This window comes from Canis lupus, chromosome 1 (assembly GCF_011100685.1).
Source record: "Canis lupus familiaris isolate Mischka breed German Shepherd chromosome 1, alternate assembly UU_Cfam_GSD_1.0, whole genome shotgun sequence".
Classification (NCBI taxonomy): domain Eukaryota; kingdom Metazoa; phylum Chordata; class Mammalia; order Carnivora; family Canidae; genus Canis; species Canis lupus.
Window position 1 is genome coordinate 104,188,963 of NC_049222.1, and position 143,780 is coordinate 104,332,742.

A 143,780-nucleotide genomic window follows, 5' to 3' on the forward strand; every position below is an offset into this window, starting at 1 on the left:
TACAGTTCCTTTTGGGGTGAGGACTTGTTTATGTATTTTAAGATTTCATTTATTTATTCATGAGAGACACACAGGCAGAGACACAGGTAGGGGGAGAAGCAGGCTCCTTGCAAGGAGCCAGATTGTGGGACTTGATCCCAGATCCTGGGATCATGCCCTGAGCCACCCAGGCATCCCAGGACTTCTGTTTAGTAACGACATTTGTGACTCTCCATGGAAGGTCCACCACTCAGGCCACCCTGGGCTGTGGCTGCCTTCCCCTCAGTCTGGGAGCATCTCAGGGCAAAGTGTGAGTCAGACACATCCCTGGTGTCATTCAGCTTTGGTGCTGGCCTGCAGAAAGCTGACTGGATGTGGACAGGTAGACGGATGGATGGACGGATGAGTCAAGAAGCCCTGATACAGCAGATCCCCGGCAGGACTTGGCTGGGTGGCTCCGTTAACGACGGCTCCATCTACTAGTAGGGAGTGTGTGTCAATCGGCACACCCAGCGCCTGAGGCACATTCTTTCCTGTTTCTGTCCCTGCAATGAGGAAGGCATGGCGGTCTTTGAGACTCGGGGAACTCAAGCCACTTGCTCAAGGTCATGGCAGGTGGAGACTGCCTACAGTTCTTGGCCAAGAGCAAGCCTGGTACCTCAGGGTATAGTCAGAGAAACGTAGGAAAACCTCCCTCCCTTCCCAGCTCAGAGCGAATGGCTGTGGAGAGTTTGCCTGGGGACTGTCCTCTGGCAGGAGAAGGCGGGCAGGGCAGAGAGTGGTTGGCAGAGTCTTCCTCCAAGGCCCGGGAGCCTGGAATTCAGAAAATAATAGATATTTATTTATTCTACATCATAATAAAAGCAATGGTGACAGTAATAATCTATGTTAATAGAAAAATAGCAACACTTATAAGGAATAATAGTCATTTAAATGCTATAATAAGTGATAATGGTAATATTTATTACTATAATAATAGTAACACTGGGGAACCCTGGGTGGCGCAGCGGTTTAGCGCCTGCCTTTGGCCCAGGGCGCGATCCTGGAGACCCGGGATCGAATCCCACGTCGGGCTCCCGGTGCATGGAGCCTGCTTCTCCCTCTGCCTATGTCTCTGCCTCTCTCTCTCTCTCTGTGTGACTATCATAAATAAAAAATTAAAAAAAAATAATAGTAACACTGTGACAATATAGTAATACTGTATCGTCTCGTGGTCAATGAGAACTAATTTATTACAAGACAAGATGCCAAGCAGGCTACAGAGATGCTTCCCCCCATGCATAGCCTCATTTTGTACATCTCCTGATGGTGATCGAAAGATTATGATTTCATGGTGTTAACAGTGAGAGCGAGCAGGAGTGAAATGAGATAAGGAGGTGTCAGGCTTTCAGATCAGTGTCCTATTAACAGAGATGATTGCACCCCAAAACAGATGGTCAAATATTTGGAACTCTGTGTCCCCATTGGGCACAAAGAATATGAACAAATCGTCTGTGGAAATAAACTCATTCTGTTGGGAAAAAAGTGGAGAAACAGTTGCTCAGACACCGAGGCTGGAGCGCAAAAAGGCAAGACCCTGTAGTAGCCAGCTGGGAATTAAAATGACAAAAGCATTTGCCCTTTTACCATTTCTTGCTAATTAGCCTGCAGGTATAACAGCACATGTTCAGAATTAAATGAGTACAAGGTTATTAACTGCAGCATTGTGTGTGGCGGCAAAATATGAGAAATGATCTGTCAGGGCACCTGGGGCGCTCCGGTCTGTCAAGCGTGCTACTCTTAATCTTGGGGTTGTGAGTTTGAGCCCCACCTTGGGTGTGGAGATTACTTAAAAAAATAAAATCTTGGAAACAATCTGTCAGTACGGGACTAAATAAAAATGATGATATACACACACACATTGGAAGATGCAACTGGTTTGCAAAAAAGCAAGGACGCTCTTTGATTTGGAACTTTCTGCAGGACACACTGCTGAATTAATTTTTTTTATTTAAAAAAAATTAAAGGTGTAGGCACCTGTTGGGCTTAGATTTGTATGGCGATGAGGGTGCTTGACTCTGAGCAGAGAAACAAGGATGGGTGGGAGAGACACCTGTGAATTTGTATCTTTTACAAACCATTTTAAAAACGTGGAACCACATAAATTTAATTCAAGATATCCTCTTATTTTTCTTAAAACGCAGAGAACAAGAAAACAGATGGCAGAGGTGCTGAATCCTATATTCTCCCTTTTGGAAAGTCACAGCTACCGGGGCTGAGAATGTAAGAGCCCCCACCACCCACCACCCACCCCCGCCCAAACCCCCCAAATCAAACCTGAGTGATTCGTTTTCCAAGTTATTTTCAGGGATACTCTGTGTTTTGTCTTCCTTGGGGGCCACTGTGCATTCTAGGGTCATCGGTTTGGGGACAGGAGGTCATGTGGTCACCTGGGGGCCAGGACAGGGGGCTAACATTTGCCCACCGCTTAACACGGACTCGTTTTTATAAGAGGAGGAAATGAAGCACAGAGGTAGATATTAGAGAAGTCAGTGGCTGGCCGGGGTGGGGGTGAGGGGTGGAGGGGGGGTAGGGGGTGACGGATGGAGTGGGGTGAGGTGGTGGGGGATGGGGTGGGAGTGTGTGCATGGGTCTTGAACCCAGGACCAGGCTCGGAAAGGACGCTTGCGCAGCAGGGCGGGCCCGGCCTGGCTCGTGCTCTCCCCCTATTGGCCGGAGAAGGAAGTGCCGCGGCCTCGGCTTTGCCGGGTGGCCTGTCTCCGCGCGCCCCCTGGTGGCCGGGCTGGGAAAGCACATCTCGGCTCCGGTGCTTGCCAAGTGCTCACGGCGACGTGCGTGCAGGGCACCTTCGGTTTACTGATCTGCATCCGTAATGCCTTGTGCACAGGCTCCCCCTGCTATGGAGCACTCCCATCTCCCCTAGCGTCTGGCAGGGGCTGGGGGGATGGTGGCGAGTTCAAATGCACAGTGCCTATGAGCACCTCTCCGTAAGCCCACCCTGCTAACCCCAACCCCCCAGCACCCCTGCGGCCTCCCAGTCAGCGCGCGGCGCTCGCCCTACATCCACGCAGGCCTCCCCGGGATAGCGTGCTCCAGCTGGACCAGAATGTTCTTCTCCAAACGCAAATAACTATCCTGACATGAAACCAGCCAAAGACCTTTACCAGTCCCCAGGTATCCTTGGAAGACCGCATTCTAACCATTGCTCGCAGGGACCTCAATAACCTCGTCCCTGATCCTTTCTTCAACATAATTACTCCCTCTCTCTCCCTCTCGCCCCTCATTACGTTTCAGCCAAGTTAGCTGTCCTTCCTCTCCTTTCTGACCCATGGCCGGCAGCCTAGCATTTTCTCTAGCCCGTCACCAGACCAACCTCTGTGCATCCTCTTAAACCCAAAAGCAATGTGATTTCCTTAGAAAAACTGCTCCTGACAGAACCAAAGGCTCCCAGTCTTTTTTTTTTTTTTTTTTAATTTATTTATTTATGATAGACATAGAGAGAGAGAGAGGCAGAGACACAGGCAGAGGGAGAAGCAGGCTCCATGCAGGGAGCCCGACATGGGACTCCATCCTGGGCCTCCAGGATCACGCCCTGGGCCAAAGGCAGGCTGGAAACCGCTGAGCCACCCAACCGCTGAGCCACCCAGGGATCCCCTCCCAGTCTTTTCTTTTGCAAAACAGATCAGTCTTTTTGATCTTTTTAAATTCTCAGCAGCTTCTATTATAGCTCTGCTTCATTATTTCTATCATTTTTATTTTAGACAAAATGGTGCAAAATGAATAGGGACATAGACATACTGGGTAATGAATAGGGACATAGACAGACTGGGTATACTGATCTTGCTGTTGCTTGGCAGGAAATTGAGAAGACAGGACGCATGGTGAACCACTCAGAGGTGTGGAGGCCGAGAAAATTAAGGCCATTCCATCTCAAGTTCAGCGTTAGCACAAGTACAGCCATCTCAGGCCCCTGTGAATAAGAGCTGAACTTTGGGATCCCTGGGTGGCGCAGCGGTTTGGCGCCTGCCTTTGGCCCAGGGCGCAATCCTGGAGACCCGGGATCGAATCCCACATCGGGCTCCCGGTGCATGGAGTCTGCTTCTCCCTCTGCCTATGTCTCTGCCTCTCTCTCTCTCTCTCTCTCTCTCTCTGTGACTATCATAAATAAATAAACATTAAAAAAAAATTTAAGAGCTGAACTTTATACCCTACTTCAGTTACAGGAAAAAAACACAGAATGCCCTTGAAAGCCCCATACTGGAATGAGAACAGAGCTTAAGAAATTCCTCCACCCCTTCTGGAAATCCCCTAGACCAGCCCATAAAAACCCAGCTGTAGCCCACCTCGGGGTCCAAGCCCCTGCTCCACTGTGTTGGGTATACTTGGATCCAAGCTCGAGCTTGCTAATAAACCATCGTGCACTTGCATCAGTGTTGGCTCCTGGTGGTTTCTCGGATTCGCAATCTTGGGCACAACATTTGGGGGCTCATCTGGGATCCGAGAGACCCCCAGGACCCCATCCGGAGGGTCTCATGCCTGGTGAGCGCACTCAACTTTTTCTACCTTTTGCGTGCATATTCTCTGAGAGCCCTATACTGTACTTTTACCTGTAGGAATTCCAATCTGTATTAGGTTGACGTTGGCTTAGGCGGACATGCTGGCTGGCCATCGCCCGGGGGTCTTGGGAGACGTCCCTTGCCCCCACCGGGAGGATGGGGTCCTCATCTGTAAGGAGGACCGGCTGCCAGCCCTTCGGGTTACTTTCTGTCTTGTCTCTGCGGCTGCACTGGCATGTTTGTGTTACTGTGTCCTTGTTAATTGTCATATTTGTCTGTGTCTTGGTGTGGGCTGGGGACATAATGGGGCAGACACAAACCACCCCCCTGTCTTTTATGCTCTCCCACTTCTTGGACATTAGGGAAAGAGCTCATAATCTGAACACAGATATATGGAGAGGGAAATTTCAAATTTACTGCATGTCAGAATGGCCAACCTTTGACTTGAGATGGCCCTGAGAAGGAACTTTCCACCTACCTATTATCTTACAGGTTAAGGCCGTGATCTTCAGGGACAAACCGGACGGCCACCCTGACCAGGTGCCCTACACCCTGACCTGGCAGGACATGATCGAGAATCCCCCTCCTTGGCTAAAACCATTTTTACCCCCCAAAGCAGGACCCACCGAGATTCTAGCCCTGTGAAAGGCCGAGAAGGAGACCAACTCTAAGACAAAGCACCTCTTTATCTGGTCTTGCAGGATTCCTCTCCAGAGGACCTGATTTTCCCACCGCCATACCGGGCACACCCTCCCCCTTCCGCTCCTCCATTGGAGGCACCAGGGGCTGCAGAAGGGGTGCCCCCTTCCCTGATGAGGGAGTCCCTGTGCACGGGCCAGCAGCAGGGACAGGTGGTCAGACCCACCGGGTGGCCCCACCTCCAAATGCAGGGCTGGCTGGCTCCACCACCCTTCCTCTCCGTACTATGGGCACTATGGGGCCTCCCGATGAGACCGGAGAGGTGAGAGACCAATGTTATATTGGCCATTCTCCACCAGTGATTTATATAATTGGAAAACCCAGAATGCAAAGTTCTCTGATAATCCAAAAGATCTAATCGGGCTTTTAGATACTGTTCTCTACCCACCAGCCTACTTGGGATGACTGCCAACAGCTCTTGCAGGTTCTCTTCACCACCGAAGAGAGAGAATGAATTCAGGTGGAGGCCTGGAAGTCTGTCCTGGGAGAGGACAGACAACCAACTCAAAACCCAGACCTCATAAACGCTGCCTTCCTCTTATCCTGCCCTACCTGGGACCACAACTCGGCTGAAGGTTAAGGAGAGACTCCGGGTCTACCGCCAGACTCTAGGGGCAGGTCTCCAGGCTGCCGCGTGCAAGCCTACCAATCTGGCCAAGGTATATGGTGTGAGACAGGGCAAGGACAAGAGTCTAGCAGCCTTCTTAGAGTCATGGAGGCTTTTAGGCAGTACACCCCTATGAACCCAAAAGCCCCGGAAACAAAGGCCACAATATCATGGCTTTTGTTAACCAGGCTGCTCTGGGCATTAAAAATAAATTGCAAAGAGTAGAGAGATTGGGAGAGAAGAGCTTGCAGGACTTAGTAATAGTAGCAGAAAGAGTCTATAAAGTCCGGAACAGCAACAAACCAAACTAAGTGACCGGCAGACCCAAAACCTGGCCAAGATCCTGCTGGCCACAACCATGAATGACCCACAGGAAAGACGGAGGCACCTCAAGAAGCTGGCTTCAGGGACAGGTAAGGAGGATGGCCCTGGTCCCCGTCAGGAGCGCCCTACGGATGCATGGAAGGAAACCGTCCTAAGGATCCCATAGCTGCAAACCGTCCACCAGATACGTGAATTTCTGGGGTCAGCAGGGTTCTGTCGATTATGGATTCTGGGTTTTGCCGAGATGGCCAGACCCCTCTTTGAGGCCACCAGGCACCAGCAAAATTTTGAATGGACAGAGGCCATGAACAAAGCCTTTAGTGACCTTAAACAGGCCTTGCTGTCTGTCCCGGCTCTCAGGTTGCCTGACCTAACCAAGCCCTTCTACCTGTATGTGGATGAGAAAGACGGGGTGGCAAAAGGGGTCCTTGTCCAGTACATAGGTCCCTGGAAGAGACCCATAGCCTTTCTCTCCAAAAAGCTGGACACGGTGGCCGCTGGATGGCCCCCATGTTTAAAAATAATTGCCACAGTGGCCACTATGGTCAAGGACGCAGACAAGCTGGCCATGGGGCAAGAACTGCATGTTACCACCCCACATGCTATTGAAGGGGTACTTCAACAGCCCCCAGACCGCTGGATCAGCAATGCCCGTCTGACCCATTATCAGAGCCTACTGCTAAAGCCCACTAGAATTTTATTTAAGCCACCAAAAACTCTGAATCCGGCAACGCTACTCCCTAGCCAGACTGGGACCCCCCCCTTTGCATGACTGTCAAGAAATTTTGGCACAGGTGCACGGAATCAGAGCTGATCTCCAGGACTAGCCACTGCCGAATGCAGATGCCACCTGGGACACAGATGGCAGCAGTTTTGTCCGAGAAGGAGTCAGCTACGCGGGGGCAGCCGTAACCACGGAAACGGAGACCAGCTGGGCAGAGCCTTTGGCAGCCAGAAGGTCGCTCAACAGGCAGAACTGATCGCACTGGCCAAGGCACTGACCGGGGGAGAAGGTAAACGAATAAACATCTACACCGACAGCAGGTACACCTTCGCCACCGCTCACATCCACGGAGCCCCTTACAGAGAGAGAAGGCTTCTGACAGCAGAGGGAAAAACTACTAAGAACAAAAGAGAGATCCTTGAACTCCTGAGGGCCCTCTGGCTGCCCAAGGTACTAACTATCGCCCATTGTCCGGGACACCAGAGAGCAGACACACCAGTAGCCAGGGGAAACCGGCTAGCCGACTCAAAAGCTAAGGAGGCGGCCCTTATGGTGACCCAGGTTTTAACAACCACATTACCCGATCCAGGGGCACCGACCCTGCCTGACACCCCCAACTATACTGACGCTGACTTACACTGGATCAAACGCTTGCCTATGACCCTGTGCTTGCGTGGCTGGTAGAGGGCCGCAGACTCCAGCATCATCCTGCCAGAGGAACTAGGATGGCGAGTCCTACCAAAATGCATCGGGGAACTCACACGGGAACAAGGAAGATGGAAGACCTCATACAACATGCAAAGATCACTATTAAAGACTCTTGAGCAAAGATGGAGCAGATTGTGGCAAGCTGCCACGCATACCGGTTAACTAATGCCACCGCCCATGGATCTAACTCGGGCACCTGGTTCCGGGGGACAGCCCAGGAGTCTACTGGGAAGTGGACTTCACTGAGGTAAAACCTGGAATACATGAGTACAAGTATTTACTAGTGTTTGTAGATACTTTTTCAGGATGGACAGAAGCATTTCCTACCAAACATGAAACAGCACAGACCGTGACCAGGAAACTGTTGGAAGACATTTTACAGAGGTATGGTTTTCCTGTTAGAATTGGATCAGACAACAGACCAGGATTCGTCTCGAAGGTAAAATGGGGAGTGGCACTAGTACTTGGGGCAGATTGGAAATTACATTGTGCATATAGGCCCCAGAGCTCAGGACAGGTAGAGAGGATGACTAGAACAGAAGGAGACCTTAATTAGCCCTGGAGACTGGCGGGGACTGGGTGACTCTCCTCTCCTTCACCCTATATAGGGTGAGGAACTCCCCATATAAGATGGGACTGACTCCCTACAAGATCATGTTCGGTCTTCTCCACCTATTATCCCAAATTTAAAACCTGAGGTGTTTGATGAGTTTGATGATCACCAACTCCTTTTCTCCCTCCAAATGTTACAACGAACTCATGAGCAGGTGTGGCCTAAGCTGAGGGCCCTCTATGAGACTGGGCCACCCCCGGGACCCCACTGATGTCAGCCAGGTGACTGGGCGTATGTGCGGAGATACCAACACCGGACACTTCAACCTCGCTGGAAGGGACCCTACATCGAGATCCTGACCACTCCCACTGCTCTCAAGGTCAACGGGATTACTCCCTGGGTCCACTACACCCATGTCCGGCCAGCTGACCCACATGCCGTTCTCAAGGACTTTGTTCCAGAATGGAAAAGCCAACCAGACAAGGACAATCCCCTAAAGCTAAGACTGCGCCGTTCTCACTTATTTCCCACCTCCAAGACTCCCTAGCCTGAGGTTGTCCTTCAAAACAGAAGGGGATTAGACTTAGTCTTACAACAAGGGGGGTTATGTGCTGCCTTAAACGAGGAATGTTGCTTCCTGAGGACCACTCAGGAACAGTCCAGGAATCTATGGCAAAAGTCAGAAAAGGTTTGGCTAAACGTAAACAGGAATGAGAACAGCAACAAGGTTGGTTCGAATCCTGGTTTAATTATTCCCACTGGCTCACTCTGAGACTAACCTGGACCCATTATTGGGTCCTTCCTTAGGTTCCTCTGAGAGGGGGAAATGTGGAGGCCGAGAAAATTAAGGCCATTTCACCTCAAGTTCAGCTTTAGCACAAGTACAGCCATCTCAGGCCCCTGCGACTAAGAGCTGAACTTTATATCCTACTTCAGTTACAGGAAAAAACCACAGAATGCCCTTGAAAGCCCCATAATGGAATGAGAACAGAGCTTAAGAAATTCCTCCACCCCTTCTGGAGGTCCCCTAGACCAGCCCATAAAAACCCAGCTGTAACCTCCCTCGGGGTCCAAGTCCCTGCTCCACTGTGTCGGGTATACTTGGACCCAAGCTCGAGCTTGCTAAAAAACCCTCGTGCGCTTGCATCGGTGTCGGCTCCTTGGTGGTTTCTCGGATTCGCAATCTTGGGCACAACAGAGGGTGTGCAGACCCTGGGACATCCTTAGAGTCAGAGGGCTCAGGCTCCCCTGGACACACAGTAACAAAGGGGATCTGGTCTCAGAATGGTCTGGCTGGTGGAAAAGCATCAAAAAAGAAGGCAATGTTACTTCTCAATGAAGGCTTTATTGTAGAGCTCACCATCTCTATTTTGATGTTGTATCCTGCTGGGACAGCAAGGTTCTTGAGGACAGCTGTTTTTTTTTTTTTTTTTTTTTTTTTTAATTTTTATTTATTTATGATAGTCACAGAGAGAGAGAGAGACGCAGAGACACAGGCAGAGGGAGAAGCAGGCTCCATGCACCGGGAGCCCGATGTGGGATTCGATCCCGGGTCTCCAGGATCGCGCCCTGGGCCAAAGGCAGGCGCTAAACCGCTGCGCCACCCAGGGATCCCGAGGACAGCTGTTAAAAGAGTTTTGAGTCTGCCATCCAAACAGTGGGGACAGTGTTTGGCTAGGCGTATTGTTCAAAAACACTTCCGTCAATCAGTTCATTAGAGACTGAATGACAAGTCTTCTGTGTGAGACTAAGCACCATCTGGCCACATCAACGAAGGCGGGGAGCGGTTCTGCCAGAAAAGGGCACCTGCGTACCACCAGGCAGTGAACAAGGCTCAGAAAATACGAGATGCCCAGTTACATTTGGATTTCAAGTGATTGAGGAATCATCTTGTAGTCAGAAACACATCTCAGATAATTTCCACACCTCAACGACAAATCCTTTTTCCGTGTATGTCCCATGCATGCCATATATATGGGACATATTTATACTAAAATGTTGTTTATCTGAATTTCAAATCTTACCAGGCACCCAGTAATTTACTTTCTCCAGCTGGCACTCTATCCTGGAAGCTCCCTTCAGGAAGGCAGTGAGGCATCTCTCCAGATGGTTTGTGCCTTGAGCAGAAACGAGGGATGCAAGATCCCAGCTATGGGATGGGGCCAGCAGGGTCTCCATCACTCTTTAGAACCCTACAAGGTTGTCCTGTGAGAGTGGGAATCTGAGTGAGAAAGATGGATGGGCTGGAGAAATTCTGGGCTAGGTCTTGGCCAGAAGTTTTTGTCACCAGGTTCTGCAGCCATGGATGGGGAGAGACGTCCAGGAGAACAGATGGGGAATCCAGGTGGCTTGCTCTTCCAGGATAAACACCCATTCAGTTCAGAGCAAACCACAAACCACAAATTGCCTCTTGACAGACATCCTGCAGCCCTCCTCCCCACCTCCTCACTACACACTGTGCAGGAGGGCAATGCCCGCATCATCCAAGCCTGGGTCATTTGCTACCTTCCACTTCCCATCCCCACACCCCATGGAGGGCGACACTTCACTGATCCCAGTGACCAGAATGGGGTTTCCACCCTCATGACCATCCCAGGTCTGGCTTTCCCATCATCAGGGTCTGCCTATACCCCTCAACCTCCTGGAGGCAGGGGAGTTTATTCCACTCCATGTGCCTGGGGTCACTCCCCAATTATGAGTCTCATTAACAGACAAACTAAAGCAAATGAAATCACATTATGCCAGATGAAACAAGCCAGACACAAAATGCCACATATTGTGGTATGGATTTCACTTCTATGAAATGTCCAGAAGAAGTGAATCTATACTGACCTAGAGCAGACCAGTGGTTGCCCAGGGCTGGGGGCAAGGGGGAATGGACAGTGGCCGCTGATGGGTATTTTTTTTTTTTAAAGATTTTATTTATTTATTCACGAGAGATACAGAGAGAAACAGAGACACAGGCAGAGGGAGAAGGAGAAGCAGGCTCCATGCAGGGAGCCCGATGTGGGACTCGATCCCGGGTCTCCAGGGTCACACCCTGGGCCGAAGGCAGGCGCTAAACCGTTGAGCCACCCAGGGATCCCCATGGGTATGGGTTTCTGTTTGGGGGGATGAAAGCATTCCAGAATTAGAGAGCAGTGTTATCACAGGACCTCCTGAGTATACTAAAATACCCACGGAATTGAATACTCTTAAAATGGTGTATGTTATGGTGAATCTGTTCTCCATGGAGACTATGAAAAATAACCAGAACCATAAAGAGCAGAAGGATAAACCAAACCTGTTGATTCTTTTTTTTTTTCCCTTCTTGGCTGGCTTCTCTCTTCCTGAGAATCATTCTGAACCCTGTGGAGTCTTTCCTGTCCACCACAGCTCAGGTGGGGACGTCAGAGTCCCAGTGAGCCCAGCTCTCCATGGACTCTTCATCTGACTCGGGCAATCAGGAACCATGTGGAAGCCACAGCGATGCGGAGAAGACACTGTGCAGAAAGCCTTGCCCCAAACAGCTCAAAAACACAGTGAGGGGCTGGCTGGTAAGGAGGCTGTGCAGGCTGGAGTGGGGAGACAAACCTGCCCAAGACACTGGGCCTGGCACTCCAGTTCTGGCTCTCGGTCCCGTCACGAAATCCCTTCCACCTCTTGAGAGCTCATGATTTCCCTTTAGGACAAAGGGCTCTGCCTCTCTAAGCCCCAGGTGTGCCACCAGTTTACTGCCTGGACCGTGCACCGTGGGATGTCCTTCTCAGGTCCCCAACTGAGTCGTTTTTTTTAAAGATTGTATTCATTTGAGAGAGAGAGAGAGAGAGAGAGAATGAGCAGGAGGGAGGAGCAGAGGGAGAAGGAGAAGCAGACTTCCCGCTGAGCCGCTGAGCAGGAGCCTGATGCAGGACTCAATCCCAGGACCCCAGGATCATGACCTGAGCCAAAGGCAGATGCTCAACCACGGAGCCGCCCAGGCCCCTCCCCCCAACTAAGTCATTTACACTCAGTTCATTTACATGTTTGCTTCTGATGCCTGACTCTCCAGCCAGGTTTTACTTTCCTGACTCCTCCCTCTGCAGATCTAGGTGTGTTTTTTTTTTTTAATATTTTATTTATTTATTTATGGGTGACACAGAGAGAGGCAGAGACACAGGCAGTGGGAGAAGCAGGCTCCATGCAGAAAGCCTGACATGGGACTCGATCCCGGAACTCCGGGATCTCACCCTGGGCCCAAGCCAGCCGCTCAACCACTGAGCCACCCAGGGATCCCAGGTCTGGGTGTTGATCTGTTGCAGACCGCCCTTCATTCCTGTTTGTAGGAGCTGAAAATCTTTCCCCCTTCATTCCTTCTAGGTCGAATAAGAAATTGACAGAAGACAGATTAACAGGAGAAAAATAAACATAATTTTGTAGGTACGTGGGCCCCATACAAATAGGAGACTCAGAGAAGTGGCTGATGCAGGCTGCTTTTCTAATGGGGATTTTGGGAAGAAGTGATGAGACAAAGGGGCTTGGCAAGGGAGTAACACAATGCAGAAGTAATAAGGTTCTTCCAGCTTTCCTGGCTCTGAATTCTCACTCCGGTGATAAGGATGCCTTCCCTCCTGCTACAGGGAGGGGACCCTTCATGTGGAGGGCCCACCTGATGCTTTCAGGGGGCAAAGGAAGGTCAGACTGTCCTTGTAGTTTCTTCAGTACCTTGAATTAGAAGTGATCAATATGCCAGAGTGGCACGATTTGGGGTGGCACATCCTGTTCCCTTCACTGTGACCTCTGCTTCCCCAGATTCCACAGGCTGGGTCAGCATCCCCAGGAGGGCTTGGTAAAAGTACTGTTCTCTGGTGGAGTCTGGAGATTTGTATTCCTAACAAGCCTGAGGCCAGTGTGGAGCAGGCTGGCCCCGGGACCACGCTCGAGGTCCATAAAGAGGCTCTTGGCTGCATCTACATCATTAGGATGCTGTGAAAGACACGGAGCGAACATAAGTACAGCCAGCACCCAAGGCTTTGAAATGAAACTCAGAATTTGCCGACTGTATTACCCAAGCAGTGTGTTTCATTGAGAAAATGTGTGCAGGGGCGCCTGGGTGGCTCAATCAGTTAAGTGGCTGCTTTCAGCTCAGGTCATGATCCGAGTCCTGGGATCAAGCTGCATGTGGCTCCCTGCTCAGCAGGAGTCTGCTTCTCCTCCCTCTGCTTCTCCCTCTCCCTCTGCCTGCCACTTCCCCTGCTTATGCTCTCTCTGTCAAATAAATATTAAAAAAAGAAAAAAGAGAGAACAGAAAATAAACAGAAAATGCTTCCCGCTTGAAGGTTGCAGCACGACCGGGCCTTTTTGCTGCTGGGGTCTGGGTGTTGTCCAGCTTGGAACAAAAGGGATTTGGGACATACCCCAGTCCTACATGAATGTGCCAGTTTGGCCTGTGGGTTATGCTGAGCTGAAGGCACTTGAGGCCCTGCAGCCTCAGGAAAAATATTTGTCCCTCCCTTAACCACACAGAAGAATCTAAATTGGAGGTCTTTCTCCAAATAAGGGTTTTTTTTTTTTTTTTCTAGAGATAAATTTTATCTGAGTGATCCATTTGTATGGCAGGCAAACCTCTAATTAGCAAACATGTGTTTTTCTTATTGCTCTGTGAGGTGCATTCCTTCCCTCTGAAATCCCCAACTTCTACCTCTTCTCCTTAGATCAGGGTGACATATACACCTCATCTTGCCTGTCTTTGGGATTTCCGTGTGTGTGTAGATTCCCTATAAGTACACTATTAAATTTCATTTTCTCCCGTTAATCTGTCTCTTGTCAATTGGATTCTTTTTTTTTTCCCCAAGATTTTGTATTTTATTTTTTAAAGACTTTATTTATTTATTTGGCAGAGAGAGAGTACAAGCAGGGGGAGGAGGGGAGGGAGAAGCAGACTCCCCGTTGAGCAGGAAGCCCAATGCAGTACTGGATCCCAGGACCCTGAGATCATGACCTGAGCCAAAGGGAGATGCTTCACTGACGGAGCCCGCAAAGGGAATATTTCAGCTTTCTCTGTCAACAGGTCCTCAAAGCTGCTGTGGGAAGCGGGACTCCAGAATTCCATGATCTTCCTGAAGGAAAAACCCTGCTTATTTTTAGTTCCAGAAACAGCAGTGTCACATGGTTTGTGTCTAAGAACTAGGCTGCATTTCACAGGAGCGGGTTGGAAACAGGGCTTAGTGATGACGTGGTATATAATTTGTAGTCTCCAGGTGGGAGCACTCAGAATGGAGTCTGGGATGGTTAAGAATATAGGTTCGAGGGGCACCTGGGTGGATCAGTGGTTGAGCATCTGCCTTCTGCTCAGGTCATGATCCCGGGGTTCCAGGATCAAGTCCTGCATCGGGCTCCCCATAGGGAGCCTGCTTCTTCCTCTGCCTGTGTCTGCCTGTGTCTCTCATGAATAAATAAAATCTTAGAAAAAAAGGTTATAATATTTTTTTAAAAAAGAATATAGGTTCGAGTACACACGGGAACATTCTCCGGCACGGAGCCCATGCTGGGCCATTGATCCAACACGCTGAAAACAAGAGAAATATAAAAGCATGTTCTCCAACCACAAAGAAATTACATTAGAGATCAGTAAATTTGGAAAAGCCAAATAGGTGGGAATTAACATAGCACTGAAGATGTTCCGTGTTGGGGATTCTTAGTCAGTTTGCTCACTGAGGATGGGTATGTAACAGAAGTCCAGGTGGAGGGATTAAGGTCATTGACCAAGATCAAGGGGTACACAGACCCAGGGATCCAGTCTCCAGGCAGCCCTCTAGGACTGCAACCCAGCTCCCTGGACTGCTCACCTCAGACTGCAAAGTTCAAGCCTTGGAGGTGCTTACCCTTTTTTTTTTTTTTTTTTTTAAGATTTTATTTATTTATTCATGAGAGACACACAGAGAGAGAGGCAGAGACAGAGGAGAAGCAGGCTCCATGCAGGGAATCCAATGTGGGACTCCAGGATCAAGTGGAGTAAGCTCCACTCACTCAAGTGGCTCAGCCCTGGGTGAGCCACCCAAGTGTCCCTGGGGGTGCTTAGCTTTTAGAAACACAGAAAGCACTGCACAGCTTGAAATCACAGCTGGAGTTGAATGCTTGAGGTGATCCTATCTAAGTAAGCAAACGTAAAACATTTACAATTTTAAAATTATATACTAGTATCTTATCTCCTCTCTATTTTGAAAAAAAAAATTTCAAATGTGAAAATGTTTTTCAGGGATTTCAGGGTTAAAATAGTTTTTTTTTTTTTTTTTTGTTAAAGATTTTATTTATTTATTCATGAGAGACACAGAAAGAGAGAGAGAGGCAGAGACACAAGCAGAGGGAGAAGAAGGGTCCATGCAAGGAGCCCGAAGCCGGACTCGATCTCGGGTCTCCAGGATCACACCCCGGGCTGAAAGCGGCGCTAAACCACTGAGCCACCAGAACTGCCCTTAAATTAGGTTTAATAAATTTCTTTCCTTTTTTTAAAAAAACACATTTTATTTATTTGAGAGAACACATTTTATTTATTTGGGAGAGAGAACACAAGTGGGGGGGGGCGCAGAGGGAGAAGGAGAAGCAGACTCCCTGCTGAGCAGGGAGCCTGACATGACCTGGAGCTCAATCCTGGGACTCCAGAATCATGACCGGAACCTAAAGCAGACACTTAAACAATTGATCCAGGTTTCCCAAGGATGCTCTTTCCAAAAGAGATCTCATGCCTGACCAACAGGGATCTTCCTGAGCTTGCTTTCAATTTACAAACTCATAGGTATTGGAGGATTATTTCTACGCCATCCTCTAGTCTGTTCTTTTGTCTGTAGAACCCCCTGGAAAATCTGGGTGCTAGCAGAGCCAGCCATCCGAATATGCAGTCTGGATGTTTATACTGATAGTGGGGTTCAGCAGCCATGAGGAAGACATTCGCATTTCAGGATCCAACCCAGACCTACTGTACCAGACAATTCTGTGGGTGGGACCAGCAGTTTGTTGTAGCAAACCTTTCAGATTTTTGCTGTCTTGAATTTGAGAACGTCCAGGGCAGGAAATCCTGGAGGATAAACATCTGGGAAAATGGAGGTATCCATGCATGCAGGAGTGTTGAGTTACCTGGAAGTCCTGGTGCCCTGAACACTGTGACCAAGGAGGCTTTCCTCTGTCACTAAGACTCAGTGGTGACAGCACTTTCCTGAATCTTACAGCAGGAAGTACCACCCCTCCATGTGAGGCCCCCCGATCTCTGGTACTTGCAATAACCACTTCTGAGCTCCAGCTCCTCTTATGTATCCCACTGTATGGATGGACCACATCCCATTCAGCCACACACCTGCCGATGAGCATCTGGGCCATTTCCACCTCTGGGCTGCTACGAACATGGGTGTACATGTTATGTTTCATATTTGCTCTGAGTACCTGTTTTCAAGTTTTTGTTGAGTCTATACTCGGGGGGTGGAATGATTTACCTTTTAGTTCTTATTTTTTCATCCTTTCATGCATGGTTTACCTTTTCAAAAGCACGGGTGATATTAAAATCTTAGGAAACTGAACAAAATCCAACAGCTGTGGGGTGCCTTGATGGCTCTGTTGGTTGAGTGTATGCCTTTGGCTTGCATCATGATCCTCCTGCATGGGGCTCCCTGCTCAGGGGAGAGTCTGCTTTTCCCTCTACCCCTCACCCTGCTTGTGCTCTCTCTCTCTCTCTCTCAAATAAATAAATAAAATCTTCAAAAAATTTTAAAAAATTTCAACAGTGGTTCAAAGGCTCCCAGGCTCTCAGGACAAAGGCATGATTATATTTAATGAAAGTCAGGTCCCAGTAAGTCCTCGGCTTCTCTAGGCCCTGCATGTGCTGGTCTCTGGGCTGAGAAGGCTCCCATCCATCCTCCCCAACCGCCATCCCTGCTTCTCTTTTAATTTGGCAAACTCCAACCTACCCTTCAGATCTCTGCCTAAAAGTCCCCTGTTTGGGGATTTGTCCCAGATTTCTTCATCTGACTTGGCTCCTTTCCTCACCAACTCCATCACTTTATTCTCTCCCAAGCGTGGTCCCCCTTTCAAGACTTAGTTCATTATACAAAATCCGGGAAACAGAAATGGCTAGGGACTCTAGGCAGGTGACAGCACTGACCACAAAGGGGCATGTGGAACTTCTTGGAAGGAAATATTTATACACACACACACACACACACGTGTATATATAGGTATGTTTCTCCAGTTTTGCTGAGATACAACTGACACTTAACACGGTATATGTCTAATGTGTAAGGTGATGATCTGATGTCCTATGTGCTAAGAATTCATGACCACAATAAGATTAGTTGACACATCTCTCACCTCGCAGAGTTACTTACTTATTTTTGGTGGTGAGGAGATTTAAGATCTACCCTCTTAGCAATGTGCAAGCATAGAATACAGTGTTGCTAATGATAATCACCATGCTGTATGGAGTGACTAGAGAATCCTTTCTGAAGAAGCGATATTCTAGCTGAGGTGAGGCTGAGGAAAAGGAATAAGCCATGGCAACATTTGAGGAAAGAGCTCTCCAGGTGGAGGGAATGGTTTAAGTGCCAAGGCCCTGAGGCAGGAATCACCATCCTAGTATAAAGTGCCCGCCTCTTGCGGATCCCGTCCAGAGATGGGTAACATTATCTATGACACATGTAAGAACAAGGCTATGTCTAGTGTCTTTGTAGATGTACAAACGGATAGTGGCCAGGCCATATTATAGAACACAACTCTGACCCGTGATCTACAGTGAGTAGCCCAGGAGACCAACCCGCTACTTTCAGCGACCAGCCCAGGAAGCCAGACAATAACCCCTCCAGCAGTCGGCCAGGAATGACCAGGAGTTAACAACTGAGAGTTTCCCTAACATTTGTCCTGGCTTCCAATTTAGGCTGACCCAGAGAGAGCCAAATTGGATCCCCAGCAGATTACACAGGATGTCTGCCTCCAGGCTAGCCTGCCTCCAGGCTCTGTGCCAACAGCCTGAGGCTTGTTTCCAACCCCCTGCCCCCAAAGCTTTGCCCCTCCTTGGCCTCTAAGACACAAGTGACAGCAGCTGGCTCCTTTGTCACAGTAAGCTCTGAAGACACCACCTTTGCCTCTCCTTATTTGGCTGGTGTTTGTTTATTCCTGTAGCTCAGAGGCTGGAGGTAATCCTCTCAAGTTCACATACCTTTTTGGGTGGGAAAGTTGGAATTGAGAGTCCAGAAATCCTCCACCCCATCTGAGAAGGCCCGGAGATGAAGTCCCCAGCACCTCTTGCCTCCTCTTTGGCTCTCTGACCTCTCTCTTTTTCTTGAGCTCTGGCAGGTTAGGGCTGAACCTCAGAGCGCCACTGTCTCCTTATGTCTTAAATGTGGTGTATGCTCCCTATGAAAGGAAACAGGGCGATCATTCAGCCTTAAAAAATAAGGATATCCCTCCACTCCCCACAGCATGGATGAAGGATGAACCCAGAGGACACTACTCAGTGAGATGAGCCAGATGCAGAAGGAAGAGGCCACATGAGCCCACTGTGTCAGGAATCTCCAGGAGGTAGTCGCCAGACCCCTGGAAGCAGAGGGGAATGGGGTTTTGAGGGGCAGCGGGAGATGCTGGTGCCAGGGGAGGGCTTCTAGAACAGGTTCTGAAAAACCCACTACAGCAGTACCTTTTCTGTCCAATGCTGTGATCATACACATGTATGATAAATGCAGGGAGGAGAAGACGTTGATGGCTTAAATTGTTCCTGAATTCATCAAGCTGTACATGCCAAATATGCACAGCCTGTTTTTTTTTTTTTTAAGATTTTATTTTTTTATTCATGAGAGAGAGAGAAAGAGAGAGAGAGAGGCAGAGGGAGAAGCAGGCTCCATGCAGGGAGCCCAACGTGAGACTCGATCCTGAGTCTCCAGGATCAGGCCCTGGGCTGAAGGTGGCGCTGTACCACGAAGCCACCCGGGCTGCCCCTGCACAGCCTTTTGTATGCCGATCACATCTCACAAGTCTGAAAATTGTTGAAATAAAATTGCTGAAATTGTTTCAGAAATAAAAACAAAAAGCATCAAACATGTATGAGAGTATGTGTGCTATGGGGGTACCTACGGTTCCTGCTTTACAGAGCAGGAAGCCGATTGGACAGATTAAGAACTTAGTGGTACCAAGGACTGACACAGTAGCATTTGAACCTGGAGCCCCCACATTTCCGAGCCAGGCACTCAAGGAAATCTTTCAGTAGGTTATGGGTATCCATTCCTTCCATCATTGCAACAGTGACTTACTAATATTCAAAACAAATTTTTTTTTAATTTAAAAGATTTGGGGGGCACCCGGGTGGCTCAGTTGGCTGGGCATCTGCCTTCAGCCCGGGTCATGATCCCACATCGTGGGATCCAGCCCCATTCGGTCTCCCTGCTCAGCGGCGAGCCTGCTTCTCCCTCTGCCTCTGCTGCTCCTCCTCCCACTTGTTCTCTCTCTCTCTCAAATAAACCTTTAAAAAATTAAATAAAAGATTTTTATTTGAGAGACAGAGTATGAGCTGGAGGGAGAGGCAGAGGGAGAAAGAGACTCCCCCACTGAGCAGGAAGCCAGACGCACACAGGACTCAATCTCAGACCCTGAGATCATGACCGGAGCAGAAAACAGATGCTTACCGACTGACCCACCCAGGCGTGCCTCAAAACAATTTTTTTTGGCCAAAATATTAGGTTAAAAAAAATCATACTTAAAAAGTTTAGCTTGTATTTCTTAGATACCCCTTTTCTACTTTTAGCAGCTGTATTAATGTATGCCTGGTGGACCCCAAAATTCACTCACCCCAAGTGCACAATTCAGATTTTTAGCAAATCCAGTTGTGCAACTATCAACATGAAGTACTTTTTTCATCACCTCTAGCTCGTTTATGCTCGTGACCCCTGCGGCCACTCTGTAACCCCAGACAACCACCCACCAACTCTGTCTCCTCAGATTTGCCTCTTTTGGACATCTCATGGAGATGGAATCATGCGACATGCAGTCTTTTGTGCCTGTTTTTTTTTTTTTTTAAGATTTTATTTATTTATTCATAGAGAGAGGCAGAGACACAGGCAGAGGGAGAAGCAGGCTCCCTGCGGGACTTGATCCCAGGACCCCAGGATCATGACCTGAGCCAAAGGCAGATGCTCAACCACTGAGCCACCCAGGTGTCCTGTGCCTGGCTTTTTGCACTTGCTGATGTATGTGTCCACCTCAACGTCCTTCGGCTTTGCCCCATGTGGCTCCGGAAGGGTCCAGCCCAGCTCCCAAGCCCTGGAGATACTCCCAGCCTATCCAGAAGCTCCAGGTCTTCTTCTATCTCGGCATTCAGTTGTGCTCTTCCAAAACTTCCTAATACAAACAAAAGTTTCTTGCAATTTCTATTCATTTCTCACCGTGAGAGGATTTGCACAGGGAAGGGTCAGAGATCTGGTTGGGAGAGAGAAGAATAAAGGGTGTGTCTCATTATTTAAGGGATGCTGAACCAGCATTTGGGACAGGCACTCGGAGCCAGAGGGGCGGAGTCCAGGGCCCTGGGAGGCTTTCTGGGTAAGGTGGGTCGAGGTGCTTGCGGCCCTGTGGCCCTGCCAGGGCATGAGGCTGGGGGATCGCTGGTGGTTGGGGCTTTGCTAGACCTGCTATGACTAGCCTGGCCGGCTGTCACTTAAGTGATCTGAAAAATAGATAAACCACAGTGTAGGAATTGAAGTCTGGACCTGTTTCCTAGGGGGCCTTCTGTCCCTAATTCTAGGAAGATGGGGGGCTATGCCAGGGGTTCTCACCCTTGCTTCCTTTCCTTCCCCTGACTCAGGGGACAATGAACAGGAAGGTTCCCCAAAACAAGCAATTTTTCAGCCCTGAGACCCCCCCCCCCCCCCCAGCTCGGGTATTTAGAACCCTTGGGTCACAGTGTTAGGATAAAATGCACGAACTGGGCTGAGACTAAGTGGGAGGTAGGGACGGTGTGGGGAGGGCAAGAAGGTTTAGGAGAAGGTTTTGCTTTCCAAGGGGTGGACTGAGTATCAGAGAAAGAATAGGCATCTATTTTCTGTGAATGATAAATAGGACCTGGAAGAAAATTTCTACGTTGGGAGATGAAGAGGCCAATCCCATTTTGTTCATGTAATAGCATATGGATACATTTCCATTGTTTGTTTTTTAAAGATTTTCTTTAGTCATGAGAGATAGAAAGACAGGCAGAGACAAGGCAGAGGGAGAAGCAGGCTCCCTGCAGGGACCCTGATGCGGGACTCAATCCCAGGACCCCAGGACCATGTCTTGAGTGGAAGGCAGATGCTTAACCACTAAGCCACCCAGGTGCCTCTGTGTATCTTGATATTGTCTGCGTATATCGTTTGTCCATTTTTGCAATTGGGTTATTTGCTTTCCTATTATTGAATTAGGGGAATTCTTTCCTATATCCCAGGTTTAAGTCTTTTATCAGAAATGTGATTTGTAAACATTGTTATCTGGTTTTATGGGTTTCCTTTTCATTATTTTGAGAGTGTATTTTGAAGGGGTGCATGGGTGGCACAGTTAAGTATCTGCTTTTGGCTCAGGTCATGATCTCAGGGTCCTGGGATCAATCCCGGCATCAGGCTCCCTGCTCAGTGGGAAGTCCGCTTCCCCTTCTCCCTCTGCCCCTCCCCCAGCTTGTGCACTCTCTCAAATAAAATTGTTTTAAAGTGTATTTCGAAGAGGAGTTGTTAATTCTGATGAAGTCCAGTTAAAAATCCTTTTCTTGGGGCACCTGGCTGGTTCAGTTAGTCAAGTATGTGACTCTTGATCTCAAGGTTGTGAGTTCAAGTCCCACATTGGGCATAGAAATTCCTTAAAAAAAAGAAAACTTATCTCATAATCCTTTAACATTACATTGAGATTGTGTGAGTGGCATGTTTGAGTGCAGAATGAAAGATTTTATCTTTAAGTAGATTTAGCTACCTTTCTACCCGGCTAGCCTTTCTCATGGCTCAGGGCAATAACAAACTCTCACCTTTGTATACAAGACATTGGGTATTTTTGTCTTTGCTTATCCCTTCATCTTTATCTATTTAAAATGTATAGATTCTTATCTTTTCTGCCAGTAATCACAACACCTGTTGCTTACAGAGCCCTCCAAATGCACAGGGCACTATTCTTATTCTTATTATGTCAATTTATTTAATCTTCACAAGAACCCTGTGAGGTTTAACAATTGTTTCCATTTTGCTGAGGAGTCACAGAGAAGCTAAAATAAGTTGACCTTCGCGTTCTGGTCCATTCCAGAAATGGAACTTCAACTGGTCAAGGTCCAGAGCCTTTTTTTTTTTAGTGTGGTGAAAAACACACAACTTTAAATTGCCATCTTAACCACTTTTAAGTGTACAGCTCACTGGTGTTCGGCTCATTCACATGGTTGTGCAGCAGATCTCCAGAACTTTTATCTCTTAAAACTGATTCTATACCCATTACACATGAACTCCTTCCTTCCCCCAACTCTTGGCAACCAATCTTCTAGTTTCTGTTTCTATGATTTTCATGATTTTCATTTTTGAGGAACCTGCATACTGTTTTCCATAATAGGTGCAGAGTTCCAAATGTCTACCAACAGTATGATAGGTGGGTCTTTTTTTGGCAGGGGGAGCAGGTCTTTATATTTTTAATTCCCAAGCAATTCTTAGCAATCTACTTTTGAGAAATACATGCTCATATTTACAAAGAGTCACATAAATTTAAGTTCACATGAGGATCCATGTAAGCAGATTTGTGGCAATAACCTAAATGTCCATGTGTAGAGTTTTGGTAACTTATATCATGGCATATTTCTTTTTTTTTCATGGCATATTTCTATTGTGGAGTAGATGTGGCTCTTAAAGTCTGGTGCTCCAGATTTATTTTTAAGAAGAATATTAGTTGCTAAACAAGATGTAGAGCATGATAAAATTTGTACTTAAGTTTGCTTTGTTAAAAATTTTTGTTTGAGGATTTTAGATTATTCAACAGTTGCAAAAATAGTATCAGACTTGTTGTAGACTCCTCTTTCAGCTCTTCCTGATATTATGATCTTTTAATTTTTAAATTTTTAAAAAGATTTTATTTTATTTTTTCGAGATTTTATTTATTTATTCATGAGAGACACAGAGAGGGAGGCAGAGACATAGGCAGAGGGAGAAGCAGGCTCCCTGCAAGGAGCCCAATGGGGGGCTCGCTCCCAGGCCCCTGGGATCATGCCCTGAGCCAAAAGCAGATGCTCAACCACTGAGCCACCCAGGTGTCCCTAAGATTTTATTTATTTTTATTTTAAAAGATTTTATTTATTTATTCATGAGAGACACAGAGAAAGAGGCAGAGACACGGGCAGAGGAAGAAGCAGGCTCCATGCAGGAAACCCCACATGGGACTCGATCCTGGGTCTCCAGGACCACACCCTGGGCCAAAGGTGGTGCTAAACCACTGAGCCACCTGCCCTAAGATTTTATTTTTACGTAATCTCTACACCCAGAGTGGGGCTCAGACTCATATCCTTGATATCAAGAGTCACATGATTAGCAACTGAGCTAGCCACGTGCCCCACTATCTTTTATAAATATAGTACAATTATCAAACTAGAAATTTCACACTGGATCAATACTATCTTTTTTTTTTTTGATCAATACTATTAACTAAGGTACAGACTTTCTTTTAATTTGACAGTTTTCCCAATAATGTCATTCTCCTTTCTTGGTAAGAAGGCACAGAAATGGTGTGCGTCCTTCTCAGGGCATAATGGCCAAGGGTATGTGATGTTGATAAATCTTACTACTGGTGATCTCTTGGCTAAGGTGGTGGCTACTGAGCTTTTCCACTGATCATTACTACTTTTCTTTCTTTCTTTTTTTTTTTTAGACTATAAAAAAGACTATATTTTTTTTAAGACTATATTTATTTATTCATGAGAGATACAGAGAGAGAGAGAGAGGCAGAGACACAGGCAGAGGGAGAAGCAGGCTCCATGCAGGAGGAAGCCCAATGTGGGACTCAATCCTGGAACTCCAGGATCACACCCTGGGCCAAAGGCAGGGCGCTAAACCGCTGAGCCACCCAGGGATCCCCCCTACTTTTCCTTTTCAATGAAAAACATTTGTTAGAGGATATGCTGTGAGACTGTGAACATCTTGCTTCTCCTCAAACATTTGCTCATTGAGTGTAATATTTATTGATGAATCTTGTTCACAAAAATCATTCCTATGGTGATTTGTATTTCCCTCATTCTCTTTATATTTATTCACTGGAATCTTCTGTAAGGAATAAGCATCCTTGAGATAGGGATTCTACTTTCACTTCTTTTTTTAAGTTTTTTAAGTTATCACCACACCCAACGTGGGGCTTAAACTCATGACCTTGAGATCAAGAGTTGTATGTTCTTCTGGCTGAGCCATCCAGGTGCCCCCTTCTATTCCCATTTTAAATTAAGATCTAAAGAATAAAAATAAAAAAAAAAGGCTTCCTTTCCATTCAAACTTATATATATATTTAATAGTTTAAAGGAAACATGAATATATAGTGGCATTCAAGAATGGAAACGTACTTAAATAAATTCAAAATTACTTCTTGAAACTCATATAGACACTTTTTAAAAGATATTTCTTTTAAGGTAACGTGGCACAGAAGAATTTGCCAGATCTTTCTCTGAACATTTACAATGTCTTGTTTTTCTATGTAAAAAGAATATTTGTGTTGTTGATTTGAATTTTTTTTCTTTTCTTTTTCACCAGAAAATCCAGTTGAGCTTTCTTCATTCTTCGGCAGCCTAGAGCACCTTAGAATGAATGTGCCATATTTTAGAAACACTTCTTAGAGGTAAGCACTTAGAGTAGTTTCTTTCTTTTCCTTTTTTTTTTTTTTTTTTTTTAAGTAAGCCCTACCCCCAACATGGCTTGAACCAACAATCCAGAGATTAACAGTTGCATGCTCCACTGAGTGAGCCAGCCAGGTGCTTCTGATGTTTTGTTACTACAAACAGATGTTTTATTACTGTGAACATGCTCTTCTACACATGTGCATCAATACAGGGGCGGGAGCTGGCAGGGAGTACAGAAGGTACATGCATATTTTTAAAGAGCAGGGGGAGGACTTGGCAGTGAACAGAACTCAGTGGGTGACATGTAGCCACAAAAGATTTTGGTCCTTACTTTGTGATAGGCAAATAAAACTAGCCCCTTTAGACATAGTCAATGTATAAAAAATTAAATAATATCATTATATAAACAAGTGAATCTCATGTCCACCAAATGTATATTTGTATTATGTATACATGCAAAGAGATATGAGCAGTGGATTTCTACGATTAAATTTCTCCTTTCTGGATGGCTGGGTGGCTCAGCGGTTGAGCATTTGCCTTTGGCTCAGGGCATGATCCCAGAGTCCTGGGATCGAGTTCCACATCCGGCTTCCTACATGGAGCCTGCTTCTCCCTCTGCCTATGTCTCTGCCTCTTTCTCTCTCTCTCGTGTCTCTCATGAATAAATAAATAAATAACATATTTTAAAAAATAAATGAATTTCTCCTTTCATCAAGTTAAATGCATTATAATATAGAACCAGCATCATTAAGTATAATTATCACTATTATGAAAACCACATTATTATGAAAGTGTGCAGTTTCCCACCAACATTTATCCCATTTTTTAAAAATTTTTATTTATTTATGATAGTCACAGAGAGAGAGAGAGAGAGAGGCAGAGACATAGGCAGAGGGAGAAGCAGGCTCCATGCACCGGGAGCCCGACATGGGATTCGATCCCGGGTCTCCAGGATCGCGCCCTGGGCCAAAGGCAGGCGCCAAACCGCTGCGCCACCCAGGGATCCCCTCATTTTTTATTATAAAGCAAATCCTTACAACTTTTTAGTTTCTCTGTAGTATGCTTCTATTTCTATTTCTTCATTTTCTATTGATTTCTCATGCCTTCTTCCCAAACCTTAATGAATCTCCCCCCACCTGCACTCACATTTCCTCTCTGTCCTCCTGGGAGTATAATTTGTCTGGATTAACATTTATTGTCTACCTATGCAAACTTTAATCACTGCTAAGGAACTTTGCACCCTATGATTACTTTCATTTTGAGAGCACAACATTATTGTTTTCTCTGAAGTTAACCATCCTTTTGTTTGCTTAATTTTCTTTTTTTTTTTTTAAGATTTTATTTATTTATTCATGAGAGACACATACACAGAGAGATAGAGAGAGAGAGGTAGAGACACAGGCAGAGGGATATGCAGGCTCCATGCACCGGGAGCCCGACGTGGGAGTCGATCCCGGGTCTCCAGGATCACGCCCTGAGCTGAAGGCAGGCGCTAAACCGCTGCGCCACCCAGGGATCCCTTGACCAAGGTTATGATTTTTATTTTATTTTATTTTATTATTTATTTATTTATTTATTTATTTATTTATTTATTTATTTATTTATTTAGTGATAGTCACACACATAGAGAGAGAGAGGCAGAGACATAGGCAGAGGGAGAAGCAGGCTCCATGCACCGGGAGCCCGACGTGGGACTCGATCCCGGGTCTCCAGGATCGAGCCCTGGGCCAAAGGCAGGCGCTAAACCGCTGCGCCACCCAGGGATCCCGATCTTTTTTTTTTTTTAAGAGAGGTTTCTTTTTAATTTAATTAAATTTATTTATTTTATTATTTATTTATTTATTCATGATAGACAGAGAGAGAGAGAGAGGCAGAGACACAGGCAGAGGGAGAAACAGGCTCCATGCAGGGAGCCCGACGTGGGATTCGATCCCGAGACTCCAGGATCACGCCCTGAGCCCAAAGCAGGCGCTGAACCTCTGAGCCACCCAGGGATCCCAAGATTATGATCTTTGCTATCTCATGTACTGCATACCCTTCAGTTCAGATGGTCATGGCCATGGGGAGTTTCATGAACAATTCAGCCTTCGCTTATGTTAAGACAAGAGTCAGCGTCACTCACAAAGAGATCACCTAAACCCAACTGAAGCTTGTGTTGAAAATATGCAGAAGATCCAGCGGTTGGCATTTGCAACCCTTTGGGTTCCAGCAGACACCAAAGGCACTCTAGGGATCTGTACGTACCACAGGAAATCAGCAGGCCTTTGGAAGTTACCTAGGTGTTTTCTATCTGAACTAGCCAGTGACCCCAAACTCTTCAGACTTCATAATACACTATGAATCTGGAGTACCTGAGTGGCTCTGTCTGTTACACAGTTGTCTTCAGCTCAGGTCATGCATGAGCCCTGCATTGGGTTCCCTGCCCGTGGGGAGGGAGTCTTGCTTCTCCTTCTCCCTCTGCTGCTCACCTCGATTGTGCTCTCTCTCTCTAAAATAGATAGGTGGAATCTTAAAAAAACAAAACAAAACTATGAACCTGCTTTGAAGATTTTGCTAAAAGGCATGAAGATGCCTTAAGAAAAAAACGGGCTGGTTCAGTTGGTAGGGCATGCAACTCTTGATCTTGGGGTTGAGTTCAAGCTCCATGTTGGGTGTAGAGCTTACATAAAAAAAGTAAAAAAAAAAAAAAAAAAAAGTAAAACAAACAATAGCTTGACTGAGCCAGATCATAAGTAGTAAAAAAGGGACATGAAGAGAAACTATCATTGCCTTAAAGGGGTTCTCACAGCCTCTGAAACAGATTCCTTAGTCATGCAAGGTCACCTGCCAGAGACTGCTTCAGTCCAATGAACCTGTGCAAAGGGGATCTCTAAAGCAGATGCACTTTTTGCCTCATTCATTTGAGAAGAGCAATGTGTTCAACACTAAGCATGAAAAGAAGTTAAGATCTATTGAAAAGACTCGGGAACTTAATTCTGGAAATCCTAGCATTTTACTGCCCACTGAAGAACGTAACGGCCAACACAGTATCAGGTGTGGATCACACAAGTCTGAGAATCATGGTTTCTAATGTGCTGGTAAGATACTGCCCTCCTGTTTGTTTGTTTGTTTGTTTGTTTATTTATTTATTTATTTATTTATTTATTTATTTATTTATTTTTGCCCTCCTGTTTAAAGGCATTTTAACAACTCACAGGTAATGATTCACTGTATTTAGCATTACTAATACCATAGCTAACATTAAATTTAAGTTTATATATTTTTAATTTATATTACCTTTATGGATTAATTTTGGAAACTTTTAAAACATAGTGATGCTTATTTTAAAAGTGTTTTAAATGTGAGAATGCTCACACTGAAAAGAAAAAGACAAAGATCTACAGTTACTGAATAAGAGCATAGAAAAAGGCACCAAAAAACATATTAGAAATAAAAAGAGATCTCCTTTGGCTGCATGCAAATAGAAAAATTAGACAACTTTCTATAAAAAATATTAATGACCACACACACAAAAGGAGGAAAAATACCAATGACCACATTGACTGACCTATAATGAATGACCAGGGTGTCAACAAACTTTCTCTATAAGGAGGCAGGTAGTATTTTCCATTTTATGGACCAGGACTATCTACAGAATGTAAATTTTTGGGGGATCCCTGGGTGGCTCAGCCGTTGAACGTCTGCCTTGGGCCCAGGGTGTCATCCTGGAGACCTGGGATCAAGTCCCACATTGGGCTCCCTGCATGGAACCTGCTTCTCCCTCTGCCTGCGTCTCTGCCTCTCTCTCTGTATCTCTCATGAATAAAAAAAAGAAGAAGAAGAATGTAAACTTTGGCCAATGGGCTGTAGGCTGTCAGTCCTTCCAAGTTCTTAACTGAACTCAAACCTTGCATTTTTAAGAATAATTGAGGCCACACAGTACAACAAAGCCTCCCCTCAACCTATCTACCCCTTTCCTAATCCTCATGATGGCTAGATAGTATCATTGACTCAATAAAGAGAAAAATCAGGCCAAACCTCATGAGCTTGAGGTTACCTGGATATCAAATTTTTAAACATATGAAAAAGATTATGGGCAGACACATTTTGAATACAAAGTAAATTCAATAAAATTTTGCTTCAGGCCAGTGATGATTAACAAAAGTTACAATATAACATTTAACCTAATAACTGTTTTTTTTTTTAACCTAATAACTGTTAAGGGGCACATTAGCAGCCTAAGACTGGTTTTGTATTAAATATATATATGTCCTCAATGACAGAACAAGGTAATTGCTAACAATAAGGCAGGACTTAACAATAGATTCAGAGATATTTTTGAAATACTTCAAAATCAAATATTAGCACAAATATCAGATTAGATGAGAGTTTCCCAGCTCAGGTATTAGTGCATTGGGGGTTGGATAATCTTCTGTTGTAGGGGATAGTCCTCTGCATGCTTAGTAGCATCTCTGGCTTCTGCCTTCTACATTTGTAGGATTTCTCTTTCTCCCCACTCAGTTATAACAACCAAAAACGTCTCTAGAGTTACTCCTGTAAAACCATCTCATCTTGTGCTAGCATCATGAGGAAATCCAGCCAAACTGGCCTTTCATTTATACATGTATTAGTAAATACTCTACTCTTAGTAAATACTGTTCTCTACTGTACTGGGGCACTACTAATGTGGCCATTGGCTGGGGCTACACTGTACTCTAGTATTCTTTATGGGGCCAGGGCTCTGGAAGCTTTTATTGAGTGGATGGAAGGTAGATGCTGGGGCGTGGCCTTTCAGAAAGGGCGGGGGGGGGGGGGGGGAGATCTGGGGAGATGCAGAACAAGGTGGGATTTATATCCTTTGTATTCCCACTCAGGGAACATAAGAGGACAACAGCAGGACTAAGGAAAGATTCCATACAACCCAAGCAGAAATGGCGGACCAACAAGCAGGTAAGGTGGGGGTGGACACAAAGGGCCCTAATTCCTATTGTTTGCCAATTACAGTGATGGAAACACTCCCAAAGTAGTGGATTGTAGGCTGCCCAATGCACTGAGATTTGCAAAGCACGTGAAAATTTAATAATTGCAAGCCAGTATAAGTTGACTTGAGGGATCCCTGGGTGGCGCAGCGGTTTAGCGCCTGCCTTTGGCCCAGGGCGCGATCCTGGAGACCCGAGATCGAATCCCACGTCAGGCTCCCGGTGCATGGAGCCTGCTTCTCCCTCTGCCTATGTCTCTGCCCCTCTCTCTCTCTCTGTGACTATCATAAAAAAATAAAAAATAATAGGGATCCCTGGGTGGCGCAGCGGTTTGGCGCCTGCCTTTGGCCCAGGGCGCGATCCTGGAGACCCGGGATCGAATCCCACATCGGGCTCCTGGTGCGTGGAGCCTGCTTCTCCCTCTGCCTGTGTCTCTGCCTCTCTCTCTTTCTCTCTGTGTGACTATCATAAATAAATAAAAATTAAAAAAAAAAATTAAAAAAAAATAAAAAAAATAAAAAAAATAAAAAATAATAAAAAAAAATTAAAAAAATAATAAGTTGACTTGAGCCTATCACTCAAAGGTAATGGGTTCTCAGCATTGGTTGGGAAGCTATCACTTTTTTTCCATCTGGAATAGTTTATTATATCATGGAATTATCATTCCTTAAACATTAGTAGACCTTACCCATTTTATCTCCCCATGTAATATTTTGGGTGGAACTGTATTAAGATTTTATTTATTGGGGGATCCCTGGGTGGTTCACTGGTTTAGTGCCTGCCTTCGGCCCAGGATGTGATCCTGGAGTCCCAGGATTGAGTCCCGTGTCGGGCTCCCTGCATGGAGCCTGCTTCTCCCTCTGTCTGTGTCTCTGCCTCTCTCTCTCTGTGTCTCTCATGACTAAAAAAATTAAATCTTAAAAAAACAAGATTTTATTTACTTATTTGACAGTGAGAAAGAGAGTGAGTATGTGCATGTGCACAAACAGGGGGAGAGGGAGAAGCAGGCTCTCTGCTGAGCAAGGAGCCCAACATGGGGCTCGATCCCAGAACCCTGAGATCATGACTTAAGCTGAAGGCAGATGCTTAACTGAGTCACCTGAGCACCTCTGTTTTTCTTTTGAGGTTAATAAAGCCTCAGAGTCATACTGTTTGGCTGAATTTGGTAAATGTACATTCTCTTAGAACAAAGAGCTCTTCTCCTGATTACCAAATCGCACTTCCTTCTGTGTGGACTCAATGATCTAGGAGACTGGTAACGATTCCAGTTCCTAGCTGGGACTGTTGGCATCCCAGATTAAGTGGGGGATAGAATGACACCCAGAGGCACATGGTTTCCTTGAGTCAAAAATGAAGAACAAACTGTGGAAGGGACATCAGTTTTCAGCAGTGGGAGAAGGTAGACACAGTGCTGAAGAAAATGGTCTCTGCTTGCTTAGAACAGATTTTCTAGGTAGTACGAGTCAGAGCTGAGCGGAAGACAAAGTGCCAGCGTGACAGAGAGAGGGCCCCTGGGACTCAGGTATGGAGAGATGGCGGGTTCAGGCTAACCATGTGTCCCCCTCTCCTCAGCCAAACCAAAGAAGAGAAGCCGGGAGCGTACTTCATTCACCTCCTATCAGAAGGCAGAGCTGGAAGCTCTATTTAATCTGACTCAGTTTCCGGATTATGTCACCCAGGAGTTGCTGGCATCAAAAATCCATTTACAATACACCGTAGTACAGGTCAGACTCCCTGGGGGTGTGCCAAGCTTGTCCTGTGCTCCCCAGATCCTTCTCCCTCACCCTTCCCTTTGCCTCATGACCAAATAATCATGACTAATCCGCCTTAATGGAGCATAAAGTGTCAATAACCTGATGCTTGTGCTAGACTCTCATTTTACACAGTAGATAAACCAAGGCACATAATGGCATGGTAACTTCCCCAGGGTTTCAAGCCCACTAAGTTGTCAAGATGGAATTCTTCTGCATGTGGAGCACTTGTCTTAAACCATGTCTTTTTTTTTTTTTTTTTAAGATTTTATTTTATTTACTCATGAGAGATACAGAGCGAGAGAGAGAGGCAGAGACACAGGCAGAGGAAGATGCAGGCCCCATGCAGGAAGCCCGACATGGGACTCGATCCAGGGTCTCCAGGATCACACCGTGGGCTGCAGGCGGTGCTAAACTGCTGCGCCATCGGGGCTGCCCTAAACCATGTCTTTTATACAAAACCCCAAAGACAAGAAGGACCATCCTTTAGAGTTGGACACGCCATTGGTTGCTGAAGCTCATTCCCGGGCAGTGAGGGCACTAGGCCAGCCAGAGGCCTCTGGCTAGAATCATACCGAGGCCATTTCAGATCCCATCTGGATCCATCAGAGAGGCTACCAAAGATAACTTCTCAAGGACCTCCTTGGCCAGACTCCATACTCTATTCTGTCCTATGGAGCCCTGACCCTTTTTCCTACAGAGAGCTCATGGCATTTGGCCAAGTCCTCCCCACTCCTGCTCTGGGGTCCAGGCCCTACCTCATCCCTTTCTTCTTTTTCTATCCTGGCCACCTTCAGTTTCCTGGAACCCCTGGCCATGGGTGAGAAACAGCTCCTTCCCTGCCTCGGGTACAATAGACAGAAGCCTCTTTGCCTCCCCAAGGAAGCCTGGTTCTCAAGGAAGATGAATGGCCGCCATCCCAGGTCCTTTTCACTTTATGGGCTCACATCCCCGCCCCCTAATCTCCCCTCTTCACTCCACAGGTCTGGTTTAAGAACCGTCGAGTTAAATGGAGAAAGAGCATCCAGAAAGAACAAGAAGCAGGGCTTCCATCCCTGGCCCCTGCGGCCAAGAGGAAGAGAGCCCTAGAACACAGACACCTTGTCAACAGCAGGCCCATTCTCCCCAGACTTTCCCACCCCCCAGAGGCAGGCCCTGGAAACCCAGATGGGGCTTCTCAACAATGTGACCCTGAGCTAGACAAGCTGGTGGCCACAGTGCCTGCTTTGTCCACTGCGCCTTATGACATAAGCCAGGTCATGGAAGCCTATGGGTGTCTGGAAGAGGAGGAGAGTTCTAACACGTTTACTTGTCTTTATCAATACCTCTCCCCATCTGACAGCTAGCTGGAGCCAGAGTACCCACTAACTGGTCCGGTCCTAGTTGCTCTGCCTCCCTAAGGCTAATGATCCTTATAGCACAGGACCAAGCTGAAATTCCAAAGAGCTACCAGATGGTTAAGCCCGTAGATTTCGAAAGTTACGGTTTTAGGGACACCTGGGTGGTTTAGTTGGTTAAGCATCTGCCTTTGGCTCAGATCATGATCCCTGGGTCCTGGGATTGAGCCTCATGTGGGGCTCCCTGCTCAGCTGCAGAGTCTGATTCTCCCTCTGTCTCTGTCCCTCACTCCTGCTCATGCTTTCCAACTCAAAAAATAAAATAAAATAAAATAAAATAAAATAAAATAAAATAAAATAAAATAAAATAAAATAAAATAAAATAAAAATATGGTTTTGGGTCATACCAGAATTTCCAGGGGGATCTCTCCACCTTTTCTTCTCTCACTCCTGTTTTGCTACAGGTATGCTTCCATGTCTAAAGTTATAGGTTAGAGACAGTCATTTTTCTATTTTTCATAGTAGGGAAAACACTGCTGAAATCAGAACCCTTTATTTTTTATTTTCTAAATATTTTATTTATTTATTCATGAGAGAGACAGAGAGAGAGAGGCAGAGACAAAGCAAGAGGAGAAGCAGGCCCCATGCAGGGAACCTGATATGGGACTTGATCTAGGCCTCTGGGGTCACTTGATGAGCCAAAGGCAAACACTCAACCGCTGAGCCACCCAGACGGGCCAATCAGAGCCCTTTAGATTCAATCTGTCATACTTATTTTCCTATAAGAAGAAACTGTCTGCATATCAGGGTAGCACATTTGCAAATAAAATTGGCTTTTGCCACTGATTCTCTGAGTTGGTTTTCTTCTCTGTAACGTGGGGATGTAATGAAGGTTGTTGGGAGAGGCCTGTCAGACTTCAGACTGTGTTCCTTCCTAAGAGGGCTCCTCCTCTATCAAGTATATTACACTTTGTCTATAGTGTGTATTGCCAGCATTTTCTACCAGATTGCGAGCTGGCACTTTGTTTACATTCCAAGGCATGCAAAAATTTTAAAAATTTACTTATTAATTGTGGTAAAATATATAAAACCATCTTAGCCATTTTTATTTTTATTTTTTATTTTTAGCCATTTTTAATTAGCAATAATCGCGCCTCAGATAAACCTCATTGGCTACGATATTGCCACTGCGCAAAGTTCTTAGCCATTTTTAAAATTAATTTTTATTTATTTTATTTTTTAAATTAATTTTTAAAACATCATCTTTACACCTGCTGTGGGGCTCCAACTTATGACCTTGAGATCAGGAATTGGATGCTCTACAGACTGAGCCAGACAGGCACCCCCCCATCTTAAACCACTTCTAAGTGTACAGTTCAGTATGTTAAGTACTTCACATCGTTAGGCAGCCTGCTTTCAAACCTCTTTTAATCTTGCAAAACTAAACCTATGCATTAAAAAGCAACCCCCATTTCTCCTTCCCCAGCCCAGCCCCTGGTGCCCACCATTCTACTTTGCCTCCATGGATGATGACTCTAGGTACCACGCAGAAGTAGAATCATAAAGTCCTTGTTCTTTTGTGAATGGCTTATACCACTGAGCCTTTCCACAGGATTCATCCCTGTTATAATATGTGTCACAATTTCCTTCCTTTTTAAGTTTTTGTGGCCTGTTGAGTCATACTTAGAAACTTCACCTACCTCCAGTAAATACAGGAATTTGCCTTTTGCCTATGTTTTCTTCTTGTGCATTTGTAGTTTTCTTTTTTTTTAAAATTTATTTTGTTCATGAGAGATACAGAGAGGCAGATACACAGGCAGAGAGAAGCAAGCTCCCTGCAGGGAGCCCGATATGGGACTGGATCCTGCGACCCCAGGGGGACAAAGGCAGGCACTAAAACGCTGAGCCACCCGGGATCTCCCATTTGTGGTTTTCTTATTTTACATTTAGATCCCTGATCTATTTGGAATTTATATCTTGTGTATAGTGTAAAGGACTAATGCTATTTTTTCAAATGGCTAACCAGCTGTCCAAGCATCATTTGTTTAAAAGCTCACATCTGGGTGTGGCTAAACTAGACAGATACATGCAAAATAATGAAATTGGATCACTACTTTACACCATATAAAAAAATGAACTCAAAATGGATTAATGGGAGCACTGGGTCGCTCAGTGGTTGAGCATCTGCCTTTGGCTCAGGTCGTGATCTCAGCATCCTGGGATCAAGACCCCTATCGTGTTCCTCTAGGGGAGCCTGTTTCTACCTCTGCCTCTCTCTGGGTGTCTCTCGAATAAATAAATAAAATATTTTAAAAAATGGATTAATGACCTGAAACCATAAAACTCCTATTAGAAAGCAGAGGGTCAGCTACTTGACATTGTTTTGTCAATAATTTTTTTGGATTTGATGCCAAGAGCAAAGGCAACAAAAGCAAAAACAAACAAGTAAAACTACATCAAATCAAAAGCTGCTCGAGCAAAGGGAACCATCAATAGAATAAGAAGGTGACCTATCAAATGGGAGCAAATAATTCCAAAGCCTCTCAAGAACTCTTACAACTCAATAGCAAAAAAAAAAAAAAAAAAAAGTTAAAGAGAAAAAGAAAAAAAAGAAAAAACAAAACCCAGTTTAATTAAAAAAATGGGAAGTGGGTCTGAAGAGATATTTTTCCAAAAGAAACACACAGTTGGCCAATAGGTATATGAAAAGGTGCTCAGCATCACTCATCATTGGGGAAGCGCAAGTCAAAGCCACAGCGAGATAGCACCTCACACCTGTCAGCGTGAATGGCTGTTATCACACAAGAAATAAGGAGTACTGGCAAGGATGTAGAGAAAAAGGAACCCTCGTGCATTGTTGGTGGGAATGCAAACTGGTGCAGCCATTGTGGAAAACAGTATGGAGGTTCTTGAAGAAATTAAAGATAGAGGGGCACCTGGAAGGCTCAGCAGTTGAGCGTCTGTCTGCCTTTGGCTCAGGTCATGATCCCAGGGTCCTGGGATCAAATCCCACATCAGGCTCCCCACAGGGAGCTTGCTTCTCCCTCTGCCTATGTCTCTGCCTCTCTCTGTGTCTCTCATGAATACATAAATCTCTTAAAAAAAAAAGAAATTAAAAATAGAGCTACCCTATGATCCAGCAATTCCACTTCTGGGAATAAATTTGAACGAAATGAAAACACGATGTCATAAACTTATCTGTGCCCCCGTGTCTACTGCAGTATTATCTACATTAGCCGAGACACAGAAACACCTGCATGTCCACTGATGGACAAATGGATAAAGAAAATGTGGTCCATATCCACGATGGTATGTTATCCTGCCATTTGCAGGATAATATCCCCCTTGAGGGACTGATGCCAAATAAAAGAAGTCATGAATGAATAGCATATGATTTTACTCATATGTAGCATCTAAGAAACCATGAACACATGGATACCAAGAACAGAATAGTGGTTAACAGAAGCAGTGGGGAGTGGGTGGAAAGGAATTGGATGAAGATGGTCAAAAGGTACAAACTTTCAGCTATAAAGTAAGTAAGTCCTGGGGCGCCTGGGTGGTTCAGTCAGGTGAGTGTCTGACTTGATTTCAGCTCAGGTCATGATCTCAAGGTTGTGAGATCAAGCCCACAATCAGCCTTTATACTCAGCGGGGAGTCTGCTTGTTCCTCCCCCTCTGTTCCTTCTTCCCATACTCTCTCTAAAATCTTTTAAAAAGAGTTTATTTATTTATCTGAGAGAAGGAGAGAGTGAGCAAAGGGAGAGGGAGAAGCAGGCTCCCTGTCAAGCAGCAGGGCTCAATCCCAGGACCCTGGGACCATGACCTGAGCCAAAGGCAGATACTTAACCAACTAAGCCACCGAGCCACCCCAATAGATAAAATCTTAAAAAATAAAAGTAAATCCTGGGATATAATGTATAGCATGGTGACTATAATTTACAATGCTGTATGGTATATTTGAAAGTTGCTAAGAGAATAAATCCTAAAAGTTCTCATCACAAGCAAAAATATTTTTTGTAATTTTATATAAATAAATAAATAAATAAATAAATAAATATATATATATATATATATATATTATCCTTGCATCTGTTTCTATTCTGCCTCTGCACACACCAGTATCATGCTGTGTTCTCTGGAAAGTTGGTCCTTTTCTTTCTTTCTTTTTAAAGATTTTATTTATTTATTTAAGACAGAGAGAGCATACACAGAGGGTAAGGGAGAAGCAGACTCCCTACTGAGCAGGGAGCCCAGCGATGGGCTCGATCCCAGGACCCTGGGATCATGGGCTGAGCCACAGGCAGATGCTTAACCAACTGAACTACTCAAGTGCCCCAAGTCTGGTTCCTCCTAATAGCTTTTTTTCCCTCTGTATTTTCCTTGCTATTTAAATGAACAAGTTACTGATATCGATAACACCTGGGCAATATTACATGTCTCCAATGCAAGTTTAATATACTGGAGATAGATCTAGGAAGGATAAGAGACAAATTATGCTCTTGGGTTACTTAGAAGGCATAGAATGGCCAAACTACAAATTATAGGTAAGAAGGAGGAAAAAAAAGAACACATCTGAATCCCCAAACATTCCTTCTGAGCCTTTGTAGCAAGTGAGTACGGTCCGGGAAAAAAAAATGCATGGAAGAGATAAAAGAAAAAGTCCAGCTTAATTGTGAAAAATGCAGAAAGTATCCCAGCAGTTGAGAACCTGGAGTAGTTTAAGGAAGAGACTTACACATCAACATGCATCCAGATGGCTTTCTCAGGACTCCGGGCATCTAGGGGAGAAGAAGGTGCAAAGTAAGGGAGACCAATTCTTTGAGATTAAGTCTGGGAGGGAAAAAGAAGTAGAGGGAAAGCGTTAGGGTCCTGTAGAACAAACAGAAGTAAAAAAAAAAAAAAGAACAAACAGAAGTATACAAAAATCATCAGAGGATACAGAAACCCATCCCCCAAAACAGAATCTAGTAAAGAAACTGTCCTTTGCTGAGTTAACAGAATGGAGGTAGGGTAGGAAGCCAGCATCTCAGAAACAACCTACATCCACAAAATGAGAGGAAGAAGGACTCTTTATAAAATGCATGCTTACGTAATGATGATAGAAATTTGACTTTAGCCCTCTCTTCCTCGGTGCCACCTGCGGAGCTGGCAGCCATCGATTGCTGGGCATCATGGCTGCCCTCAGACCTCTGGTGAAGCCCAAGATCATTAAAAAGAGGACCAAGAAGTTCATCTGGCACCAGTCAGACCGATATGTCAAAATTAAGTGCAACTGGTGGAAACCCAGAGGCATTGACAATAGGGTACGCAGAAGATTCAAGGGCCAGATCTTGATGCCCAACACTGGTTACGGGGGCAACAAGAAAACAAAGCACATGCTGCTCAGTGGCTTCCAGAAGTTCCTAGTCCACAACTCAAGGAGCGTGATGTGCTGCTGATGTGCAACAAATCTTATTGTGCAAAGATTCTCACAATATATCCTCCGAGAACCACAAAGCCATTGTGGAAAGAGCAGCCCAGCTGGCCATCAGAGTCACCAATCCCAATGCCAGGCTGCGTAGTGAAGAAAATGAATAGACAGCTTATGTGCGTGTTATATTTGTGTTAATAAAACCATAAAACTACCAAAAAGTCTTTGACTTTATAAAATATATACTATGTAACAATCAAATTTAAAAACATGCTTATGAGTGGGACAAAGTTAGAGTTATCGTTGTCTTAGATTAGCCCAAGAAAATAATGTCATCACACCCCAGTAGCGGCGCCTGGCTGGCTGAATCAATAGAGCATGGGAAGGACTCTTGATCTCAGGATTGTGAGTTCGAGTCTCATGTTGGGCATAGACTTTTTTTTTTTTTAATTTTTATTTATTTATGATAGTTACAGAGAGAGAGAGAGGCAGAGACACAGGCAGAGGGAGAAGCAGGCTCCATGCACCGGGAGCCCGACGTGGGATTCGATCCCAGGTCTCCAGGATCGCGCCCTGGGCCAAAGGCAGGCACCAAACCGCTGCGCCACCCAGGGATCCCTAGACTTTTGTTTTATAGATTTATTTATTTTAGAGAAAGAGAGAGGTGGGAGGAGCAGAGGGAGAGAGAAACTTAAGCATCCCAGATGGAATCAGCCCCCCAGAATGTCATCAGGTGGAGGGCATTTGTCTGGGGAGCAGACAATACTGGAGATCTCCACCCCAGCCCCTGCGTGTCTGCGTGTGGGAGCGATGCCTAGTCCTTTGTGCAGAACCACATTCTGGGGTTCTATGGAGGGTCTGGGGCAACAGGTGGCTTGTGTCTAACTGAATGCAATGCAATGTTAACCCCAGGCACGGGTCACTGTTACACATGACACAGGACAGATTCCACCATAGAGGATTTACCTCACACTCAGATGATCTTCTTAGGGAGAGAGGTCCTGGAGGCGACACCCTGTTGGGTTAGAACAAACAGAGCAAAGTGCCTTGAGACCTACTGACTCCCTGTTGGAAGACCGTGGAAGACGTGGGGTGGTGGCAGGCACAAGAGAGGAGCAAGCAGGAGGGGGAGCCTTGCGTGGGGCTAGTCCTGGGGGAGCTCTGATCCCACCAGTTCATGGGGCCTAGTGTGCCCTACGGGCGCCTGAATTCCTGCTTGGACGGAGGGCTGCAGGGTGCAGAGCTCTGAGTGGAAGATATCAAGGCAGCGGTGCACCGGGACCCACTCAACCAGCGGGGTTTGGAGGGGCCTGAGGGCAGTGCGGGGCAAAGATGCCCATCCAGGAGTGAGGGCCCGAAGACGCCACAGAAGACTCCCCATTCCGTGGTCCGAGCAAACCAGCAGCAGAATTCAAATTGAGCCAACTTTCAACTGCTCAAGTTCCGACCTCTCAACAAGGGCTAGCTTCAGGGGCCAGAGTGGCTGGCCTGGAGTTGGCGAGTCTGGGGTGGGGGTGGGGGGGTAGGACCTTGAGGACGTGGTGGGGGGACTGGGCCAGGTGCCTGTAGGCGGGGGCTGGCAGGTGGGGGCGGGCCTGGCGGTGGAAGAGATGCGTGAGGACGCGCGAGGGGCAGCGGGGTGCTGCTGAGCACGTTTGCACTGCAGCTGCCACCGGCCACTGGGGTTGCAGGTGAGGGGTCCCTGGGTGGGGCGGGGCGTCGCGGGCAGCGCTTGGATCCCGCCGGGCGTCCCCACATCCGGGGCGGGTAGACGCACGAGGAGTGGCGCTGGGGGGCGTGGGGACGGCGACAGGGACGCAAGCCGCGGGCGAAGGGGGCGTGTGTGGGGCGGGGATGGGCGGGAGCAGCGCGGGGACCTGACGCGCTAGGGCGCAGGTGAGCAGCCGGGCGAGGAGGCCGGCGCCGGGCAGGTGAGGGCAGGTGAGGGCAGGTGAGCGGGCGCTGAGGAGCCGGGCGGGGGCTGGCGTCGGAGCCTGTGGGGCGCGAGGGGCGGGGGGCGGGGGGGGGGCCCGGGACGCTGGCGCCGCGGCCGGCGAGGGCCCCGCTGCGTCAGGGGCCGCGGGCGCGCGAGGCTGGGGACGGAGGTGCAGGCGGACGTCAGCGGGGACGGGTTGGCGTGTCCGTCCGCCTCCGGCCCTCTGGCCCGCGGCCTTCTCGCTTCCATGCGCTTCCACGCGGCGGACTTTCCTGCTCTGGCTCTTTTGCTCTTAGACCGCATCTGGGGAGGAGACAGAGCCTGTGAATCAGGGTGAGTGACAGGGAAGGCGTCCTGGGCCCGGCGCGCGTCTGCCAGGACAGCTGCCTTCCAAAGGACTCCCGGAGCTCCCACCTCTTTCTCCGACCCAGAGCGGGGCCTCGTTCCTGCCTCCTGCGGTTGCCCGGGCTCCAGGAGGGAGGCGGGGAGGAGGCGCGAGCCTCGGGCTTGTGGCCGGAGGAAGGCAGGGCGCGGGGACCTATCCGAAGGCTAGAGGCCACCCTAAGGGGCTCTGTGGTTAGGGAAATGGGGTGAGTCTCAAAGATCCTGACTGGGGACTAACGGGACGTGATTGACATTGGAGCCCTTTATCTTCTTCTGGTGGGGTTTCTTTTCCTCTCCTTCCTTCCTTTCTTTTTCTTTTTTCTTTCTTTCTTTCTTTCTTTCTTTCTTTCTTTCTTTCTTTCTTTCTTTCTTCTTTCTTTCTTTTTCTTTCTTTCTCTTCCTTCCTTCCTTCTTTCTTTCTTTCTTTCTTTCTTTCTCTTCCTTCCTTCCTTCTCTTTCTTTCTTTCTTTTTTCTTTTTCTTTCTCTTCCTTCCTTCTCTTTCTTTCTCTTCCTTCCTTCTTTCTTTCTTTCTCTTCCTTCCTTCTCTTTATTTCTTTCTTTCTTTTTTTTTTCATTCAGAGAGAGAGAGAAGCAGAGACAGGCAGAGGGAGAAGCAGGCTCCATTCAGGGAGCCCGACGTGGGGCTCGAACCCACGTCTGCAGGATCACGCCCCGGGCTGCACGGGTCGCTAAACCGCTGAGCCACCGGGGCTGCCCTGGTGGGGTTTCTAGACACACGAATAGGAATAAAGATCTGGACTGGATGACCTAAACTCTGCGAACCTTAGTTCTAAGGGATGGACAGAAAGAGTTTTAAAAGATTCCCTCAAATATTATTCAAAGAAGGAAATCCCGCCGTTTCGTGTAGACATGGATGATGGAGGGTATTATTAACAGACAAACCTGAGAGACAAAGGCCTACTCCGTGATCTGACTTCTACACGGAGTCTAGAAATGTCCGGACTCTTGGAACTAGAGAGAATGGTGGTTGCCAGGGTAGGTGTGGGAAATGGGGGAGACATATATCAAAGGGTCCAGACTTCAGTTAGAAGATGAAGGAGTTCTGGGGATCTGAGGTACAGCATAGTGATGAAATCCACAAGATAGTAAATCCAAATGGAAACTATGTGGGGTGGTAGACGGGTTAGATAGCTTGAGATTGGTGGCCATTTCTTTTTCTTTCTTTTTCTTTCTTTCTTTCTTTCTTTCTTTCTTTCTTTCTTTCTTTCTTTCTTTCTTTCTTTCTTTCTTTTCTTTCTTTCTTTCTTTCTTTCTTTCTTTCTTTCTTTCTTTCTTTCTTTCTTTCTTTCTTTCTTTCTTTCTTTTTTTTTTTTTTAGAGAACCCCAAACGGGCTCCCTGCTCGGCACGGAGTCTGAGGTGGGGCTCCATCTCACGAGCCAGAGACCATAACCTGAGCAGAAACCAAGAGGCTTAGCCTTGTGAGCCAACCGGATACCCCCACTATGATCATTTCGGTGTGTATTTATACCAAACCACCATGCTGTACACCTTAGAGACTTATAATTTAAATGTGTTCCCTGGGGAAAAATACCAACAGTTCCTTAAGTTGAGAGTTGGTTAGGTATTGAGGCTTTCCTTAGCTGGTCTTAGGCAAACAAAGGCTGTTGGCTGGGCTGTGCCCTTGCTGTCCTAAGAAGGAGACACTGAGTAGGCATGCCAGATTCATGACCAGCCTTTCCTTCTTCCTGGGGCTGGACACCAGGAGACCCTAGAACGGATACCCTTGGTGGGTGCCCTGGGATTAGGGTGGAGCCTTGCCCAAAACATGCATCCTGTCTGCCTCTGATTCTAGTGGAAGAGGAGTACTAGCTAGCCATATCTAGGCACCATCCGACTGCCTTCCCATATCACTGCATTTAATCTCTTGCAACAGGTTTATAGGCCAGCCACCATTCCAATTCCCAGTTTCAGATTAGGACGTTGAGGCAGATAAGTTACATAATAAGATTATTTCTTCCCAATCTCATTTCTACTTCAGTAGCTGCCCTTTTGGAAGATAAGGGACCTCAACTCTTCTAGATAGGATAACCAGCTCATCCCGATTTCCCCGGGAGCGGAGGTGGAGGTGCTTCTTGCTGCATCTGGAAAATCTCTCAGCCACAAACAGGCTGAGACTGTGAGTCACCCAGATTCTAGACCAAAGGTTGGCAAATTCTCCTTTGCCTGTTTTTATGGCCGGTGGGTGAAGATTGGCTTTTGCAATTTGTAAAGGTTTAGAGAAGAAAGGAGGGTAAGGATGATGAGGGCGGGGTGGGGTGGGGCCTAGAGAGAAGGCTGGAGGGGAGGATAGATGAGGGTGGGGTAAGGGTGGAGATGAAGGTGGAGTCTGGGGGAGGGTAGGGGAATGGGTGGAGGTGGTGATGAGGGCACATTGTGGGGGGGACAGGTGAGGGTGAGATGAAGGAGAGAGATGAGGGAAGGGTGGGGGAAGACAGGTGAAGGCAAAGGTGGGGGAGCACAGAGATTGGGGGGTGAGGAGGATATGGAAGAGGACAAGAATATGGGACAGAGATTGCACATGGCAGAGAACTTAAAAAAATATATACTATGTAGAATTTTTGCCAGCTGGTGCTCTGGACGCCCTCAAGGTTAGAGCTGGAGCCCCACCTGGTGGGGGAAGAGGGGAGGTTACAGAAGCGAGGGCAGCTTAGACTCACTGGAAGGATGGGAGAGCTTTCACGTTGGGGTTTCCCGGGAGCCACAGAACAAATGGTGTCCGTGGAGCCACCACGGTGGACTTTGGGCAGGGCGGGTGCCCTTAAGGGCTGCATGGCACTTGAGTGGCCTGTGGGACAGACAGAGGGGCTGTTGACTTTGTGGCTCCTTTGAAGGGGCAGCGGGGAAAGAGCCCGAGGAACCCATCACCCTCCAGTTCCATGTCCTTGATAAATGTCACTTCCCTGAGCTTCAGTTCCCCTCTTGGTGTGGGGATGTTCCTAAGTGCTTCTCATGGGATTCCACATTGTCCTGTTGTCCTCTCAGTGGGGATCATTATTCCCATTTATCAGGTGAGAAAAGTCCAGCAAAGAGGGTTTAAACCCTATGCTAGGGGCACCGGTCGCAGACACAGGCATTGCTGGCTATGATGACAGCTGTCTGCTGGGAGCCACAGATACTCAGGACTGAGTCCACCAGTCACAGGGTCACGGCCCACACCTACCCAGACTCCTCTCCATCCCTAATCTCCCCAGTCCTACTCACCCTGATGATTTGCTCTGGAATTTCCTCTCCACGTGCTCCAAGAAGAGCCCCTCTGTGGAGCCCCTTGTGGTTTCCCCCAGGGGCCCTGCATTCACTCATGCCCCCTCTCCATGACTCAGTGCTCCCCCGGGGTCCCTGGTTCTCCTCTCAAGCACAGCTTTTTGGGTAGGTTTGGAGATGCCCCCAGAATTAACAGGCTCGCTCTCTGAGCCTGTGGACTCTGAATCTGATGTGACAAGTGGTCCAGTGAAATAATTACTGGTGGCAGGTGTGATCAGAAAAGTGAGGGTGGGTCTGGAAATGGGGAGATGATCCACGTAGAATGGTAAGGAAGCTCCCTCTGGAGCCACTGTTGCTCTGAAAGGACAGAAGGGAACGGTCGGTGAGGAGAGAATTTGGGGCAATAGGAAAAGACTGGACAGAGCTCGGTGTACTTGTGAAACTAAGTGAAAAAAGTGAGTAGCCGTATTTTGACAAGAGCTTCTGAGAGTTCCTGGGCACGTGTTAGTGTATGTCTACGTGTCTGTATACACACATGTACACCTGTAACACACTCAGAGCCTCCTCAGGGGAGTCGTCCTAGAGTCTGGTTGCAGAAGCTCTCCCGCAGCAGCTCTTATCATCAGACAGTTTGGGGAAAGACAGAATTAGAAAGTGGTAGAAAGGGATGCAGCAGGATTTGATGTAAAAAAAGGCTCTCATTCTGAAGATGCTAGGAAACCATTCTTTCCTTTCTAGAATATTCCTTGAAAGCTTACTTTGTGACAGCCATTATTATATTTCCTGTACAGATTCTATTGCCTTGTCAATTTTTGCTATTCTATTAGTGATCATTTGGCTAGGAAACATTCGTACAAGTGGAAGCTATCCAGCTAGTAATGGTGGAAGTTGTTTCCATGCATTTGTAAGCCCTGACACAATATTACTTGCATGTTGATTTAAGCAACTAGCTTTGGGGGCACCTGCCTTTGGCTCAGGTCATGATCCCGGGGTCCTGGGATCGAACCCCAAGTCGGGTTTTCTGCTTGGTGGGGAGTCTGCTTCTCCCTCTGCCCCTTGCCCTGCTCGTGCTGTCTCTCAGTAAGTAAATGAAATCTTAAAAGCCCAAACCAAAAAACCAATCGGCTTTGGCTGCTCTTCAGACCACGAGCCCTATCACTGTGCTTTTTTTTTTTCTTTAAGATTTTATTTATTTATTCATGAGACATACACAGAGAGGCAGAGACATAAGCAGAGGGAGAAGCAGGATTCCTGTGGGGAGCCTGATGCAGGACTTGATCCGGAACTCTGAGATCACGACCTGAGCCGAAGGCAGGTGCTCAACCACTGAGACACCAGGTGCCCCCTATCCCTGTTCTTTAATAAAACCACCTTTCTGCACCAAAAAAACATCCCCCCAAAAAACTTCACAAACCCCACATCAATTTTAAGAAGGTGCTTTGGGGACCATCAGGGAAATTTGAATATCACCTAGTATTAGGTTTACCAAGAGCTCTCTTTTATTTTTTTTTATTTTTTAAAGATTTAAAAATGTTTAAAGTAAACTCTGTACCCCAGGGGGCTCAAACTCATGACTCCAAGATCAAGAATCCCATGTTCTACTGACAGAGCCAGCCAGGAGCCCCTACCAAGGGTCTTTTAAATTTTTTTTAAATTTTATTATTTAAAAATTTTGTTAAATTGATTTCATTTTAAAAAAACATTTTAGGGGATCCCTGGGTGGCTCAGCGGTTTAGCCTTTGGCCCAGGGCGCGATCCTGGAGTCCTACGTTGGGCTCCCGGCATGAAGCCTGCTTCTCTCTCCTGCTGTGGCTCTGCCTCTCTCTCTCTGTGTGTGTCTATCATAAATACACAAATAAATCTTTAAAAAATAAAAAAAGATTTTATTTATTGATTTGAGAGAGACTGTGCACAAGCAAGGGGAAGGGGCAGAAGAGAGGGAGAAGCTGACCCCTTGCTGAGCTGGAATCCCAACTGGGGGCTTGATCTCAGGACCTTAGGATCATGACCTGAGCCAAAGTCAGACACTTAACCGACTGAGTCACCCCGGTGCCCCTCAAAAAATTTTAAATGCTGTACTCCCTTTAACATGAATTAGTCTCACCAGTGAGATGGTGAGTGAAAGAAGCCATGCACACACAGACACACATGAGTTCATATGCTGTGGTTTGGGTTTTTTGGAAGTTCAGCCACAGGCTAAGTAGTAAGTGGAGATGAACATTGGCCCCATTTGGGGTGATGGAGAGGCCATCTGAGCACACATTCTATGTGAACACCCACAACAGGAGAACCAAGTCCCCACTGTGGAGATGGGTCTCTTCCACTCATTGCCAGGGGTCAGAAGGCAGGATGCAAGCCCAGCTTCAGAGTCTCCAAGTGTTCCCACCCTTAGGGGTGCAGAAGGTGTTGGGCACCGAGCCCTCCCAGCCTGGGGGGTCCCACCGTCACACCTGCCTGGTGGGCGCCGGCCCTCAACCTCCACCACCCTGCGCCCTAGCCCTCCCCTTCGCCTCACCGTAGGGACTTCCTCCGTCTGGGGATGTCTTGGAGTCTTCTCAAGAGGTGCATCTCTGGAGCATTCAGGCTGTGGTGTGTCTCTGGAGCTTGGACTCTCGTTTACCTACAATCCTGGGTTAATTCACAGCTGCTTCTGGGACCACTTGTCTTCCATTCCTGCAACCTGGGCTTCGAAAGCTCCCCAGGTGTTCTCTATGGAATCTGCAGGTTTTGGCCTCGAGGGTCTGGTAGGAGGGGCTTAGATGCAGGGCAGGGCTCTTATCCTAAGGCACTAGAAAGCCTCTGGTTGACCTGACCAATCTCTCTCTCCTGTTTTCTTTCCTCCAAATACATTTTGAAAACCTACTTGGTGGCACCTGGGGTGGGGTGGGAAGCAGGAAGAAACTCATGTTCAGCTTGCCCTCTGGTCCCAGGAAATCAGTGGATACCTGCCCTCTAAGAAGGCATAAAAATCCATGGATTCCATGTGAAACTGAGAAAAAAATTAACCCCAAAAAGAATAATTGAACTCATTTTTCATTATTGGAATAAACAAGAATGTAGACTTCATCCTTTTTTTTAAAAAAAGATTTTATTAATTCATGAGAGAAAGGCAGAGACATAGGTAGAGGGAAAAGCAGGCTCCTTGTGGGGAGCCTGATGTGGGACTTGACCCCAGGACCATACCCTGAGCCAAAGGCAGATGCTCAACCACTGAGCCACCCAGGTGCTCTAGAGTTCTTCACTCTGACCAAGAATTAGTTTTTAACCTGTGGTTCTGTATGGATCCAACTCTCCATCAGCTGTCATTTTATTTGATGATTGCTGAGGTCCCCCAAGCAGAAGTAACTCTTTGCTGATGGTGGGAGTAGCAGACTTAGGCAATAACACCCTAATCACCTAATTAATTACGGGCACCCTATGTGATTGGCTGTGGGGACACATTTGGCTTTTTCTGGTTCATTCTAGGTGAAAGTGAGGATGGGGCAAACATTAGGGAAGTTCTCCATCGTTGACGTGGTCCTGGAGAGTTGGGGCTGTTTTGAACTGACTGCTACAGAGGTTATGGGTCAGAGTTCTCACCTATGTTCTGGCTCCTGTCCATTTGCATGTCCAGTCTGTCAGGCTATACTAGAGTTTCTCAACTTGGCACCATTGATGCTTTGGGCTGGATAACTCTTTGTAGTGGGGGGACTGACCTGAGAATTATGAGATGCTCAGCATCCATTTGGATACATGCCAACAGCACCCTCCTCTCCCCAGTGCCACAACCAAAAATGCCTCCTGGTGCTGCCAGATGTCACCAGATGTGCAAAACCCACCCCTGCTTGAGAACCACTGTTACACCAGTACTCCTTATGTTAACAGCGGACTGCTTACAATATGCATGAATTTCATTTAGAACATGTAAGTGATGGAAGCCACACAGAAGGGTTCCTGCAGAATGATTCAATCATGTGAAATTTCTGAATGGCCAAAGTCAAAGCAGCAGTGGTTCCTTCTAGGCTGCGGGGTGGGGGTGTCCTAGATGTCTTAGGAGAGCATACGGTGTAAAAACATGCCACAGGATGAGACACATGGCACATGCCGGAATGGTTGTCTCTGGCGGGGAAGAGGAGAGGGAGAGAAACTAATCCTCCTAAAGCTATACCCTGGGAGCATGCCAGTTGTTTCTTCAGGGGCGAGTTGGTGGGGAGCACACACTGAGAAAAAGGTTGGGAAGTGGGGAGTGGTTGAATTCTGGCTCACCATAGGGCACACAGGTTCTGAAGCTCAGGGTGGACTAGAGATGCCAGGAACTCAGCACTGCAGCCAGGCAGCTGGGGGATACACAGGATACCTGTGTGGGACGAGTATGCCACCTCCCGGGCATCTCCCTGCATGTAAGCACCAAGGCCAGCTCTGATGTATAACAAGTACATAGCCCGGCAGCCTCAGTCCCACGTTCCTGACAAAGCCCATGGTTAACTGATGACCTTTGACTCATTCAGATGCTACCAGCACAAGGAGACGGGGGTTTGGAAGGAAGCAGAAGGGCTTCTTTGGAAGGGCTTGGGGTATTTCCATTGTCATTAATAGAGAGGGAGCTGGAAAAAAAAGGAAAGAAAAATTGGAGGATTGGGGGAATGGAGATATTTGAGTGAGCAAGACATAAAATGATGGTTGGAGGTGACAAAAAGTTGAAAAATAAGCCAACTGCCACTTACTGACATTGACTATGTCTTTTTAGCTGAACAATGAAGAGAAAACATGAAGACAAAGAAGCAGGGGAAAAATATCCTTAGTAGTCCCTTTTTATAGATGTAACTGAATTAAAAAATATGATTAAAATCTTTCTCTGGCTTTTCTGAGATACATTTGTCAGACAACATTGTGCAAGTGTGAGGTATACAGTGTGTTGTTTTGATATATTATATATTGCCGAATTACCGTCATGGCATTGGCTGACGCCTCCATCCTGTCACATCATTGGTTTTTTGTGGTGTATTACGGTTCCATGTCTTTGGATAAATGTACACATCCAGGTGACTGCCATCGTAATTACGACAAAACATCCCCATCTCAACAAATTTGTTTAGCACCTCTTCCACTCAATTCCACTTTTGTGTTGTTTCTTTCACGGAGCATGTTTTTGAAATGCGTCCATGCTCTAGATCTTGTATTTGTCTCTTGTGTGGGAATTATTGCAAATCATTACAGTATAGGACTTTTTCATTAGTTTCTTTGTGGAGATGAAGAACCAAAAGAATCAGTAGTGAAGCCTGTGGAAAGAATAGGAGATTCCATAATGGGACAAAGGGAGTAGATGTTAGGATCTTGGCAGCAGCCAAAATGGACTATATTGTGGCCAACAGAATGGTCTGCGAGAGCCTTAAAATTGGAGCATATGCTGAGTTGGAAGGAAGGTATCGGATGATCCGTGTAAACCAGGGAAGCAGGGCAGACACCATGAGGGGATCCTGTAGGTGCATCTGTATTTCTCTTGGAATAGCTGGTCTTGACCTCCATCGCAGATAATTGCTGTTTTGCTTTCTTGAGTTTTGCTCTGTGGTTCTTGAACCAAACCTAGGGAGCAAAGAGAGGACCAATGGGTTGATGAATCCAAATGAAATTCTAGAGGTTTTCATTTTACCTGATACCATGGGTACTGTTAGGTGAGAACAGCTAGTTCCATATTAGATCCGGTTGCTGGAAACTCTCCCAGCCTGGGCCCAGGAGGGAACAGAAATGAGAAGTGGTGGGGATAGAAGTTAGGCAGGGATCAGAACACCCAGAACAGGAGACTCAGGTCAACACACTTAGGCTTATAGCCAAATCTGACCTGCAGCTGTGATTTTGTATGGCCCATGAACTAAGAACAGATTTTTTTTCCCCCTAAAGTTTTTATATATTAAAGTTATCTCTACACCCACCTGATATAAGGCTCAAACTCATGACCCTAGGATTAAGTCATGTGCTCTTTCCACTGAGCCAGCCAGGTACCCCAAACAACAGGCTTTACATTTTTAAATGGTTGAGAGATAAACAAAAACCCACAATAAGAGTATTTGTTGACATGTGAAAATTATAAGAACTTCAAATGTGTGTCCACAAAATTTTATAGGAATGTAGAAGGCACATCCATGTGTCTACATATTGTTGATGGCTGCTTTCATGCTGTTGAATAATTTTGGCAGAGACCATATGGGCCACAAAGCTGAAAATATTTACTGCCTGATCCTTTACAGAAAGTGTCCTGATCTTTGCTCCAGGGATTGGGAGAGAGGGTTTCAGGGGAGGAGTTGGGTGGAGTCTCGGGGACTGGAGTGATACTGTCCTAGGGCCTCTGAGTGAAGGGTCTTCCAGGGAGGAGGCTTGGCAAGGTGGGGCTTTATTTTCCAACCTGCAGGACTGTGGGATGGATCTCCAGTTTTGAGGCCATTTCTCTCTGAAGGCTGGGATTGGGATATGGGTTCTTACTGAACAAGCATTCCAAATCTGCCAATTGTTTTTCAGTGAACATTGTTCGTTTCCTTTGTGAATGCTTCTGGTGCTTTCCTGGGAAGGAGAAAAAGGCACAGATGAGGAGCTAAGACAATTTTATCCTCCACACCTGACCTCCCCTCCCTCTCCACCGAGGTCAAGCTTGGCCATTGAGTGACTAAGATTCCCAATACTTAGGCATGGCCTGGATAACTTCTGTCATGTGTCCTTAGCCTCATTTTGTCATAGTTGCTCTTCCATATATTCAGCATAGAAAAGAGTTAATGTATGCATGTATTTAATTTTAGAAAAGTTTTTATTTTTTAATTAATTTTTAAAGATTTTATTTGATGGAGTAAAGCAGGGGAGCAGCAGGCAGAGGGAGAAGCAGGCTCCCTGTTCAGCAAGGAGTCTGTTTCTCCCTCGCCCTTCCCTCCTGCTTGTGATCACTCTCACTCTTTCTCTCAAAAAATTTTTATTTATTTATTTATTCATGAGAGACAGAGAGAGAGAGAGAGAGAGAGAGAGAGGCAGAGGGAGAAGCAGGCTCCAGGCAGGGAGCCTGACATGAGACTGGATCCCCGGTCCCTAGGATCACGTCCTGAGCCGAAGGTGACGCTAAACCGCTGAGCCACTGGGGCTGTTCTCTTTCTCTCAAAATTTTAAGTTTTTATTTGACAGAGAGAGACACAAGTGCACAAGCAGGGGGAGCTATAGAGGGAGAAGCAGGCTATTCAGAAGTTTCAAGTGTAGGGCCACCTGGGTGGCTCAGTGGGTGATGTGTCTGCCTTTGGCTCAGTTCATGATCCCAGGGTCCTGGGATCAAGCCTGCATCAGGCTTCCTTCTCAGTGGGAAGCCTGCTTCTCCCTGTCTCTACTCTCCACTAATGCGTATGTTGTCTATCATAAATAGTCTTCAAGGAAGGCACTGAATCTCTCACACACAGTATATCATTCTCCCAGGCACACAGTACTTTCACCATGGCACCCCTCGATCCTCACCTCTCGGTGTTAACACCTTTGTAAACTTCCATCCAACAGGATACCCAACTCGGGTCTTTATGGCCAGTAAAGTACAGAAAATGCCATGGGATGCCACTTCTGAGTTTATAAAAGTCTCTGTGCTTTCTGTCTTGGACATGGTCTTTTGGATCACTTGTTCCAGGGGAACTCATACTGAGCATCCCCTATGGCAAGGCCCTCTTGGCAAGGACCTTTAAAGTGTGCAATCTCAATACATTTTATATGTATATTGACACCCCCATGAAGTCCTATCCACATTCAAGACAATGCATATATCCATCTATCCCCAGGTTCCTCTGATCCGTTTCAAAGTCACCCACCAGATTCCCAGGTTCAACGTGGCCTTAACTCCATACCAGTTAAGGACAATAAGGAAAGGTAAAAAAATAAAGAACAGAAAAAAAAGGGAACAGATGAATATAGGCCAATTTCACTTATGAAAATAGTTTCAAAAGTCATTAAAATATGTTAATTGACCCAAGATTGTTTTTAAAATACATATACAAGAGCAAGTAAGTTTTATCTCAGAAGGGAAAAGATATTTATATCAGAAAAAATAATTTACCACACTAATAAATTAAGGCATAAAAATGTCATGGTCAATGCAAAATTTTTTTCTATGAAAATCCACCACCTATTTATGATTTTAAAGAACAGAATTGGACAAAATGTAGGAAACTTTTCAGATGTGCGGGGCTGTGATCCTTGAGATAAGGGAAATTTTATGAAAATACTACGAGCAGGTTGATTTATATTAGAGTACACTATGCCCAGCAATGGCAGAAGTTACATTATTTCCATTGTATATGGAACATTCATCCAGATAGTGTATGCTGTGCCACAGACCAAGGCTCAAAAATTTTTAAATAACTTAAATCATACAAAATATTTATCTGAATATAAATAGTGGAGTTAAGATAGAAGTTGGTAACACCATGATTAACATTTCTCCCCCAGTGTCTGGAGATTAAACACATTTCTGAATCAAACATGAGACAAAGAAGAAATCCAACGGTGTTGGATCAACTGGATATCCATATGGGAAACAAAAATGAACCTCAACCTTCATCTTGAATCAGATGCAAAAATGAACTACAGGTAGACTTCAGGCATAAACAAAGTCTAATGCTTCTGGAAGAAAACAGAGAAAATCTTTGAGACCTTGGGTTGGCAAAGGTGTCAAGACCAGAAAGTATAAAAGTAAAAATTGATGAACTGGGTTTTTCAAAATTAAGATGTTCTTCAAAAGGCAAGCACAGGATGAAAGAAAATATCATAACACCTGTGTCAGACGAATTCGTGTCCAGAATATACAAATAATCCAATGTTCTTACAATTCTACTCTCAGATATCTGCCTAGGTAGGTGAGAGAAGTAAAAATGTCCATACAAAGGCTTATATGTGAATGTTCCTACCAGTTTTATTCATAGTAGCCAAAAGTTTGGGGAGAAAAAAATCCCAATATTCATCAGCAAGGAATGGATAGCCAAATTATGTTGTATTCATACAGTGGAGTAGCACTCACCTATTAAGAATGAGCCACTGTACATATAACACAAATGTATCCCCAAAACATGCTGAACAAAAGGCAGACACAAAGATTTACAAGCAATCCCAGGCAGGCAAAAGTAATCTGTAGGGTGAGAAAGCAGATCAGATGGTGCCTGAGGCTAGTGGTAGAGACCTTGTTTTGTGTGTTGGAATGGGGGTGGGGGATGATGACCACACTTGGGATGTGACCTTTTTTTAGGGTGATCGAGATGTTCTGTGTTTCCATTGGGGTGGCGATTCCTAGGCATATACATTTGTCAGAACATACTAAAGGGTACACTTAAAATGAATAGACTGTATTATAAGTTGCACATCAACAGGGTTGATTTTTTTATCTGACAAAATCTTAGCTAATCAAGGAGTAAACCATCTTACCACAACTTTGTGAAAGTTATATACCAAACATCATATTATAGCAAACATATTTAATGGAAAAAAAATTAAGTGCGTTTCTTTTAGAGTAAGGAGCATGAAAGGGATATTTACAAGCACACAGGCAGGGTAATTTAGTTCCACTAAGAAAAAAAAAATGTGTTAAGATCAAAAGGGAAGAGGATAAAATGGATTCTTTGTAGATAACATGATTAATTACTAGACAATCCACCAGAATCAATAGATGGGCTTTTAGAACTACTGTGAGTTAAGCAGTTTTGGTAGTTAGAAGACCTATAACATTTCTCTGTTCAAGCCATATTCAACTAGAAATAAAAGTAAAGCACAAGAAGACATCTAACTGCAAAAGCAACCCCAAACTCCAAGATACCTACAAACAAATGAGATTAACCAAGAGGACTTAAGACCTGGAAGGGGCTTCAGTGAGAAAGTCACAACTTAAAGCCATTTGAGGACTTTTTTTTTTTTTTAAGAGAATGTCTTTATGACCTCTGACACTAGGGAAATTTTGAAATTAGACACATGAGCAAACCATGAAAGGAAAAAGGATTCATTTGACGGCCTAATTAACTAATGCTGTTCAGTTTCCTTAAGGGAGTGAGACAAAATGGGAGAAGGTATTTGTAAGAAGCAGAACAAGCAAAGCTATCTTAGCTCTGGTCTTGTGAGTAAAACCACAAGAATCGGTGACAGAAAGGCAGGAGGAGGGCAGCCCGGGTGGCTCGGCGGTTTAGCGCTGCCTTCAGCCCAGGGTGTGATCCTTGAGACCTGGGATCGAGTCCCATGTCAGCCTCCCTGCATGGAGCCTGCTTCTCTGCCTCTCTATCTCTCATGAATAAATAAATAAAATCTTTTAAAAAGGCAGGAGGATCCTCAAAAAGCCAAAAAGCTGCCATATGACCCAGCTATTGCACTTCTGTGGATATATCTGAGGGAAACAAATACTGTCAAAGAGATGTCTGCACCCCTCTCTGAACACTGCAGCCATTATTCACAATGGCCAAGACATGAAACAACCCAAGCATCTGTTGGCAGATAAATGGATACAGAAGGTATATAAATATAAGTATTTATAGACATGTATCAATGGAATGGAGTTTTCATCCAAGAGAAAGAAGGAAATCCCACCATTTGCAACAACATGGATGAATGTTGAGAATTATGCTAAGTGGAACAAATCAGAGAAAGACAAATACTGTATGATCTTACTTATATGTAGAGTCTAAAAAAGCTAAGCTTGCAAAGACAGAATGGTGGCTGCCAGGCACAGGGGGTGGTGGGTGGGTTGGGGAGATTTTGTTATAGGATACAAACTTATAAACATTCAATTAGTAGATGGGTAAGACCTAGGGATTGGAACGCCCAGTACAGTGATTATAGTCAACAATACTGTAGTATAAACTTTAAAATTGCTAAGTGACTAGATCTTAAATGTTCTCATCCACAGCAAAGTAGGGTAATTATGTGTTGTGATAGAGGTGTTAACTAGCGGTAGGTGGTGGTATTCCTATCAAATATATAAAGGTATCAAGTCAATGCATTGCACACCTTAAACTTTCACAATGTTGTATGTCCATTATTCCTCAAGAACATATCTAAAGCCTCACTGCATGCCAGGCACTTTTCTAAGTGCTTTGTGAATATTAACTGATTCAATTCTCATTCCCCATGTGGTTGGTACAGGTGAGTAAACAGTCACCGGGAGATTAAATGATGGGTTTGAGGCTAGGCTATGCTCCACCTCTGGAGAACCAGCAGCCAACACATACTTGATAGTGTAGTTTATTGAACTGGGCTCCAGTGTTCATGACAGAGTCCTAGCATTCCTGTTTACCTGCCCTGTGGGTTTGGAGCAAGCATATCACCCTCACATTCCTTGTACAATTGAGACTTCCGGCTGTAACTGGGTTTGTTATTTTTAAAAATATGTTATTTGTAAGTCATCTCTACACCCAATGTGGGACTGGAACTCATGACCCTGAGATCAAGAGTTGCATGCTCCACGGACTGAGCCAACCTGGCGCCCCTTGTTGTAACCACTTTAAGAGATTTAATGGTTGATTGTGCCTGAAAGTGGTTTAGCACAAGCCGTGGAATCAAGTAAATACTTGGCGAAATGATGAGATTTGTAGATTTCCAGATTTCTTGGTTAAGCTTCCATTTCTAGGACTTAATCATCCCAATAGGGATCAGATGGCCCCGTTTCCAAAGGATCAGAGGAATTTTGACACAGCTAACAAAGGGGAGATTTAGAATTCAAAGAAAGAATTGGGTTTCCCTCTAGTTGGGTTTGCCAGGGGAGGACAGCCTTGTCTCCACTACCCTTGTCAGCTGCTCAGGATTCCTTCACATGATGTCCTTCAGTTCCCATACTTCTGGCTTACCTTTAGAAAGGTCTGTGCCTGATGTCCCGAGATCTAGACGTGTTCCCATGCTCTGTCTGGAGCTCTTGTATCAAGAGCTGGCTAAAGTGGCATCGCGACTTAAATACATCCCTTGGCAGCCACACCCCAGTCCCACCCCTCCTCCTTTTTTCCTCCCAGCCATTAATCTAATCCCTTGATCCTCCAGCCCCTGGTTATCTGCCATTTGATGTGAAGTCCACGCACCAGCACGATCAGCATCACCTGGGAGCTTGCTAAATGCAAAATCTTCACATATTGCTCAAACGGTGTGAACTTCAGTTTTAAGATTAACACATTCTAGTAATCTAACATACAGCATGGTGACTAGAGCTACTAATACATATTAGAGACTTGATAGTTGCTGACTTAGTAGATCTTAAATGTTCCCACCACAAAAAAACAAATGGTAAGTATGTGACGGGATGGAGGGCTTAGCTACTACTATGGCCACAGTCATGTTGCAACTTGTTCACTTGGAACCTACACATGTTAGATCACATCTCAGTGAAACTAGAAACAAATGGAGATTCTGCAGAACTGCTGAGTCTATTTCACAAGAGCCCCAGGTGATTCGAGTGCGTGGTAGAGAGAGCATCGGCATGCCTCAGATCAGTGCCTCTGAGCAGAAGGGAGTTCAGGATCACCTGGGGGGCTTGCTGGAACACAAGCGCTGGTACCAGCCCCAGTGTTTCTGAAATAGCAAGCCTGGGCTGGGGCCTGAGGATTAGCCTACGTAAGGAGCTCCCAGGTGGGGGGACCTGGGGAGCTCAGGGCATGATCCTGGGGCCCTGGGATTGAGTCCTGCATCAGGCTCTGTGCAGGGAGGCTGCTCCTGTCTCTGCCTCTTAGTCTCTCTCTCAAAATAAATAAATAAATAAATAAATAAATAAATAAATAAATAAATAAATAAAAATAAGGGGAGCTTCCAGGTGATGATTAGGTGATGGTTAGGTCACTGTCAATAACAGTCACTCTGGTAGCATGTGGAGTGCTTAGTATATGCCTGACATTGTTCTAAGCACCTACGTGTACTAATTTATTTAGTCCATGTAATCTCATTCTACAGATGAGGAAACTGATAAAAAATGAAGTTTAGTTGACTGGGCCAATGTCCCACAATGAGTAAGTGGCAGAGACAGTGTTTTTACCAGGCCATTTTGCTCTGGTTACCAGAGCTTGCTCTGCTTTAACCAGAGAAGTGCTATTGCCCCTAAATCGAGTTGGGGGAGCTGGGGGATCCACAGATAAGCAAAGAACTGATTTAACATGGATAATTGCATAGGAAGAAACAAACATGCTCAAATAAAGGGGCTAAAGAGTCTTTAGAAATAGCACATATAAGTCTACTTATAACTAGATGTCTGCCTACCCTTTGTCTTAGGTTTTGAGTTTTGGGCCAGAAAGCATCCAGCCAATTCAAGTATCATCTCAAGTCAGTAAAAAATAATTGCATAAGGAGACCTGATAATCAGTGAGAAATGACATCATCGTCATCAGATAATCAGCCTCATCTGCTAACCAGCTTAACAAATAATGTGTCTGGGAGGCAATAAATACATCTTTAGTAGTGAACCGGACACATCAAGCAAAGATTTATAAGCCATAATTACATCTTCTGGTGGTGTCAAACCAATTTTATTTTTATTATTTTTAAAGGTTTTATTTATTTATTAATGAGAGGCAGAGACATAGGCAGAGGGAGAAGCAGGCTCTCTGCATGGAGCCTGATGTGGGACTCCATCCCTGGACCCCAGGATCACGCCTCGAGCCGAGCTGAAGGCGGACACTCAACTACTGAGCTGACCAGGCTCTCCGAGCTATTTTTATTTTATTTTTTTAAGATTTTATTTATTCATGAGAAACACAGAGAGAGGCGGAGACATAAGTAGAGGGAGAAGCAGGCTCCCTGTGGGCAGCTCAATGCGGGACTTGATCCCAGGACCCCGGGATCATGACCTGAGCTGAAGGCAGATGCTCGACCACTAAGCCATCCAGATGCCCGAATCATGGGCTTTAAAATGATTAAGCTGCGGGTACCTGGGTGGCTTAGTCAAGTGTCTGCCTTCAAATTATGATCTCAGGTACTGGGATCGAGCCCCATGTCAGGCTCCCTGCTCAGCAGAGTCTGCTTCTTCCTCCCCCTCTGCCTGCTGCTCCCCTGCTTGATTTCCCTCTCTCAAGTAAATAAAATCTTTAAAAAATTATTTAAAAATAAAATGCTTGGTACGCCTGGGTGGCTCAACAGTTGAGCGTCTGTCTTTGGCTTGGGGCGTGATCCTGGGGTCCAGGGATGGAGTCCCACATCAGGCTCCTTGCATGGAGCCTGCTTCTCCCTCTGCCTGTGTCTGCCTCTCTGTGTGTGTCTCTTATGAATAAACAAATAAAATCTTTTAAAAAAATTAATAAAATGGTTAATTTTACATTAAATGCACTTCACCCCAATAAAAAAGACCACTAAAAATGTGTCACATAAAGTCCAGTTCTGGGAGGTACAAAGGCCTGATTTCCAAGCTGCTCCCATCCTAATGCAGTCAAAGGGGCTAATGCCATAGCCTGTTTCTATTGATACACTTTTCCCTCTTTCTCAGGAAAAGACCAGGTGTAGTAGGTTGACCTCAGGAAAACCTAAATGCTAAATGTAGAATACTTGCTTTAAAAAAAAAAAAAAAAAAGCAAAGGGGCACCTGACTGGCTCAGTCAGAAGACCGTGCAGCTCTTGATCTCAGGGTTGTGAATTTGAGCCTCATGTTGGCTGTAAAGATTATTTTAAAAAGTGAACTTAAAGATAAAAGATCATCTTCATAATTCAAGTCTTTCTTGAGGTAGCTCACTCTTTTTTAAAATTAAAAAAATTCATTGATTTTTACAAAGTGATTAAGACATTTATTTCAAGAAGAACTCCTTTTCCATTCCCAAATTTCAGTAGATTTAGGAACTGGAACATCCATTTTGAATAAAGATTCTTTGAATACTCACAAAGTTCCAGATAATTATCCCACTTTTTGTAGTCAGATTTTGCCAGAACACAGATTTCAGAATTTCATAACACACTGATTTTATTTTATTAAAAAAATTAGTTTAATTCAATTTTCACTCTTCAGAGGTTTCACTGCACTTTGTTTTATATTATTGTATTTTTTATATTATTGTATTTCACTGCACTTCATATTTTATATTATTCTATATTTTGTTTTTATTTAATTTATTTTATAAATATGGCTAGTCGTCTGGGGCTCTTATGCCTTGGGGGCCACCCGATAGTCAATTTCATTGTCATACCAGGAAATGAGTTTAATGGGAGCCAGACCAATAGCAGAGGTGGAAGAGTGGGTGTCCCTGTTAAAGACCCAAGAGACAAGCTGGCCCTCCATGTAAACCCAGAATGCCCCTGCGGGGGCTCTCTGATGCTGACTCCACCACCTTCTTGATATCTCCATATTGAACAACTTCCTTCAGATGGCAGGTCAGATCCAGGACCCATGTTGACTGTGGGGACACAGGAAGGCCATGAGCCAGCTTCCCATTCAGATCAGGGATGACCTTGCCAACATCTTGACGGTGCTGGTAGAAGCAGAGATGACATTCTGGGAAGCCCTTTACTCATACACCACAGCTTCCCAGAGGGGCCATCCATGGTCTTTTGGGTGGCAGTGATGGCATAGACTGTGGTCATGAGTCCCTACGTGATGCCAGAGTTGTCGTGGATGACCTTGCCCTGGAGGAGCAAGCAGTTGGTGGTTCAGGAGGCATTGCTGACAATCTTCAGGGAGCTGTCCTCCTTCTCATGGTTCACACCCATCACAAACTTGTAGCATCAGCAGATGGGGCAGAGATGATGATCCTCTTGGCTTCACCCTTCAGGTGAGCCTCAGCCTTCTCCAGGGCAGTGAGGACTCTGGCAGACTCCACAGTTTGGCACCAGATTCACCCCATATGATGCTCTTGATCCTGGAAGATGGCAGTGGGCTTTACATTGATGGCAAATCTTGACTGTGCCATTGAATTTGGCATGGGTGGAATCCTATTGCAACAGGTAGGTAGCTGAGGCTAATGAGGGGGTCATTGATGACAATATCCACCTTGCCATAGTTAAAAACAGTCCTGGTAACCAAACGCCCAATATAGTCAATCCATTTACTCTGACCTTCACCATTGTGAGAGTCAGACATATCAAGAGATGCCACTGGCACCACGCAAGAAGATTTGGCTGCCTGTTGAGTGGGAGGAGCAGAGGGCCTAAAATTTTAAAATTTAATGATTTCAGAAATTCTACTTGAGTCTAAAAAAGCACACCTTGAGAATAAACCTGCAGCTTCAGGGAGAGATAGGAAGACAGTGAAATTGAGTTAGTGGTGTTTTTCACCCGTGGCTGTAGATTGTCATTCTCTGCAGAGTTTTAGAAAAATGCCTGGGGCTCCACCCCAAGGTCAATCAACTCAAATCTCTGCAGGTGGGGCCTGAGTATAAAGATTTGCATGGAGTCCTCAAGTGATTCTAGAGCTCAGGTTGGGTTGGAAATTGCCAGTTCAGTCACATCTCTAGAAGGATTAAGCTGGTGTCCACAGGAGTTCACCTTGAAGCCTGGGGAATCAAGGTATGCCACAGAGTTCTTGAGACAACCTGTAACAGCATTGCCCTCCAGCTAACACTCACTGCTTACCTAGAGGACCAGTCCCAGGAAAGGAGGCTAGCCACTACTCCCCCAAATCAGGGGCCTTAATCTCTTACCTGTGCCTGGGTCAGTTTCTAATCTTATCACTGCTCTCAAATCTTTTATAATCTGAGGGAATCCCCTGCCCATTTTTCCCTGTAAACCATTTCCCATGCCTGCTGGAATCAATGGTTTGACTTCAACTACCACCATTGGCATTTTCAACCCTCTTCTCTGACTAATGTTTCACACTTTTGCTCTAAAATTCCAAAGATTTTGTTTTCCCTCCAAAGTGAGTGGAGGGTATTTATCCATCCACATCCCATTGGTGGATGGGATATATATTCACTGCTCTTCAGTGCTGAAATCTGCCTATTGTTCATCCTGTATCCTTAAACAGAGCCAGCGGGCAGCCCTGGTGGCCCAGCGGTTTAGCGCCGCCTTCAGCCAAGGGCGTGATCCTGGAGACCCGGGATCAAGTCCCAGGGATCCCTGCATGGAGCCTACTTCTCCCTCTGCCTGTGTCTCTGCCTCTCTCTCTCTCTGTGCCTCTCATGAATAAATAAATAAATAAATAAATAAATAAATAAATAAATAAATAAATAAATAAATAAAATATTTAAAAACAAAAAAACGAGCCAGCGAATTTGAAACACATGCCATTAGATCACACTGTCTGCTGCCTAGACCAGAAGCTCTTGACTAGGGTAAATTTTGTCCTTGGATAGGTAGACCTTTGGTGATGTCTGGAGACAGGTTTGGTTGTGACAACTAGGGAGCAGGGGATTCAACTGCCATCTAGTGGGTTAGAAGCCAAGGATGATGCTTAACATCTCCCAAAGCATAGTCCAATCCCACACAAGAAAGAATCCTCAGTCCCCAAGTATCAGTAGTAACAAGGTTCAGAAACTCTGCCTTAGATTGTACCATCCACTGCACTTCCTTAGTGAGGTTCTCTAGCCTCATCTTTTTTTTTTTAACTTTTTTTTTTTAATTTTTATTTATTTATGATAGTCACAGAGAGAGAGGCAGAGACACAGGCAGAGGGAGAAGCAGGCTCCATGCACCGGGAGCCCGACATAGGATTCGATCCCAGGTCTCCAGGATCGCGCCCTGTGCCAAAGGCAGGCGCCAAACCGCTGCGCCACCCAGGGATCCCTCTCTAGCCTCATCTTGATTACCTCTTTTCTATAGACTAAGATTGGAATGTTCTACCAGATAGTCACATGGCTTCTCTCAACTTCATCCAAATCTCTTGTCACCTCTTCAGAAATAAGCACAACAACCTCCCTCCTCCATCTCCAAACTAAAAAAAGTAAATGTTTCTAAGCATCCTGTCTTAAAAGCATCCATCAGGGACACCTGGGTGGCTCAGTGGTTGAGCATCTGCCTTCAGCTCAGGTCGTGATCCCGGGATCCTGGGATCGAGTCCTGCAACAGACTTCCGCATGGAGCCTGCTTCTTCCTCTGCCTGTGTGTCTGCCTCTCTCTGTATCTCTCATGAATAAATACATAAAATCTTAAAAAAAAAAATCCACCGATCTTTATTCCTTTGCACTGCCTTATTTTTCTTTGGCACATTTATCATTTCTTGGCATTACACTTTATTGTATTTTTAAAAATATATTTATTTATTTGGGAGAGAGTGGAAGAAAGAGAGTAAGTCAGAGAAGAGAGAGAAGCAGACTCCCCACTGAACAGGGAGCTCAATGTGAGGCTCGACCCCAGAACCCTGAGATCATGACCTAAGCCAAAGGCAGATGCTTAACGGACTGAGCCACCCAGGTGCCCCTTGGCATTACAGTTTATATCTATCTCTTCATTGTCTCGCTTACTGGAACATAATATCTATGAAATCAGGGTTTTTTTGTTTTTTTCCCACTGAATTCACCCAATTACTCAACAGGTATTAATTATACCAGTCACTGTTAAAGACATCAGAGATACAGAACACACACACACAAACCTGCATGAGTTTATGGTTAAAGGAGACTGCATCATATTTTAAGGGGGAATTCAACTAAAGGACTGGAATTGGAATGTTCTGAGCTGATTCAAGCAGTTAATTCATTCTTGTGCTCTTCAGTAATTAATGAGCTCCGTGTGCAAGTATCTGAGGAGACAGGAAGGATCAGAGTCATTGCCCTCAGGCAGCTTTTTATTTCCTGGTGGGGCACTCTACTGATAATAGATTCATACTGTTAGAAAATGAGTGCTGGAGAGAACAGAGCAGGATGAAGTGATGGAATATGCCCAGAAAAGTGTGTGAGGTCAGGGCAGGATTCTGTTTGTGCTTATCCGGGATGTCCCTTTCAAGAGAGAATCAAAAGTTGAGAAGGATATATCCTGATCATATACTAGGTCCTAATCTTCCCCAGATAATTGATACCAAGAGACCACTTCAGATGGTTCTATTTGGAAAGTCCCCCCCAATTTATTTCACCCTCCCCCCCAATTAATTTGTAGGGTGACACAAAGGCTGCTGGTTTGGGGTGGACCCTGCCCTGCGTCTAGGCTGGTGACACAAGCTTCTCGCTATTCTGTGTTCCAGCAGCTCCAGCCGTGTCCAGTGGTGTCTGTGGTCGTGAGGATGCTCCAGGCAGTCTCCAGCAAGCGTCGGTTACAGAGCACTGACTCTGGGATTCTGGATTCCGGAGCAAGGCCATGCCTTCTATGATGGAACTACTCACTGTTTGAGAAGCGGTTCCTGGAATGCTGAGCCCTAATCAGCCCTGTGACTCTGAACATGGGGCATCAAGGGTCCACATGGCCAGAAATGCCCATCATGATCTAGGTGTGGATAGACCCCTCCCCCACCCCGAATATCTGGTCCCCGTACTGGATGGGTGAGGCAGCTATGGCTTGCGCCACTGGAGAGGTGTGTTGAGGAATTGAGCTGAGAAGGTCCAGAGGGCACAGGTAAGTTACACAAAGAATTGGCGTCAGATTCCAGTGTTCCTAACGCAGTTACATTGGTGTCTCTTCTTCAGCTTACACTGTGGTGTCACAGGGTTTCCAAAGAGCAGCTGACAGAAGGGAAAGCTACACCCTGGCTCACAGAAAGGGTCACGTGCCCACATGGGCACTCCTCCGAGGTGACCCTGCAGTCATCACTATAGGGAATTATCCCAGTGGCCAGAACTATGAGCAGTACCCATGGCTTCCCACTTTGTGTGGAGGGAGATGTGGCCTGAAGTCAGGTTATATATGGACTTCTGGAAAGTGGAAAATTGCCTGGCTTATTGGTCAGGGAAAGGAAGATGGAAGTCAGAGCAGTCTGTGGACAAGGCAGGTCAGTGACCTATGGAAAAGCAAACAAAATGTGTAGAACTTTGTGTTTCCTGTTAATACCCTCCAGAGAGCATTTGCCACAGATGAGGCCCTCAACAACCAGGTAGAGAGGATGCTGTATCTAGTGGATGTGAGGTAGTCTTCCTCAGACCAGTGCTTGTGTCATGGGCCCTGATATGGGATCTTAGAAAGCAGCACCTCACACCAAGGGATTCATTTTGTGCTGCAGATGGCACATCAGTACATGTGTTGACTGTGAATCCACCTTTCGTATCAAATCTTGTATCATACAGAACCAGCTGCCACAGTGGAATGGCTCAGGTGCCAGTTCAGCATCCTGTGGGGGTGGGGTGCTAGGTGCATCGAACTGACAACAGTCAGGATGAGGTGCTGTGTCCCCCAGTAGCTAGAATACATAAGTCTAGCTCTCAAATAGAATTGGGCGAAAGTATAATTCGCTTTTATCACTATCATTTCTAAGGACCCACTTGAAAAATTTGTGCTTCCTGTCTGTTGGATGAGGACAGGATCTGTTGGATGAGGGGTATTCATTTTCAGAAGGGCAACACTTCTACCAGGAACCACGGTTCCTGCCTGGTTATTTTGGGCTTTCCATGCTGATTAACTGGTGGGCAGAGAAAGGAGTTATTTGACTGGCATGGATAATCAGCCATGACAACCGGGTACTAGGCTTACTGCTACATAGTGAGGTCCAAAACACGCCTGTGTCTGGGACCCAGAGGATGCCTTTGTGCCTTGTGCCTTGTCATGGGGACAAGGAAATTGCATATCTGCAACCTGATGAAAGCAAAGTTACTTAGACAACCCCACGGGATGGTAAAGTAAGATTCATGTGAATCAGAGATTTTTGATACCTGGCATTGAAGGTATCAAAGATGTCATTTTAATTCCTGGCCTTACTTACACAAAGGAGTTCCTTTGATCAATGACTTTCTCTCCTGCCCCTTCCACTCTCTGATAATTAAATAGGAGACACACTTTCCAATGGTCCCTGCCCCCAAAACCCATAAATCCTGGGTTTGTTTACTAGAAGCCATCTAGAAAGCCTAGGTATGCTGTGTGAAAACATTTCATAGATAAGGAGTCTATTTCGGTTTCCTCTGATAGCATGAGGAGGTCTGATTAGCATATTTACAAGCCAGGATAGGAAGAGTGGATATAGGCCAGCTGCTAACTCTCTCTTCCTAGCAGCCCACAATTCAGACCTTTCAGAAAGGAAGGACCATAGCCAAACTATGGAAAAAGTCCAGATGTCCATTGACAGATGAATAGATAAAGAAGATGTGGTATAGATACATGATGCATATTACTCAGCCATCAAAAAAAATTGAATCTTACCACTTGCAACCACATGGATGGAACTAGAGGATATTATGCTAAGTGAAATAAGTCAATCAGAAAAAGACAATTATCATATGATCTCACTCACTTGTGGAATTTAAGAAACAAAACAGGATTATAGGGGGAGGGAGAGAAAAATAAAACAAGATGAAATCAGAGAGGGAGACAAACCATGAGAGACTCTTAATCATAGGAAACAAACTGAGGGTTGCTTGGGGGGGGGGGAGTTGGTTGGGAATGGGGTAACTGGATAATGGGCATTAAGGAGGGCACTTGATGTGATGAGCACTGTTTTTTTTTTTTTGTTAAGATTTTTATTTATTTATTTATGAGAGACACACACAGAGAGAGAGGCAGAGATACAGGCAGAGGGAGAAGCAGGCTCCATGCAGGGAGCCCGATGTGGGACTCGATCCCGGGTCTCCAGGAATCGAAGAGCTGAAGGTGGCGCCAAACCGCTGCACCACCGGGGCTGCCCAGCACTGGGGGTTATATACAACTAAAGAATCACTGAACTCTACCTGTGTAATAACACATTATATGTATTTATATTTTTTATAATTTTATAAAAAATTATTATAAAAATAATTATATAAATAATTATTATATACATAAATTATTATTAATTATATAAAATAATTATTATTATAAAAATTATTATATAAAATAATTTTTATAAAAAATTATATAATTTAAAAAAATTATATAATTTTTTATAATTTTAAAAAATGTTAAAAAAATTTTTTAATTAAATTCAAATTCAATTAAGGAAGGCCCAAATCACTCAGACAAATGACTTAGACAAAAATACAGTGCTGACCCACCACAAGAATCTGGAAGGCATGGCAGAAAAGAGAGAGTTGAGTAATGCTAGTCGTCTTGGGTCCAAAGTGCAGTGGGGGCTGTTGCTTGTTCCACTAACCATACTGATGTAAGTAAGAATTCTGTGTAGACTGTGGCTGGATTCTTAAAGGCCTTAATGAATGAGGAAATGAATATATTTGAGAAGTACAAGGCTTGTGCAGTAGCAGATGTCACATTATATCCCCTTGGGGCACCTGGGACATCAGTCTGGGCTTCCACGTATAGCCTCCTGCAAACACAGATTCCCCTTATTCTGCCATAATCTTTTTTTTTTTTTTTTTTTTTTTTTATTCTGCCATAATCTTACCTCAAGTGTAGGGCCTTCCATTGGAATCTTTTCTGGTGCTGTTTACCCCATAAAAAATATTGGTCCAGGGCTGCAGGAAGTCAGTGCCTCTGAGGAAAACCCCCTAGCCAGTGGGGGAAAGTTGGTGCATGAATGCCCCAAACTCCCATCTTCCTGCACAGGGTTATATATATGAGGCATCATGTATACTCTTCAGGAGGGTTCAAAGGCATGAGCATCCCCATCATCACTCACAGCATGGATTTCAATCGCTTATACTTATGTTGGTTCCCCTTCCTTTCTCTGTCTTACTCTCCTTGCTACCTCCTTCTTATTTGGGGTCTCATTTTCCAAATAAACATTTTGAACTCAAGTCCATGCATCAGGCTCTGATTTGGGGAATCCAGATTAAGGCAGTATCATTCTGATAAACAGGATGAGGGAGAGATACAAGAAACAGAAGTGAAAGATCTCCATCTCCCTTCAAAAAAAAAAAATAACCTACAACAAAAATGAATCAGTTATGGATAAAATCACCAGAGTACAAAAGACTCAGAGACAGGAAAATATAAAGAATTGGGTAGGTGCAATTGCTTTTATAACTCTTTCTTCCCAGTTGTTCATACTGCCTCTGAATTTTTACACTACATTTAAAGTAATTCCTCTGGGGAAAGATTCGGTGCATCAGGAGCCCATTGACAGGTATCTGGTGAAGACAAGAACGGTTCATACAGGGGATCCCTGGGTGGCTCAGTGGTTTGGCGCCTGCCTTTGGCCCAGGGCGCGATCCTGGAGTCCCGGGATCGAGTCCCACGTCGGGCTCCCTGCATGGAGCCTGCTTCTCCCTCCTCCTGTGTCTCTGCCTCTTTCTCTCTCGCTATGTGTCTATCATAAATAAATAAATCTTAAAAAAAAAACGGTTCATACAGAAATAACGGAAGTCCCACCAGTGACCCCAAGTCTGTCCCCGAATCCTTCTGCAAGTCAGTTCAAGAAAACCTATCTATGGCAAATCCTGTTCTGATTGAAGATAATTCAGTTCATGAGCCAGATTGCAAATCAGTGGGTAGATAGGATTTCAAAATGCCAGGGCTAAAAGAAAATATTAATAACTAAAAAAAAAAAAAAAAAAAAAAAAAAAAAAAAAAAAAAAAGCAAGCCAGGGCTGGAGTGTTACATACCATGGAACTAGGAACCAAACGCGAGGTCTGGTAGTTCCCAGGCTGGCCTGCAGGGATCCTGTGGCCACAAAACAGCAGTGTCCACAGAAGTGGAGGTGGACATGACATGTGTGGCAGGTGGAACAGAATGTGCAGTGGGGAGGGGTGGATATTTCTGGGGCAGGAGGTGTAGACTGTGTGGGGGAAATATTTGCCTTGGTCTTGGTCATATTGGCCTTCACTTACCTCCAGGTACTTCCTGCTGTTCTTCCTGTGGCAGCTTTTATGCCCATCCTCCATTATCTGGATGGAGTCCTCCCCTCTTAGACCAGGACTGGAGAATGTGCAGAGGCTGAGCTGCACCTGGAGAGTCTTCCTCATCCTTCAGGAGGTAGCTACTGTGGGGCACCGACATTTGGTTCACAGCTCTTCATCCCAGATGAGAGGAAGAGGACCCCTCCACACTTGTCCTTAGCTCGGTATTTCCATAAGGAGCAAAAGAGACATGAAGTAGAAGTGAAGAGAGATTGCAAGAAAGAGGAAAGATCAGGAGCACTGCAGGAGAATGGAAAGAAAGAAAAATGAATCCAGAGGCTCTTCTGTGGTGTTCAGCAAGGGCCCTGTGGTTGGGTCAGCAGGAACCATCTTAGAGAACTCTGAATGTGATCTGGATTCTGGGGTCCTCAGGGATTGTCCTAAAGGTTTTTGGGCCTTGGAGACCCTAAGGAAATCCCTGGGATGGGGTCAAGAGTGGATTCGAAAGACCCATCATGGGGACAGGTTCTGTACTCAAGAAAGCATGTTGGTAGTTGGAAACACCTGGGTTGAACAGATTCCACAGGAGCACAGAACACAGCACAGGTCAGCCTGTATATCAGTGGCTGTCAGATTCTTTTACCTGGGTCTCATAAAACAAATGTATTTTCCAACATGACCCAGTACACAAACATATGCATGACCAAACACTTGTACAATTGCACTTTGATGTTTCTGATCTACTCTTTGATGTTTCTAATTTAAAAAAAAAAACTGAATATAACAAACACTAATTTCACAATGCACTAATTTGTCATGGTGTGCAGTTTGAAAAACACTGCTGGAATGGGGAAGGACACTCCAGTAAGTGGTGCTGGAACAATGGAATATCCATAAGCGGAAAAAAGATACTTGACCTCTACCTCACCCTATACACAAAATTAATTCTAGTTGCTTGTAGACTTAAATGTGAAAAGCAGGACACTAAAGCTTATGGAAGAACTTCCTGGAACACCTGGGTGGCTCAGTGGTTGAGTGTCTGCCTTTGGCTCAGGTCGTGAACCTAGGGTCCTGGGATCGAGTCCCACATTGGGCTCCTTGCAGGGAGCCTGCTTCTCCCTCTGGCTGTATCTCTGTCTCTCTCTGTGTGTCTCTCATGAATAAATAAAATCTTAACAAAAACCCAAAACTTCCTGACTTCAGGACTAGGAAAACATCTCTTTAAGCAGAAGGAAAAAATATTAACCACAACGGAAAAGATTGAAACATTATATTAAAATCAAGGATTTGTGTTAATTAAGACTATTTAAGACATTCCCTAGGCAACTAAATCTGAATCTCTATATATCCTTTAAAAATCAGATCAGCAGAACAAATGAAATCACCCATTGCCACATGTTATGGCATAATAAATGGATCTTGACCATATCTTTCTCCATACACAAAAATCCAATATGAATGATTTACGATCCTAAAGTCAGAAGGCTGAACATGTTGTATGTTTTTAGAAGACAACATACAAGAACATTTTGATGATTTGGGAGTAAGCTAGGATTTACCGAAAAGGACATAATCATTTTTTTTTGCAGTGAAGATACATAAATCAGACTATATTAAAATTAAGGACTTCTGCTCTTAAAACGCCACTGAGAAGGAGGAAAGGCGATCCACGGTGTGAGAAAAGACAACAGGCAACAGCATATCATGAACTTGCAAATTAATACGAAAAAAGACAATTCAGCACAAGAATGAGCAAAAGACTTGGACAGAAATAAAGGAGGTAAGAAGGGGCGACACTGGCATCCCGGCAATGCCTCCCTTTCATCCCCCTTTCACACCGAGTTAGACACCGCCCGGGGAACCAAGGCGCCTCTGGGTGCTGGGGATCCACGCCGCGCCGGGCCGAGGCCGGCAGGAGGCTCGCACACCTGCGCATCAGGAGACGCGCACCTGCGGGGCCAGCGAATCTTGGGGGGCCCGGGGCAGCGCAGCGCTGGGCCGAGTCTCGCCGCGAGGGAGGATCTTCATCGGCGCAGCCTTCCTGGAGGGAGGCGGCAGCAGCGCTGGGGCGCGCGGGGAAGGACGGCGGGGGGCCGAGGTGCCCGGTGCCGGGAGCGCAGGACGTCGCTGGGCGGGGACAGTTCTCCGGAGCAGCACGCGGCGCGCCGTGGACCTCCCCGACCGGACTGCAGGGGCGCTGGAGCGAGAGCTCCCAGGGAGCCCCGGAAGAGCGCCTTCCAGCCCGCCACCCCCCCGCTGAGGCGCAAGGACCCCAACAAAGCTTAGGAACTCTGCAAGAAGAGTGGGGCAGGTGCATCCCGAAAGAGACAGAAGACCCCAGACTGTAACAGTGCCTTGGAACAGAACGCCCCACCCGCAGGTAACGGGCACAATGTCTGCGAATTCAGATGCCAAAGCACCAGCGCAAAGCTACAAGGAACATGAAAAATCAAGGAAACGTGCCAACATAAAGAGAAAATGAGACTTCTCCAGGGTCTGAGCTCCGGGGCGCAGAATTCTGTGATCCCCCCTGATAAAGAATTCAATATTGTGGTGGTATATAAAAGTATCAGGTCAACACCTGAAATTGTACACCTTAAATTCACACCATGTTATGTATAAGTTATAGCTCAATAAAAAGAACAAAAATTGCCTGAAACCAACCACTAGGTATTTAAGAGGATTTGAGGAATTAAATGGGAATTGTAGACAACGGGTGCCAAGCTTTTCTGAATTAGGAAGGTGTGTATAATTTGTCCAAAACCATTCAAAACCACTGCCATGGAACACACCAGGGAAAGCCTACAGTAATCTAAAATATCTCTTTTCTGTACCACATACTTTCACAGGTGTCCTAAATATCATAAACCTTTCTTTTGTATATACATGAAAGGTTTGGCTCTGCTCTTGTGATAAAAAGCACACTCTTATAGCCACTGCCCTGATCTTTATCCAAGCTGATCCTCATTGCTCAGCAGTTTTAAGTAGTAGGAAGCGTCTTTGGATCTTGTACTAGGATAACAATTTTACCCAGTGGTACCATATGCAGAAAAGTTACCTTTTCCCAGCTAAAATCAATATTTTCCTGCTAGATGATTAATCAAGTATGAGGTCTTTTTTTTTCTCTCTCTCTCTCTCCCAAATTACTATATACTGCTTTGACACTCTTAATCCAGTGACTTTCTTTTTCTTATCCAATGAAAGAGGGTTTCATGATTGTGTTTCTATAGTTTGAGAACTATCCACATCCAGAACAGATATTCTAGATATTTCCATACCTAAAGATTTTATTTATTCATGAAAGATACTCAGAGAGAGGCAGAGACACAGGCAGAGGGAGAAGCAGGCTCCTTGCAGGGAGCCCGAGGAGGGTCTCGATCCCAAGACTCTGGGATCATGACCTGAGCTGAAGACAGATGCTCAAACACTGAGCCACCCAGGTGTCTACTTCCATACCAAATCTTGACGGATATCTGTTTATTTTTTAAAAAATATTTTTTGTTTATTCACTTGAGAGAGTGCAAGCAGGGAGAGAGGCAGAGGGAGACGGAGAAGCAGATTCCTGGCTGAGCAGGGAGCCCAACACAGGACTTGATCCCAGGACCTAGAGACTTGGGACCTAGAGACCATGACTTGAGCCAAAGGCAGATGCTTAACCATCTGAGCCACCCAGGCGCCTCTGAATGTATGTTTATTGATGAGCTATATTGTTGAAGCATTTTACGCCTTTCTATTGTCAGGTAGAAAAGCTTTTTGTCTATCCTCTTAGGTTCTGTAAGGAACGTCCTGCAAAATAGACTAAAAGATTAACAGGAGAAATAGAGAGTAGATGGGAGCTAACAAAAAGCAGTTACCTTGCTAAATGGTTAAGTTAGAGGCTTATAAGCCTAGCTTAGTAGAGGAAGGGAGTAGGGAGAAAAGGTTTTTATGGGAAGAACAACAGGAGATAAGAATCTTTGTGATAGGGATGCCTGGGTGGCTCAGTGATTAAGTATCTGCCTTTGGCCCGGGGCATGATCCCAAGATCCGGGATGGAGTTCCACATCAGGCTCCTTGTGGGGAGCCTGCTTCTCCCTCGGCCTGTGTCTCTGCCTCTGCCTCTCTCTCTCTTGCTGTGTCTCTCATGAATAAATAAATAAAATTAAAAAAAAAAAAAAAGAAACTTTGTGATAGTGTTTGCCTATGCAGGTTTGAGTAAAGGTCGTTTGATCTTCAGGGAATTCTGGTAATAAATTTATTACTTTCCTTCTTGGGAGCAACTCTTCCCTGAAGAGAGAGTTTATCATAGCCTTATACTGTAGAATATATTCTGCTTTGAGTCAGATAAGGGAAGTGTCAAGAAGGCTTCTTTCTACATGAGCTGAGTCTCACATGTCCTCCTTTTAAAATAATTTTCAACCCTGAGTTCTGAGTTGGTTTCCACACAACCAATTACAACTCTCCACAGCAGTTTAAGCCACTTTCCCTCCACTTGTGTGGTTAGTGAAAGTTGTGGAAGAGTTACGGAATTTAAATCCCATTTTGGTGGCTTGTACACAGTGTTTCAACATGTTGGGGATTTGATGCATGTAGTAATCTGGTCAGTCCTTCACCAGCGGCCTCAGCTGTGCCATGTCCCTTCCCGTGCCCGGGCCCCTCCTGTGAAGGAGTAGTGCTGCTTATATCTTGTCTCACATTGCCTCTCTCGGCCTGCGTGCTCTGCTGTGCCAGCAAACTGAGCTCCTTTGAAGAACAGGATCAAGTCACACTCATCTGTTTTTTCCTGTCCTGATGTGCTAGGCTGGGTGCATGCACATTGCTTGTTAAATGCTTTCACTCTGTGAATTAATGAACATCAGAGCTCCCCTTCTTCTGATTGGGGCCCAGCTCAGCTTGGGGGTCCCCTGCACTTGAGTGTCCTGGCATGGACAGACTGGACAGTCATGGAGCCTAAGAAGACTGGGAGGGAGGAGGGCTGGGAGTGGGGTCCTATGTTATACAGCCCCCACTTCTCTGCATTCTTGATGATCAAGTGGATTCAAGCATTTAAACATCTTAGAAATATATTGAAGGGGTACAGGATAACCCCATCCCCTGAAATGTGCCATATTGGCATATAGATTATTTTAAGCTGAAGGCAGTTGAGACCCTGAGGGCTCAAGAGAAACTTTCCCCCTCCCTTAACTACATAGAAGAATCTAAATTGGTCTTTCCAGAATAAGGGTTATTAGCAAAGATAAACTTTATCTGAATGACCCATCTGGATAGCAATGCACACATCGAGTTACCAAACATCCGCTTTTCAGCAGTTCTTTGTTTTGGGGGGAAGTGGGGAGAGAAGGAGCACACACGAACAGGGGTAGAGGCAGAGAGAGACAGAATCTTAAGCAGACTCCCTGCTCAGGGTGGGGCCCGATGCGGGGCTCCATCTCGTGACCCTGAGATCATGACCTAAGCCAATATGAAGAGTCAGGCACTTAACCAACTGAGCCACCCAGATGCCCCAAAACATCTTCCCTCCTTCTTTTTAAAAGATTTTATTTGTCAGAGAGTGATAGAGACAGCATGAGTGGGGCGGAGGGGCAGAGGGAGAAGGAGAAGCAGATTCCCCACTGAGCAGGGAGCCTGCTGGGATCATGACCTGAGCTGAAGGCATGCACCCAACCCACTGAGCCCCCCAGACTCCCCAACATCTGTTCTTATTGCCCTGTGAGCTATATATATCCCTTCCCTCTGAAGTCCCAGACTCAGGTTGACATGTACACTTTGTTTTGTCTGTCTGTGCAATTTCCAAGTGTGTGTGGATCCCCAGATCTACGCTATTAAATTTGATTTTGTCCTGTTAATGTGTCTCATGTCACGTGGATTCTTAGTCTAGCTAGAAGGACCCTTGAAGGTAACATGGATTCTTGCTCCCCAAGACTATGACCCAGGAATTCCACCTCTGGTTACATATCCTATAGAATCGAAAGCAGGGTCTGGAAAAGATACTTGTACACTTGTATTCATAGTAGCATTATTGACAATAGCTAAAACATGGATGCTCCTCAAGTGCCATTGACCAATGAATGGATAAGCAAGATATGGTGTACACATACAAGGGTATACGTGTTACGCAGCATCAAAAAGGAGGGGAATTCTAAACACATGGTAAAACATGCATGAGCTTTGAGGACATTATACTAAGGGAAATAAGCCAGACACAAAAGGACAATTATTGTATGATTCCACTTCTATGAAGTATCTAAAGATCAAATTTAGGGGCAGCCTGTGGGGCTCAGCCGTTTAGCGCCGCCGTCAGCCCCGGGGCCTGATCCTGGAGACCTGGGATGGATTCCCGCATGGGGCTCCCTGCATGGGGCCTGCTTCTCCCTCTGCCTGTGTCTCTGCCTCTCTCTCTCTCTGTGTCTCTCATGAATAAATAAATAAAATCCTTTTTTTTTTTTTTAAAGATCAAATTTACAGAGACAGAAACTTGAATAAGTTGAATGGTTACTGCCAGGGGCTGGAGGTGGGGAGTATGAATTGTTGCTTAATGGGACAGAGTTTCAGCTTTGTAAGATGAAGAGTTCTGGAGACGAGGGTGGTGATAAAATATGAATGTACTTAACACGACTGAACCGTACACTTAAAACTGGTTAATATGGGAACTTTTATGTTACACGTATTTGACCACAATTGAACAAAAACATCTTAAAACTCTGCTTTGAGCAGAACTGCGGGAGTGGCCCTGCCTGACAGCATTGCTGCAGAAACACCCTGCCCCGCCCATCCCCACCCACCTACAGGAATAAGAGTTGTCTTTGGTGCCTGTGGACTCCCAGCTTTGGTTTTAGAGCTAGATAAGCTCCAGCCCAACTCAGCTTAACTCAGCTTTGCTGACTGATTCAGTGCTCCAAGGGCTGCTCCCACCACCTGGTAAGCTTTGGGTAACCCCTCTTCCGTAGGAGACTGGGTGCACAGTTCAGAAACTCCTAAAGAGACCTGCAACCCAAGTGTGCAGTTGCTTGGCCAGGCTGCGGGTGGACGATGGAAGAACCCGTTTGCTGGGAGCTGTGTGTGCAAGGGGTGGGGGTGGAGGTAGCTGGTAAGTGTCCAGAGGCTCTAAGACTCCCTTTCTTTGACTTATGTTCAAATAGTATTAGAGATTAAACCTTACAGGGGGTTTGTGATTTTAGCCTCACATTTGGTCATTCGTTTGGTACAACCAGCAACGCAATGAGGCTGCCTGTATTCATATCATCAGCAGCATTTTAAAGAAACGGTGGTAAAATACACATAAAATTTATCGCCTTAAACCATTTTTTCAGTGTACATTGTGCAACCAATTTCCAGGACTCTTCATCTTGCGAAATGCAACTCTGTAACCATTAAACAACTCCTAGCCCCACTCCCTCTAGCCCGTGGCAACCACCATTCTACTTTCTGGCACCATGAGTTGAATGGATGACTCTCAGTGCGTCATAGAAGTGGTATTTTGCATCTGTCTTTTTGTGATTGGCTTATTTCAATTACATGATGTTCTCAAGATGCATCCATTTTGTAGCATGCACCAGAATTTCCTGTCTTTTAAAGGCTGGACAATATTTCTATGAGGGCGCTAGTCTGTAGAGTATATGCAACTCTTGAGCTCAGGGTTGTCAGTTCAAGCATGTTAGGCATAGATCTTGAATCAAAAGAAAGTTTAAAAAATTCTTTATGTGTATACACCACATTGTTTATCCCTTCCTCATGGGTTGCTTCTACCTTTTGGTTGATGTGAATGATGCTATGTATAGGGGTGTACCATTAGCTCTTTGAGACCCTACTTTCAATTCTTTTGGCTATATATACCCGGAAGTGGAATTGCTGGATCATGGGGTGGTCCCATTTTTAATTTTTTGAGGAACTACACCTTATCCACAGCAGCTGGACCATCTTATGTTCCTAGTAGTGGTGCATGAAGGCTCATCTACAGCATTAGGAAAAGAAGTAAGTGGCCACTCAGTGGCACCCAGGTAGACATGGTGCCAGGATTCTTCTGGCCTGGTTCATGGCTCTTGAATCCTTGCTCTTGACCAAAACGCTAAACTGGTACTTTGGATAATCAGTGGCAGAAGTCCCAGACAATACTGGGTATTGACTGGTTCAGCAGAGCAGTGGGGAGACCTTCTGTGTCCCCAGAGAGGCAGGCAGAAGCAGGCCTGTCTTTCTGCTTTGGAGAGGTCCTACCTCCCTCCAGGCAACTGGGAGGTCATTCTGGTTTCCTGCTCTGCCCAAGCCCAGCTAGTCTCCCTCCCTGCAAATTCCGCCTCATTCTGCCCCAGCTCAAAATTCCAATTCCATTTTGCTCTGCAGGCGAATGAGGCAAAGCTACAGGTTGCAGGATCCTTGGTGTAGAAATGTGTGGAGTGTGAGCTCTCTGATCACCAAGCCTGGCAAAGCAAGCGTCGCTTCACACCTAACACGGGAGAGAGGGAGTAATGACGATGATGATTTCCCCTGTTTTATGGATGGCAGGCCAAAGAGTGGCAGGTGGCTTGTGTGAAATCAGATGGCTGATGTGAGAACCTGGATGTTCTGGCTTCAGGAGTCAGGGCTCTTGTCCCCTCAGCGAATAGGGACAAGCTTTACCGAGTACCAGGCACTGTCCTCGAAGCTTTTGCTTGCTTCTTTTCAAGTAGCCCTCCTGGTAACTTTGAAATGTATTAAAAGTCTTACTCTCATTTGAGGAAATGGAAGCGCAGAGATGAGTGACTTGCCCAGGATGTCCTGTCACCAGTGCTCTGCAGGATTGGTCTTCTGTCTGATGACCCCCAAGGCCACGGGCGATGGGTGTTCTTGACAGCTTTCTCTTGTTCTCTCTGCAGATCTTGGCGTCCTCCACTCAGCTCCACTGAGGATGCTGTGTCAGCATGTTTGCCAGTTTGGTCAGAAGCTGTTGCGCAGGCGGCCCCTGGGGCCAAAGCAGGGGGCTGAGAGTCACTTGGCCCGGTGCCTGAACACCCTAGATCTGGTGGCCTTAGGTGTGGGCAGCACCCTGGGAGCAGGTGTGTACATCCTGGCTGGCGAAGTGGCCAAGGACAAAGCTGGGCCGGCGATCATCATCTGTTTCTTGGTGGCAGCCCTGTCTTCTGTGCTGTCCGGGCTCTGCTATGCGGAGTTTGGGGCCCGCGTGCCAGGCTCCGGTTCTGCGTATCTCTACAGCTATGTCACAGTGGGACAATTGTGTGCTTTCATCACTGGCTGGAACCTCATACTCTCTTATGTCATTGGTGAGATGGCGGGGACGGTGTGGGGAGCCAGAGACTCAAAGTTTGAGCCGGGGGCTCAGAGAGGAGAGGTGCTGGGGCTTCACCCTCCATCCTGAGTTTTGTCATCCACCTTGTCGGGGGTAGGTGGGTAATAGTGCAGGAAAACCCCCAAACTTCCTCTATTCAGTTCCATCCTGCTTTCCTAGAACAATGAAACTGGGCAAGAATGCGGACTCTAGGACATGGGGAGGCAGAGCTCAGGTGGGAGACAGGTTTGGCAAGGCTCATCCCCTGTTCCCCAGCCTCTCTTTTTTCTTGCCTGCAATAACCTCCATCTCTTTCTTACTATATTAATTAGTTGACCTATTTTATGAATCACCTGTATCTGCTTTCCCCACCTCATGAAAGGAAACTCTTAGACATTAAGTATTTCATCTGGTTTCTTTCCCTCCCAAAAAAGATATTCCATAGTTCATAGTAGGAGTTCAGTTTATGTTCGTCAGGGAATATTTGTCCTACTACTCCCACAGGTGCTGCCAGCGTGGCCAGGGCCTGGAGCTCTGCCTTCGATGATTTGACTGGGAACCAGGTCTCTCGGGTCCTGCAGGGAAGTTTCTCTCTGCAGGCCCCCCACGTGCTGGCCACACACCTGGACTTCTTCGCGTTGGGCCTGGTGCTGCTGCTCACTGGTGAGGCCAGGATCATCTAGGGTAGGAAGAGCGGGGTGTGGAGGGGGAACTATGCATGGAATGGTGAGCAGCACTGGGAGGGAGGGTCTGCAGTGAGAAATAGGAAGGCAAATCTTAGACTACTGGGTCTGTCCCTGGGCACTATTGACCTTTTGGTCTGGATCAGTCTTTGGTGTGAAGGGCTATCCTGTGCATGACTGGCGTGTGTGTTTTAATCATTGTTGGATGTTGAGCAGCTTCCCTGGCCTCTACTCACTAGCTGCCAGTGTGACCTACACCCCCAAACTGTGACAGAATGTCTCCAGACATTACCAAATGTCTCTTGGTGAACAAAGTCACCCCCCAGCTGAGAATCATTTACTTTGATGGGTTTCTTCTTCTGCACTGAGACCATTGTTGTTTTTTTTTTTAATTGAGGTGAAATTCACACAACATGAAATTAACCACTTCATTTTATTATTCCTGGCTTTACGAGATTTAATTGACGGACGACATTGTGCAAGTCCAAGGTGTATAACACGGCGCTTTGGCACGCGTGTATATCACAAACTGATTACCACAATAAGAAATTAGTCATCTTAGAGGGCACAGAGATATGCACCTTCATGTAGTTCCAAACCCCAAAAGGGGGATCCCTGGGTGGCTCAGCGGTTTAGCGCCTGCCTTTGGCCCAGGGCGCAATCCTGGAGTCCTTGGATCGAGTCCCGCGTAGGGCTCCTGGCTTGGAGCCTGCTTCTCCCTCCTCCTGTATCTCTGCCTCTCTCTCTATGTCTATCATAAATAAATAAATATTTTTTTAAAATTTTTATTCATTTATGATAGTCACACACACAGAGAGAGAGAGGCAGAGACACAGGCAGAGGGAGAAGCAGGCTCCATGCACCGGGAGCCCGATGTGGGATTCGATCCCGGGTCTCCAGGATCGCGCCCTGGGCCAAAGGCAGGCGCCAAACCCCTGCGCCACCCAGGGATCCCATAAATAAAAAAAAAAAAAAAAAAAAAAAACAACTCCAAAAGGACCAGTCACCACTGCTCTGCAGGATTGGTCTTCCTCCTCCAGTAGGGACCCTCATACCTACTAAGCAGGCACTGCCCATCCCCTCTCCCCTCAGCCCCTGGCGACCATCGGTCTTGCTTTCTGTCATATGGGTTTAGTTATTTTGGATATTTCATATTCCATCTTTCCCACAGGACTCCTGGTTCTGGGAGCTAGTGAGTCGGCTCTGGTTACCAAGATATTCACGGGTGTGAACGTTTTGGTTCTTAGCTTCATCATCCTCTCTGGCTTCATTAAGGGTGATCTACACCATTGGCAGCTCACTGAAGAGGACTACAAACTGGCCATGTCTGCCTCCAATGACACTTCTAGGTTAGGAGGGCACTCTTGGTTATGGTAATGTGTGTGGGGTGTACAACTGGGAACACCATGGGGAATAAAGAGGAATATGGTGGGCTGATGGATCCAGATGATGAGCGAGGGTCATGGAGCCCAGGATTTACGGTATTGACTAAGCCGTCAGGAGAGATGGCTGAACACACACACCCTTGTCCTTCCTTGTGCCTTCTCACTGCAGCTTGGGCCCTCTGGGCTCTGGAGGGTTTATGCCTTTTGGCTTTGAAGGGATTCTCCACGGAGCAGCTACATGTTTCTACGCATTCATTGGTTTTGATTGCATTGCCACTACAGGTAACATGGTCATTCTGTCCCATCAGGGCTTTGGGCACAGTTGGGCTGCCCTCGGGCAAAGGGTTGATAGGAGGGTAGGGTAGCCTATTGAAGGTGTAAGAGGGAAGAGGATTTTGCACCTTCACCCCCATGTTTTCCTGACCTGGTACTTCCACCCATCCTGCAGGAGAAGAAGCCCGTGATCCTCAGCGTTCCATCCCCTTGAGCATCATAATCTCGCTCTTCATCTGCTTTTTGGCATATTTTGGTGTCTCAGCGGCACTCACCCTCATGATGCCCTACTACCAGATTCATCCGGGCAGCCCGTTGCCACAGGCATTTCTCTATGTGGGATGGGCCCCTGCCAGATATACTGTGGCTGCTGGAACTCTCTGTGCTCTTTCATCCAGGTCCGTGTCTGCCTTCTCCCTGTCTGGGAGATTGTCAGCTATCCCAGCCCTTGGGATTGAGAGATGAGAGGGAGAGCCACCTGACCCCACGCCGGTTGGGGTCTGCCCTGCTCCTCACAAACTTTCTCGTTTTCTCCTCCAGCCTCCTGGGCACCATGTTCCCCATGCCTCGAGTGATCTACGCAATGGCAGATGATGGGCTCCTTTTCCGGGGACTTGCCCGGATTCATCCCTGCACACACACCCCCATGATGGCCACCATAGTGTCTGGAACTTTTGCAGGTGGGGAAACAAAACCCACTCCTTCGATCTATTTCCCTTACTTGGATATTTCCAGTGGTTCCTCATCCCCCACCCCCACATTGTTTGTGTCTCATTCTAGCGTTCATGGCATTCCTCTTTGAGCTCAGTGATCTTGTGGACCTCATGTCGATTGGGACCTTGCTTGCTTACTCCCTGGTGGTCTTTTCCGTTCTTGTTCTCAGGTGAGACTCCACTGCATCTTACTGGGGGTTCTTGGACTCATTGGGTTTGATGAGGAGCTAATCGTCTTTGCTTCATGCTGCCTCCTAAGTAAACTGTGGCACTCAGGGAGGGAAAAGGTGGATCAGGCTGCCTGATGTTGCGTGAACAGGGGCTGGTATTATCTTAATACCTTTCATTTCAGGTACCAGCCAGACCAGAATTTAAGCAAGAACGAGAAAACGGAGATGGAAATAATTGAGAGAAAGCCTGCACCTCAAGCAAGTTCTTTGAAATCTGTACCTGAAGCAGGAACTGTACAAGCTCTGTGGAGTCTCTGTAACCCAGTCAACACCACCCCAACTCTGAAATCTGGCCACATTGCCTATGGATGTGCCTTACTCCTTGGTGAGCAGTGGGATTTCTGTCTATGGTGGGATGGGTGGGACTGTGTGTCTTTGGCAGCCAAGGAGGAGGCTCAGAGAGATGGTGCCCCTTCTTAATAGGGGTAGTTTGAGGTGGGGTGTGACCCGGGGCCTTGACATATTTGTTAACATCTTCTGGAGTTGGACCTGTTCTCTTCCAACTTGACCCTTGCAGCTCTCCTGCTGACAATCCTGTGCCTGATACTGGCCCAGTGGCCCAGCCATCTGTTCTCTGGAGACCCGGTGTATATCACAGGGTGTGTGCTGCTGCTGCTGCTGATTATTGGGCTCACTTTCATCATCTGGAGACAGCCCCAGAACCCCACTCCTTTTCACTTCAAGGTAGGTGACTTTATGCCCCCAGACGACCCACCCTGAGTGAATGAACTCTGTATGCTTTGAAGTCTTACCACTCTAGGCTGGGTCAGGGAAGAAAATAGTCCGTTGCTAAAACAATGAACTGTTCCTTGATCCACACTCAGCTAGACCAGTGGGTACTTTACCAGTACCCACTCCTTTGGGAACACCCAGTGGGATATGAGCAGGCACTGAAGGTACAGTGTAGGACTGGAGTCTTCCTTCCCACCCACATGGGGATCTCCCTTTCAGACATCTGTGCTGTGTTCAGGGATTAACTGATTTTGCCCACAGGTCCCTGCTCTGCCTGTGCTCCCACTGGTGAGCATCTTCACGAATGTTTACTTGATGATGCAGATGACCTCTGGGACCTGGGCCCGATTTGGCGTCTGGATGGTGATTGGTAAGTGGCTTTCTGAAGAAAAGAGGCTTCTTAAGGGCCACAACTCAACCCTCTTCCTACTACCTTTTCTAAAAGCTGTCTCAGAGGCCATAGTAGGCGGCCTGTTGGGCACTTCTAAGTTGGAGGAGTGCCTACTTTTCCACCACTTTGTCTCATTTCCCTACTAGGATTTGCCATATACTTTGGATATGGGATCCGACACAGCTTGGAAATCAGTGATGAACAGCCACCAGCCTCAAGCTCCCAAACTCTTGACAAAAACATCCCTGGTGCTGAGTTAGCTTAACCACAAGAAACAGATGCTGTGTGGAATCCCTCCATACACTGGAGGTATCTTCTGGTTCAAGGGAGACTTTGAGCCTATATGGAGTGTGAAGGTGGGATGTGTTTAGAGCTCTGTATTTATTGCCGGTGGACACAAATGCCTTTAATCTTGTTTAATTTTTAAGTAAACTTTTAAAAGTTTAAAATTGCATACTTCATAAATGTGCAGCAAGATGAATTTTCACAAGGTACCAGCAATGTAATCAGCAACCAGAGGAAGGAATAAATATTGCCTGCATAAGAAGTGCCTTCTTGTGCCTATTAATCCAGCAAAAACACAGATTGCCACATGGGAAGAAAATGCAGGTTTCACCTCTATATTGCGTCAAGAATTATACTTTAGTTTTTATTTTCTTAATTTAAAAAAATCGCTATTCCGAACATGAGGCTCGAACTCACAACCCCAAGATCAAGACTTGTGTGCTCTACTGATTGAGCCAGCCAAGCATCCCTGAAGAATTGTACTTTAAATATTAGGGCACAAATAGACTAAAATGAAAGGAAGAGGCACATCTTGCAAGTGGTAATGGGAAGCTGCCACAGCTATGCTAATATCAGACAAAGGAGACTCTAAGAAAGAGCGTAATACTAGATGAAGTGGATCATTTCATAACACCCAAGAGAACTGATTTTTATTTTTCTGCCAGCTCTATTGAGATATGATTGATTTGTAACCTTGTGTAAGTGATCGCTTTTCTTTACGTTTCTGTTGTACTCTTAAGAGTTACACAGGAGGGTTCATGAGGAAAAGTTGTGAATTGAAGAAAATTGCATTGCCAGAAGTGGGGGGTAGGTGGAAGTAATGGTGGTTGATCAGTGGGTGTAGCTGGGTGGAACGAAAAGACAAAACTAAACACAATGCTTGAAACTGAGAGTCTTTTTTTTGTTTTTGTTTTTTTTTGAAGATTTCATTCACTTATTCATAAGACAGAGAGAGAGAGAGGCAGAGACATAGGCAGAGGGAGGAACAGGCTCCATGCAGGAAGCCTGATGTGGGACTCGATCCCGGGTCTCCAGGATTGCGCCCTAAGCTGAAGGCAGTGCTAAACCACTGAGCCATCCGGGCTGCCCAAAACTGAGTCTAGATGCTGAAGATGTCAGTAATAGCCAAGCACAGGATCGTCTGTGGGATGAACTCAAGAAGAGTGAAGAATATGATCACTGAAGGATGGAGGTCAAGAAACTGAGTAGTGATCTGGTGAATTTAAAAACATAGATGGGAGAGGATTAACAAAATTAGAAATATTGCCATTTTGCAAGTCCTAGTGAGACGACAGGCCTAGGCAGCATTAGTTAATGGAGACAAATTAAGGTGAAAGGCTGATGGAAAAAGGTTATCATTGTCACTACTGATGTGGGACAACCAGATACACGCGCATCCCAGCGTGCTACAATAGTCCACAGAGCGCTACCCATAAAGGGTTGATGACAAAATGAATCAGAATGTAATCAATCCTCTAGCACCCATCAACTCAGAAGACATATGGGACAGTGTCACAGGTCAACTGAAAACACAATCAGACAAAACTGGGATGTGACAATTCTCCAGGAAAAACAAAACAAAAAACATGAAATGAGAGGACACAAACTGGAGAATTGTTTCAGATTGAATAATTCTTATGAGACACGAGAGCCAGATGCTGACATTTGGAGGATCAATCTACCTTATCTTTTGCCAGACAGAAGTCATATTCTAATCACCTAGTTTTGTAGAGTATGATAAAGGTACTGTGGCTGTTTATTTTTTAATCTTAATTTTTTATTTTTAAAGATTTATTCATGAGAGGCACAGAGAGAGGCAGAGACACAGGCAGAGGCAGAAGCAGGCTCCATGCAGGGAGCCCAATGTGGCACTCGATCCCCAGACTCTAGGATCATTTCCTGGGCTGAAGGCAGGGGCTCAACTGCTGAGCCACCCAGGTGTCCCTATTTTTTAATTTAAAAAAATTTTTTTAAAAATTTCAAGGGAGGTTGGGGGGGGGAGAGAGAGAGAGAGAATGAGAATGAGCAAGACCACAGGCAGGGGGAGGGAGAAGCAGACTCCTCGCTGAGCAAGGAGCCTGAAGTGGGGCTCAATCCCAGGGCCCTGGGATCATGATCTGAGCTAAAGGCAGATACTTAATTGAGCCACCTAGGTGCCCCATTGTGGCTGTTTTTAAAATGTGTGTTAAGATTTTGGATGTGCTTTTAAAGACCTCAGCCATGGGGGCAGTGATGGAGAGGATGGTGGTAAAAGAGGATGGTGGTCTGGATCTGATTTAGAACAAGTTCACTGTTTTATAGACTCTAAAAGATGGTTGTGAAAATATGACTCAGAGAATATTAAAGAGTTGATTACTGTAAACTTAGAAGATGTATAAAAGTGGTTGCTGGAGGTCAACAGTGTCTTGTGTTGAGAGTAATGGTGACAAGCTCCTTAGACATGAACACTACACTTACAGGATCTTGTGGGCAACACAGGCTCATTCCATGCAGTTCTGCAGGTGACAGCCAGTGTGCAGTGGGTGGAGGACTTCACAGGTGTCATCAAAAGGAATGTGGAGGGTAGCTGACAAATGCAGCCCTAAGGAGCAGACAGTGCTGGTAGCAATTTTCTTTCTTCAAGTGTTAACTGCTCACGATGGTGCTGGGAATGCAGTGGTAAACATGAGAGACACAGTCACCTGCTTCAAGAGACATTTATGTCAGGTAGATGAAATCACCATTTTACTTTAGTTCTGGACAGTCTGCAAATCCCAGTGTGTATTTTACACTTTACCACCTGGCAATATTTTAAGAGCCCAATAGCTAGTGGCTACCATGCTGGATAATGCTGCTCTAGAATTTCCTTCCATGCTTACCCATCGGTGTAGTGCAGCAGTCAGGCGAACTATAGTCCATGGCCCAAATATTGCTTGTCACCCAATTTCTGTATGGTCTAGAGCTAAGACTCAGTTTTATTTTTAAAAGACTAAAAAAAAAAAAAAAAAAAAAAAAAAAAAGAACTATGTGACTTGGAGCATATGCGGCCAATAAAACCTAAAATATTTACTATTTGGTTCTTGGTAGACAAAGCTTGGCAACCTTAGGTTTGGTGGAACAGAAGTGCTTGGGTTTATTCTGTGCATCTGCTGTGTTTATGAGTTCAGATTCTCCTTGTGTTTCGAGGAGCTTCACTTTTGCCACCTATGTCTACAAGAGATTGTAAGCATCCCTAGTGATCTCTGACTTCTCTTTGTATAATTACGTCTTTTTTGAATCAACCTAGCCAAAGCCTTGTGGTGGTGATTTTTTTCAAAGAACCAACTCGGTTCCGTTGATGTGTACTTTGTTTTGAAGTACGCTCTATATCCAGCATAGAAGCCTGCACAGGGCCTGCACTCACAGCTCAGATCAAGACCTGAGCTGAGATCAAGAGAAGGATGCTCAATCGAGCCACCCAGGTGCCCCTTTGTGCCATTTTTTTACTGTTTCATTTTTCCTCCACTCCAGTCCCTATTTTCTTCCTTCTGCTCACTTTGGGTTTAGTTTCCTCTTCTTTTTTTTTTTTTTAGGTTTTTTTTTAATTTTTATTTATGATAGAGAGAGAGAGAGAGAGAGAGGCGCAGAGACACAGGCAGAGGGAGAAGCAGGCTCCATGCACCAGGAGCCCGACGTGGGATTCGATCCCGGGTCTCCAGGATCGCGCCCTGGGCCAAAGGCAGGCGCCAAACCGCTGCGCCACCCAGGGATCCCTAGTTTCCTCTTCTTTTCTTGGTTTCCTGTCTTTTCAAATGTGTTTATTGCTCTTAGTATCCTTCTGAGCACTCCTTTCACGGCATCCCACACATCTTGATTTTCACTCCCATTTTCTAGAAACTAGTGGTTCCTAGTATATGATTTAATTTCTACATACTATTTTCCTCTCCTGTTAATTTCTAGTTGGATTCCATTGTGGTTAGAGAAGATCCAAGGGCTCCAGTGTTTTAGTTTTTTGATACTTGCTTTGTAGTCTACTGTATGGTCTACCCTGGAGAATGTTCTGTGTCCTGTTGCTGGTAGCGTTGTGTCTGTTAGGTTTACTTGCGTCTGCAGTGTTGTTGTTTTTTTTTGTTGTTAGTTTTTTAAATAGATTTTTTTAAAAATTTTATTTATTTATGATAGCACACACACACACACAGAGAGGCAGAGACACAGGCAGAGGGAGAAGCAGGCTCCATGCACCGGGAACCCGATGTGGGACTCGATCCCGGGTCTCCAGGATCACGCCCTGGGTCAAAGGCAGGCGCCAAACCGCTGTGCCACCTAGGGATCCCTTTAAATAGACTTTTATTTTTTAAGACAGAGTGCATGAGCAGAGGGAGGGACAAAGGAAGAATCTTTTTTAAAGATTTATTTTAGAGAGAGAAGGGGTGGGAGGAGAGACAGTGCACGAGCAGGGGGAAGGAAAGAAAAAAATCCTTAAGCTGACTTCTTGCTCAATGTGGAACCTGATTCAGGGCTCAACCCCACGACCTCAAGATCATGACCTGAGCGGAGCTCCAGAATCCGACACTTAACCAACTTAAGCGTCCCAGGTGCCTATTTTCTATTTTTCCACATCAATCTCCTGTCCAGATGTTCTATCCATTATTGAAAGTGGGGTAGCGAAACCTTTACTTGTGCCTGCAGAACTCACTCTATAGTTGTCAATATTCATGTATTTTGAGGTTTAGTGTGTATATAATTGGTATATGAATTTTATTAATAGATTTGTTTCCTGTAAGTTTTATACTTGAAGTCTGTTTTGTCTGATTAATGTAGCCATCCAGCTAATGGATGAGGAAGGAGTTCATATTTATAAAGATAGTTTCTTAATGGTTTTACCATGCGGATTATAACTGACGTCCTAAATTTGTAACAATCTAGTCCAAAATGATGCCAACCTAGAATCAGTAACAGAGACACTGCTCCTCCCTAGCTTTTAACTAATTCCTGCTTATCACTGTCACAGTTACAGCTTTATACGTGCCCATTAACACAGACTGATAATTTCTTATGCATTTATCTTTTAAGTCATGTAGGAAATAGGAGGGATTACAAACAAAAAGTGTATCACTGGCTTTTACATTTACCTCTGTGTAGTTACTGTTTCTTTATATGCCTTCAAATTATGATTGAGTGTCCTTTCATTTCAGCGTGAAGGACTCCCTTTGGCATTTCTTGTAAGGCAGGTCTGTTAACAAGCAACTCCTTTACCTTTTATTCAATAATGTCTTAAATTTCTTTCGTTTTTGAAGGACAGTTTTGACAGATGAATTCTTGATTGGCAGCCTTTTCTTTCAGCACTTTGTATCATTCCTCCCAGCTATGAGATCTCATAAACCCTTGTACCAACTTTTAGATATATCCTTAATGATAAAGTATGTCTGAGGCTCATCTATTTGAGAAGGGAATGCATTATTGAGGCTCAGTAAAATTCATTTGTTCAACAGACATTTCTTGACTGCCTACAATGTACATGGTGCTTATTGTTCAAAGGGATCAGGAGTCAGAGGTGAGCAAGCCAAAAAAGGTCATAGGATTCAAGAACTCAAACTCTAATGAAGAACGTAGACAATAAACCAGTGAACCAGTAGAAACTTGTTTTGGAAATGCTCCAGAAGCAAATGAGTAGTGATGTAACAGGGAGAGCTGCATCAAGATGCTTTAAACTTTATTCTCCTAAATACTCAAACTGAATCAAGGATTATGTACTGACACTTTGATGGGCAGCAAGAAAAAACTTGTCAGAGCTACCCTGACGCCAGAGTGGCAACCACTGGGAGACTGCACTCTTCAAAACTAGATTAAACAAACAAACAAACAAACAAAAACAGATTACAAAAAAAGCAGAGCTTGAAGGTTTTTAAAATTGAAATTGTGGAGCACAGGGAGTCTTTATTGTAAAGGGGATGGAGGTCAGATATAGAGGAGAAATGCTGACATGGGACTGACTCCCAGGCCAAAAATGGAAACCCTGGTTGAGAAGCATGATGCTGGGAACTTCGGGCAATTTTCAGGCAAGCAATGCCTAGCACTAGAAAAAAGAATCTGAATGAGTGCAAGATGCTAATGAAGTAATAGAGTGTGCTGAAGGCCCAGAAATAAAGGCCATGTTAAGACAAACTCTTAAAAAGTATAATATATGGTATTAGAAATTACAGAGGATAATCACATAGCATATACTTATAACCTTTTGATGGACTCATGGAGTACACGAACAGTTCTGTGTAAACTGGAAATTGCAGGCAATTTTTTAAAAGATTATTATTATTTTTAATTCATGAGAGACACAGAGATAGGCAGAGACACAGGCAGAGGGAGAAGCAGGCTCCATGAAGGGAGCAGTAAGATCCCGGGTCTCCAGGATCACGCCCCAGGCTGAAGGTGGCACTAAACCGCTGAGCCACTCGGGCTGCCCAATTACAGGCAATTTTATGACAAACTTTTGAGCACTAGTAAAAAGAAAAGGAGGCCAGGCCAAAGATAGAACATGCCACTAGTGACTTAAAATCTGGGATTTTATGGACCTCTCTCCACCCCAATTCCCAATTGTATTGTTTGTAAGGATAATTTTAAAACTGAAAGGGACAGAAGGGCTGAGATGCTGCCTCCATTCCCCTCACCACCGCCCCTGCACACACCAGAAGGGGAGTCACCTCTTCTGAAACCATGCCCTCATCCAGTTGCAGGAACGTTGATTCCTGCCCTGGTGTAGACAGCTGCTGATTCTGCCTGGTATCTATCTGGTCAACATACATGAGAGCCCCTGATGTTAAAATCTCTAGCCCCATTCTACCTGTGGGCCTTAGGCAAGTTCCAGGGTGGTTATAAGGCATGGTTGGCACTTGAGATATTTTCAATCCATCCTGCCAAGGGCAGAGTTCCCAGGATAGATTTTTGAACCAGTCAGAGAGACTCCATTCTGCAAAATGTGTGGAAATGTTTTGGAGACTTTTTCTACCTGGTAATGTAAGTCCTAAGTATGACAGGTCCTGACGTGGTCAGGAGCACTGTGTGCAGCCTCAGTATTAAAGCTACCCTAAGGAAGCACAAACTCAACGCAGATATTTTGAAGTTGTGGGAGCCTGGGTACACACAAGGCTAAAGCCAGTGATTCCTCTGCACAAGTCCATTTTTATCCTCCCCACCCCCATTCCCTTCGGCTACTTTGAATTAGGCTTTTGCTCCTTGAACCAGAGTCCTGACTGATACACTCTTCCCGTTTGCTTCTGTGGATCACCCCTACGTCCAGGCAGCATCCTGCATCTTGGCTGTGTTCACCCAAGGCCTGCCCAGTACTGCCTCTCCTGGGGCTTCTACTCTGTGTTATCTCTACCATGACCCTCACAAGTCCCTTAAAAAAAAAAAAAAAAAGATTTTATTTATTCATGAGACACACACAGAGAGGCAGACACAGGCAGAGGGAGAAGCAGGCTCCATGCAGGGAGCCCAATGTGAGGCTCGATCCTAGGACACTAGGATCACACCCTGAGCCAAAGGCAGGCACCCAACTGCTGAGCCACCCAGGCGTCCCACAGTCCTCTTCTTTATGGTCCCCTCACATCCTTCCCCCATCATACTCCTTCCCTTACCCTCTCCCTGCCCCTCCATTTATTTAGGATAGAACCCACCCACACCTGGGGTCTGAGGATACTGGTATTCAAGCCCTGAGGCAAACCACACGTAAGCCCTACTTTGACCCGACTCTGGATTCTTTGTCGGCCTTTGCAGGATCCTCCTCTGTGCTCTAACCCCCAGACTCTCCTTGAGTCTCCCCATACCTGTTTGAGCATTGGCCATTCCTCCCCCACGCACCAGGCCCTCCCATCCTCTCCCCCAGCTTCTCAACTCACTCCCATGGGCTCTAGTCCTTTCAACAAAAGGACCCACTCTTCTCTCCAGGACTGACCACCTGAGATGGCTTGGGCCCTTTCTGAGTCTAACTGATCCAACTCTTCCAGGACTCTATCACTGGCCCAGCCCCTCCCATAGTACACCATCTACTCTCTCTCCTCAAGCATCACCTCCTCAACCCTGCTGTGGGACCTCCAGGATCTGGCTGAGGTCCCGTATGCTGGCTCCATTCCTTCCTAAACAGGTGACGTGTGACCACTCAACAAAGTGCTGGGCTCACATGTGATTTTTTTTTTTAATTTTTTTTTTTATTTATTTATGATAGTCACAGAGAGAGAGAGAGAGAGAGAGGGAGAGAGAGGGGCAGAGACATAGGCAGAGGGAGAAGCAGGCTCCATACACCGGGAGCCCGACGTGGGATTCGATCCCGGGTCTCCAGGATCGCGCCCTGGGCCAAAGGCAGGCACCAAACCGCTGCGCCACCCAGGGATCCCCTCTCACATGTGATTTTTAATGTTAATTATTTTAGTGATCGTCTAGTGAAATTGCGTGGTGGTTTTTGTGTTTCAAGGAGATGGGATGTTGAGCTTGTTTCTACTTCCTCACTGGCCATTTGATCGTCTCTTGTTAAGTGCTTATTTAAGTCCCCTCACCCTTTAAAACAGATTTATTACTGACTTGGGGGATTCTGTTTGTTTTTTCTTTTTTTAAAAAATATTTTATTTATTCATGAGAGACACACAGAAAGAGGCAGAGACACAGTTAGAGGGAGAAGCAGGCTCCATGCAAGGAGCCCAACATGGGACTCAATCGATCCTTGGTCTCCAGGATCACACCCTGGGCTAAACACAGCGCTAAACCACTGAGCCACTGGGGCTGCCCTCTGTTTGTTTTCTATGTGAGTCCTTTATCAGGTGTGTGGAGGGTAACTATTACTCCTCCCTGTCTGCTTCCTACTTCTTTCAGTATTTATGGCATCACTTGATGAACAGAACTTTGGACTTTTAATCAAGTCCAACATACAAACTTTTTATTTGCTGTTTAGCTCTTCTGTGTCCTAAGAAACTGCCCACCCACCTAAGGCTGTGACGGTAATCTCCTATATTTTCTTCTACAAGTTTGACCATCTTTTCTAAACTCTTTGTAACCACAGGGGGTGTTCCTGTAGGAACTCACGGAGAACAGGGCTAATAGTAATGATGGTAAGAACAACAACAGCTAGTATTTATTGAACTTACACAATGTTCCAGATACACCTTCAGAGAGTTTACATGTACCAAACTCAGCACAACAGCAGTATTAGGTAGGTGTGATTGTCCCCATTTCACACATAACACATAGGGGTAACAAGTCATTTTCCCAATGTGTCACAAGAGTAAAGAGGTGGGATGGTGATGGTAACAGGGAGGGTGTGTACCACAGCAGGAGGCTTTCCCACATACGTTGCATTAACAGTTATTCCTTAGAACAAATCTGAAGTGAGACAAAGCTCAAATGGTAGGAGGCTTCTATGCACTCATTAAGCCAATTCAGGAAAAAAATTCTACACTGTGTATGTGTGATCACTAAGAAAAAGTGATTTCTCTATTCTCTAAATTTGCCTCGAGCATGACTATTCTGAGATGCTATAAGCGGAAGAGTGACCAGTGAAAGCTTTCTTATGTTAAATTGTATCATGGATTTTCCTTGTGCTGTGGCAGGAATGAATGTTGTATAGAAGCTTCTGCACCTTCTTTTTGTTCAAAAGGTTTTTCAGCAGTGTGAACTCTCTGATGTTCTCTAAGATGGTTCACATGGTTACATGCCTTCCCACATTCCTTACACTCGAAGGATTTCTCACCAGTGTGAATTTTTTGATGTTGTGTAAGTTGATGGCCATGACTAAAGGCCTTCCCACACTCTTTACATTCATAGGGTTTCTCTCCTGTATGAATCCTCTCATGTTTAACGAGGCTTGACCCATAGATGAAGGCCTTCCCACACTCCTTACATTTGTAAGGCGTTTCACCCGTGTGGATTCTCTCATGCTGGGTGAGGTGGTAGCCACAATTAAAGGCCTTCCCACATTCTGTGCACTTATATGGCTTCTCACCAGTATGAATTCTCTCATGTTTAACAAGGCTCGAACCCCAGCGAAAGGCCTTCCCACACTCCTTACATTCATGAGGTTTCTCACCAGTGTGGATTTTCTGATGCTGAGTGAGATAATTGACTCGAGTAAAGGCCTTCCCACATTCCTGGCATTCATAGGGCTTCTCACCAGTATGAATTCTCTTATGCTGAACAAGGCTCGAGCCACAGATAAAGGCCTTCCCACAGTCCTTACATTCGTAGGGTTTCTCACCACTATGAATTCTCTTGTGCTGAATTAGTTTATATACACGGCTAAAGGTCTTGCCACAGTCTTTGCATTCATAGTCTTTCTCCCCAGTGTGAAATCTCTGATGCTGAGTGAGCTCGTCACCACGTCTAAAGGCCTTCCCGCAGTCCTTACATTCATAGGGTTTCTCACCCGTATGGATTCTCTTATGAATGACGAGGCTTGAACCCCATCGAAAGGCCTTCCCACAGTCCTTACATTCATAGGGTTTCTCACCAGTGTGGATTTTCTGATGCTGAGTGAGTTGATTACCCCAACGAAAGGCCTTTTTACACTCCTTACATTCGTAGGGTTTCTCACCCGTGTGAATTTTCTGATGCTGAGTGAGTTGATAGCCACGACTAAAGGCTTTCCCACATTCCTTACATTCATAGGAATTCTCCCTAGTATGAAGTCTCTGATGTGGTCTAACAGAGGTATTTTCTCTACAAGTGGGCGTTTTTTCATAGTTGATTATCATTTGATTGAAACAGCTCTCTCGAGGGCCCTGTGGTCCTTCAAACTCACCTTCACACATCCAGTCAAGGCCGAGGGATTTACTTTTTCCATTTGAGTTCCATTTGGATAAATTTATTTCATAAATGCCCTTTTCTGTAGGTAAACTCTTGGTCCCATAGGGTGACTCCAAATCTGGAAAAAAAAACATTTTGTTTTCCTTTTAAGGAAAATTAAACCACAAAGCTAACCACAAACCAGAAACTTCTCTGATGGAAATAAAACTTCTCCAGGAGAATAAACATGAATCACTTAAGGCTCTCATTAAAAGTATGGGTCCACTTCTGGCACCACAATACTTAATGAGGAAACACTGCTAAAGTTAGATAAGAAGGAACTGCCTATTAGCCCCACCATTTCCTATCAGCTGACACAATTAAGCAGAAAGAAATCGGAGGGGCAAAGCTCATGAATAAAGATGAAAAAAAGAGTACAGTTTGCAGATGATGTGATGTGATGACATACCTGGAAAACCCAGGAATATCAAATATAGAACTAATGTGAAAGACAAGAATATATAGTTGGTTAGCTGGGTATAAAAATAACATTCTGAAATAATGTCAATCATATAATGAAAAGTAATTCTGGATAAAAAGACCCACCATCAAAGGAAATAAAAAGGACAATGTGAAGGATTAACTGTAACATACATGGTAAACGCCTGTACGGGAATATTTAGGTGGGATCTGACCATCTTGATGCTAACACCAAGAGGCTGCAAAACCCAGACTATGCTTAAATTCATGAGTTCATAATGATGCTAGAAAGTGTTAAACGATCAGCTGTGGAGCATGCTAGCCAACTAGCCCTTGATTATAAGAATAATTTTTCCTTTAAAAACCTTTTTATCCACTATGAAAAATTACTACATAACCAACTAGCAGATGGAGCACAGTTTCTCTGTAATGAATTAGTACAGTAACAAAAAAGCAATGATAGATCACTATAGCGAACATCCACTGAAGTGGATCTATGCACTGAGTGTCAGTGAGTGCTAACAGCACAAAAAGAGCCATAATGGGATAAAGTCTTAGGATGTTAGAACGTTGACAGTACCCGGGAAGAAGTATTAGCAAATATTAGATAAAAGGAAAAGAAAAGTACTCAAAGCTAGGATATCAACAAACTTGCAGGAGCTACAAGGGGCATGGGATCACGTCTACATCCCTGCTACTCAAGGCATGGTCCATGGACCAGGAGCATCAGCAACATGTGAAGCAGGAGCAAAAACAGAAGAAAACCGGTAGGAGGGGAATGGGGCAAAGATCAAGTTCATGGTGGTGACTTCTTCCCCAGAGGCCATGGACCTTTGTTAGGGAGCTTTCCAAACACCTCAGGTGCACCTGCTCCCTGCCTTGCCTGGCTGCTTGCTTCAGTGATGGCTTGTTCCAGCCAGACTGGCTGTCACTCTCCTCTGCACCTGTCCTTTCTCTCAGCCATCATGGCTCTTTCCCTTCCTCCCCAAAGTAGCAAATCACTTCTGACTTAGAAATGAGAGGTCCTGGGATCCTTGGATGGCTCAGCGGTTTAGTGCCTGCCTTCGGCCCAGGGTGTGATCCTGGAGTCCCAGGATTGAGTCCCATATCGGGCTTCCTGCATGGAGCCTGCTTCTCCCTCTGCCCGTGTCTCTGCCTTTCTTTCTCTGTGTCTCTCATGAATAAATAAATAAAATCTTAAAAAAAAAAAAAAAAAAAAAAAGAAATGAGAGGTCCTGCTTTCAGAAAGAAAAAAAAAAAAAAAGCCACATGATGTAGAACTTAAGAAAAAATAATTACATGCTCAAAAATTCCTTGATGGAAACTTAGTCAAATTTATTACAGGCCGAAAGTCAAAAGGATAAAATTTCAGAAAAGAAAAAGGATTAAGTAACAAGCAACGAGACAGGAAGGGTCTTATTTTAAACTTCTGAGCACCTTATCCGTAGAGGCAAGTACAAGAGGGTAGTGACAGTGTGGATTCTTGCTTCTGCCTCCCCTGTCCAACCAAGTCACTCTGTGCCTGAGTATACTCACCCACAAATTAGACACAGCAATTGTGCCTACCTCATAAACGTGTGGCAAGATGAAGTGTATTTACACATAGCCAAAGCTGGTATAGGGTGAGCACAACACTAGCCTTTACTGTTATGACTGTTACTTCTCTAACAGAAGAATAAGACATAGCCTGAGACGTTTAAAAGACATTGTCATCTAAAGTGTAACTCAGAATTCAGGAATTAAAACTTTCAACCTCACTTCAGGTACAATGAGCAACAAATGTATAATGCTTGTTTGGTTTTATGTGATTGCTGTTCTACATCAAACATGTGGCTGGTTTACTAGAGGAAGAAAAAATTCAACTTGTTCCCTGGAAGTCAGTCCTGGCATTCCTGGTAGAGGGTGCTGACATTCCCGGGGGCAGGCAACTCACCCAGGGAGACCAGGTTACTGTAGTTCTCCAACATCACGTCCCAGTACAGGTCCCTCTGCCTGGAGTCCAGGCACGCCCACTCCTCTTGAGAGAAGTCAATGGCTACGTCTGAGAATGTCACCAAACCCTGAGAACACAAACCCATACATCCTTGAGGAGATGGGACAGCACAGAAAGGGTTCTGCCCTGAGTAGGACTGGACACAGGAACAGACTACAGGCCTGTGAGGTGGGTAGGGTGCCGTGGGGACTATGACTGAGCAGAGCTCCTAATGTTCTTAAAGAGTCTTGCTGCTGCAGAGAAACCCCACATCCTGTGCAATGCTTGTTAATCCCAAGCCATCAGGATGTTTGAAACAATCCTGGGGTTCCTCCTGTTCACAAGCACAGGGCCTGCCATGGGCCTGCCTCATAACAGCTCGGCAAAGTGGACGCCTGTTGCACTCTCTCCATCAAGGCAAGGACAATGCTCAGGGTTTAGTTTCTGAAATGTGAAGTGAGATCTTTTATCTTTGAAACTAGGGTTTATGTGTCTGAATGTTCTCAAACCTCAAGTTCATCATTTTGCCCAGGTTTCAGGCAGTCTTCCTACATAATGACAAAAGCATCTTCTTATTCCATTGTAACGGTGACTTAAAGTTGTACACCCAAAGTATCTAAGATTTTCCCCAATTCTGAGGGCGTGTGATCACCTGGGACTTTTGTACACTGTGACCTTCTTCCCCATTACTACCCACCACCCCTGCCTTTTCTCTGCTCCTGATTTAGGATTTAGGTGTCTGACAATGTGGATGCACCAGGGAGGGATGGTGGGTCTGTTTGACAACAACATGCACCCTTTGGGTCCCCTGGTAGCATCATGGCCTCTCAGTCCTCAGGCTGTGACCACAGCCTTATCTATTCCCAAAGCCTCATGGAGCTCCAGCTCTAACCACCACTGACTTGGAGACCAACCAACACTAACATTGCCTCCTCTGCCTGGAAAAAACATCCATGGAGAATGGGGGGGCGGGGGTTAGTTTTTATGTGTGGTCAAATGGGATCACCATCTCCCCCTTATTAAAAGACAAATGTGACTCAAGGATTTCTCTCAAGTGGCTGTCCTCCTCACTGCTCCAGCATTACTCCTGATGGCAGGGTGTGTACACAGGAGACACTGAATCACTAGCTCAGTGAAGTGCGCATTAGGCACACAGGTGGGGATGGGGCTGCATGGCATCATCATTTGCCAGAACAGGAAGAACTGGGCAGTGGGTAATTACATGGGCCTCAGTTGGGCAGGAGGCTTCAGGGTAATTCATAAAAACAGCCATAGGACCTAAATATCATATTTTAAGGAAAGAGAAATACATACTTACGTGCGCCATAGTTTTAGAATCAAGAACTGATCAGTCCTCTTGAGGTTTCTTTTACCAAAGACACAAAATCCAGAGAAGCCAGAGATATATGAGAAAAAAAGAGGCATTACAATAAGTGCATCTTGGTCCCCCAATGATTTAATACAAGTTTCCTGCTCTTCCATTTTGTTTCCAATCCCCCACCCGTTGGCCGTTTCCTCCCCCCAATACACACACATCAATGTGATGCATCGGGGAGTATGAAGAGTCTGGACAAAAGGGAAGAGTTCTCCCTGAAGCCCTAAGAAACCCAGCTGCACACACAGAGAAGAGTTTTTGTTTTTGCCTTGAAATCAGACCTACTTTCAGCTGTTGTTTCTCAACACAACTTAAAATTTTTTTTAAAGTAGGTTCACCGCTGTGTGCACCAAAGGTGTAGCTGCCATCTGTCACATGATACTACCAGTACCACGGGACTATGATCCCTATGCTGTGCCTTTCCTCCCTGTGACTCCATAACTGGAAGCCTGAGCCTCCTGTTCCCTTTCACCTATTTTTCCCCCTCCCCTCTGGCAATTATGTTCATCTGTTCTCTGTATTTATGGGTTTGTTTCTGTTTTTGTTTGTTCATGTTTTATTAGATTCCACTATCAGTGAAGTCATATGGTATTTATCTTTCTCTTCTTTCATTTAGCATAATTCTCTAGGTGCATCCTTCTTGTTGCAATTGATAAGATCTTTTTTTTTGTCCTCAACTTCCAAAGGGTAATTGACATCATACCTGGTAGGAATGTCTTTGTTTTGGGTGCAGCTAGCCATTCCCAACCAGTTTTAGGGTGGGAACTGGCTACACCAAGACCAATCAGGTGATTTGGGATAGGTGCTCTGGGTCATGGGTATCAACTGACCTGGGTACTGAGATTAACATATAGACAACAGGTCAGTCATGTCTGGAGGATCAATCATTCTATCAGCTGTGCCTATGTGCTGAAGCCCCAGTGAAAACTCTGGGCCTCAAAACTTTGGTGAGCTTCCCTGTTTGGCGACAGTCTATATACATATTGTCCTATGTCAATGCTGATAGAGCATCCAGTCCTAACTTCAGGGAGAGACGAACTGGAAGCTCCATGTTGGGGATACTCCTAGACTTCAGCTTATGTGCTTGTTTCCCTGGTTGATGTTAATCTGCATCCTTTCCCTGTAATTACCTGGAACTGTGAGAAGAACAGCTCTTGGTGAGTTCTAGGAATCCTTCTAGCTTGAGGGTGGCTTTGAAAAGTCCTGACCTTGGATGTGGTGTCAGAACTGAGGATGATCTCGTGTGCATACTGTGCCCCCAAACCTCCCAGTCTGGCTAACTCTGGGCAGGGACATTGTGATCTGGACCTGAGATGGGGTTCATTTAGGGTGCATGGTCTTACTCGGAGCAACATCCTGCTCCTTCCAACCACACCATCCAGGATGAAGAGGGGGTGTACCATGCAAACCTGAACCTCTCCTGGCTTGTAGGGTGAGGTTGGTCAAGCATGGCAGATGGACAGGGTGGAGAAGGAAAGGCCCAGGTAACATTCAGCACCCTATGTCCATAAAAGCTCACTACAGCAATACATGCAGAGTACTGATGCAAAAGAGTAAAAGATTGTGAAACATTAAGTTGGAAGAATTCCTTACAAGACATGAATAACACTTCAGATACATGGTCAGCAAAGAAACCAGGATACAACAATACACTTGTAAAATTCTATATATAAGCATGTGTACACACACACACACATGATGCTTATATATATGATACACAGAGAAGACACACACACACAACATCAATAGAAAAAAAAAAAGATATAAAATAGAAACAGAGAAACAGAAAGAAAAAGCCTGGGAAGTTATAAATCCTTTGTGCAGCAAGAGTAAACAAAGCAGGTGTGAAACGGCAAGACTGGCCTTTGGCTGGATTTCCAGAAGGTCCGGGGGTCCCCAGTGTTCCCTGACAAGAGTGGCTCACTGCTTTGAAACAGTATCAATGATGTGGTTTATGCTGAATCCTTACTTTCCTCTGGGAGCCTGGAATTTTGGTATACGGCAGAGAGAGGGTGCCTCTGTGACTGACCTGTGATAAAAACCCTCGCTTCCTTGGCTCAGATGGGCTTCCCTGGTGGAAAAAGCGTCATGTATGTTGCTATAACTCACTGATGGAGGAATCAAGCATGTCCTGTGTGACTGCACCACGGGAGTGCTCTGGAAGTGTGTGCCTCATTTCCTCCCCATGTCGTCCATCCCATGCACCTGTCCCTCTGATGTGCTGTGTATCATTTCGCTGTAATAAATCCTGGCCTTGAACAGGACTACTTGTCAAATCCTGAGTACACACAGAGAATCACAGAACCTTGCCTCTGACACACTCTCTGACTTTGGTTTTCTTCAAGTATACCTCACTAGGGGTATAACAAAAGCCAGGCATTGGCTTGACATATATATGTATGTGTGTTTATTTCTTTCAAACTCATTAAATGATAGACTCTCAAAGAGAAACTTTAAAAGTCTTGAGATACCTTCGCAGTATTTTATGTACAACTTTTCTTTCCTTTTGCTTCCTAATATACCTAAACCAACTCTCTGACTCCTACCTATATCCACATATGTGAGGGCCAACTGGAAAAATGACTAAGATTCCAAGGGATGTCCTGTAGTACTGATGGCTGTCTTGGTGGGAGGATGAATGTGACTTCCGAGCTATCCTTCCAGCCATGGTGTCCTGTGGAATGCTAAACCACCTGACCCTGTTAGTCTTCACTTTGCATCAATATCATCAGAGAAAACACTTAAGATACAAAACGTAGGAAACAAATTCCATTTTACTCCACACAGAGCCCATGTGTTCAGAATTATCTGGTCGTGACCTGACAACAGTGGCCTCCTTCTCAGCACCCCTCACGGCATATCACCTAGAAGTCTCCACTGGCCTTGACCACAGGCTACCTTGAGCTCCCACTCAGTTTCCCTTTCCAGCTGAGACATAAACAATGTACGGGTAACAATGTCCTTTTAGTCGTTTGTTGTTCCCAATACTTGTATCATATTGTAGATACTTAACAAAAGCACCGTATTGATGCAAAATTCCACTTTTTGGAACTTATCCCAAGGAAACAGGTACAGAAGTGCACAAATATATGAGAATGTTCAAGGGATTTTTAAAAATTGGGACAGTTAAAAAACAATTTTTGAGATAATAGTAAATTCACCTGCAGTTGTAAGAAAGAACACAGAGGGATCCCATGTACCCTTTACCCAGCTGACCCCAACGGTAACACATCACAAATCTATAGTACAATATAACCACCAGGACATTGATACTGATGTAATCCATTAAGTTTATTCAGATTTTCCAGAGAATCATTTTAAAAAATGAAAAGAAAGCATAGAAATACCTGTGGCAAAGATAAATAAATTATGGTCTGCTACAGTGGCATCTAATGCACTTACTAATAATATTGATTTATACTATTTGAGAAAGAAGTTTATGCTGAATTACTAAGTGAAGAAGGTATTACTATACATTTAATAATGTAGGTGTAATTTGGGAAGAGAGGTCTTGGTGAAAGCAAGAATAAGGCTCTGTGGTTTGACTTTCAGGATGTGAATCTGAACTCTGTTACTAACCTCACACTGTCTGTTCCCCACAGGTAAGACTGGGGTAGAAACAGTACCTGCCAGGTAAGACTGAATCAACTATTAGAAAGATAATTTGAATAAAACACAGTAATATTAAGTTATTTAAGACAAGTTAGCTGTTATGATAGGAAACGATAACATTATACAAGTCTTAATGTGGGGGCACCTGGGTGGCTCAGTGGTTGAACATCTGCCTTCCACTTGGGTTATGATCCCAGTGTTTTGGGATCAAGTCCTGCACTGGGCTCCCTGCAGGGAGCCTGTGTCTCCCTCTGCCTAAGTCTCTGCCTCTCTTTCTGTCTCTCTCATGAATAAATAAAATCTTAAAAAACAAAAAAAAAAGAACACAACAACCACCCTTAATCTGTTTTTTTTTTTTTTTAATTTTTATTTATTTATGATAGTCACACACAGAGAGAGAGAGAGGCAGAGACACAGGCAGAGGGAGAAGCAGGCTCCATGCACCGGGAGCCCGACATGGGATTCGATCCCGGGTCTCCAGGATCACGCCCTGGGCCAAAGGCAGGCGCTAAACCGCTGCACCACCCAGGTTTCCCTTAATCTGTTTTTATAAAAGAAACTCAAGTCTGTTTTTCCTTTCTTATGCTAAAACATGTACTTCACACCTGCTATCTATATAATCCACACTAAAAACTTTCAGAGCCTCTTAAAAATGAAATTCTCTTAAATTAACATTAGCAAAAAAAAAAGAGTCTAGGACATGTAAGGAGGAAATGTTCCCTCTCCACCAGCAGAGAGGAAAAGACGTGATTCTACATGGAAAATCCAGCCCAAAGATTGCTTAAGTGGCTCAGCTGGTTACATGCCAGACTCTTGACTTTGGCTCAGGTCATGATCTCAGGGTTGCAAGACTGAACCCCGTGCCAGGCTCCATACTGGGTGTAGAGTCTGTTTAAGATTCTGTCTCCCTCTTCCTCTGCCTCTCCTCCCTGCTTGCACACTCTGTCAAAATAAAAAAATAATAATAATAAAATAAAATAAAATAAAATAATAAAATAAAATAAGATAAGATAAAATAAAATAAAGTAAAATAAAACAAACGATGTCAAATTGAGAACACTAGCAAGTGGCCAGATCTTGTATTCCATATGATATGGAAGATTTCTGTGAACACTTTAATTTTTTAGAAAAGATTTTATTTATTTATTCATGAGACACACAGAGAGAGAGGCAGAGTCACAGGCAGAGGGAGAAGCAGGCTCCCTGTGGGGAGCCTGATGCAGGACTCAATCCCAGGACCCTGGAATCATGACCTGAGCTGAAGGCAGATGCTCAACCACTGAGCCACCCAGGTGCCCCGAAAACTTTCATTTTTTTAAAAAAGCAGTCACTATACCCAATATGGGGTTCAAAGCCCCCGACTCTGAGATCAAGAGTTGCCTCCACTGACTGAGCCAACCAGGTACCTCTGTTACGTGATTGTTTTAAACTACTGTTGTCTTACGTTTTTCTCATGTATCTTATCTGCCCGAGAAAATGTTATAGTACAGCTCGTATTTGTAGTAAGTCAGGGATTATTGTCATGTTCTGTGAAAGAAAAAATCCTAGGAAGTCGGATTTTAAAAGTCTGTCTTTACTGATAATTTGTTCATGGGATTAGTTTCAAATGATGTCTTTCTAATCTTCTAAGGTGTAAATATGTGAGAGACTTTTTAAAAGTAAGATGAGGATCACTGGCACACATCTCTCTTCTCCACATGCAACTGGTATAATGTCACCCATAGCTGAGCTAGATTCCTCTATAAACTAAGATTTGAACAGTGTTTGGCTTAATTATGTGTCAATTAGCAGGATCCAATGCTCTGGAGTCAAAACCGCATACATATGATACATATGCATGGGGGTGGGTACTGGAAACATACATACCAAAATATTGACAGCAATTATCTCTGGATGATACAGCTATAGGTAATTTCAAGTTTCTTCTTTATGGGCTCCTTAGGAAACTGAACCTTTTGTAGCAGGCCTGTATTAAATCCATGATAAGAAATATAATTTAAGATAGTCTCAAATTTTAAAAAATTCAACAATGAACAATTCCATAGTTATGGAGGAGTGGGTACATTGCAGTCATCAGGGGAACTGTGGATGGATAGGCCTGTGGCAGGCAGGATAACTGTCTCCCAAATGTGTCCATATCCTAACCCTGGAGCTTGTGAATATATTACATTACACGGAAAAGGAGAGGTAGGCTGCAGGTGGACTTGGGGTCGCTCGTCATCTGACCTCAAGACAGGGAGGCAGCCTGCATTATGCCAGGTGGGCCAGTGTATTTTGCAGGGATCCTTATAAGCCAATGAGTAAATGAGAAGAAAGATGTGACCACCAAGGCTCAGAGTGACTAGGCTCTAGTGTGACAGGGCTTCTGGAACATGCAGTTGTCACTTGGGGAGACATGGTCTTTGAAAAACAGGAGTAACATCACAGTAGAGAAAACTGACAAACTACCTCAGCCAGATGATCAGGTTCACACTCAGCAATCATAAATCATGCTGACCGTTTATGTTCTTGCCATGACATGATGAAAGTAGCACTCTTCCACCCCCCAAACCATAAACCCAGTCCAATCACAAGAAAAGCATCAGGTTCCAAGAAAGGGGAATCCTACCAAATACCAGTACCTCTTAAAACCGTCAAGGTCATCAGAAACAAGGCAAGTCTGAGAAACTGTCACAGCCAAGAGGAGCATAAGGACACATGACAATGAAATGTAATGTGATCTCCGGGATGGCATCCTGGAACACATGAAGAATGTTATGTAAAAACTATGGAAATCTGAATAAAGCATGGACTTCAGTTAATAATAGCGTATCAAAATCAGTTCACCAGTTGTAAATAATGTCCTGTACTAATGGTAAGTTGTTAACAATAGGTAAAAATAGGAGACATCCATACTAAGTGTAAGTTGTTAACAATAGGGGACTGTGGGTGTGGGGTGCCTGTGACTTCTCCGTATTAACTGCAATTTTTTCTACAAATCTAAAATCATTCTAAAAATGATCAAGATCTATTAAAGAAGAAGACTATGGAACCATATGTGGCCCACAAAGGATGAACTGTTCAGTACACAACCTTTTAGAGAGAAAGTTTGCCGAATCCTGCTCTAGTTCCAGAATTCACACTCAACATCAAACTATGTGGTTCATACTGATACAAGTGAAGCAGTGAAGCAGAATGAAGCTGTCAGACTTCCACAAGACCTGGATGATACAACAGATTTCTATTTACTGATCACTGAAAAAACAAACCAACCAACCCTGCCTCTGACAAAGATCTTTGCTCAAACCCCCGTTTCTTTTATTTGTTAAAATGGCTCAATTTCTTTGAATTTTATCTTTTAAATTTGAAGTAGGCTCCACGGCCAAGGTGGGGCTGAACTCACACCCTGGGATCAAGAGTTGCTCACTCCAGAAGCACGTTTACTAAGAGTTGCACACACTGTGGACTGGGCCAGCCAGGCGCCCCCTCAAACCCCACTTTTAGAAGCATCACCAAGCTGCTTACTTGGTCACTGACTGGCCAAAACAATTAGACCTTCTCTGACCCACAATCTGCGAGTCAGGAGTCAGGCCTGTGGGAAAGATTGAGGATTCCTGGTGTTTGATTCCACCTTAGAATGAGTATCCTCCTGACTAAATCGCAGGCTAAAATAAAGCACAACAAGAACCTCCCCACCGCATTCTTCTGTTCTGTGCTCTGTGCATACACCTGCACATCCCCACCACATTTCTCAGGAAAGAATTAGTCACTGTTTGGAAGAACGTTTCAGGCCAAGAAAAGCAAATATTCTGAAGTCCTAGAAACACATTTACTCAACAAAGAGGTAACTCATCTGAACCTTGACTTTAAGATGTGTCACAAGTTGTCTTCCTCCTCAGGATGCTGGTTCTGGAGGATGGCTGGCCTGGGGGAAAGAAAGAAGGACACACTAGGGCCTTTCTGGAGCATAAGTTGGAGCAGAGAATACCCTCCAGGCCCACACACCTAACAAAAACCAATAGGGGGGGCGCCTGGATAGCTCAGTCGGTCAAGCATCTGCCTTCAGCTCAGGTCATGATCCCAGGGTCCTGGGAGAGAGCCCCATACTCGGCTCCCTGCTCTTTGGGGAGCCTGCTTCTCCCTCTCCTGCCCCTCCCCCGGCTTGCGCGCGCTTTCTGTATCAAATAAATAAAATCTTTTAAAAAGATAAGAAGAAAAACAGAAAACCAATCAGAAATAAGGGGGGGAGGAGGCGACTGGGATCTGAGTATCTCAACGCTTCTAGAGGACTAGGCTGCAAGAAGTGGGGTCCTGAAACCAGCGCGGAAGAAGGGCGCTTCTGGTCCTGAACCGGCCACCTCGGGGTTGTGACTGCGCCCCTCCTGCTGGCTACTTTCTCTGCGGGGTCGGGCCCTGCCCTACCCTGCCCTGCCCTCCCTCCCGGCCACTGGCCCTGCGCCGGCCCGCGAGGCCGGAGAAAGCAGCCGCGACCTCAGACCGCAGGGTGCTCCCTGACCCGGTGCCCCCATCCCGCCCGCCGTCACCCCCGCGGCGGCGCAGGAGCCCCTCCCACCGCCGCGCAGTCTCCGCCGGCCGTGCCGCCCCGCCCCCACACGCTCCCCGAAGTGCGTCACAGCCACCGAGCCGGGGCCTGCCCCCTCCCCGGGGTCCCCGGGCCCCGACACCCCCGCGCAGCCCCGTAGCCCCGCACTTCTCTCCGCGGCCGCGGGCCCGGGCTCCGCGTCGGGCCTCCTCGGGCGGAGCACCCTCCCGGCCGCCCTCCACCGACCACAGCGCGCGCGGATTCCCTCCCGGGAGGCCAGCCACTCACCGCTCGGGGCCCCACGACCCGCCGGATGTCGGGAGGCGGCACAAGGCACTAAATCAACTCGGGACCAGGGCCGCGGGATGCCGAGCCCAGACAATCCTCGGCGCAGTAAGCGTCTCCCCGCAGGCGCCTCGCTGCGCTCCGACTCCGCGGAGGGGGCGGTGCACGGCGCCTCTGGGTAATGTAGTCCAGCAGCTCGGGAATACACGGAGCTGGGCGCGGGGTGGTCCACTTTCCCAGCATACAACAGTACACGGTCTCCAAGGAGCTGTGCTCACAGACTCCTGGGAAATGTAGTTCAGAGCAAACATTCGCGCAGGGATGGGAGGGGGGACCCGTTCCCAACATGCATTTGGGTCCCTTACATAAGGGTGGTAGTCATCTGTGATGTTACTCACTGCTAAGTGGTTGATTTTAGCGTGATTGCGACTTTTCCCTCGGATCGTAATTTATTAAAAACAAAACAAGCCGTTTTTTTCTAATTCTGACATTCCTTGTACATCCATTAACTAGACTATTTCAATAACTTAAGGCTTTCCCTTATAAAGTGGGGCTATGTTTCCACTCCAGGATTGATCTCTTGTAAAGGCAGCAGGTTTGTCTCTTTAACACTTTCTAGGGCAGTCCCGGTGGCCCAGCGGTTTAGCACCGCCTTCAGCCCGGAGCGTGATCCTGGAGACCCGGTATCGAGTCCCACGTTGGGCTCCCTGCATAGAGCCTACTTCTCCCTCTGTGTCTCTGCCCCCCCCTCTCTCTCTCTGTGCCTCTCATAATAAATAAAATAAAATCTCTAAAGAAAAAAACACTTTCTAGAGTAATCAGTCGTTCTAAAAACTACCTTGAATGATGATCGGTTACTTTTGGCTTTTTCTTGTCGGCTCACTTTATTTTTCACTTCTTCTACTTCAGATGCAGAATCAACCACTTCTCCTGTTGTTTGGAAATGACATCGGAGAACACAAATTCCATACTCTTGGGCTGACACTGCTTTTAGGTATTTTCCCTGAACAGAAGTGGGAGAATTCTTATGTTCCTTTTTTTTTTTTTTTTTAAGATTTATTTATTTAATCATGATAGATCCACAGAGAGAGGGAGAGGCACAGGCAGAGAGAGAAGCAGGCTCCATTCAGGGAGCCCGACACGGGACTCAATCCTGGGTCTCCAGGATCTGGCCCTGGGCTGAAGGCAGCGCTAAACCGCTGAGTCACCGGGCTGCCCAATTCTTATGTTCCTATTCAAATATTTTCATATCAAATTTAACCTATAGCATTGTTCTCTTAATTTGTTAAATCCCAAATGATATAGGAAAAGACGTTAGGGTTTGAAGTCAATGGCCAAGAAAGAATTCTTGAGATGTCTTTGGTGCAAAAAGGTGGTTTTATTAAAGCACAGGGTCAGGACACGGGGACAGAAAGAGCTGCAGAGGGGTCATGAGGAGTGGCCCATTATATACTTTCAAGTTGGGATGGTTTAAGTTGCTTGCTAACGACTTTTCTTGAGGGGGCTAGCTATTGATGGGAAAAGGTAATTTATGGCTGTCCAATAAAACCTGAGTCATAAGATCCTTCAGATGTATATTGGGGGGTCATATGCTTGGGGGATGCTTGCCAACATGTATCTTGGGGAGGAGAGATAAAGGGAAGTCTCTAAAGGAATTTTTATATGTTAAAGTAGACTTACAGGATCCTGGAGGTTGGGCTAAGATTGCCTTTTGCCTTTAGCAAAGTATTAAGATCAAGGCAGCTGAGTTCTTAGAGGAAGGTCACTCTGCCTGTTTCAAGGATTTGTGCTCTCTAATAAAGAAATCTTAAAAAAAAAAACACACACACACACAAAAGAATGGGTAAAGTCAAGATACTACACTGTTTCATCAGTAATGAACTATTTAAAAATGCTGTTGGAAGGGCAGGGTAGTTATTTGGAGATTCCTTCACTATCTCAAACTATGTATCAGAATAAAAGTACAAATGGATCAGATATATAAAGGTTAAAAAAAGTAAGTCCTCAGAAAGTTAAAAATAGGACTACCCTACAAACCAGCAATTGCACTACTAGGTATTTATCCAAAAGATACGAAAATAGTGAGTTTGGAGGGACACGTGTACCCCAATGTTTATTTTTATTATTTTTAAAATATTTTATTTATTATTCATGAGAGAGACACAGAGAAAGAGAAGGCAGAGACATAGGCAGATGGAGAAGCAGGCTCCATGCGGGGAGCCTGATGTGGGACTCGATCCTGGTACTCCAGAATCACACCCTGGGCCAAAGGCAGGTGTTCAACCACTGAACCACCCAGGCGTCCTGACCCCAATGTTTATAGCAGCAATGTTCACAATAGCCAAAATATGGAAATAGTCCAGATGTCCATCGACAGATGAATGGATAAAGATATACATACACACACACACACACAACGGAGTGTTAGTCAGCCATCAAAAGGAATGAAATCTTGCCATTTGCAATGATGTGGATGGAACCAGAGGGGATTATGCTAAGCCAAATAAGTCAGAGGAAGTCAAATACCTTATGATTGCACTCGTATATGGAATTTAAGAAACAAAACATGAACATAGCAGAGGGAAGGAAAAATAAAATATGACAAAAACAGAAAGAAAGGCAAACCATAACTCTAGGAAACAAACAGCATTGCTGGAGGAGAGGTGTATGGGGGATAAGGTAACTGGGTGATAGGCATTAAGGAGGGCACTTGATGGAATGAGCACTAGATGTTATATGCAACTGATGAATCACTAAATTCTGCCCCTGAGACTAATAATACACTATATGTTAACTAAATTAAATTTAAATAAAGAAAAATAAGTCATAAACAGTATAAAAGTATGTCCATAATATGAAAATAAGGAGATCATTTCTAACTACAATTCAAAATCCAGACATTGTAAGAGACAAATCATAGTTAAAGTGTTGAAAACAAAAGGCAAAAAAATCCTGAAGCAGTGAGAGAAGACTCATCACACTGAAGGGACTAGTCCCACACAATGGGACTATGCCTGGCACTTCATCAGTAATAGTAAACAAATGAAGATAGTGGAATAAAATATTCAAAGTGCTGAAAAAATGTTTAAAAAGTCAAACAGGAATGGTATATCCAGCGGAACTATCAGTAAAAAATTAGGGCAAAATGAAGACATCCCCAAGTGAGCAATATGCAAAGAACTTTTATAACTCATAAAGAAATCAACTCAATTAAAAAGGAAATGAGAAAAAGACTTGAATAGACACATCACCAAAGATACATGAATGGCTCATAAGCAAGTAAGAATACGCTCACTGGCATTAGGAAAATGAAAATCAAAACTATAATGCAGTATTACACCTGTTACAATGACTACAATACAAAAGAGTGAAAACGTTGTGTAGGTGTGGAGAAACTGGAGGCCTGATGCATTTCTGCTCAGAATGTAAAATAGTTAAGCACCTTCTATTTTTAAAAACATCCATATTTATGGGGATGCTTGGGTGGCTCAGTGGTTGAACTCTGCCTTTGGCTTTGGTCCTGGGATGCAGTCCCGCATCAGGCCCCCTGCAGGAAGCCTGCTTCTCCCTCTGCCTAGGTCTCTGCCTCTCTGTGTTTTTCGTGAATAAATAAGTAAAATCTCTTTTAAAAATCTGTATTTAAAAAAATAAATAAATAAAATAAAAATAAAATAAAATAAAAATCTGTATTTTTAAGGGAAGTGTATTACTTTCCAGACTATGTTGCAAATCCTGACTAAAACATAATCTGAAGAACCAATTTCAACATGCAGATTAAAAGGCATTGGAGGTCTCTGAATCTAGTAAGATTTTATTTATTTTAAGCCAGATATAGTTCCAATGTGATATAAACTCTTTTAAGGAAGAAAAATTAATTTGCTCACATTATATTAGGCTATTAAAAAAAACAACAAAATGAGGGACACCTAGGTGGCTCAGTCTGTTAAGCCTCCAGCTCTTTGTGTAGGTTCAAGTCATGACCTCAGGTTTCTGGGATATAGCAGGGAGTCGGCTTCCCCTCTCTCCCTCTGCACCCACACCTGGGCACTTGTTCTTTCTTTAAAATAAATCTTTTTTAAAAAAAGGAACAAAATGGAAAAAGAAAATTCTAACTTGAATCTCCTTTAAATGCATAAGATATAAATATGACTTTAATCATTTAAATTTAACCACTTAGCAATTAATATTAGCCAAATTCACTTTATTCCATTAATGAAAAAAGGATTCCATATTCAAACACTGATTAAGGTGATACAACAAAATAACATTTAAACAAAACATATTTGAGCACTGTAGGTCATCAGTAAGATATCTGATAGTTAAATCACACCAAATATGACATTTAAAAAATTCATTTTTATTTTTTTTAATTTTTATTTATTTATGATAGTCACACAGAGAAGAGAGAGAGAGAGAGAGAGAGAGAGAGAGAGAGAGGCAGAGACACAGGCAGAGGGAGAAGCAGGCTCCATGCACTGGGAGCCCGACGTGGGATTCCATCCCGGGTCTCCAGGATCGCGCCCTGGGCCAAAGGCAGGCGCTAAACCGCTGCGCCACCCAGGGATCCCTAAAAAATTTATTTTTCAGCAAGAAACTTTCAACAAACATAATAAGCAGTCAGCACTGGGAGCATTTTCATGAAAGTGAGGCTGAGATTAGAGGCCCAGTCAGGGCTCTCTCCACTGCCCACTGCACAGGATGCCTGAGCCAGGACTGAGGAAATGGATAACGGTGGAAACAAGACAAGGAAGGCAGGTTAGAAGTGTTATTTTTCACGGACAATGTGATTTCATATGTGAAACAGCAGAGGATCTATTCTGACTGTTAGACTAATAAAAGAATTGAGAATATCAGGGAGGAAAACTTTCCTGTCTTATGATCCTTCTAGCTGGACTTAATCAAATTGACATGAGACAGATTAACAGGACTTGTCTGGGGAATCCACACAGACATGAAAGTCCAAAGACAACAAAGCACCATGAAGCTTACATGAGCTAGCTACGGAAGGGAGTAGGGGAGAAAACTCACTGGCAAGGTGAAAGGAGCAGTTTGGAGAAATAGATTGTTCTATTATGCAGATGAGGGGCCTCCGTTAATAACTGGTCTTCCTGTTGCTGGCTCTCCTTTCCAATGTATATTGAGGCAGTTATGGGGGAGGCAGAGTGCCGTTCCCACATCTGCTGGGTTTTTATTACTTTTAGCTCAAAACAATCTTTATGCCAAAGTGGCACATTTTGGGGCAGCCTGCCCTGGGCCCCTACAAGAACACAGAGCAAATCTCGAACATAGTGACATCAGTCTTTCTTCTTTACTAGCAGTAATTAAAAAATAATACAAACAAAAAAACCAAACAGCTTGCATTCCCATCAGCAAATATACTGTGACCCCTTCTTACGTGGCGTTTCTAGATTTGTGCGAGAAAGCCATTAGGTTTTTTTTTTTTTTAAAGATTTATTTATTTAAAGAGAAAGAGCATGTGAGTGTGGGGAGGAGCAGAGAGAGAGGAGAAAGAATCCCAAGCCGACTCTGCATTGAGTGCAGAGTGCAGAGCTGGAGGTAGGGCTTGATCTCATGACCCAGAGATCACAACCTGAGCATAAACCAAGAGTCTAGATGCTCAACCAATGGAGCCACACAGGAGCCTCAAGAAGCCATAAAATTTTATGGGGGACATAATAAAGGTACGATTAAAAACTGAAAAACGTATTTAACAGAACATAAGGGAAGAAAAAAAGGCTGTTGAGGACTTTCGGCTCAGGGTGTAATCCCGGGGTCCTGGAATCAACTCCAGCATCAGGCTCCCCAAAGGGAGCCTGCTTCTTCCTCTACCTATATCTCTGCCTCTCTCATGAATAAATAATTTTTTTAAAAGGCTGCTGGATATTAGGTGATCTGGCTAAATTAATTTTTGATGGTTAATATAAAAGATAGACAATCAACATCCTTACTTTCAGGAGTTGAATTGTGCCCTCTTCCAAAGAAGATGTGGTTAAGTCCTAACCTCCTATACCCCAGTGTGATCTTACTGAAGTAGGATCATTACTGATATAATTCGTTAACATAAGGTTATCCTGGGGTAGAGAAGGCCTCTAATTCAATATGACAGGTGTCCCTGTATAAAGAACTCCATACAAAGAGACATGCGTCTTGTGAAGAGGAAAGATTGGAATGATGCACCACAACCCAGGGAAGTCAAACACTGCTCACAGACACCAGAAACCAGAAGAAGCAAGGAAGGATTCTTCCCTCCAGGTTTCAGAGGGACCATGGCCCTGCCGACACCCTCCACACTCAGGACTTGGGAGTTGATACGTTTCTGTTGTTTTAATGCCACCCTATTTGTTGTATTTTGTCATAGCAGCCCTAGGGCTCCAATATGCTTAGCAAATATACAATAAAATATTTTAGGAGTGCCTGGCTGGCTCAGTCGGTTAAGTCTGACTTTAGCTCAGGTCCCGATCCAGGAGTCTCTGGATAGTGCCTGGGGTGGGGTTTCCTGCTTGGTGGGAAGCCTGCTTCTCCCTTTGCTCCTCATTCTGCTTGTGTTCTCTCTCTCTCTCAAATAAATAAATAAAATCTTTTAAAAAATACTGTAAAATTATTTACCATATACTAAAGAATATCTTCAATATGTAATTATTAAAAGATCACCGAGATCTCATCTGTACAATACAATTCAAAGGAAAAACACTGGGGATTAAAGAAAAAAAAAACCCAACAAATTCGGAATCAAATTTAAATGAAATCTGAAGATACAGGGATGGGGAAAATCCTTTCCAGTGGGGCACACACCACTGGAAGAGGACTTCCGCTACCTCCATTTTGACCCCAAACTTTCTAGTTGGGTTCTTCTTTCCAGCTGGACTCGGCTCAGGTGAAGATCTGACGGGCAAAGCATCCCCTGAGGGGAACTGAAACCCCGCTGGGCCAGCAAGTCCCCCATGACTGACTCACACACACCATCGCTTTGGCTTCCGTCGCCTACCTGCACAGCTCACCCACCCACCTGGCCGCCACATTTTCCTCATAAGCCTGGGAGTATTTCTGGCACTTTGGAGGCAGCCTTTGCTGTCTTCAAGGGTCGGCCTCCCGGAAGCTGGTGTCTTTGGGACCCCGTTGTCCCGGCCACACCACGACTAGTTCGGTCACGGAATGAGCCTGGGGCCTGCAAAAAAGTAGAGACGCCTCCCGACGGAAGAGCAGCTGCGCTCAAGTCTGAACCGGAAGGACAAAATGTCCCTCAGCAGTGAGACCGCCCTTCTCCGGATCCGCTTCCGGGGTCGGTCGGAAATTGCGTAACGGCCATGCTGGGCGGGGCCTGGGGCGGGGCCTCGGCCTACTGTGTGCCCAGCTCTCTGGGCGTTTCTGAATCTGCCGAACCGAAGTTGCTCTTCGGGTTTGGATCCGTCTGTGTTTCTCTGGCGTAATGAGGAGGGCTGCCTCCTGCCTGTTCTACCTCAATGTTTTCAACAATTTAGGGTAAAAGCTTAGTGCTGTGGACACTTAGACTGGAAGCTGAGATGATTTCCTCCTAAGCTGGAAAGGTTTGAGTCGGAAGCTGCTGTTACTAGCGGGTGGAGACGAGAGAGGGCGCTGGCACCTCGTCGGGGACCGGTGTAGACGAGGGCTCCAGCAGGGATAATCTGCAGCCCAGATAAGGAGAAAGGCTTATTTAGGTGATGGAGGACTGGAACTGTCAGTCCAGGGGACCTGAGCTGGTAGGGGGCATGGAGACCGTGCCCTGCAGAACGTACAGCTTTATACCGACTCGCGCCGGAACATGACTTCTCTCCTGTCCCCCACCACCTGCAGGGGCGGATGAGCCACCAGGGGGTTCAGGTCCAGTGGCGTCAAGGGACAAGAACGGGGGGGGGGGGGGGTTGGAGAGGAATCTGATAATTTAGGTCACCAATCTATTGCTTGAAAACAATTAGGGGCTCCCGGGTGGCTCAGTGGGTTGAGAGTGGGATTTGAGATTTCTGCTCAGGTCATGAGCTCATGGGTCCTGGGACCGAGCTATCTTAGGGGCAAGTGAGGCTGGCTCATATCCTCACTGCTGTAGCAGAATGTTTGGGCATCTCTGGGAGGGCACCTAAGAAAGAAAAGGAGAAACCCACATATTGACCTCCATGGAGGAGCCTGCTGTCTGTGAATCACTCTTGTAGCAGAGGATGTTGTGCTGGATAGAATAGGGGCTGTAGCAAAGTCAAGCTATCTCTTGCAAATTACTAGCCTTACTATAAAATAATATTGATTGCCTCCCACAACAACAAATTAATTCTGAATGTGTTTTTATGATCTAAGTTTTAAAGAACAATAACTGCATTTATAGAAGAAAACAACATTTCCATGCTTTTAGAATAGAAAAGATTTCTGCAAAATTCAAAATACTTAATATGCCAAAGGAAATGACAGATAATGTTAAAATTAAGAGTTGATCTTAAATGACCAGAGAGAATGAGCCCACAAAGAAAGGATTTGTACCCAGCATACACAAACAAGAAAAGGACAACATAAAAAGACAAAAACAAACAAACAAACAAAAAAACAAAACAAAAAACAGAAAAATTAAGGAAATCACCTAAAAAAGGATATGTCAAGTCTACTACACACATGAAGAGATGTTCAAGTTTCTTTTTTTTTTTTTAAGATTTATTTATTCATGAAAGACACAGGCTGAGAGAGACAGAGAGGCAGAGACACAGGCAGAGGGAGAAGCAGGCTCCCCTTAGGGAGCCTGATGCGGGACTCCACCTGGGACCATGGGAAGAGCTGAAGGCAGGCGCCCAACCGCTGAGCCACCCAAGTGTCCCGATATTCAAGTTTCTTAGTAATCAAGAACATGCAAATAAAACTAGCACCTGAAACCATTTCACACTAACTAGAAGACTAAAGTAAACATGACAAACATGAGTAAGTGTTGGTAGGTTATGGATAAACCAGGAACTTTACATACTGCTGGTGCTTATGAACCCCATGTTATAAAATAATTTTTGAGAAATATTTCACAGTGTCTAATGAAGTTGGATAGACGTAAACCTACAGTCCAACAATTCCATCATGTGTATATCCCTAGCAAAAGTTTGCATACGTGCCACCAAAAGTTCTAGAATTCACATACTAAAACCACTCCTAAAAACCCCAAATGAAGACCACATCCATGAACACTGAGAGTAAGATAAATTAATTTTTGATATTCACACAATGGAATCTTAGACAGCAATGACCCATGGAAACATGTGACCATACTGATAACAACGTAAAGGGATGAAAAAAGCCAAAAAGAGAGAAGTTAATGTGGTATCATTACCACATTAGAGCATGGTATCATACTCTCAGGTGTCAGAGTGATGGTAATTCTTCAAGGAAAGAAGCTTGGAAGTGGCAAGGCATGGCTTTTGTGGGAGCCTGATGATATTCTGTTGTTGTTGTTGTTTTTTTTTTTTTTTCTTACTGGGTGTTATGTCCCCTTAGGCATGTTTGGCTTGTGAAATTTCATTGAGCTGTGCATTTAGGACATGTGAGTGTTACAATAAAGGCTTAAATACAGATCAACAATAAAAAAAACTTTGGAATAAGTTCAATTTGTTCGTGTTAGATTGTCATCATACTTTCCAGGTGGAGTTGAGAGGTATCAAATAACTGCCTTGTGATCAGTTTTTCAGAGTATGTGTAGTTTCTAGGTTTGATACTAAGAGATACTAAATATACAACCTCCAAACTAAAAGGGGTGAAATACAGAAGTGTTTAATAAAAAATTAACACATAGAAGTTAAATAGAAAAACAAAGAGCATAAACAGAGATAATGAAGGGCAGCACAGCATAAATTGGTAAATCCAATCCCAAATTATGCATTATTATATTGAACATAAATAGACTACTCCCATTAAATCAAACATATTTTACTATGTTCCATTCAGAAAATTTTCAAAAGATGTAGCTAAAATATAAGAATTATTATTTTTCAAATTTATTTATTGGAGAGAGAGCATTAGCAGGGGTGGGGCAGGGGAGTGGCAGAGGGAGAAGGAAAAGCACCCTCCCTGCTGAGCTGGGACATAGTTGTGGAGCTCGATCCCAGTACCCTGGGATGAAGACCAGAGAGGAAGACAGATGCCCAATTGACTGAACCACCCAGGTGCCCCTAAAATATAAGAATTAAAATAGAAAAATAAAAATACATTCTATATCTTTTATTAATTTATTTTTAAAAGATTTTTATTTATTTATGGGAGACAGAGAGACAGAGAAAGAGAGAGAGAGAGAGGCAGAGACCCAGGCAGAGGGAGAAGCAGGCTCCATGCAGAAAACCTGATGTGGGACTCGAATCCGGGTCTGCAGGATCAGGCCCCAGGCTGAAGGTGGCACTAAACCGCTGAGCCACCCAGGTGGCTCAAAATAAATAAAGATTTATTTTTTGTTTTTTGAGAGAGAGAGAAAGTGAGGGAGCAAGAATGAGAGAGCATGAGTGGAGCACTGGGAAGGGACAGAGGGAGAGGGAGAAGCAGACTGCCCTCTGAGCAGGGAGCCCATTGTGGGGCTCAATCCCAGGACCCTAGGATCACAACCTGAGCCAAAGGTAGATGCCAACCAACTGAGCCACTCAGCCACCCACATTCTATATTTTTTTAACTGATCAAATAAGTAGAATACCTTTTTTAAAAAAATATTTATTTATTTATTTATGATACACATAGAGAGAGAGAGAGGCAGAGACACAGGAGGAGGGAGAAGCAGGCTCCATGCCAGGAGCCCGACACAGGACTCGATCCCGGGACTCCAGGATCGTGCCCTAGGCCAAAGGCAGGCACTAAACCACTGAGCCACCCAGGGATCCCCAAATAAGTAGAATACTTATGTGTGTATACACACGTATATATAATGAGCTTTATGATTAAAGCAGCTCATTATTGTGATTTGTACTGTATTTTATTTAATTTCTAATTTTCCAGTGTATTGATTGATGGAATACATAAGCACATCTATATATATTGCTTAGTGGTCTAATATGTGGTGAATATATATTTTTTAAGATTTTATTTATTTATTCATAAGAGACACAGAGAGAGAGAGGCAGAGACACAGGCAGAGAGAGAAGCAGGCTCCTTGCAGGGAGCCTGATGTGGGACTTGATCCTGAGTCCCCAGGATCACATCCTGAGCCAAAGGCAGACGCTCAACCGCTGAGCCACCCAGGGGTCCCTGTGGTGAATATTTCTAAGTATTTCACAGAACTAAAATTATGTTTCTCTGTTTTTCTTGCATAATATTTAACATATATTAGGTCAAACTCATTCTTTTGTTTTTCCATTATTAATCTAATACTTTGTACCAGCTTTATAATGTGAATAAGGTAGAGCCATATTAAAATACCTCTGAGAATTGAGGAAATACTCATTTTACTCCTTTGAGAATGACAGGCAAAACATTCCATGTAAACAACATGACTTTATGACTCAGCCCTGCAAATGGCTATTCCTCCAGTGCTTCAGGAATCATTGAAGACCCCACCATCACTGCATTCCTCACACCTATTTCCTGCCAGTGTGTCCAATTAGTATATGCACATAATAGGCAAAATCTACCTGGGCCTGGTGGCTCAGTTGGTTGGGCAGCTGACTCTTGGATTTGGCTCAAATCATGATATCAGGGTCCTGTGACGTAGCCCTGCGTCAGGCTCTACAGTCAGCCCAGTGTGGAGTCAGCTTGAGGATTCTCTCTCACCCTTAGGCGCCCTCTGCCCACAACTCTTTCTCACATAAATAAATAAATCTTTTTTTTTTTAAATAAATCTTTAAAGAAGTATTTATTTAAGGTTCTTGCATTTCTTTTCAGGGGTCCATAGCTCATTTCCTTTCCTTTTGGCATTGAATAGAATCTGTCTGCATGAACCACAGTTACTTATTTTACCTCCTGAAGGACATCTCGGTTGCTTACAGCTTTTGGCAGCTATGAATAAAGCTGCTATAAACACTTGTGTGCAGAACTTTGTGTGGATATAAATGTGTAACTCATGTGAATAAACACCTAGGAGTCAGATTTCTGGATCATGTGAGAGGCCATTTAGTTTTGTAAGAAACTCTCATCTGTATTCCAAAGTGGCTATCCCATTTTGCATTTCTCATCAATGGTGAACACAAGTTCCTGCTGTTCCACTGTTTGATGGTGTCACTTTCAGACACTTAATGTATCTCACCGTTTCAGTTTGCAATTTCTCTAATGGTGTATGATGACAAGCATCTATTCATATACTTATTGGCTATGTGTATGTCTTCTCGGTGAGGTGTCTGTATAAATCTTTCACCTATTTAAAAAATTAAGTTGTCTTCTTGTTGAATTTTATTTTATTTTTTTAAGATTTTATTTATTCATGAGAGACACAGAGAGAGAGGCAGAGACACAGACAGAGGGAGAAGCAGGCTCCATGCAGGGAGCCTGATGTGGGACTTGATCCCAGGACTCCAGGATCATGCCCTTAGCCAAAGGCAGACACTCAACCACTGAGCCACCCAGGCATCCCTTGTTGTTGAATTTTAACAGCTCTTTGTATGTTTTGGATCATACTCCTTTGTCAGGTATGTCTTTTGTTTTCTCCCAATATCTGGCTTGTCTTCTTATTCCCATTCTCTGTATCTTTTGTAGAGCATAAGTTTGTAATTAATGAAGTCTGACTTAGCAATTATTTCTTTCATGGCTTATGCCTTTGGTACTGTACCTAAACAGTTATCATAGAATGTAAGGTCATCTAGATTTTCTCCTGTTATCTTCTGGGGATTTTAGAAGTCTTGTGTTATACATTTAAGTCTACAATCTATTTTGAACTAACTTTTGTGAGGGATATAAGGTCTGTATCTAGATTTACTTTGTTTTTGTTTGGGTGTGGATGTCCACTTGTTCTAGCACCATTTGCTGAAAAACGTACCTTTTTCCCATTGAATTGCCTTGGCTCCTTTGTAAGAGATCAATTGATTATATTTGTGTGAGTCTATTTCTGAGCTCCTTGTTCTGCTCTATTTATCTATATGCCTATTATTTTACCTACATTAATTAAGATAGCTTTATATTAAGTCTTGACATTGGGATGTGTCAGTCCTCTGACTTTTTCATTCTCCTTTAAAATTGGGCTGGCTTTTCTGAGCTTGATGCCTCCATTATATAGACTTTAGAATCAGTTAGTTGATACCTACAAGTAATTTCCTGGGATTTTCATTGGGATTTCATTGAATCTACAGATCAGCTTGAGAAGACCTGACATTTTAACAATATTGAGCCTTTTTATCCATAAATGTAGGTATAAGCTGCACTTGATCATGCCATAGTATTTTATGGCAATATTTGCAAATAGTCTATTTCATAATTTTGGGTTCCTAGGCAATTATGAGATTTGTGAAATATTTGCGGTTATCTTTGTAAGATTTTGGAAAACTAGGGATGCCTCGGTGGCTCAGTGGTTGAGCATCTGCCTTTAGCTCAGGGTGTGGAATCAAGTTCTGTATTGGACTCCTCACGGGGAGCCTACTTCTCCCTCTGCCTATGTCTCTGCCTGTCATGAATAAATAAATAAAATATTTTTAAAAAAGATTTTGGAAAATTTTGGGGAAATATCATTCTTCAATATTTTTGGATGGTCTAAATAGCAATGATTTATCTAATATTTAAGAGTAGTAGGATGTTGTTGATAAATTATATGACCTGGTGCTGTGTTTATGAGGAACCTCTTTTATAAATATTGCCATTTATTCTATAAATATGGCTCAGCTTAGAATTTGTATCTCTAAAAAAAAAGAATTTGTATCTCTTTTTGGGTCAATATTCATAAAATATATATTCCTAGAAATATCCACATCAATGAGACTTTTCAAGCAATTGCACTGAGTCACGTGAAGCATCTCTAGTTAATCCCATGTTCTGGGATCCCTGGGTGGCGCAGCTGTTTAGCGTCTGCCCTTGGCCCAGGGCACGATCCTGGAGACCCGGGATCGAATCCCACGTCGGGCTCCCGGTGCATGGAGCCTGCTTCTCCCTCTGCCTATGTCTCTGCCTCTGTGTGTGTGTGTGACTATCATAAATAAATAAAAATTAAAAAAAAAACCATGTTCTTTGTTTTGCTCTTTCTTTCCTAAGGAGTCCTTCTCTGGTCCTCCCATCTCCTTCCCTATTTTGTAAGCTAGTGAGAAATAAACAATTATTTTGCAGGAGGGGTCAGTGGGATTCTTAGGGAAGCACAGGAATGAAATACATGTGAATCACTGCCAGCCCCTCCTCTGTCAGGTCAGAACATTTCCTGCTTCTGTCACCCCACCTGAGACTCTGTCTGCTTCAGGTGTTGTATGAAAAAGGAAGTTTCTCCCACACACTAAACTTGTTTATTTGCCAGAAACGTATAAGTGTTTCTGGGAATTGGAATCTGGCAGAAAGTCTTTAAAAAGTAGTCTCAATTGCCTTTCAACTGCAATGTCACTGAAACCACAGGTGAAGTGATAATTGTAATTCTGTGGGGAGATGAGGTCACAGAATCACAAACCCATATCTCCACTTTGCCTACCTCCTGCACACAAGCAGGAGGTGCTATGGCTGTCCCACTGAGCCCACATCTTGTCAGCAGGAAAGCCTGGGTGAGTATTTTCTATGTCAGGCCGAGTGACATAATGTGTGAGGGAGTGAGGTGTATAAGGGTCTGCATCTGGGTTGGTCCTCATGGCTGGAAGGAGGATTATTCTTGTGTAGAAATTGGTTTGATATTAGAACTACCTGTAGGAACAATAATTCCTGAGGCATAGGCTGAGTTATGAATGGACTGGAGGTCTGAGGTCCCAACAGGATGCTAACTGCTCCTGTCATAGTTTAATGCATCTCTGACAGCGATTGTTGGTGCTTGTTGCAAGTGGTAACAGAGTCTGATATTTACAGTCCTTAAGACTGCAGCTCAGAAATTAATATGCTATTCAACCTGCATCATGAAACCACAGAGACATTGACACGATTGATACGGTTACCTCATTAAAGTTGTGTGCATATGATAATGAGTTTCATGAAGCTAATCTCATCATTCATATCTCCTTTTTTTAAAATATTAAGGCATTAAATATTATTTTATTTTTTGATAACCATCCTTTCAATCATCTCGTTATGCTATTTACACATTCCTCTTTGCTTCTGTTCCTCCCAGGTAATTAATAACTTTCTGACCTGTTATTTTTCACACATTCTCCGTGTTTCCATGGTCATATACAAATACATTTCTAGGGATGCCTGGGCCACTTAGTTGGCTAAGTGTCCGACTCTTTTTTTTGTTTGTTTTTTGATTGAAGTTTGATTTGACAACATATAGTATAACACCCAGTGCTCATCCCGTCAAGTGCCCCCCTCGGTGCCATCACCCAGTCACCCCATCCCCCCGCGCCTCCCCTTCCACTACCCCTCGTTCGTTTCCCAGAGTTAGGAGTCTCTCATGCTTTGTCACCCTCTCTGATTTTTCCCACTCATTTTCTCTCCTTTCCCCTATAATCCCTTTCACTATTTTTTTTATATTCTCCGTATGAGTGAACCCATATAATGATTGTCCATCTCTGACTGACTTACTTCATTCAGCATAATACCCTCCAGTTCCATCCACGTTGAAGCAGATGGTGGGTACATCATTCATATCTCAATGGCATTTGCAGAACTATAATTGTTTTCCTTGTTTTTATGCTTGAGGCATTTAGTGGAGATAGTAATTATGTCTCTCCCCAAAACATTTGTAATCTGTTGATCAAGCAAGGATGATTTTCCTCTGTGAAGTTAGGACAGCAGACTTTTAGGAAAAGGTAAGTTAACATGTGAGGGATTTGGAGAGCAGAAAAATTAAGGATTTCAGCAATTTTCAGCTTAAATGTCTTCTGATATTTGATTTTTGAAGTTCTAACATCATTTTTAGGTTCATCTTTTCATTTCTCCTATTCAATGCACAAGATATCATGCCTTGAGATTCCATTTTGTGTGCTTGTTTTGTATTTTATTATCTTTTTCAAATTAACTACTTTCAGTTTTTTTTTCAAAAATCACAGCTAATTGCATGTTCTCTAATGAGGAGTAATTTAGATCCTACTGTCAAAGTTTTATCTATCTCTAAATGTTCTATTTAAATTACAAATCCCATGCTTTAGGGCAAAATGAAATATTACACAATAATTTCTTTTTAAAAAAAGAATTTATTTATTTGACGGAGAGAGAGAGTGCATGAGCACACACAAGTAGGGGGAGCAGCAGAGGGAGAGGGAGAAGCAGGCTCCTCTGATAAGGGTCCCAGACCCCGGATTCGGTTGTGGGCTCCATTGGCAAAAAAATTATATAATTACTTTTGTTGCTCTACTACCATTGGTCTATATTTGGTAAATCCATTTTGTTCATGGATGATATTCAGGTCTTAATTAAGATGTTTTCATCATCTTTTTTTTATTCTTTAAAGATTTTACTTATTTATTCATGAGAGACACAGAGAGAGAGGCAGAGACAGGCAGAGGGAGAAGTAGGGAGCCCGACGTGGGACTCTATCCTCGGTCTCCAGGATCACGCCCTGGGCTGAAGGTGGCGCTAAACTGCTGAACCACCCAGGCTGCCCGATGTTTTCATTTTCATTCACAAGTGCGGTTGGTCAATGGAACAAATACTTTAACAAAAATGAGAAATTGGCACAACCAAACCTAAATTAAAATAAATTTCAAATATGACAATGTATGCATGCATATATGTGGATTATTTGAAGATACAACCAGGCAGGGGCACCTGGCTGGCTCAGTTGGTGGAGCATGCGACTCTTGAGAATAAGAACTCAGTTGTGAGTTTGAGCCCCACGTTGGGTGTAGAAATTGCTTACAAATAAAATCTTAAAAAAAAAAAAAAGGTATGATTAGGTAGCTATGAGAGTATAGCATGATGGTAAACACCAAGTTTATTGCAACCTGACCATTGCAATATTTAAATGAGTCATATAACCTCATTTTAATTAAATTCTCCTTGTCTGTAAAACATATGCACCTATAAATATTAAATAAATTACAATAGGTAAAGCATGAGTAAGAATGACTAAAGAAGTACTATTTAAGGAAATAAATTAAATTTGAAAAATCTTTAATAAAAAAGTGTATTTTTATATTTTTATTTATTTATTTTAAAATATTTTTCTTGTTTATTTATTAATAGAGACACACACAGAGAGAGGCAGAGACACAGGCAGAGGGAGAAGTGGGCTCCATGCAGGAAGACCGATGTGGGACTCGATTCCAGGTCTCCAGGATCACGCCCCGGGCTGCAGGCGGTGCTAAACCGCTGCGCCACTGGGGCTGCCCTATATTTACTTTTAATTTAAAAATTTTTTTGTTTATTTATCCATGAGAGACACACAGAGAGGCAGAGACATAGGCAGAGAGAGAAGCAGGCTCCCTGCAGTGAGCTTGATGTGGGACTCAATCCCAGGACCCTGGGATCATGACCTGAGCCAAAGTCAGAGGCTCAACTGCTGAGCCACCTAGGTGCCCCAAAACGTGTATTTTTAAAAATGTTTTATTGAAATTCAATTTGCCAACATATAGTATAACACCCAGTGCTAATCCCATCAAGTGCTTTCCTAGTGCCTGTCACCCAGTTACCCCATCCCCTCATCCACCTCCCCTTCTGCAACCCTTTGTTTGTTTTCCAGAATTAGGAGTCTCTCATGGTTTGTCTTACTCTCTAATTTTTCCCCACTGGGCAGCCCGGGTGGCTCAGCGGTTCAGCGCTGCCTTCAGCCCAGGGCGTGATCCTGGAGAACCGGGATCGAGTCCCACATCAGGTTCCCTGCATAGAGCCTGCTTCTCCCTCTGCCTGTGTCTCTGCCTCTCTCTGTGTCTCTCATGAATAAATAAATTAAAATCTTTTTAAAAAATAATAATTTTTCCCCACTCAGTTTCCCTCCTTCCCTTGTAGTCTCTTTCACTATTTCTTATTTTCACAACTGAGTGAAACCATATGATAATTGTCTTTCTCTGATTGACTTATTTCACTCAGTATACTACCCTCCAGTTCCATCTATGTTGAAGTAAATGGTATGTATTCATCCTTTCTGATGGCTGAGTAATATATATATATATACACACTACATCTTCCTTATCTATTCATCTGTCGATGGATGTGTTGGCTCCTTCCACAAAAAAACAAAATAAACAAGTATTTGAAAGAAATTCTCAGGGTAAAGTAGTAGCAAGAGGGAGAATTTTGAATTTATTATCCACAAACAGTCAGCCTACGGCTCATGTTTTCATGTGGAGTCTTCTCTTCGTGAACAGAAGCATTGCACCCTGAAAAATGACAGAGTGGCCTTAATGGATGTGAAATTTGCTGTGATCTTCTTATTCCAAATAGTCGTTGGCATCCTGGGGAACTTTTCACTCTTCTGTCATTATGTGTCCCTTGACTTCCGAGGATACAGGTCAAAGTCCACTGATTGGCTTCTCAAGCACTTGATTTTAACCAACTCCTTGGTCATTCTCTCCAGAGGAATCCCAGAGATCATGGCAGCTTTTGAATTGAGATATTTTCTCACTAACTTTGGATGCAAAGTTGTTTTCTTTGCTCACAGAGTGTCCAGGTGTGTGTCCATTGGGACCACATGCTTCCTGAGTGCCTTTCAGGCCATCACCATCAGCCTCTGGAACTCCAGGTGGGCAGTGATGAGAGGGAAAGCTCTCAAGTACATTGGCTCCTCAAATATCCTCTGCTGGATCCTGAACATAAAGCTAAATATTATGATTCCTGGGTACATAAGTGATAAATGGAACAATAGAAACACTTCAGAAACTATGGACTGCAGATACTGTGCTCCTACATCTCATGACAAAGACACAGACTTACTACATATGTATTAGTATCCTTCCATGATGTTTTGTGCTTGGGACTCATAACTTGGGGCAGTGGGTTTATGTTTTCACCCTGCACAAGCATAAGCAGCAGGTCCAACACATTCACAGGACCAAAGTGTCCTCTGAATCCCCCAAGATCAGAGCCACCCGAAGCATCCTTCTCCTGGTGAGCATCTTTGTGTCTTTTTACACCGTCTCCTCCATCATTTGCATATATTTTTCTATTTCTCACAAGACCAGTTGGTGACTGCTAAACACCTCCACCCTAATCAATGCATGTTTTCTAACTGCCTGCCCCTTTGTTCTCTTGAATCACAACCACTGTGCATCCAGATTCTTCTCTGTATGCACAGGAAGAAATACACAATTCTCTCACCTCATCAGAAAAATATAAACCGTCTGGTTTGCACTGCGTTCAGCTGCTTATGCTATCATCCTTAAAGGAAACTTCATTCAGTAAAATTACAGTCAGTCTCATTTTACATTGAGTTTTCAATAAGACGGAGATTTCTTTTTTAAAAAAGATTTTATTTATTTATTTGACAGAGAGAGAGAGAGCAAGAGAAGTTCTGGGTTTGGTCTTGATGCCAACTAGTTGGTTAATAAGCAGATTTCAGGGTGGGTGTCTGCATCTCTAATTTGAGAAGACAAGAGTATGAAGAAAGTCTTCAAGTTTGTATTAGTAGAAGAGTAGCAATTTGGAGACCAAAGACACAAAACTATTGAATCTATTTTGTTTAACGAATTTTCCTGCTTTTTAAATCATCCAAAGGAGCCAATGGATGTATTCAGAAGAAACAGTAGATATTGTTTCACATGTAATGTAATGTAAGTACCTGTAATTAAATTATAGGTAGTTGCAATTTTAATGTAAATTTTTTACTTTAGAATCAGTTTAAATTTGCAAGAGTGTAGCAAAGAACATACAGAGAATTCTCATCTCATTTTCCCTGTTATTAACATCTTACATTACCATGGTACATGCTGGAAAACCAAGAAACCAACACTGGCATCACAGTATAAATTGAATTGTAGACTTTATTCTTATTTCATCAGTTTTAGCACAAATGTCTTTTTTTTTTTTTTTTTTACCTCTTCCAGGATCCAATACAGAATACCACATTAGATGTAGCCAACGTGTATCTCCACCCTCCTCTTCTCTCTGTCAGATTCTTTTTTTTAAGATTAAAAAAATTTATTCATTTGAGGTAGAGGGAGAGCACAGCAGGAGGAAGGGCAGAGGGAGAGGAAAAAGCAGACTCCCCACAAAGCAGAGAGCACAATGAGATAATGACCTGAGCCAAAGGCAGACGCTTAACCAACTGAGCCTCTAAGGTGCCCCTCTCTGTCAGATTCTGTTAGATTCTCTGTCTCCTAGGTTTTTTATAAGCTTGACAGGTGTGTGGATTACTGGTCAAGTCCTTTCTAGAATACCTCTGAAATTAGATTTGTCTGATGTTGTCTTCTGATTAGACCGAGCTCATAGATTTTTATGAAAACAGCTCACATCTCATCACATCACATCACATCACATCACATCACATCAGGGAATTCATGCAATTAACCATTGATTTTCACTGGTGATGTTAATCTTGATCACTTGGTTGTCAAGTGTTGGTGGTGTTTTGCAGGTTCTCCACTGTAAAATTGGTTTCTATTCCAATTCTGTATTTATTGGAAGTGATTCAGTAAGTTTAGAAGGTGAATTAATCTCCACCTCTTAGAAAGAGGAGTATCTGGGGCATCTGATAGATGCTTGTGTTTCCAGCTTAGGTCTGGTGTCAGGGTTATGAGATGCAAATAGATGGAAACTGATTGTGTCCATGGCATCTGGTCATTAGAAAAACAGATGAAGAGGGTACCTGGGTGACTCAGTGGTTGAGCACCTGCCTTTGGCTCAGGTCATGATCCCAGGGTCCTGGGATCAAATAGCACCTCAGGCTCCCTATGGGGAGCCTACTTCTCCCTCTGCTTATGTCTCTGCCTCTCTCTCTGTGTCTCTCATGAATAAATAAATAAATAAATAAATAAATAAAATCTTTTTTTTTTTCTCTAAATAAATAAAATCTTTAAAAAGAAAAGATAAACAGATGAAGAGTCTACTATCCAGGAATTGTTAGGTTGGAACAAGTGACTACATTGCTGAATTCAGGATTGTGGAGTCAATGTGAGGAAGAGGTGGTATGAGGAGGACTGTGCTTCAGTTGGGCCAGTTCCCTGTCTGTGTTGTCTTGTGAGTTCCTGGGTTGTCCCGATGGATCATCACAGACAGAACTTTTTTTTTTAAAGAGACTCCAAACCCAGTGTCGAACCCAACATGGGGCCTGAACTCAGAACCCTGATATCAAGACCTAACTTGAGATCAAGAGTTGGACCCTAACCAACTGAGCTGCCCAGGCACCTCCAGAAGAGTTTTTTCTGACGTTATTGTTATTATCATTTGTATTGTTTTTATATCATTAAGAATAGAATATTTAGTCTCTAATAGGATTGCCCCAGAGTCCTCAAATTGTCTGTGTTAAATTCCATGTGCGTTCCCAGAGCTGAGTGTGCCCAGGGGCATCAGAGGGCGGCCACGTCCCCCTCATGTTGGGGTCTGGCCCTGCCTTGGTGTTGCCCCTCACAGGACACAGCAGAGGAAATGCATTTTGGAGACTGTTCCTCCTGTCTCTCTGGGTCTGGTGCTCAGAATTTACAGAAACAAGTGAATTAAAACCGACAGATGGGAGGAAAGGACTATGTATTTTGAAATTTTTGCCTTTCTCAATGCAATGTTTTTCATGGCCAGCACCCTGCTTTCCATACCTGGAGATGCAGCAGTTGCTACACAAGTTACAAAAAATAAATATAAATACAAAAGTGTGAGGTGCCTGGGTGGCTCAGCTGGTCAAGCATCTCGCCTTTGGCTCTGGTCATGATCCCAGGGTCCTTGAGCCCCCTGTTGGGCTCCCTGCTCAGTGGGTAGTCTACCTTCTCCCTCTCCCTCTGTCTTTCCTCCTCACTGGTATTCTCTCTCTCTCTCAAATAAATCAATACAATCTTAAAAAAATACATAAAAAAATAAAAATAAAAAAATACAGAAGTAAAAACTCTCTCTGAAGTACTACTCCACTCTTCTTTCTGTATTCCACTCATCCATCCATATTTAGTCCTATTCCCTACAATTTTTTTTAAACCAATGATCGGTAAGCAGAAGAGATAGAAAAGTCCAGGTCAAGTATTTAAATCCTTGTTTTTTTTTTTTTTTTTTCTCATTAAACTTTTGTTTTAATGGGTCTCAAAATTCTGTGACAGATTTTTGGTCAAGTTGTTTCCATTAAAAAGTACTGATTTTAAAAACTAATAACTAAAACTGCCACACACGCACAAAAAAAAAAAAAAAAAAACAAATGGTCCACAAAACATTCTCCTTTCCTTCTGAAGGTTTTACGATGCATTGTTATCATTAACCAGTCTTTTACTATTAAACTTAAATGGCCAATTGACACAAACAGTTCTGAGACCGTTCTTCCACCACTGATTAAGACTGGGGTGGCAGGTATTAGGGATAATATTCATTTAGCCTTCTGAGCTTTCTGGGCAGACTTGGTGACTTTGCCAGCTCCAGCTGCCTTCTTGTCCACTGCTTTGATGACACCCACAGCAACCGTCTGTCTCATGTCACGAACAGCAAAACGGCCCAGAGGAGGATAGTCAGAGAAGCTCTCAACACACATAGGTTTGCCAGGAACCATATCAACAATGGCAGCATCCCCAGATTTCAAGAACTTGGGACCATCTTCCAGCTTCTTTCCAGAACGACGATCTATCTTTTCCTTCAGCTCAGCAAACTTGCAAGCAATGTGAGCTGTGTGACAATCCAGCACAGATGCATATCCAGCACTGATTTGGCCTGGATGGTTCAGGATATCACCTGAGCTGTGAAGCCAGCTGCTTCCATTGGTGGGTCATTTTTGCTGTCACCAGCCACATTGCCACGACGAACATCTTTGACAGATACGTTCTTGACATTGAAGCCCACATTGTCCCCAGGAAGAGCCTCACTCAAAGCTTCATGGTGCATTTCAACAGACTTTACTTCAGTTGTAACATTGACTGGAGCAAAGGTGACCACCATACCAGGCTTAAGAACACCAGTCTCCACTCGACCCACTGGGACAGTACCAATACCACCAATTTTGTAGACGTCTTGGAGAGGCAGACGCAAGGGCTTATCAGTTGGACGAGTTGGTGGCAGAATGCAATCCAGGGCTTCAAGCAGTGTGGTTCCAGTGGCATTCCCATCTTTACGGGTGACTTTCCATCCCTTGAACCAAGGCATGTTAGCACTTGGCTCCAGCATGTTGTCACCATTCCAACCAGAAATTGGCACAAATGCTACTGTGTCGGGGTTGTAGCCAATTTTCTTAATGTAGGTGCTGACTTCTTTAACGATTTCCTCGTATCTCTTCTGGCTGTAGGGTGGTTCAGTGGAATCCATTTTGTTAACACCAACAATTAGTTGTTTTACACCCAGTGTGTAAGCCAGAAGGGCATGCTCACGGGTCTGCCCATTCTTGGAGATACCTGCTTCAAATTCACCAACACCAGCAGCAACAATCAGGACAGCACAGTCAGCCTGAGATGTGCCTGTAATCATGTTTTTGATAAAGTCTCTGTGTCCTGGGGCATCAATGATGGTCACGTAATACTTGCTGGTCTCGAATTTCCACAGGGAGATATCAATGGTGATACCACGTTCACATTCAGCTTTCAGTTTATCCAAGACCCAGGCATACTTGAAGGAGCCTTTTCCCATCTCAGCAGCCTCCTTCTCAAATTTTTCGATAGTTCTTTTGTCGATCCCACCACATTTGTAGATCAGATGGCCAGTAGTGGTAGACTTGCCCGAATCTACGTGTCCAATGACGACGATGTTGATGTGAGTCTTCTCCTTTCCCATTTTGGTTTAGGTTTAGCGGTGGTTTTCACGACACCTGTGTTCTGGCGGCAAACCCGTTGCGAAAAAGCTATTTAAATCCTTATGGGAATATGGGACACCTAGTGCCCCATGCCCGGGGTGTTTGAGGATTGACTCATATCATGCTTGTGAGGTTCCTGACACAGTGCACCATTAGCTACATGTGAGCATCTGGTAGATGGTCAATAAACATTACATCAATGAATGTCTGCACGTTGTTGTCCAAATACAGACTTGCTCAGACGTTACTGACTTCTCAAGTCTTCTGGAAACTTTGGGGAGAAAGTAACCACTATGACCTTCCAGGTCCTTCTTCCCTAACACTAACACACCAACAGTGTTAGTGTGAAGGTGGTGGCTATGAGGGGCTCCTGTGTGCTGTATCTGCTTTCTCTGGCTTCATGCTACTGATATGGGGTCTTGGGGGGCAGCATCAGCAAAACAGGGAAACTTGCTTGCTAAAGCTGCGAGTTCATGGGATCCACTCCAAACCTGCAAAATCACCATTTCTTAGCGTGGGTCCCTAGTACCTAATGACTTCAAGACTATCACCTGTGGCCCTGGCCCAGTCAATCTATTGGATGGGAGGAATACCAATTTTGCTTTAATTACCTGTTCCAGGTGATTGTAGGTATACCAGGGGCATGAAGCCTCCCAGGTACACTTAGGAGAGCTGACTACAGGCTGTGGTCCCAGGGGAGGTAACAGGGTCTGCCACAGGTGGGTTTGCAGGGGTCAGGTCAGCGCGAGGGTGACCTTTTTTTCCTGTTTTTTAAGTAAACTATACCTCCAACATGTGGATGGACCACATGACCCCTGAGATCAAATGTTGCATGCTCCACCAATGGAGCCAACGAGGCACATTTCTGCATTTCAAGGCCCTTCTGCCTGGGATGTAGTGGGAGCAGGTGGAGGGGCTTTGCTGGAATCTTGAAGGCACATTCTCCAGATGCATATGTTATTCCTCCACATAATCTCACTTCCAGAAGAAGCCTAGAGAAGGAAGAGAAAGCTATAGGCAGGTTCTCAGGTAAATGTGTCCTGGGTCAGGAGCCATGTTCTCTTTTGCTGGTGAATGGCCATGGATTTGGAACATGCAAACATTTACTTCTCCACCTCTGGTGATCCTGTCTAACATGCATGTTTTCAGCTACTATTTTTTCCTGTTTATCTCATGACAGTGTGGGTTCGGTCTTTAGAACACTTCTCCCCTGTGTCCCAAAGCCTCCTCTCAACTTTCTCCAGCCTGGCTGCCTTTATGTCCTGAGCACTCCCCCTGTGATTTAAAGGCCTTATTATTGGAAATATTCCCTTTGTGATAGAGCTACGTCTGGTTGCGTCAATACCCAGATTGAGGACGGGCTCAGGTTCTGGGCTATCGACAGGGATAACATTAATGTATAGGCTCCATCTGGATGCTCCATCAGCTCTGTGTGGACCAGGATTAGAAAATGTGCAAACAAGGGCACCTGGGTGGCTCAGTGGGTTAAACGTCTGACTCTTGATTTGGGCTAGGGTCTTGATCTCAGGGTCATGGTTTTGAGTCCCATGTTAGGATCTATGAACCCACTTAAAAGTTAAAAAAAATAAGAAAATGCACAAATAATCAGGATGGCATTAGGGGTCTAAAATAATTCAGAACTTTCTGAAAAAGAGAACCTTGGTATGTAGATTGCTACAGAAACACTATTTAAATACACTGGGAATTATAGGACTCAGAAGCTAAATGTGGCTTTAAATTTGTGTAAATCTGATGTTTTCTCATGATTAGGTTCAGATTATTTTTTTCTTTACAAGTTAGATACTTTTTATTGTAATTCATGTATTTCGTAGAAACAGGAATGTGCAAACAGATCAGGGTAATATGAAAAAAAAAGTTTTCAAACTGCAGTTCTGTGCATGTTGCTTTGTTTACATCTGGAACAGGTTCTCCCCCACATGAGGAACAGCAGCTGTACTTGCCGGATGCCTCCTGGTGATGCAGCCCTGGACACACGTGGCTGGGCTCACAGGGTGGTAGGAGCAGCAGCTCTGTCAGTAGGAGGAGTATTTGCAGGAGACAGTGCATCTGTAGGAACTGATGGTGGAGCAGGAGCAGCTGGGGTCTATGTGCAGCCCAGGTGACCGAGGTCCAAAGCAGGTGACACAGGGAGACACTGGTGCAGGCTGGAGGTGCGGGGTACAGTTCATTTTATTTTTCCAACAATACCATGACAGTGATGTGTGCTGGGACCTGATATCAATATGTTCTACCTCAGCTGATGTTACCTTCGTTTGCTTGGTTCAGGTGCTCTCTGCCAGATTCCTCCACTGTGAAGCTAATTCAATTTTCAAGTCAGTACAGTTTGTTCTTTGCCAAAAATATGGTTCCTGAGTGATTTACTCAGAGATGTGCATAAAACATAATGTTTAATCTGGAAAGTCCCCTCTCTTTTTTGTCTTTGCTTAGAGTTTGTTTGGGAAATGAAGACTCTCATCTTTGTCTACTTGGAGATAGTTGCTTTTTCGGGTGCAGGATCTAAATCATTTAGGCATTGGTCCTGCAAATTTCCATCGTATCCAGACTCACATCACAGACACACTCTTCTTAATTGCTGCATAACAATCATATTAATATGCACCAAGTATCTTGACATTCTGAAATAGAACTCCCAAATGATCAACAAAATAAACTTTATCCTTTTTTTAAACGAATTTACTTATTAAATGCAGAGATTATGCCCCACCCCAGAACTGAATCAGACCCTGTATTTTAACAAGATCTCTAGTTCATGGTTGTATATATGAAATTTTTGAGAAGTACCTTCTGAAGTAAACACCATGACTTTCCCATTGAGAGAGAGAACACTATTTATTTATTTATTTATTTAAAAAAAAACAGGAAAGCCTGTTTATTTTTTTAAGATTTTATTTATTTGTTTATTCATGAGAGACACACACACACACAGAGAAAAGCAGAGACATAGGCAGAGGGAGAAGCAGGTTCCATTCAGGGAGCCTGACGTGGGACTAGATCCCAGGTCTCCAGGATCAGGCCCTGGACTGAAGGCGGCGCTAAACTGCTGAGCCACCCCGGCTTCCCAAGATACACAATTTATAGATGATATAAATAAAGTATCCAAAGATATATATGTATTCCTATGTTGATATCCTAATTTACTGTCCTTGAAAGTCAGGATTTTTTTTTTTTTTAAGATTCTATGTATTTATTCATGAGAGACACACAGAGAGGGGCAGACACTTTGGCAGAGGGAAATGGAGGCTCCCTACTGGCAGCCTGACCGAGGACTCAATCCCAGCATCCGGGGGTCACCACCTGAGCCAAAGGCAGATGCTCAACCACTGAGCCCCCGAGGTGCCAATCAGGGAATATTTTGTGGCAGTAATCATCTCAATGTGTAACTCAGGCCACTCACCTAAGTCAGAATCAGTGCTTTTAACTCTATCTTAGGTAAAATTAAGAACTCTGCCCAATATCCCCTAGGTAAAAGTATTATTTGTTTCAGGGACAGTTGGCAATCAGGGATGTGGCCACAGATTTCTCTCAAGAGCAGTGGGAGTGCCTGGATCCTACTCAATGGAATTTCAACTGGTGCTTATTGTTAACAATTCCGGGAAAAATTTAAGTGGCTAGAACTATGGTAATCTTCCTCTGCTCTTGATTTAAGTAAGTTGCATTGGGTCACTGATAGTTGAAAGTAGTAAAATCTGCCTCTAACAAATTTGACCCTCATAGTTTATGAGGACACTGTTCTGTTTCTACTTCCTATCACCAGTGAGGGGTCAATACAGCTGTTTACTTTCCTACAAAAGATCCATAGTAATTGGCATTGATTTATGCAGAAGACTCAACATTGCAACCGAGTCATTGCAAATCAGTGATTTCTAACGTGAAATACCACGTCACGCACTGCTTTCATTTGTATCTGTTCAGAAATCCTCAGGTGATGCATGTGTCATTGTTGTCTATGCTCATAGCTTACACATGGTGCATATGACAGTCTGAAGATAAGGAAAATGGCGTGGTTTTTTTTTTGGCAAAATGACTTCTTATGGAAGTTCTCTGCAAATGCAGGGAACGTGTATGTGCTTCCTCACCTGTCAGACCACAGATTTTCCTGCCCACTTTGTTGCAGTGTTGGGATAATGGTGTTCAAAGGAGCCAAAGTTTGCCAGCATCTGCCTGTAGGGACCATGAAGAAAGAGCCTTTCTCAAACACTCCAGAGTTCTCATGGGAGACGCTGAAAGGCAACATGTAATTGTTTTGTTTGGTTGATTTTTTTAGCTGTAATTATCAACTGGAAAAAGATTTCTAGAAACATTCCCTGTCCTAGACCGCACTCTGATTGCCGCTGTGGGAGAAATGACAAGTGCAGTTGAGGAGGGAGGTGAGGTCACAGGATCCTGATCTCATATCTCAGGGTCTGGCTGCCTCCTCTTGGCACCTGCAGCGGCTGGTGTCACCTTCAGGCCAGCTCACTGTCCTCACAGCAGGAAGGAGGTGGTGGTTTCTGTTTCAACCAGAGATGCAGAGTCTACCATGAAAGCCTGGCTATCAGAAGTCTGGGTAAGTGGTTCTTTTAGGAAAGGTGCTGCTTCTGGGTTTGACCTCGGTCCAATGTCAGAGCCACACTGGAAGGAGAAATAATTCCTGGGGCATCAGCTAAGCTAAGCAAGGCAGATGAGGTCCTTCATATCACCCAGTGATGATGGCTCCTATGCTCATGTCTGTGTCATTGACAATGACTGTTATTTTGGTCCTTAGACCTGCTACTCTGTCTACCTCACAGGACCCCTAGCCTAAGTTTCAGGATTCCCAGAATTGTGCTTGTTAACACATTCACACTTGTAATAGCCAGATGAATCCATGTGTACCATATAGTAATGTACAGAATCAGTGTATTCAAGTTACAATTGTTAGAATAGAAACGTTTTCTTTAGCTCTGGGTGTCTGATGCAATTAATGGAGACAGTAATTGTGCTTGTACTGAATGCACCTGTGGTCTGTAGGTTGTAGTAGGACTTCTTGAGGCTAGGGAGAGATTAAGGAAAAGGTAACTGAGTTTCAGGCAATAGCTGTCAGGATTGAAAGTATCTTAGGATATTTGATTTAAAAATATTCCAATATTGATTCAAAGTATCTACTATTGCAATTTCTAAAATAGACACAATTTCATCCCTAGAGATTGAGTTTTGCACGTCTCTTACATTTTAATAGTTTTCAAAAACCATGCATGATTGCTAGTAATTTTATGAACTTGGTATTAATAAGTAAATAAGTATATGATCTGAAAAGAATAATCATTTGCATTTTTTTTCTACACTAATAACCATGCAGTGTTGTTTCATGTCCTGTATTTCAGGGTATGGCTTGAGTTTTTTCAAAGTTTCCTGTGATAAATGCCATTGTGTTTTTGTTCCTGGCATAAAAGCAAACAAATCTTTCTACCCCCTTCTTTATATCAAGCCATTCTTCCCTTTATTAAATCTGCTCCTTATGGGGCAGACTCCTGTGGTATTAAACTATAATCCATACATCTGCATTTAATAAGATTTCAAAATCTTCTTTCATAACTGACATAGACCTATAGGATAAATCTCTCTATATAAATAGAAACTCTTAAAATCAAAATTATGACATTACCTCTAATCTAAAACCAAACATAAAAGGAAACTAAAGATACATCTGAATTATCTGACAAACACCAGAAACTACCTTTTTAGTGTTGCTAGGTGGTTCAAAGCACTGTGTTTATTCCCAGCACCAGGCATTTTCAAGTTCCCACTCTGCCCCTAACCAGCATAGGGATTTCTACAAGTCATTTAACTTCTATTTACCTGATCTTTGTAATTGCCTTTTCTCTGTAATTAAATGGACAGTAGTGTGTGCCTCATAGCTTTGTGAAGAATCAGAGATTCCCACGTATATGCTCTTCATGGAGATCTCTTTTACATTTTCTCTTTAGGTTATATATTTAACTCTTGAAAAAAAAAACTCTTAATAAAAGACAAAAACCATAACCTTAGACATACCTAAGATAGAGCTAATATAGTAAATGGAGCATCTTGGGATTTGGTTGACACTCTGAATGTAGTACCTGCCTTCAATTACCACACAGAATCCAATGGCTTTGAAGAGGAGCATCAGTCCCTGAGAACCGACTGGATGGCCACCGGGGATCTGGTGGTAGGCATGGTCTTCTTATCACAGACTATCCTTGGAATCCTGGGGAACTTCTCTCTTCTTTGCCATTATCTCCTCCTCCACTTTACTGGGTGCAGGGCAAGGTGCACGGACCTGATTCTCAGGCACCTAACCATAGCCAACTCCTTGGTCATTATCACTAAAGGAGTCCCGCAGACCATGGCAGCTTTTGGGTTGAAATATTACTCCCAGGATTTTAGATGCAGTCTTCTTTTCTTTGTTCAAAGAGTGGCCAGGGGTGTGTCCATGGAGAGCACCTGCCTCCTGAGTGTCTTCCAGGCCATCACCATTAGCCCCCAGAACTCCATGTGGGCAGTGCTTAAAGGGAAAGCTCCCAGATACATTGTCCCCTCCACCACTGTGTGCTGGATCCTGAACATATTGATAAACACCATTTTTCCTCTTTCTGTGATTGGCAAGTGGATGGATGCAAACATCACGAGAAAAACTGATTATGGATACTGTTCTTCAGTATTTTACCATAAACTCATAGCCTCACTGTTTGTAGCATGGCTTTCATTCAGTGACATTTTAGCTTTGGGGCTCATGCTCTGGGCCAGCGGCTCCATGGTTTCCATCCTGTACAGACACAAGCAGCGGGTCCAACACATTCACACAACCAGGCACTCCACCAGGTCCTCTGTGGAGTCCAGAGCCACACAAAGCATCCTGGTCCTGGTGAGCACCTTTGTATTTTTTTATGCCCTCTCATCCATTTGTCAGATTTGTCTGTCTTTTTTAAATACCTCAAGTCGGTTGATGGTGAGCATGTCTGCATTCTTTACTATGTGTTTTCCTTTTCTCAGCCCCTTTGTGCTCATGAGCTATGACTCCAGAGTGACCCGATTCAGCTTTGCCTGGAGAACGAAAGAAAATTCTAACATTTTGGGGCACCTGGGTCGCTCAGTCTGATAAGTGTCTGCCTTTGGTTTGGGTCCTGATCTCAGGGTCCTGAGATTGAGTCCTGCAACGAGCTCCCAGCTCAGCAGGCAGCCTGTGGCTCTCTCTCCCTCTGCTCTCCCCCTGCTCGTGCTCTCCCTCTCTCTCAAATAAATAAATCTTTGCAAAATTTCTCCTCATTGGATATGTGGTTTTTGTTTTGTTTTCCACAGTATTCCAGTGTACATGCACTCATTCCCCCATAGATTGGTAGAATTGTGAGCACAGTTATGCAAGGGGCACATCATAAAGGCAGGCAGAGGCACGCATCACATGCACATGCATACATAGTGACATGTGTACGTATACGTGATACCAGTAAAACTAGATATACACACGCAATTACATCATGTTTCTTAGCTCTCCAGCAATAATATGGAGAAGTGTACAGTAAGAAATGTAGAAATAATATTAAAGAAGATAATGACAAACAGCTTCAACTCTATTTGGTATTTGTATCTTCCTTCCCAATTTGTTGTTTAAAATTACATATAGGGGTGCCTGCATGGCTCAATCAATTAACCACCTGCCCTCGATTCAGGTCATGATCTCAGGGTCCTAAAGTTGAGTTTCACATCTGGCTTCCTGCTCAGTGAGGAGCCTGCTTGTCCCCTCTGCCTGCCACTCCCCCTGATAGTACTCTCTAAAGATAAATAAAATCTTAAAAAAAAAAAAAAAATGGTCGAAGAGTCCTGAAGTTCTTCACTCTACCACTTACCATGTTCTATCTTCTAAAAATTTTTTTAAAGTAATTCTAGGCAATTAACTTACAGTGTTAAGTATCTCTTGGTTGTTAACCTAGGTATTGCGGCAACTTAAGAAACTAAAGCATGATATTATTAGATACTGCTGACTTCTATCATGACAATGGAAGGGAGCGATGCCACCAATCTATTCACATCCTCACAATTTTCTAATTGCTCCTCTGTATTTAAAACATTAATATGCATGCACAGGTCCTCCGTGGACAGCTCCGTGAAGTTTCACAAGTGAACACACCTCTACACGCAACAGAGCACTGTCAGCCTGGCAGAGGCTGCCTCCTTGGTGCCCCTCTCAATCACTTTGTTTAAGGGTCACCCTAGGACATCTAAGATCTGAATCCCCTACCTCTTTGCCTTTGATACAAAAGGAATCCTGTAGCACAAACTCTTTTGTATTTTCATTGTTCAATTCCATGTGTTTGTGATTTTATTGGTACTATCAGCAGGTGGTTGTTTATCATCTACTGGCATCGGTGATTGGATCTCATTGTGAGAAAATCAAACAATTTAATCACTATGCTAATGAAGCACATGGGGCTGGTTTTCTCTTTGGTGCTATTAGAATGATGCTGATGCTGGGACGTCTGGGTGGCTCAGTGGCTGAGCATCTGTCTTTGGCTACAGAATTTTTTTTTGTCCTAAAATTGAGTCCCACATCGGGCTCCCTGCATGGAGCCTGCTTCTCCCTCTGCCTGTGTCTCTGCCTCTCTCTCTGTCTCTCATGAATAAATAAATAAAATCTTTAAAAAATAATAATAATGTTAGAATGCTGGTGATGTGCAAATTCTAGAGTGTGATGAGATGTACGTGGAAATTTTTCAGATGTCTATGTAGTAGTGATATTGCTGAGTGGCAGGTTGCCATTGTTTGACTTTGGGACACATTGCCAAAGAGTCTGGCAAAAGCATGTGTATGGATTTTACAACAACGAGTGTTGATGAGATTCTTAGTTTAGTTGTATCCTTGTCAACAGTTGGTATTTTCTGTCATTTTTGGTTTATTTTATTTTATTTTATTTTTTAAAATTTTTATTTATTTATGATAGTCACAGAGAGAGAGAGAGAGTGAGGCAGAGACACAGGCAGAGGGAGAAGCAGGCTCCATGCACCGGGAGCCTGACGTGGGATTTGATCCCGGGTCTCCAGGATCGCGCCCTGGGCCAAAGGCAGGCACCAAACCGCTACGCCACCCAGGGATCCCTCATTTTTGGTTTAGCATTCTTGTTACTGTTGATGGTATCAGGCAGTGACTTTATTTCCAATTCCTTGATGAGAAACAACTTGAACATCTTTTCACATATTTATTGGCCATCAAGTACATCCTTTTTTTGAGTGTTGCTTTATTTTACCCATTTTTTCCAGTTGTGTTTCCTATCTTTCTCTTATTGATTTACAGGAGATATTTAGACATGCAGAACATGTTTATCCTTGGTGCTGGCCCTATCTATCCTCTATCTATCTGTCTATCTATCTATCTGTCATCCATCCATCCATCCATCCATCCATTCATCCATCTACCTATGTATCTACATATCTAGGTGGCTTTTGATGAGGAAAAAACTCTTAATTTTCATCTAATTTGTCATTTCCTCCTTTCTAGTTGAGGTGTTTTGATATTTATTTATTATTTTTAAGATTTTTATTTATTTATTCATTCATGAGAGACACAGAGAGAGAGAGAGAGACTCTGTGTGTGTGTGTGTGTGACTATCATAAATAAAATAAAAAAAAAAAAGAGAGAGAGAGAGAGCGCAGAGACACAGGCAGAGGAAGAAGTAGGCTCCGTGCAGGGAGCCTGACATGGAACTTGATCCCAGGTCTCCAGGATCAGGCCCTGGACTGAGCCCTCCGGGCTGCCCTGTTTTGATATTTAAAGAAATATTTTCCTATTCAAAGATCACAAAAGTAGCATCCCCTGACTCACTCTTTCTGGGGACCCTTAGCCTACATGTCAGAGGACTTAATGAATCATCTCAGCTTTGGAAGGATATAGTATTATTGCAGTACTAGGATGCGGTAAAGAACTTGTTCCAAAAAAAAAAAAAAAGAACTTGTTCCCTACTGGTCAGTTGTATTTTCCACATTACTGGCAACTGCAAACCCACCTGACGTAGACATTAACCTGCTCATGTCTTTGCCTTAATGTAAGATGGAGATATCCTACCATGATAAATACATCTTCCAATTATGTCTGTAAATGAAGAGAGAAGTTTGATTGAGGAGTAAGCCCTGTTGACAATACATATATAAATATTGATACAGGCACAGAATATGTTCATGTATGTTAACAGACAACATCCAAAACTACACAAAAAGGGGTTAAGTCTCAAAAAAAAAAAAGGTCCATATGGAGATCAAATGTATTGGGCAAGGGGTATTATTGGGACTTTAATTTTATTCCTTAAGTACTTTATACAAAATATGCATGTGATTTTTTACAAGAGAAAATATTTTTAAATATTGCAATATATCCACAGAACTATTCCTAATGGTGACCTCCTGTGATAGCTTCTCATATGGGAAAAGCAAGGAAAAACAGAAAACTAAAATGTGCTGTATATTGGTATGTTTTATTTTCTCAAAGCATGTGTAATATTTTAGAATAGCCACAATAAAGGAAAGGATTTTCATCATATCAGGTTTCAGTCATGAAAGCTCACGACATAAGCAGGGCTTGGAAAGCATAGATATTTATTCCCATCACAAAGCATCAAGTACCAATAAACACATCCTGCCAGACCCACTGTGATCACTCTAATTGTCATCCCCAAGGAGAGAGAGAAGGTTGTGTCATTCCCCCAAATTCTACTTGTAGCCCTATGCTGTATACTAAGGCTAAGAAATTTTTTAAAGATTTTATTCATTTATTTATTCATGAGAAAGAGAGGCAGAGACATAGGCAGAGGGAGAAACAGGCTTCTTTCAGGGAGCCTGATGTGGGACTGGATCCCAGAACCCTGGGATCATGATCTGATCAAAGGCAAACGCCTAACTGCTGAGCCCCAGGTTACTAAGATCTGAATTGCCTTTCATTCAAAATTTTTTTAAAAATCCAATAATAAATTGATTCCAATATAAATGGAGAAATTGAGTGGGGAATGAATTTGTGAGTTCTGCTGTGATTGTCATCCCTTAGTCTATTTCCCTGCAGCCTCAGACTTCCAACCCATGAGTTGGGTAAATGTGATCTTTCTCATGTCCTTCATCTCCTGTCTCTCCTCATCTCTTTGAATTCTCCCTGCCCCATTATCTCCACCCAGCCTTTTTGGACCTCCATCCTGCCACATGGCCTCCAGTCTGTGCCCTTTAGTGTTCCATCTCACTAAGGACTCCATCATCAGTCCAAAACTTGCATGATTTCAACTCCATACCACCCTTCCTCCCCTCCCTGTGTCCAATCCTCCTTTCAGTGACTGTAGCCCAAGGATTTTTTTTTTAAGATTTTATTTATTTATTCATGAGAGACACACACACAGAGAGAGAGAGAGAGAGAGGCAGAGACACAGGCAGAGGGAGAAGCATGCTCCACGCAGGGAGCCCGATATGGGACTTGATCCCAGGTATCCAGGATCACACCCCGGGTTGAAGGTGGTGCTAAACCTCTGAGCCACCCGGGCTGCCCCTGTAGCTCAAGGATTATGTCCTTTATGTTGACAGCCCTCAGCTCCTGAGCTTGTCCCCCATTACCCCCCGCTATTCTTTTTTTTTTTTTTTAATTTTTTATTTATTTATGATAGTCACAGAGAGAGAGAGAGAGGCAGAGACACAGGCAGAGGGAGAAGCAGGCTCCATGCACCGGGAGCCCGATGTGGGATTCGATCCCAGGTCTCCGGGATCGCGCCCTGGGCCAAAGGCAGGCGCCAAACCGCTGCGCCACTCAGGGATCCCACCCCCTGCTATTCTTAACAGTGGTTCATTGCATGCCATGACACCAGGCTCCTATATGCTTCCAACACCTAGTGTTCCAACTCTTCACTTTCTTGTATGCTCTGCCCCCTTGCATCTCTAAGCTCTGCAGTGTATTTCATCCCCACTGCAGCCTTTGACCTTCAGATGTCTTAAGAGCCTGTGACTTTCTGCTCTGTGGCCTCTGTCCCCCATGCATCTTGCTCTCTGAAACCACAACTCCTCCACATGCACACTCTCCTGTGTCCTGTTTGTTGCAGTGCTCTCTGTCATGTAGTTCCTCGCCTGGACTCTGAGTCTGCCCCTAGGCCCTGGATCTCAGGTGGCTGACAGCAGTTTGACAGTCTTTTGTGTGGGATGCGTCAGGGCAAGTGTCCAGGTGGGGATCACTCTAGTTTCCTGGTTCTGCAGTGAAGAGGCCTAACAGGAGGGAATGGGATTTTTTTCTATCTTATGTGGTCCTGTGAAAAACAGATGAAGCAGTCCTGGTTCAGACATGAAAGTGTTTTCTTTCTTTCTCCTCTCTTTTTTTAAAAAAGATTTTCAAGTAATCTGTACATCCAACATGGGACTCAAATACAACCCTGAGATCGAGAGTCACATATCCTTCAGACTGAGCCAGCCAGGTGCCCTGGAAGTATCTTAAATAAATTAAAATTATATGATTCTGAGAGTTAGCTTCTATTGGGCAAGCTCAGGAAACAAAGGTAGGTGTGGTGAGAACATTATGATATACTCTTTTAGCAAATTCAGATTTATGAGGCAGTTTTATCTATACTCACCATGCTATACATTATATTCCCAGAACTTACTCATCTTGTGTATCTGAAACTTGTCCAGGACATCCCCATTCCACCCCCACCCTCAGCCCCTGGCAACCACCATTCTAATCTTTGCTTTTTATGAATTTGACTATTTATTTATTATTTTTTAAAGATTTCATCTTTAAGGAATCTCTACACCCAACACAAGACCCAAACTTACAATCCCAAAATCAAGAGTCCCACACTTTACCAACTGAGCCAGTCGGCACCCCTTTATAAGGTTTTTTTTCCAAGATTTTTAAAAAAAGATTTTATTGAGAGAGCAGAGAGTACAAGAGGTGGGAGGGACAGAGGGCGAGGGAGAAGCAGATTCCCAACTGAGTGGGGAGCCCAGTGTGGTCTTCATCTCAGGACTCTGGGATCATGCTCTGAGCAAAAGGTGGGCTTTCAACCCACTGAGCCACCCAGGTGTCCCAATATAAAGGTTTTTTTTTTTTTTTTTAAGACAAATTAATGATAGGGGGAAAAAATGGAAGGAGGGGTCCAGTATCTGCATCCTCGTGGAAATGACAGGATACTTAGTGTATCAACTACAGCTGCTATTAACTTCGACCATGTGGTTCAGATGCTGTCTGCCAGATTTCTTCGCTATAACACTAGTATTTTTTTCCATTATGATTAAGAAGCACTTTGGGATATTTACTGAGTGATGTGCATAAACCATGACACTTAATCTGGAAATTCTCTTTTGAGTTTGTCCTTGCTTGCAGTCCACTTGCTTTGGAAAGTGAAGGCTCTCACTTTTGTGTATTAATGAATTTGTTTTTTGCAAGACAAGGCTAAATAAGCCAAACTTTATTCCTTTAAGTTTCCATTTCATTCCAAAGTCATGTTGGACACACTTTTCTTTATGCCTTTGTTGTGTTTTCAGAAAAAGAAAATAAAAAATCAGATACCTAATATATGTTAAATTACCTAAAATTCTAAAATATAACGCAGCACAAATGATAGAGAATATAAAAATTGTCAGTGAAGAACACAGGTAGAAACAATAGCTCTTATATTGGTTTATGTCATTGTTGTGTGTTTGTGTCTCCACAGAGTTAAAAGACACAAAAGCTTCATCTACAAATAGATTTATATTTATGCAATTGGAAGTATTTCTTAAAATCAATATTACATTTTTTCTATTATATCACTTTTAATATAATGTAAATATTTGGTTACTTAAAAATATATGATGTATGCATAAAATGTAGATGTTATTAGATCAAATCTGTCTGGGTACCTTAGTGTTTTCATGACTCAGTTATAAAATCTGCTGTTTATTCTTTCAGGGTTGTCTCTATATATTGGCCTTGCATGTGTCTTCCTTTTAGATAAAGTCTAGGGCAGATAAACTAGGTAAAACCCCAGTTCTGCCATTTACTGGATGTCGGACAAATATTCTTATAAAAGAAGAAGAATATTGAAGTAATATTTTTTTGTGGTTTTATGCATCATGAAAAACTGGTAGAAAAATGTCTACTATACAATCCTCTTAAGAAGATTGCTCTTGCCATTCTTACTATTGTGTGTGCAAACCTGTAATTGCCATGAATCTCTCTCACTTCAAAGTGGTTCATGGATTTGCTCATCAGTTCTACCTCCTTGCTGCGAAAGTACATGGCCTTTGGATTTCAGGCATTAGCCCAAGTAGAGATTCAGAAACTCACGCCCCACCCCAGAACTTCTGAATCAGAATGTGCATGTTAACAAGATCTCCAGTTCATTGTGGTACATACACATTAGGATTTGAGAAATACATTTCAAACTCACTATGAGTTTCCCATATGAGATATATATATACAATTTACGATGTGTAGCACTACAAAATCTATATACCTGTGTTGATGCCTTAATTTTTTATTTTATATTTCATAAAGTATATCTACAGTATTTCTGTGGATTTTTTAAAAAAGATTTTATTTTTATGTAAACTCTGCACCCATTGTGCAGCTTGAATTTTCAATCCCCAGATCAAGAGTCACATACCCTTCTGAGCCAGCTAAGTGCCTTCGTTTTTGTGGACCTTATGTCATCTTGTTTCCTTAGGGTTAGAAATTACAGTGAAGAATGATACTGTGTTACAGTTACTTGATTGGATAATTCAGGTCCCTCACCTAAGTCAGAACCAGTTCTCTTAACTCTTTTTTCATGTTGGGCAAATTAAAAAATCTGGCACTTGGTAAATGTGCTTGGTCTTTCAGGGACTGCTGACACACAGGGATGTGGCCATCGACTTACCTCAGGAGGAGTGGGGATGCTGGACCATTCTCAGGGGGAATTGTACAGAGACGTGCTACTGGAGAACTATAGGAACCTGGTCTCCCTGGAGGATAACTTGCCTCCAGAATTCCTCATATATCCTCAGGGTTTACTTTCATTTGTAGAATGTCTCCTGGGAGCTTTTGCTTTCCATGACTAAATTTGGGGTTTGAGGAAACACTTTTGGTTTTGTTGGTGTAAAGGAGAAAATCTTCATGATGTTTTATCTTGACCTTAATCTTTCCAATTCATGAGGTGATCTGCATTCTTCACTTTAGATTAGGGATAATTACAGAAATTCAATGGCATATGGGGCCCCTGACTGGCTCATTAGGTAGAGAGTGTGACTCTTGATTTCGGGGTTGTAAGTTCAAGCCCCACGTTGGGTGTAGAGATTACTTAAAATCTTATTACATCTCTGATTTATCTTTGTCTTAGAGAGAGAGAGGTGAAGGAGGGAGGAGGGCAAAGGGAGAGGGAGGGAGAGAATCCTAAGCAGACTCCATGT

The 143,780-nt window shown here is 44.3% G+C and overlaps 4 protein-coding genes, 2 long non-coding RNA genes and 3 pseudogenes across 14 annotated transcripts in view; 6 read left to right on the forward strand and 3 right to left on the reverse strand.

Annotated features, from left to right (window-relative positions):
- LOC119875992 overlaps positions 1-2,275 on the forward strand; it is a 3,839-nt gene extending 1,564 nt beyond the window's left edge. The window contains exons 2-3 of the long non-coding RNA XR_005354467.1: positions 1-16; positions 2,163-2,275. The exon at positions 1-16 is cut by the window's left edge and continues 144 nt beyond it. This is a non-coding gene — a long non-coding RNA (uncharacterized LOC119875992). The remainder of the gene's footprint in view (positions 17-2,162) is intronic.
- Positions 2,276-7,796: 5,521 nt separating this feature from the next.
- Positions 7,797-8,571, forward strand: LOC106559259 (annotated as a pseudogene).
- A 25,452-nt stretch (positions 8,572-34,023) lies between these two features.
- LOC119869938 lies at positions 34,024-34,193 on the reverse strand (annotated as a pseudogene).
- Positions 34,194-38,134: 3,941 nt separating this feature from the next.
- Positions 38,135-38,571, forward strand: LOC100855881 (annotated as a pseudogene).
- Positions 38,572-42,064: 3,493 nt separating this feature from the next.
- Positions 42,065-48,765, forward strand: LOC119870910. The gene is made up of 3 exons (XR_005354472.1): positions 42,065-42,201; positions 42,726-42,890; positions 48,675-48,765. It is a non-coding gene; the product is annotated as an uncharacterized LOC119870910 (long non-coding RNA).
- DPRX (divergent-paired related homeobox) lies at positions 48,613-50,548 on the reverse strand. The gene is made up of 2 exons (XM_038527900.1): positions 50,328-50,548; positions 48,613-49,510 (listed from the first exon to the last, which is right to left on the reverse strand). The coding sequence occupies exons 1-2, from the start codon at positions 50,445-50,447 to the stop codon at positions 49,160-49,162; spliced, it is 471 nt and encodes a 156-aa protein (XP_038383828.1). The 5' UTR covers positions 50,448-50,548; the 3' UTR covers positions 48,613-49,159.
- A 12,557-nt stretch (positions 50,549-63,105) lies between these two features.
- On the forward strand, positions 63,106-105,543 carry LOC100683471 (cationic amino acid transporter 3-like). 9 transcript variants are annotated; one of them, XM_038527909.1, is made up of 14 exons: positions 63,121-63,349; positions 69,238-69,428; positions 76,477-76,881; positions 77,391-77,549; positions 78,741-78,918; positions 79,124-79,236; positions 79,403-79,625; positions 79,768-79,907; positions 80,008-80,110; positions 80,293-80,495; positions 80,688-80,854; positions 81,164-81,272; positions 99,733-99,763; positions 102,748-103,791. In XM_038527909.1, exons 3-14 carry the CDS (start codon positions 76,509-76,511, stop codon positions 102,908-102,910), a joined length of 1,962 nt encoding a protein of 653 aa, XP_038383837.1. In that variant the 5' UTR covers positions 63,121-63,349; positions 69,238-69,428; positions 76,477-76,508; the 3' UTR covers positions 102,911-103,791. The 9 variants fall into 9 exon arrangements, 7 of the variants coding, with proteins under 7 accessions (XP_038383838.1, XP_038383833.1, XP_038383835.1 ...); XM_038527905.1 differs by lacking the exon at positions 69,238-69,428 and having other exon boundaries at positions 63,113-63,224; positions 102,748-103,792; XM_038527907.1 differs by lacking the exons at positions 69,238-69,428; positions 102,748-103,791 and adding an exon at positions 105,459-105,543 and having other exon boundaries at positions 63,114-63,224.
- On the reverse strand, positions 90,630-104,656 carry ZNF331 (zinc finger protein 331). Its single transcript, NM_001003331.2, is given in 6 exon segments — positions 90,630-92,442; positions 94,717-94,843; positions 96,074-96,121; positions 101,609-101,708; positions 103,581-103,646; positions 104,553-104,656. Coding segments are annotated over 3 exon segments (1,473 nt in total). The 5' UTR covers positions 96,083-96,121; positions 101,609-101,708; positions 103,581-103,646; positions 104,553-104,656; the 3' UTR covers positions 90,630-91,105.
- A 29,011-nt stretch (positions 105,544-134,554) lies between the features above and the next one.
- On the forward strand, positions 134,555-135,505 carry VN1R4 (vomeronasal 1 receptor 4). The gene has a single exon (NM_001013852.1). The coding sequence runs from the start codon at positions 134,555-134,557 to the stop codon at positions 135,503-135,505; it is 951 nt and encodes a 316-aa protein (NP_001013874.1).
- Positions 135,506-143,780: the final 8,275 nt, after the last annotated feature.

Bases quoted from the DNA above. Each gene is read 5' to 3' on its own strand.
- DPRX (XM_038527900.1), bottom strand. From the start codon at position 50,447: ATGTTCACTGAAAAACAATTGGCAGATTTGGAATGCTTGTTCAGTAAG. The intron at 49,511-50,327 runs GTTGGAAAATAA...TTTGCTCCCTAG, and splicing joins TCCATCCCACAGTCCTGCAG to GTTTGGTTCAAGAACCACAG.
- LOC100683471 (XM_038527905.1), top strand. From the start codon at position 63,143: ATGCTGAGCCCTAATCAGCCCTGTGACTCTGAACATGGGGCATCAAGG. The intron at 79,237-79,402 runs GTAACATGGTCA...CCCATCCTGCAG, and splicing joins TGATTGCATTGCCACTACAG to GAGAAGAAGCCCGTGATCCT. The intron at 99,764-102,747 runs GTAAGACTGAAT...AAAATGATCAAG, and splicing joins GTAGAAACAGTACCTGCCAG to ATCTATTAAAGAAGAAGACT.
- VN1R4 (NM_001013852.1), top strand. From the start codon at position 134,555: ATGGCCACCGGGGATCTGGTGGTAGGCATGGTCTTCTTATCACAGACT.